We start from the raw sequence: 144,179 nt of genomic DNA, 5'->3' as shown, positions 1-144,179 counted from the left end.
ACTTGCCACACTTTATTTTTTTGTTCTGCCCAATAATGAAGCAGATGAAGCAGAACTAAATATTTTTCTAGAACTCCCTTGCTTTTTCCATGATCCATCAAACACTGACAGTTTGTCTTGAGTTCCTTTGCCTCTTATAAACCCAGCTTGTTTTGGTAATTCTCAGTTCATATATTGCTGAAGCCAAGCTTGTAGAATCTTAAGTATAACCTTGTTGGCATGTAAAATGATTGCAGTTGTTTGTAATTTGAACATTCTTTGGCATTGTCCTTTAGGATTGGATCATGAACTGATCTTTTCCAAAGCAGGGGCCACTGTAGAGTTTTTCAAATTTGCTGGCATATTGATCACAGTATTTTAAAACACCATGTGTCACCTCCCTTAGCTATATTGTAAGCAATGCTTCCTAAGACTCACTTGGCTTCATTATCTAGTAAGTCTGGCTCTGGATCAGTAACCACAACATCATGGTTATTGGTAATATTAAGATCTCTCTCATACAGTTCTGTATATTCTTGCTATCTCTTCTTTTTCTCTTAAGTACTCACCAGTTTTTGTCTTTCATGATGTTCATTTTGATTAACTGTTCCCTTAATAACTATAATTTTTTTGAAGAGATTTCATGATTTCCCCCTTTTTTGATTTTCTTCTATTTCTTTGCATTGCTCATTTAAGCCCTTCTGATCTCTCCTTGCTATTCTCTGGAATTCTGTATTCACTTGGGTATGTGTTTTCTGTTTCTCTTTTCCCTTTCTCATTCTCTTTCCTTCTTTCCTTATTTGTAAAAGCTCATCAGATAGCTATTTGCATTCTTGCTCTTCTTTTTCTTTGATGCCCCCTGTACAATACTGTGAATCTCTGTTCATAGTTCTGCAGGCAATTTATCTGCTAAATCTATTTTCTTAAATCTATTCATAATTTCTATTTCATATTCATAATGAATATTATTTAGGACATATTTCTACAGTTTGATTGTTTCCCCTACTTTCTTCAATTTAACTCTGAATTTTTCAATAAAGAGCTCGTGATCTGAGCCACAGTTAACTCTAGGTCTCTGTATTAATTCCTTATATAAAACAGACAGTGTTTGTGTGTATCAGAGGGGCAAAGGAAGAGTGATACCTAGAAAAACTTCCTAAAATTAATCTTTCTTTGTATAATCTATTCCTTAGCCATGCCAACTCGATCTGCTTTGTACTCCTTTACTTTTATCTGTTTCTTTTCTAGATCACTTATATCTAGTATTTTTTATTCTAGGCTATAAATGTTCAGTTTCTTAAGTGACAAGTATCTCCTTGCTTGTGTGCTCTCAGGAGTGGGAAATAAGAACTTGAGAAGGACCCTTCCCTTTCTACAAAAATAATTTGGGGCTGGCCTCAATTACAAAGTTTTTACAATTCTAAGCTGCCTGAAAAATGACTTGGGACGTGTACTGAGTACTTGTCAAAGCCTGGGGAATAGCTTCTCATTATACCAATGTATACTACCTCCTCCTGACATGACCTGAAGACCATGCCCAAAATTCCTTGATAAAAAATGCTGATTGAATCCTTTCCTTGACCTCTCTTAGCCTCAATTTGGAGGTGTCAGTCCCAGCTGCAGTGAGAGGAGGTAAATGGGATCCACTGGTCTCAGAGGTGGGTGTCACTGTCCAAGTGTGAAAATATCATTTCTAGCTCCAGTGTGAGGCTGGGTAGATTCTCTTGTTTGTTTCCCTTGTTGCTCTACCATCCCCCTCCACTTTCCATACTGGTCTTTCCTTAAAACAAACAAAGAACAAGAGATATTACTTTTAGGCCATGAATTATGAATAGAAAGTGAGTCTCAAACAGAAAAGGTTCTGTATGGTCTCTGAAATATATGTATTGTGTACATATAGTGTGATCCTGAGCAAATCACTTAATCTCTCAGTGCTCTAGGCAAGTCTCTAAAATTATAAATTTCAGAAAAAGTACTAAACTAGAAAAGGAGTTCCATCATCCAGTTCTAAATCTATAATCCTATGAATTCATGATCCTTTGACACAGGACACAGTGGTAGGGGTAGACAGATTCCTTTCTGCAATGTGACATCTAGAATTGGCAAAAGCAAGACTAATATGGCAAAAGCAGACTCCGGTACAAACAAAACTAAGTCACAAGGGGATATGGGGCATGAAGTATAGAGGGTTTAAGTTATTATTTAAGTTATAAATAAAAGCATTCAAAGAAGAAAGCTAGCAAGTCTGAAATGGATATTTTGAGCTACTTCTCAGAAATGTTTTATACTTTTTATTGGAAAGTTGGTTCCCTCCCTTTTACTGGGAGGGAGATATGTGTGAGTTACTACTGTAAATGATACCAAAGATGCCTTAGAGCAGGTTTACTTATTTTATTTTGGGGCATAAATCTCCTTGGCACTCTGGGGAAACCTACATATAAGTTCTCAGAATGTTTAAAAATGCATAAAACAAAACACATAGGAACACATAAAAGAATCTATTATATTGACATAATTTCATACATACTTGTATGTATATTTATGGTGTCCCAAAGGTTCTTAGTGCAGTTTAAAACTTTAGTAGCTTACAGCTACCACGTGTGTTTATATAGGTATATGCACATTATATTACACATATGTAATGTAAAGTAAAAAAGACTAGATTAAGAACTCTTGTGTTAGAAGATAAATCTTTCCCTGTGTACTGGTACCTTGCAATGATCACTCTCTCCTTCATAGGGTGTTTGTGAGAGTTTGTAAACTCGAGTATGATATAAATTGAACAATTAACAATAATAATTCACTTACATGAAGCACTTTAAGTTGTACGATGTACTTTCCTCACAACAACTCTGGAAAGTACATGTTATGAATGTAATTTTCCTCATTTTAAAGATGAGGAAAGTGAGTCTCTGAGAAACTATGAGGTTTCCTCATTAGCTAGTCTCAAGTGGGATTCTGGTTTCAACTCCAGTATTCGGTCTACAATGCCATGTTTCTTTTGTCCCTGTCACCATTATCGTCATCATCTGATATTTTCCCATGACTGCTCTCCAGATTTACTCCTCAGAGAACTAGACAGAGAAATATTCCCATGTAATCCTTACATCTCAGGAATTCCTTGCTTGCCCTAGTCCAAGAACTCTAGTCTGTAACTTTGAAGAATGAAATTTAAAGTGTAATTTACAATTGCTCTTATCCACTTTGTTGGCTAGGATTTCATACAAAGCTGTCTTAAGTTGGTGCTTTCATGAAAAAAATAAACAAAAAAAGGGATAGATACTGATTGTACTCTCACTTGTTTCTGTTGCTTTGCATGTGCTAATTAGCAACTTTTGTGCTCCACCCATTTTTGCAGAAGACAATACAATTTTGTAAACCAAAAAAGTAAGGTGGTTTCTGTTTTAAGCTGCAGAAGACAATACAATTTTACAAACCAAAAAAGTCAAGTTGTTTCTATTTTAAGCTGCCTTTTACATACTTTACAAAATAGCTTTCATTGAATTGCATGCTACCAAATGAGTGCATTTTATAAGAGAATTCACCCCAAAGTTATCTAGCTATATGAATTAACATACTTGAAATTAGTTTTAGTTGACCTTTGCTTAAAAATTAAAGATAATTACATATCAGGCAAAAGTATATTGGGAGTATTGGAAATGCCAGATGGAAAAAATTTGTCATTCAAACTGTTTTTGAAGCCATAGTTCTGGATTTAAGTATTGTCTTTGACACATTCTGGCTGTGTGGCTTTGGCAAAACACTTAACCTTTCTGTGTACTATCAAACTATACTACACCAGCGTTGTCAAACTCAAATAGAAACTGTTCTCAGCTGGCTGTATATTGACTTAGAAAATCACAAATCAACATTATCTATGTTGTATTTTTATTTAGCTAAACATCTCCCAATTACATTTTAATCAGAGCAGTGAATTAGGGAGTTTTGACAACCACTTTTGGATATATCAGTTTGACCCTCTTCTCTGCACAATACTCTAAAAGTACAAATTTCAAAGAAGGTGCTAACCTGCAATGGTAAATTTAGTTCCTTCTGCTGGAATTTTCTATACCAATGAAATCATAAGGAATACCAATTCCATTCTGTATTATTCTATAAATGGAGAGATTATCACCATAATATAATATTTTTATAGAAATTAAATTTAGTCTGGACTTTGAGCAGAACATTGAGTTTATGCCCCATTAGAGGTCTATACTGATGTGCTGTCTTATCCTTGACTCAGTGGATTAAAAGAGGCAGTGAGGCTTTGGAGGTATCAGAATGAGTGGTATATGCAAAATTACAGAATAAAAAGAACTAAATTTTGGGGAAGTAGGTTGAATTCCTGTGAAGTGTTCTTTTTTCTGAACTCCTAATCTTGGACAGATGCTGTTGGTTTTGAATCCTGACCAGTAACTGCCTCACCCCTGGCTAAAGTTTCTTGGATATTGGGACCTCACAATCTTTGGGCAGAGACAGTCTTTGGCCTTTGGACTTGATTTCTCCACTTTCCCAGTATTGCCCCACCCTCCTCTTAGTGAGAATTATTATTCCCCTACTTGGGTTTTTTTTTTTTCCCTGATTAGTAGCATGTGCTAGTTCCTCCTTAGGTAGCACATGACTTTATCATTCCAACTCAATAGCAGAGAGCTTACAATTATGATGACAAGATAGTATGCCATACAGACATTCCCCTCAGCAAAAGTTTCTAGAGACTTAAGAGCTCTGACAGAAGTTGGCTAAGACATCTCAATAACTAGCCAGGATATAGGGAACCGCCCAAGGTAGCAAATTTGCAGAATCACAGATTTTCTTAGTTGGGAAGGACCTCAGAGACTGTTTTATCCAAACCATATCTGAAAAAGAATTCCTTTTATAGCATATCTAACAAGTGGTCATCCAACATCTGTTATAACATTGTGAGTGAGAAGGAATTTCTTAAGCTAATCCATTCAACCCTTAATAGCTCTATTTTAGCGGTTTTTAAAATGTACTAGGTCTTCAGTGGCTAGAACTCTGGAGTTGGATTCAGGAGAATTTGAAACACCTGCTAGCTGTGTGGCTCTGAGCAAGTCACCTAACTCTGTTTGCCTCAGTTTTCTCATCTGCAAAATAAGCTGAGGAAAGAGATAACAAACTACTCTAGTATCTTTGCCAAGAAAACTCTAAAGGATTCACAAAGAATCAGACATGACTGAAAGATCACAAAGGGTGGTCCTGAAACCCTTGGGAGTCTCTGATTCCTTTCAAAATTATTTTCATAGTTTAATTATTAAATTTCTAATATATTACATGTACATTTATAATATAATACAGACCAATACTTGTAATTTCCATGAACATGGTGTCTTTGATAATTTTTAAGCGTATAAGGAGATCTTGAGTCCATAAGTTTGAGAATTACTGTTCTAATTGTTGGGAAGTTTTTCCTTTCCTTCGACTGAAATCTTCTTTGCAACTGCACTTGTATCTGCCCTTTGGAACCAATCAAAATAAGTTTAATTACTTTTATACATAATAGTTCTTCAAGTACTAAAATAGTATAGCTATTATGTCTTCCTGTATCTTATCATTTCTAGGTAAATTACCATTAGTTCTATCAATTGAGATATGAATTCTATTCATTATTGATTGCACATTTCTAAATAAATAGGATGTAGTTTTTCAATGCCCATCCCAAAATATAGTTGTCAGAGTCAAATAGTGATTCTAGGCATGCACTATGATTAAACCAGATTGACTTGGGGTTACTACTGTCCTCCGTCTGGAGCTATTCCTCTTTTAAAGTACCCTTGGATATGCTCTTATTGGTTACCATATTGTCAAGCTAACTCTTTGGAGTTTCATAAACTAAAGGTAGTGGATAACACTCCTAGAATTTTTTTTTAAAGAAAACTGTCATCTAGCCAGGACTTCCCTGACCTTTATAATTCTGGAGTTGGTTTTTTAAAAAATCCAATAAAATTGGATTTTATAAAATATTGTGATTAAATTTTATCAAATTAGACCTAGTTCATTGTTCTATCATGTCAAGATCTTTTTGGATCCACACTCCAACATCCATCATGTTCTCTAAAACTCCCAGTTGTATGTCACCACAAACTTGGCAAAGGTGCCATTTATACCTTTATCCAAGTCATTGGCAAAAATGTTGGACACTACGCAGTCCCAGAGCAATCTTTCCAAGTGCATGTCAAATTATTAGTTGCCATTCTTGATCTAATCTGGCAACCCCTTCTGAATTCAATTCTGCAATCACTTATAATCCAGTGGTTGCCAATCTGTGGGCTTCCTGGATTAAGAAATGAGGGACTGAAAGTTTTGGAATGGGACTTTGAATTTGTATATGAATTCATGTTACCAAAAATTCCTCCTAAAAACTGAAAAAAAACAACAACAACAACAACAACCCACTTCACACAGGTATATTAATGTTTTTAAAATATATAGAGATATTTTGGATAACAAATGTACATTTATTGAAAATAATTACTAAATTCATAGCTTTTTGTCATTATTACTCTCTCCAGGTTCTTCTCCCAATTGGATATTCTTTCTCAATCTACACTGTTGGCTTGTCATGAACCTCCTGCCCTCTCACTTTGATTGCCGTCAGTGGTTCTCTTCTGGGCTCTCTTCTCTCTATGTACTCTTGTCTGCAAACTGGATGTTCTCGTTAGTGTAATTTTCATCTCTATTCAGAGGATTTCCAGATCTTCATTTCTCAAGGAAGCTCCACTTCAGTATTGCCAATTATCTATTGGATATTTCAGAACAGATGTCCCACCAACATCTCCAACTAACCACACTCTGAAGTTTCTTATTTTGGGGTGGAGAGAGGAGCACTGTTTGTTTTGCCTCTCAGTTTTGCAATTTCAGCATTATCCTTTGTTTTCCACTTTCCCTCACCCCACATATACAATCATTTGATTAATACTGTCATTTCTAGCTCCACTACATTTCTTTCATGCTTCCCTATCTCACTAGTCACATATCTACAAATTTAGTTCAATTCTTCATTACCTCTTGCTTGAATTATTTCTGGGGTCTCCTAATTGGTGTCCTTGGATCAGCTCTTTTCCAATCCCATTCAATTTCCACAGAACTACCCAAATGATTTTAAGTATAGATCTGACCATGTTGCTACTCTCCTCAATGTATTCTGATGGTTCCCTATTATGCCTAGGATCAAGTATAAACTCTTATAATTGGTTTGAAAAACTCTGTCATTTTGGGGCTTACAAAACATCACCCTATGTTTTAAATGTTACCATGGATTATATCATATATTTTATACAATTTGTTGTATGTTGCAATAACATTATTAATTATTATGTAAATTTGTCATGTACAATACTATATATTATGCCTTAGAATGCCTTATACTAATGTTATTATATAATTATACCATCTTGTTGTATATTTTATTATTCTATCGCATACTATTATATTACTTCATTGCATATTATATTATTTCTTATACTATGATACCACCTTATTACACATTATAAAATATTATTATATATTAGTATATATCCCTGCTACACATTACTACTTTTCTGCACTCTATGGCCTAACCAAATTTGGCTTCTGTTTTTTTTTTTTTCTTTTGGTCCCCTTTTTCCTTTTCCTATGCTTTCCCACTGACTGCCTGTCCTTCATATTTGTAATGTACATCTTCCTCATTTCTGCCTCATAAAATCCCTTACTTTTTTCAAGATTCAGCTAAAGTACTGGCTTGTACAGAAAACCCTTTCTGATTCCTCTACTGCAAGTATAGGCCTTTCCTTCTTTAATGCCTGTAACTTAATTTTATATGTATCCCATAGATATTTATAGTTGATCCCTTGGAATGTAAATTCCTTGAGAGTAGGAACAGTTGATTTCTGTCTGTATTATTGATTGCCAACATAGTGTTTGGTGGTTGTTGATTCAGAACATAGTTTTTCAATTCATATGTGATGTTGTCATGTGATGAAAGGGGACATGGAGGACTTTTGTTTTTTTGTTGTTGTTGTTTTTGTTTTTATTTGTTTTTTACATTTAAATGGTATCTACCTACTAGAAAAGGTTGGGACTCAGTGTTCTAGCTCACATTTTTTCATCTTGTCCACAAGAATAGCTTGAATGATTCTGTCAAATGCTTTGCTGAAATCTAAGTATAGCATATCTTATGTACTGGCCTATTTCCCCAATCAAAAAAAAGAAAATGGGGTCAATTGTGTGACCTATTCTTAATGAAACCAGGATGACTCTTACAGAATCTCATTTCCATTTCCAAATGTCTACCTGTAAGCTACTCTTTTAATGAGATATGGGAGGATTTTAGGAACATCCATCACCATGTAGATTTCATTCTCTTTTCCTTTAGAATTCAGCAACATTGGCATTCTGAAGCCCTATGGCACTTTACCCATTCTCCACAAACTTTTGAAGGTCAACTTGTATGTATCTTTTCCTAGGCCCTCCATGGTGAAACTACCAAATGATCTTTAATCTGGTTTCTTTGAACACCCACCCACATCCACACCCACACCAAGCCCACCCACCTTCTCCCTCCCCACAAGCATATGCTTATAATAAAATTCTTTATAGATACCCCTGATACCATTGTAGCCCTTGTGCTATCTATCTCCTTTTTTTAGAATCTTATTATGTGACAGGTTTATCTCCTTTATCAGTCTGACATGACTTTATTGATAGGAAGCAGTGTGGTATATAGTCAGGGCTGTGCTAAAACTAACTCAGGCTGGTTTGTAAGAGTCAATTATTAAATTTTCAGTCTGAGCCCTTTACACCTTGAAAACAGGCAAATACTACAAATCCACTCTTGATTTATTGTTTTGCTGAATATCTAGACTTAACAAAGTACTAGAGAAAATGTTGACAATACAAATTAAACTGAAAAGAGTGATGTGCTTAGTCAAATTCATTCTCTTCCCTTCCTCCCTCTCTCCATCCCAAAATTGTTAACTATTAAACAGTTCAGCACCATGCTTCTCAGTACAATGGAAAGTGTTCAGACCCTGGAGTCAGAGTACCTGAGTTTAAATCCCACTCTGTCATTCACTACCAATGGAACTATGGACAAGTAATTTCATATTCTTGGCTCTTGGTTTTGATATCTGCAAGATGAGGGGGTTAGGCTACAGTAATATATGATCTACTAAGGATCCTTACATATGGATTAGGGAGCCCCTTTTCTATTTGAGGTAGAAAGAAACCAGATTGTGAAAGGATTGAAAGACCAGACAAGAAGATTTTATATTTAATTTTTGAGGTAATAGGGAGTCATTGGAGTTCAAATCCAGCCTCAGACATTTATTAACTGTATGACCCTGAACAAATCACTTTACTTTATTTGCCTCAGTTTTCTCATCTGCAAAATGAGCTGGAGAAAGAATGTCAAACCTTTCTAGTATCTTTGCCAAGAAAACCCCAAATAGGATCATAAAGAAGTCACTTAACACTGTTTGCTCAGTTTCTTTCTTTCTTACTTACTTTTTTTTTTATTAAAGGTTTTTAATTTCCAAAAGATACACATGGATAATTTTTCAACATCAACCTTTGCAAAACCTTGTGTTCCAATTTTCCTCTCTCTTCCTCCCTCCCCTAAATATATTGGATTATGTTAAACATGGTAAAAACTATATATTAAATCCAATATATGCATATATATTTATATAATTATCTTGCTGCACAAGAAAAATCAAATCAAAAAGAAAAATGAGAAAGAAAACAAAAAGCAAGCAAACAATAATAAAAAGAGTGAAAATACTATATTGTGATCTTCACTCAGTTCCCACAGTCCTCTCTCTGGGTATACTTGACTCTCTTCATCACAAGATCATTGAACTGGTCTGAATCATCTCATTGTTGAAAAGTTGTTCAGTTTTTTCAACTGTAAAATGAAGTGGAGAAGGAAATAGCAAATCACCCTAGTATCTTTGCCAAGAAAACTCCAAATGGAAACACCAAGAGTCAGACATGATTGAAATGACTGAACAACAAAAGAAATTGATTGACCTGAGGAGGTGTCTTGATCATACCTGTGTTTTAGGAAGATCGTTTTGGCAATTGAGCAGAGAATAAAATGTAATAGAGAGAGACTTGGGGCAGAAAGAACAACTAGAAGATAATTATGACAATTCAGAAGAGAGGAGAGGAAGACAACAGCAAAAGGATAATTATGTGAATGGAGAGAAGAGGGTCAGTTCTGAGAGGTATTGTTAGGGAGTGGAAGAGAGAAGACTTGGCGATAGAATACAAGTGAGGCAACTGCATTCTAATTTTCTAGATTATGACTGGTTAGATGGTAGTGCCCTGGACAGTAATAGGGAAGTCTTGAAGAGGAGTGGGCTTTGTAAGAAAAATAATAAACTCATTTTGGATATAATGAATTTGAGATATCAGTTAGCATCATCCATCCACTTGAAGAAGTTATCCCATTTCTTTCTTGATCTTTTATAAGCTTTAATGTAGTTTAAAAAGCCATTTTATATATTCTTAAGTATTCATTACCAATCTCAGCTCATCCTAGGATTTAAGGTCCTTGATGTTATCTTTATAGAATGATCCCCCTCTTTTGTATTCTTATTTCATTTTGTGCCTCAGTTTCTGTTTCTTTTAAATTTTTGAATTGACAAATGAGCAGAGGTATAAGAAGCAATTTTTGTATCTTGGGTAAGTGTTGCAAAAGTTTCTTGCAAAATGGAATTTTTTAAAGATTAATTTATTTGGAGGGGGAGAGAGATGAGAGTGGGAAAGAGCTTCCCAGAATGTTTCTAGGCCAGTGGTATGAAACTCAAATAGAAAAGGGGCTCTCCTAATCCATATATAAAAATCCTGAGTAGACCATATATTGACTTAGTTTTCAAAATGCAATATTATCTATATTTTATCATATTTTATTTATTTTGCTAAATATTTTTTAATCATATTTTAATCTGGTTTGGACGAGCACTTAGTAGTGCTGTGGACTGCATAGACTAGTGCAGGCTATGTTTTTGATACCTCTGCAGAGGGTACGAGTGAAACTATACTGAAAAAAAAGCTTGAACAAGTTATATTCCATTAGTAAAGGAAGGGCCAAGAGAAAGATAGGGGAAAAGGACATGATAACTTCCTTTTTTTTTTTTTTTAAATTAATTAATTAATTTATTTTTATTTAATAGCCTTTTATTTACAGGTTATATGCATGGGTAACTTTATAGCATTAACAATTGCCAAACCTCTTGCTCCAATTTTTCACCTCTTACCCCCCCCCCTCCCCCAGATGGCAGGATGACCAGTAGATGTTAAATATATTAAAATATAAATTAGATACACAATAAGTATACATGACCAAACTGTTATTTTGCTGTACAAAAAGAATCAGACTCTGAAATATTGTACAATTAGCTTGTGAAGGAAATCAAAAATGCAGGTGGGCATAAATATAGGGATTGGGAATTCAATGTAATGGTTTTTAGTCATCTCCCAGAGTTCTTTCTCTGGGCGTAGCTGGTTCAGTTCATTACTGCTCCATTGGAAATGATTTGGTTGATCTCATTGCTGAGGATGGCCAGGTCCATCAGAACTGGTCATCATATAGTATTGTTGTTGAAGTAAATAATGATTTCCTGGTCCTGCTCATTTCACTCAGCATCAGTTCATGTAAGTCTCTCCAGGCCTTTCTGAAATCATCCTGTTGGTCATTTCTTACAGAACAATAATATTCCATAATATTCATATACCACAATTTATTCAGCCATTCTCCAACTGATGGGCATCCATTCAGTTTCCAGTTTCTAGCCACTACAAAAAGGGCTGCCACAAACATTCATGCACATACAGGTCCCTTTCCCTTCTTTATAATCTCTTTGGGATATAAGCCCAGTAGTAACACTGCTGGATCAAAGGGTATGCACAGTTTGATAACCATGATAACTTCCAATGTAAAAAAGCTTTTTTGCTAATTAAATGCTAAACTCAAGTGTTTTTCCCAGCTGAAGGAATACAATGGTATCAGTACATTTCAGAGCCCTAAAGAAAAGCCCAGGGAACCCTATCCTAGATTATTGCTCTGTTGATGACTTATCTGTATATAAATATTAGTTTCTTTATACAGCTGTCTTTTCTTCCTGATCTAATTTATTTCTCTTCCAGTCTTCAAAATTTGACTTTTTAAAAGCTTTCTATCCATTTGAGCCCCAATTCCCCTATAAAATTATAGACTGTGGCTACTGTCTATTTCTTCTCTGAAACACTGAAAGATTTCTCACCTGACTTTTTTCTCCTCTGTCACAAATTTGAAGATATGGTGATCACTTGTTCCCAAAGCTCACATCATTTCTACTTTTGTAACCATTGTCTGGAATCAGGTACAGAAACACAGTACCCCTTTCTGTATCCTTCAGCTTTTGAAGGATAAAATTTTTATTTCCTTTTTATTAAGTGTATCAAGAACCTTAAAGAATTCTATAAATGTAAATTATCAATCAGTTTGTGATTAAGACAAGTCATATATTTATATTAACTACTTTATTTTTGATAGTAAGAGATGAAGACAGTTTCTAGCAGATAATCACATAATTGAAGTTGACCATTACTATTATATCATGCTCCTGTGCCTTATTATCCCTTTTTCAAACTCCTTTTTGTCTACATATTTATAATATATTTTCACAGTGAAATATCTGTTTATCCTGACAACCCTGCTACCTTAACACCAACCTCTGACCAACTGCTACTGATGTAGCAAATCCAAGAGCATTTAGATCACTGCCCCTGCTTGCTTCCCCAGTGGAAAAATCTTCATGATGAAGGGGTCCTACCCTCCCACCACCACTAACTGCCAACCAGCTGACATCAGTGGGGCAACTGGAGCAGTAAGGGTGAGGGAGAGATAGGAAGCACCATGTACCACACAGATCCAACTACTGACACCATCTCCACCACTGTTTTCCCCCAGATCTCAGTAGAAATAGTGCAACACTTTGAGTCCCAGAAATCTTAGAATAGTAATGCCCCTCCTCCCCTTCTCCCCCAGTCCTCAGACCACCAGCGTTGCTTCTTATTCCTTCTCTAGCCATCATTCAGAGAAACATCTTTGTGGAGTTATAACCTGGCAACTGTCTTTGTCAGTGTGACATACCCTACCCCTTTAGCATTCATAACTACTGAAAAAGAAAGTTCTTGATGCAAAGTCCTTGATACTGCCAAATGGTTTTATCAATAGAAATTCCACAAAAGATGTATTACAATTTGCTTTGCCATTATACCCCAAGGGCCCCTGGGCTTTCCCACCTGATTTGTAACTGAAGTCTCTTGAATGTATTATTTCCCCTGTTTAAATGAGAACTTGAGAGCAGTGACTGCCTTGCTCTTCTGTCTCCTCAGCCCTCCATTCATTTGTTCCTCACTGTCTTGCTCTACATAATGCTTTTCTTCTTAGGTTTTTAGATTTCTGCACATGAGAACAAACTATTAATATCCAGTGCTATTGTACCAACCATTTTAAGTCCATTCTTTTCTCTCTTTTCAAATAATAATTTCCATAATTTCATTGCAAGCATGAGTACCATTCCACTAACTCTCAATAATACCCATAAGATCAAAATTTCTTGCATTAAGATTTCTAGTTCTTCCTATTAATTGCCCATGTGTTGTACATTTAATATATATTTGAAACCTTGGGTTTTTATTCTCTCTTGTGTATTGCTGACCTTTTCCTTCTGCTCTCCTTCTTCCTTTGTTGTAACTTGCTAATCTTTATGGCTTCTGGAGCTACATTCAACACAGATTCCTTCCCCAACCCTATTTCCATTTTCAGTTTAAATTCTTCTTGATCATATTCACAAGACTACAGGGAAAATATTTTTATTGGCCATCACTGGATTCACTGTATCCCTAGCCAAGAGTTCGTCATTCTATTTTAAGCTGTGGTTCAGAAATCTAAATTCTATTTGGAATGAATTAGTCTGTGTAGATGTGCTTACCAGCCTGTCCTCACTTATTTAGTTATATGTGCCTATTAAATCTAACCTTTGGTTAAGGCTGGAGTTTTGTGCTAGGGCCCTTAAAACTCATTCAGTTCAAGTTTTTTGGGGGTAGTTGCATGTTGGGGGGGAGCTGGTACAATAGAGCAGTGTGATATCTAGTTCATCCTCACAACCCAAACTCTGGACTACTTCTCACCCCAGAAAAGGATATCATTGAGCTTCCTTTTCTACTATGCTTCTAATCACTGTCTAACCCATCTTTTTTCTTAACCTCAAGTGTAAATTTCCAGATCTCTAGATGAAAATTCCAGCTTTGGTGAATTTAGGGATATCTAGATACATTCTGAACTTAGTATTGGTTCAGAAAGAGTGAATACCATTTTATCCAGGCAGTAGCTAAAATAATTGCAGAGCTCCTCTTCTTTTTTCAGAATAATGACTCAGGAGACCAAGACCCTATATGGAGAAATTCAGTGAGGACCATAGTTTAAATATAATTTTCTTCTCTCTCATCTCTTTCCTGTGATTACTAGGAATCGGCTGGCCAGTGTATCACTACCAAATAATCATTTATACTGCACTTTTAAGTTTTGCATAGGCACAGTTACCAATCAACAAAACTCTTCAAGGTGTAAGTACTTTTAATATCCCAATATTATAGATGAGAAAGATGAATCTAAGGGAGGTGAAATGATTTGTTCAAAGTTGCACAACTAGTAAATATCATGATTTTTTTGTCTAGGGTTCTATTTACAATGTCATGATGCTCTTGATACTGTCATAAGCATTTTAGCCCAGTTTTATGTTGCTTTCAGCTATTGATCCCAGTCAAATCCTGTCCCAGAGTTTAATTAAGCTCCCTATCAAATATAAGAGGTATTATGATGAATTTAAAGGCTGTTGAAGTTGAGAAGTTGCACCACATCTGCCACTTATGTGAACAACTTGGTTCTCGGAGTTTCATCTAATTCACTTTCTAGAGCCACAATTCTGTTCATTAACAATACCTTAGACACAATTACCCTTGGCTTCTAGCAGCTGTAACTGAAACAAAATAGCTGTATATGTCCTCTAGCATCTCTCTCACCCCTCTTCAGTCTCTCTCTCTCTCTGTGTCTCTCTGTCTGTCTCTGTCTGTCTGTCTGTCTCTCTTTCTTTCTCTCTGCCTGTCTCTCTCTCTTTGTCTTTCTCTCTCTGTATCTCTCTCTCTTTCTCTCTGTCTCTCTGTCTCTGTCTCTCTCTTCCTCTCTCTTTCTTGGTCTCTCTCTTGTGTCTCTCTCTTTCTCGGTCTCTCTCTCTGACTTAGTCTTGGTCTCTGTCTCTGTCTCTCCTCTCCCTCTCTGTCTCTCTCTCTTTCTCTCTGTTTCTCTCTGTTTCTCTTTATCTAAAATATATTGACCTAGGCATTCACACACCACAAGGAACAGTACTGTACTGGAGTTCCCATGGCAATCTCTATACTCTTTTAAGCTTCAAACTCCATTTTGTGTTGGTAGGCAAGAAGGGAGCAGGCCTTCAGTGAAATAATCTTTCACTGTTGTAAATGACTACAAATTAATTCCACCCTAATCATCAGAGCACCCAGATGACAGGCCCTTAGTAGATCCCAAATAATTACAATGTACCATGGCAAATCCCTGGAATATATAGCCCTTAACTTGGGATCTCACAAAGCCTGCTATAGATGGATATGCCATAGGAAATTGGAGAAGTCAAAAATAGTTGAGCTTTCACATGGTAAGAGGCAGCCAAATTAAGAGGTCATTCAGACTATGAATACCATTGATGGGATTATTATAGAAGGCAGGGATAATCTCTTAAGCATTGTTACCTTGAAAGTAAAAGGTGTTAAATAAACATTTGTGGAAGGAACAAATGATTAACCAAACTGCAAGAAAACTTTGAATCACCAACTTTCCATTTGTCTTGATTAGGCTTACTGTATTTTCTAATCAGTTCTACACTGCACACAAAGTTTAATTTACTTACTGTTTTTCCCCAGTTCCCAGGATCCTTATGAGTCTTGTCCTCCACCCTGAGCCAGAATTCTCAGACCCCCCTCCTCGATTGTAACTTCAATACTATTCCTTTCTTTTCATTTTTACGATGTTGTTTTTGTTTTGTTATCTCTTGCTCTAACAACTCTGCCTTCCTTTTTATGTATTTTAAATGCTCGCTTCCCCTCTTCTTCACAGCGTGATATCATCTGTATGTGGTGCGAGTGAACTCTGGCTCCATATTATAACTCCCTTTTCATTTTTATGTTCTCTTTCTTTCATTTCTCTTCAATTTGGCATGTGTTGTTTTACAAGAGGATCCACAGACCACACATGCAGGAAGGGACCATTATTTGGATTAATTCCTCCTGTCACTTTATTTTCCTTTTTCTCCCAACTATTAAGTATGGGCATTTTTTTTGGGAAGGATCACATTCTTATATGTATTTATATATGTGTTAATATAATATGTTTATATATGTAATTACAGCTGCCATACTTATAGTTATGTATTTACATCTATATTGTCTTTATATATTTTAGCAGCTTCTTTGACATACTCAATTTTTTCATGCCTACTAGAAAATGATTTATCTGTTAAAAGCTTTTTCTTGATGCAATACCATAATGATCCTTCAGATCCCTTTCTTGAATATGCCCTGTTATTTCCCTCAGACTCCACTAATCAGCTGTTAAGCCCCCTCTCCTGGCAGAGAGCTGTACCTTGAGTATTAGGGACCTCTTTTGTCTTGGCAGTCTTTACATCAGGCAGAATCCTGCAAAATTCTTTAAGCTAACATTTAGTAATAACAGGGAACACTAGCAACTAACATCTCCCTCATCTCCTTTAAAAATACTATTGCTAACATTTTTTTTTTTTTCTGCTTTTCTATGCTGGTAATTTAATCTTTTCCCCATTCCCTCAAAAGATCTTACTTAGAACATAGTAATGAAACCATCAGACATAGGAGTACTTTCCCTCTTTAACCATTTAATTAAACTCCTCACTTCTGGTGCTTTGATGATTGCTGTTAAATTATTGGTTTCTTCCTCCTTTGATTGATGCCTTGGTGTTACTTCACATCCTTCTCCTCTCTTGGTTCCATGAAAAAACTCTTCTATTAGTCACAGATTCTTACCTGGTACCTTCTTAATCTTCTTTCTCCTTATTCTCATGCACATTAGGGTGTTTGTAGGTAATGCTTTTATCTTTCTTTCTGTAACTGGTTTTTTAAAACTGATCCCCAGCAGGCAAGGAAAGGCACTGAAACCCAACTGTGTGAATTCTAGGAATTGTAGTCGAGGACAGACAGGATCATTTTCTCCACATTCTGGGAGATTTTTTCAGTTTTTTTCATGGACACTTATATTTGTGAAGATGCAATAAGTGCCTTCTTTTCTTTCTTTCTTTCTTTCTTTCTTTCTTTCTTTCTTTCTTTCTTTCTTTCTTTCTTTCTTTCTTTTCAGTGAAGATTAAGCAGATGACTAGCCATTAAGAGCTCCATAAAAAGCCATCTCAGCCAGCCACAGATCATGGGACAACTTTAGGCTCCACACAGGTAAACATGTGAAGTGTGTCTGTTACTAATCTTTCTCTTATAACAGCATTGGTAGAGGCAATTTCTCTCTTTGATATCTCTCCTTTGACTTCCCACTAAACTTTAAAGAATATATGTTAATGCAAAGCTTATCTGTTTTTAATTGTATATTCACTCATTTAGCTCATACTTAAAGAACAACTAGCTTATGTTTAATAAAACTACTTTCATATTTTCTTTTTGATTTTTTTGTTCTTAATTGTGAACATCTGGAGTACAAAAGATAAAGATAGTGTTTGGAACTGATATAGAGAAAACCAGCCAGACATCCAATTCTGCCTAAAATGTTAGGATTTATTTCCCAAACTCATGGATCTAAGAAAACAAGAGAGAATCTGGATGATTTTTGATTGGTAGACTTTGATAAATTTCTGAAAAAAATTTCTTTCAACTGTATTTTTTTTCTGTGCTCATAGACCAGATAGCCAGGTAGTCTGATGAGCCAGACAAGTATAGATTTGCCATTGTCTCTGTCCTTCCTCCTTTTCTTGACCCTCAGTTGTTTTCTCTTAAGCATATTCATTATACTTGTGCTTTATCCATATGTATATTATTTAAATTCATTTTTAAAGGCTTCTTATTTTTCTTCCTGTATAAAATGTTTGCTTTTTGCCTCTTTCATTTATTTAATATACATTATTTCATTTATCCTGTATTATTGCATCTTTTCCATTGGAGGTTCCTTTTACAGCTTGTCACTTATTCTCATTCTGCTTGATTTTTTCCTCTAACATTTTATCGTACTCAATTGATATAGGAAGAAACTGAGTCATGGGTAATTTTGGAATGAATGTACATTCTCTATTATTTTTCAGCTTCATGTTCCAAAGCTTGCTAGGAGGGTATAAGTGCTTACATTTATGTAGCCTTATTTAAGAAGCAGCTTCAGGGCTGATACTGAACTGTTAAGATTACCCTGATTTTTTAAAAAAATGCTACAAATCAATGCCAATTAAAATAACTCCAAATTACTTCCTATACTGATCAGACTACCAAAAATGACCCCCCCCCCCAAAAAAAATAAAAAAGAACAGGAACATGACAATTGTAGGAAGGAATATGGGAGAGCAGGCACTCATGGTGTAGCTGTGAATTAGCCCAGCTATTTGGGAAATTAATTTGGAACTTTATCCTCAAAATCACTAATCTGTATATAGCATTAATATATTTAGTATATATAATTATATATAGTATATATAGTACTATATATATATATATGGTATATATAATTATATATAGTAAGTTATCCACAGAAATAAAAGAATGAAGGGAAGATCCAATAATTATAATAATATTTGATGCAGGACTTTTTGTTGTCTTGAAGAATTGGAAGCTAAGGGAAATATCCATCAATTGGGAAAGGAATGAATCAAGTTGTGGAAAAATGTAATAGAATATTATTGCATTATAAGGAAAGATGAAAGGAATTGGTTCAGAGAAACTTCCAAAAATGTTTTTGAATTCATGCAGAGTGAGATGAGCAGAACCAGAGAATAGTTTTTAAAACTGCAACATTGTAATGAAAATCACCTTTGAAAGACTTTAGAACTCATCAGTGCAATAATCTCCCAAGCTTACAGGGGACTGAGAATGAAACAGGACCCCTACCTTCTACTGGAAAAGTGATGAGAAATACTTTTGTACATTTCTTGCAAATGAGTCTGTTTTACATAAATATGCTAAGAAGGAAGGTATTTTTTATTGTTATTAGTTAGAGAAGGAGTTAAAACTCATTGAGTCCAAATCCCTAATTATACAGATGAGGAAACTCAACTGTCAAAAGGTTAACTAACTTGCCAAAGAAAGGCAGTGTCAGAGATGGAGTAAAAAGGAGGTCCTCTGATTCCAATCCCATTCCCTATTATATTATACTGCTACCCTCTATTATCTAAGTTATTATTGAACTAATGCATCCTGTCCCTCAGTCATCTGCCAAAAAAAAAAAAAAACAAGGAAAGGAAAGAAGGAAAGAGGGAGGAGAGGAGGAAGAGAGGGAGAGAATACAAAAAAGAAACAGAAAGAGGAGAAAAAAAACAAAGAGCATCATTGAAGAATTTTTTTAAATGCACAGAGAAAAACATTCAGAGGGAAACATATAAGCATCAATGTGCTATATTTATTAAATACTTTTTCTCTAAAAAAAAAACAAGGAAAATAAGCTACATGAGTATAATATTAAAATTTATGTGACTCCATTTTGTTTAACCACCATTTTGTGAAGCTAACTTTCAGCTACTTGTAAGTCCCCTAATTTAAGTCAAGTTTTTTTTCCCCTCCCTACTGTTGCCCAATCAGAAAAGTACTCCTCTACCTTTCAACTTATTGTTTCTGATCATCCTCCATCAATAAGAAACCTGGTGTCATAATTACTTCATCCTGTTTTTTTCCTGTTTCTTTATTCCATCTGGACTGTATATTAACCAAGTTTTGAGGTTTTGGCTACTAAGAGCCTTGAACTGAGTTTGTTTTGCAATTGCCTGCAGTACTAAATAAATCATTTGTCTGCATGCTACTCTGTTTCATTATTTAAATATAATATGAGTTTTACAATTTCATATACAATTCTTTGTTTCTTGAACATGGAAATGTTTATATTGGTGTTTCCCCATTTTTTTTCAGTAAATTTTTCTATTTTTAATATACTTTGCTTTATAAATCATGTTGGGAAAGAAAAATCAGAGCAAAAGGGAAAAATCATGGGAGAGATTAAAAAAAAAAAAAACAGAAAAAAAGAAGTGAACATAGCACGTGTTGATTTACATTGAGTCTCCTTAGTTCTTTTTCTGAATGTAGATGGTATTTTCTATCCAAAGTTTATTGGGATTGCCATTGATAACTGAACCATTGAGAAAAACCAAGATGAAGCTAGATGGTGCAGTGGATAGAATATTGGCCCTGGAGTCAGGAGGACTTGAGTTCAAATTCACCTTTAGACACAACATTAATTGGCTGTGGAACCCTGGACAAGTCACTTAATTCCAATCACCTTGCCCCCCCCCCCCCAAATCTTTTGGGATTGCTTTTCATCCTCCATTCTTGAAGAGAACCAATGACATCAGGAGAGGGGTGTCTTGACTTGCAGATGGATTGGATTTAAGTGAGGCAGAATTGTACAAAGTCATCAGGATCACTCTCCTCCAGAGTTCAGTGGCAAGACAAATGTCAAGATGAGCATGTTGGAGTGGGTGACTTCAACCTTCCTAAATTAAGAACCCAGGTGAGTTCAGTCTTCCTAAATTAAGGACTTTTCCAGGTCTCATTTTGTCCAGGCAGTGCATTACAGGGTAAGGAAAGAAGAGCTGGTAATCTCCATGTCCTAGCATTGTAACTGTCTGTGAGGAAGACCACAAGAGAAGGGCTGGAAGCTGGTTGCTGGATGCCTCTTCTATCCCCAAACAACATGTGGTTAAAGTGTAAATTGTGACCAGTATATTATTCAGATATGGATTATGATGAAAGGCAGAACTGCCTTGTATATAGGAGCACTGGGATTTAAATCCTGGCCAAGTCAATGCAAGCTCTCTATGGCCTAGAGAACTCTCTACTATAAATTATGAAGCCAATAATAGAGAAGTTTCTTCCCCCTACCCTACCCTACTGCTCTTATACCTCCCCCACCCCCTGTATAATATCATAGGCAAATTTTTCATATCAGATTATGACTCATATAATATATCTGATCCATGAGCTTCAATTCTTCCACTGTTTTTATTTGAAAATTTATTTCTACCTATATATAATCCTTAGGTATTCTGAGATGGCTAAAGATCACCAGGATTTTCTTTAGTTCTCATTTAAGCTTAGAGCTGTAGACTGAAGGAATGGATAGATATTCTCTAACATTATCTGTATGAACTATCTAAATGAGAAAGTGACTGGCTGCTGCTTAGAGAAAATGGAGGATGATCTGAACATGAGCTAAGGAATTCAGAGGAAGAAGGAGTACATGGAATGAAATTTAGTGAATGCAGATAATTAAGAGAATTCAAAAGCTTTGATGCTGGAAGGGAGCTTAAGGTTCACAGATTCCAAAATCCCTCATTGTGCAAAAGTTAACCGACTTGACCAGGGTCACAGATTATATCAGAGATGAGATTTGAACTGAGGTTTTTTGACTTGAAATCCCATTCTCTTTCCACCATTGTGGTTGTTCAATTGTGTCTGTTTCTTCTTGATCCCATTTGGGGTTTCTTGGCGAAGATACAGGAGTGGTTTGTCATTTTCTTCTTCAGCTCTTTCTACAAATGAGGTATTTCAAGTAATTCAAATAAGGGACTTTCCCAGGGTCACACAGCTAGTAAGTATCTGGGGAGAATTTGAAATCACAAAAATTCTTCTTTTTTAAAAAAAAATAATAATAGCTTTTATTTTCCAAAATACAATTAAAGATGGTTTTCAACATTTACCCTTGCAAAACCTTTTGTTCTGAATTTTTCTTCCCTTCCTCTCCTCCTTCCTCCTCTGGACAGCAAGTAATCTAATATAGGTTAAATGGTGCAATTCTAAAGAAGAGTCTTCTTAACTCCAGATCTGGTACTCTGTTCATTTTGCTACCGAGCTGCCCAAAATAACATCCATTGAGAGACATACATATAACAACTCCTACTGTGAAACTATATTTTAAAATATAGCTCTTTAAGGTAATGGAATATAGTGAATTCCTTTTCCCTGGAGGTATGTGAGTAGAAGCAATTCCATAAACATTTTAGGCACTTGTTTCAGGAAAGGTACAGCTCTGGGAATAGGGAGATTAAAATGGAATGAATTTACATTCATTAGGACCACTGTCAGGAATACTATGCAGAGGATTCACTTATTGGTCAGGGAACAATTGGCTGGCTTAGATGAGCTCAAAGGTCCTTCCAGACTCAGGTATTCATTCTATGATTCTACAAACTCAGATTAGTGAGGGTAGGCAGGGACATTCAGAGATAAATTCCCTCTTGAAAAAACCTTCCAGCTTCATTTGGCTAGTGCATGAATTGCTGAGCTCTCAGCTAGAGTGATTTTGTTGATGTTATTTGTCACATGGGCATCTCAAAGCATGGAGAGCCCAGACCATGAATTCTTTGTTTTTTAATTGAGTGTCACTGACCTACAGAAAACAATAATTAAGTCTCACAAAGACTCATATACAACACCCTTTCCTCTTCCCCCCCCCCCCCCAAACAGACCCAAACTCACAATTATATTTAGCTTTGAAGTGTCAAAGGGGAAGGAAAGAAGTCCTAGGGAGAAGCTTTAAAAGGACTAATTACAATCACACAAAAAATATGATAAAGCACAAATTTAAGTAGGAAGAGGCATTAAACATAGGATAAGAATATAGAAAGTTAGCTGTTGTTGATATTTGTAAATAATAATAATGATAATAATATCTAACATTTATGTAAGTACTTTGCAAAGAGTTGGAATCTAATCCTACATTAGCTCATTTGATTCTCACAACAGCCCTGAGAGATGGGTGTTATTATTATCTTCATTTTACAAGTGAGGAAACAGTTTGGGATAAATTGACTTCCCCCAAAGCCACACAATGAATAAATGTCTGAGATGAGATTTTTAACTCAGATGTTCCTGATTCCAAATCTAGCCTTCTCACCTACTATACTACTATTTTCTTCTTTAAAAAATATATATATATATTTTTTCCCCTAATTACATGTACAAATAATTTTAAAATATATTTTTTTAAAAATTTAAGTTCCAAATTTTCTTCCTTTCTCTTTCCCCACCTCTGCCTTGTTGAGAAGCAAATATTTTTGAGTTGTCTTGAATCACTCTATTGCTGAGAATAACTAAATCACTCATAGCTAATCATCTTAGAAAATTGCTGTTATTTTGTATACAGGACATTTCACATTGTATCAGCTCATGTAAGTTTTTCTTGGACTTTCTGAAGGTGTCCTACTCATCATTTCTTATAATACAATAATATTCCAAGCCTATCATATAGAATAATTTGTTCAGCCATTCCCCAAATGACAACCATCTCTTCAATTTCCAATTCTTTGCTTCCAGAAAAGAGTTTCTATAAACATTTTTTGTGCATGCAGGTCCTTTTCCTTTCCTTTCTTTTCTTTTCAATCTCTTTTTGTTTACAGACTAGCAGTAGTATAGCCAGGTCAAAAAGTATGCATGGTTTTATAGCTCTTTGAGCATAGTTCCAAATTGCTCTATAGAATGGTTGAATCAATTTACAACTCTACCAACATGCATTACTATTTTCAAATGAACTTTTATATGTTGAATTTTAAAAAAATAATAATATAAGTTATATGTGGTTTGGGAGCACAATGGATAGAGCACTAGGCTTAGAATCAAGAAGACTCATCTTCCTGAGTTCAAATCTGGCTGTGGGATCCTGGACTTAACCTGTTTGCTGAACAAAACATCTCTGCCAAGTAAACTCCAAATGGGATTATAGAGTGGGATGTAAATGAAAAATTATTTAAAACAACAACAAAATATAGAGCTTTGGAGACTATGTTCCACTTGAATTCTAGCTGCAGTTATATCTATAGTCACAGGGATCTTAAAGCACTCAAAAATTTAGATTCTTCTATGATTCCCTATTGCTGCTAGGATAAAACTCCAACTGCTCAAATTGAGCATATGTTTAATTTAAAACACTTTACAGTCTTCCTCCCCACCCCCCACTCTCTCATCAGGTAATTTATAATTCTAGCCAAATTTACCTATTCATTGTTCCAGAATTCAATTTTCCATTTCCATGCCTTTGTGCAGGTGGTCGCCCATGCCTGGAAGGCACCCCTTCACCCACCCCACCACCCACTAACTTTATTTCTTATCTTTCAAAATCACTAGGTTTCTTCAAGGTTCACTTCATGCCACTTCCTACTACAGGGGTTCTTAACTGGAAATCCATGAACCTATGGTTTTGTTTTTTTTTTTTAATTAAAACTTTTTATTTTTCAAAACATATACATGGATAATTCTTCAACATTAACTCTGCAAAACCTTGTATTCCAATTTTTCCCCCTTCCCCCCACTTCCTCTCCTAGATGGCAAGTAGTCCAATATATGTAAATATACATGGTAAATATGTGTTAAATCCAGTATATACATACATATTTATACAATTATCTTGTTGCACAAGAAAATCAAATCAAACTGGAAAAAAAATGAGAAATAAATAAAATGCAAGCAAACAACAACAAAGAGTGAAAATGTTATATGTAAACCACATTCAGTTCCCACTCTCTCTGGGTTAGATGGCTCTCTTCATAACAAGATCATTGGAACTGGTCTTGATAAGATTAGATTCAGGGAACCGAATGATGAGATTAGACTTCCTGATAGTCAGGGAGTTAAATGATGAGGTTAGTAGCAGGTTCAGGATTCAGGGAACCAAATGAAGAGGTTTGGCTCCCCTAAATCCCCTTGGGATTCGGCTCATGGGTAGGGAGTTTGGGGAACCCCCTTTCTGGCGGCACAGGGTTCCTTTATAAAGGAATTTACGAACCTGAAAAGCTAGACTGGTAAGAGAAGTTTATTATTGGCATTGGGAAGTCAGCCTTTTTTATGCACGAATAGAAAAGGCTGAATTCCTTAGTGGCAAGGTCCTGACAGGGGAGTAAAGCAGAGGAGGCGTCCAGAAGTAAAGCTTCTAGTAGAGAAATCCCAACAGAAAGATATAAAGTCTCATTAGGGAAATAGGTGAGGGAGATAAAGAGAGAGTAACACTGAAAGAGAATATTATTCCAGTGAGCAGAGATTGCTATGCCAGGAAGAAAGAGAGAGAATTTCCTTGGTATGGCATGTTAGGTCCTCTGCAAGGAGAGGATTTAAGATTGGCTCTTTGATAATAGAAGCCTTGGCTACAAGTCAAGGGCAGTTCTTTATGGGGGTTGGGTTTCAGCTTGAGGCAGAATTGAATAGAAAATCTTAGAACTGAATGAGTGTTTCTCCAATTCAATGAGGTTAGAATCTCCAACTCTGGACTCAGCTAGCCCCACCTAGATAACAAAAAGAAGCTGTTTATCTTGTTTCCCTTGGGCGGGGTGCCACAGATGCAGGGTTAAAGGAGAATCTCTCCTTCAAGGAGTTTTAGAGAGTTTCAGGATGACTTCATCAGTCTGAATCATCTCATTTTTGAAGAGAGCCATGTCTATCAGAATCTTGTTGTTGCTGTGTACAATGATCTCCTGTGTACAATGATCTCTGTTCATTTTACTTACCACCAGTTCATGCAAGTCCCTCCAGGCCTCTCTGAAATCATCCTGCTGGTCATTTTGATGCTGTGCTAGTTGATAGTGAAGAGACATGAGAATTGAGGTGGCGAATCCCCTCTGGTCAGTGCAGGTACAGGTCCAATGTGAAAGAATTCACAAACCCAAAAAGTCTGAATGGCAAGAAAAGGATTTTTATTGTTCACTAAGGAGGTTTTCTTGGCAGGCAGAATTCCTAAGGAGGAATTCAGCAAAAGTGTGTTTAACAGACTATATGGGCAAAATGTTGGCTTGGAGCTGGGAGCTGTCTGGGCTAATCAATAAAGGTCCATCAGACAGAGATCTCCGATTGAATCAAAGCCTTTTCTTAGAGTTTTGGAACCCCCTGAAGGGAATCCAGGCCACCCCCAAAAGATTCAATGGAGGTGATTTGACCAAGATCTCCAATTGAATGAAGCCACTTAACTTGGGAAGGGCTTGTCTGGAAAGGTATAGGTGGGGTGGAGCAAAGGTTACATCATTCCCAAAAAGATCTCAGTTTGCATCATTTTTCTTAGAGAACAATAATATTCCATAACATTCATATAGCATAACTTATTCAGCCATTCCCCAACTGATGGACATCTAGTTTCCAGTTCCTTGCCACTATAAAAAAGAGCTGCCATAAATATTTTTGCACATGTGGGTTCCTTTCCCTCCTTCAAGATCTTTTTGGAATATAAGCCCAGTAGAAACACTGCTGGATCAAAGGATATGCACAGTTTGATAACTCTTTGGGTATAGTCCATGAACCTGTATTTAAAAATATTTTCATGATTGCATTTCAGTAGAATTGGCTTCCTGTGTAAACCTCTTTAGTTTATTTTCAGTATTTAAAAACATTACTTTGGAAAGGGATCATAGGCATTATCAAACTGTCAAAGGAATCCAGAACACAACTAAAGTTTTGAACACTTTTGATCTACATGAAGCCTTTCCTAATTCCTATAATAGTCAATGTTCTCTCCTTCCTCAAATTGCATAGATGAACTTATTTATTTAAATGTTGTGTCTTATATAGTAGAATATAAGCTACTTGAGGGCAGAAACTGATTAAATTTTTTTTTTAAATCCCTAGTGCTTAGTAAAGAGTTTTGGGCAAGTATTAGTTAATATTTGTTCAATGGGATCCTGTTGGTACAAGATACTTTTGGTAATGTGATTAATTAACTTCCATTTTTCCAAGATGATGTTGTTTTGCATTAGCTAAAAAATTTCCAGGTGACCTTTGAGGGGTACATAATGTACTGCATAATGGTTTAGGAATACTATCAGGCTTGGTGAAAAACAAGTTGGAAGTTTCAGTGGTTGTCACCTCTCTTTTTCCTTGACCTGATTTTCATTTCACTGCAAACTTTCTCCTGCCCTCCATAATCATCAAATGGAATTGCCCAAAGCAGTTCAGACAGCACAGCCTGAGAGCTATTAGCAATATGCTACATGTAATACATGCCAAATAAAAGTGTAGCATGTTGATATCAGATGGGGATTTGATTGAATATTCTTAAGTGCCATCACCTTTATTTCATAGCTGTGATGCAAAGAGACAGATTGCTTGAAATGCAATAGGCAAACTAAGCAGAATAAAAATGATAATGACACTAGGAAATTTTTTCTAGTGAAAAATATTTTTCTTCACAAGTAGGAAATATTTCCCCTTCTATGTGAGATTCATTTTCTCATTTGAAATGAGATGGCTTCATCCATTCATAACTCGTTTTCTTTTGGTCTCTTTAGCAAATGAATTTGAATTTCTTGGTTTAATTCTTTGGGAAGGTATAGAAACAACTGAATGTATGAGAGAACTCCCATAAGTTTCTGAGCTATGTTAAATAAAAGGAATGGATTTTTCTTTTATTCAGGACAGTAGAATTCAAGTAAGATTAATAATCCTTCCTTCCTCATTCCTTCCTCCTCCTTTCCTTCCTTTCCTTCCTTCCTTCCTTCCTTCCTTCCTTCCTTCCTTCCTTCCTTCCTTCCTTCCTTCCTTCCTTCCTTCTTTCCTTCCTCCCTCCCTCCCTCCTTCCCTTCCTTTTTTTCCTCCCTCCCTTCCTCCTTTCCTTTCTTCCTTCTTTCCTCCCTCCCTCCCTTTCTCCCTCCCCCCTTCTTCCTTCCATTCTTCCTTCTTTCCTTCAATGGAAATTGGAAATATTTATGCTTTCTCCATTAACAGAATGAATTAAGAAAGGGGTGATGTAGATAGAAACAATAGATAGACTTTACCAAAGCCTAGGATTTGTAATGGTTGGCAGGCTATGACTATAGGGCTGACCCAAACCAGAGTAGAAATATGTTTCAAGGACCCAGGTAAAAGGTTCTGGGATTCCATCAAAATGAAGAACAGTTCATAGAACAACTATAATTTAACAGAGTATCAGCAGATAGTCATAGAATCAGCAGAGAACAGGATTTCAATGGAGAATCAGCAGAAATATATACCTCAGAGTACCAGAAGATGGAAAGACAGCAGAAATAATATAATCACAAATTGCCCTGGCTGTACTAATTCCTCACATGTGATCTCTCTGCCATATATGTTATGTGGCCATACATACTACTTACATATAGTTTCTCTTTTATTAGGGATATGGGGATTTGTGGAATAGTGTATGTATATATATATGCATATTTTATGTTGTTTTAAACTAGCTTTAGATCCAAATAAATGTCTTTTTTCTTTCTTTAAAAAACTTATCTTAATAGTATATTATTTTCCAGTTTCATGTATAGATGGTTTTTAACTTTCAGTTTTGTTTTTTTTCTCATTTATTTATTAATTTCAAAAAAATAATAGCTTTTTATTTTCAAAATACATGCAAACATAGTTTTCAACATTTACTCTTGCAAACCCTGGGTTCCAAATTTTTCGCCCTCCCTTACCTCCATTCCCCTCTCCTAGACAACAAGTAATCCAATATAGGTTAAACAAATGCCATTCTTCTAAATAGATTTCCACACTTCCACATAGCATACTCAAGCTGCCTCAGATCAAAAAAGGAAAAAAATGAGAAAGAAAAAAAAAGCAAGCAAACAACAAAAAAAGGTGAAAATACTGTCTTGTGATTTACATTCAGTCCCCTTAGTCCTTTCTGGATGTAAATTGCTCTTTCACAAGTTTATTGGAATTGGCCTGAATGACCTTATTATTAAAAAGAGCCAAGTCCATCCCAGTTGAGCATCACATAATCTTCTTGTTACTGTATACAATTTTCTCTTGGTTCTACTCATTTTATTTAGCATCTATTCATGCAAGTCTTTCAGGCCTTTCTGAAATCAGCCTGCTCATCATTTCTTATAGAGCTGTGATATTCCATTATGTTCATATGTCTTAACTTATTCAGTCATTCCCCAACTGATGGGCATAAACACAATTTTCAGTTTCTTGCCACTACAAAAAGGACTGCTACAAACTTTTTGCATATATGGGTCCTTTTCCCTTTTTAATGATCTTTTTGGGATACAGATCCAGTAGAGACACTGCTGGATCATAGGGCATGCACAGTTTTATAGCTTTTTGGCATAGTTCCAAATTGTTCTTCATAACGATTGAATCGGTTCACAACTTCCAACAACATATTAGTGTCCCATCAACTTTTACTTTTATAAGATTTTGAGTTCCAATTTTTTTTCTCCTTCTTTACCTTATCTCTCTCCCCTCTCCCCCCATGCTAGCAAGCAATCTAATGTAGGTTATACATGTACATTAATTTTTTTAACATATTTGCATGTGAGTCATATTGGGAAAGAAAAATCAGAACAAAAAGGAAAAATCACAAGAAATGAAAAAAAGAAAAAAGAAAAACAAGATGAAAATACTATAATTCAATCCACATTCATTCTATATAATTCTCTCTGGATGCAGATAACATTTTCCATCCGAAATTGATTAGAATTGTCTTAGATAACTAAGCTGTTGAGAACAGTTGAGTCTATCATAGTTGATCATCACACAATCTTGATGTTGTGTTGGAATCTTTACAAAGTGTTAAGACATTTCTTTACAAAGTGTTAACCCCTTGGAGTTGATTTAATCTTAGAAAGAGTTATTTTGGGCCAGAACTTGATCTAGGTACTAAGTACAATTGAAGGAAACAATGCTTGTGTTCACACCTTTAGAGAGCTCATAAGTATCTAAGAACTCAATGGAGTTCACATGTTTGGGAGATTTCAGAGAGCATCCTGGGAGATATCCCACAATCCCACTCTCAGAGAAGTAGCATAAATACAGTTCCAGTGAGCGACTCAAGGGAGATCTGGGAAACTTCGACTGGGGTTGGAGACAGAGCACTCTGGGAGATACAGAAGCCTACTGGCTTCAGTTGGAGATTTGAGAAGCCACAAGTCAGAGTTGGCTGGAGGCTGAAGAAAGCAGAGGCAGAAGCCAAGGACAAAGCTGCAAGAGCTCAAGCAGAGGGTTAGGCCTGAACTAACCGGGTTATTTTGGAAGGAGAAATAAACATTTGCATTTTTACCAGCTGGCTGCGATTTTGGAGTAATTTATTTCAACTGACACTAAGGCTCCCTCCAAGAAACCCTTCACATTTTGGCGCCCAACATGGGGCTTGAACCCTGGACCCTCAACTGATTTCAGTGGAAAAGCTCCGATCTTGGTTTCAGTAGAAAAGCCTTTAATCCTGATTTAAGTGGAAAAGCCTGTGACCCTGATCGAGTGGAAAAGTCTTCTCAACTCAGAAATCAGAGTGAGTATAACAAAGAAATTTTGTTAAAAGAATTAAAGTAGAATTTTGGCTAAAATGGGACAAATGCTAGTTAAAGACTCCATCCCCGCCTTCAACCCCTTCAACTCCACCGACGAGTGGTGCTATAGAAAGCATGCTTAAGCTGATAGAAGGACAAGGGCTACTTATAACTTGGGAACAGGTAGCTAGATTTCTGGGTACATTAAACCACATCTCCCCTTGGTTCATAGAGCAGGAGCAGATCTCTCGAGATAACTGGTCCTCAATGCCATGTTCTGGTTTTCCTCACTTCACTCAGCATCGGTTCATGTAAGAAAAAAAGCATTTATTGCTGAACAAGCTGATTTCAGAAAAGCCTAGAAAGACTACACAAATTACAATGCTATTTCGTAAAGACCACTGAAGTTGAACAGAAATTAAGTACTCCAGGAATTGAGAAGAGGAAAAAAATCACTTCCTTTCAATTGGTGATTGATAGGAACTTATTTCTGAAACATTACTAGAATGCAACAACCTCCTCATTTGTCTCCTTACCTAAAATTTTCCACTTTTTTCTATCCTACAAACTGCTCCCAAAGTGCAGATATGACCAAATCTTTAATTTCAGCGGCTTCATATTGTTTCTAGAATAAAATATACATGACTTTTAGTTTCTAGTTTCTAAATGCCTTCACAACCCATCTTTCCAGTGTCACCAGACATTTCTCTGCTTCCTGCATTATTAATCCAACTTTCCCGCTCTTTTCTTCATTTCTAATACATGGTACTTCATTTGTCATATCTTTGCTTCTGCATTGGCCATCTTCCTTTGCCTGAAATGCTCTCTTCTCATACAATATCTCTCTTGCTTGAAAACATGGATCAGATAACTTATGCCATTAAGCTTATCCTAATTCCCCTAGAATCTAGTTTCCTCCCTTCCAAACTACCTTAAATATTTAACTACTTTGTATTTATATATGATTTTGTCTTCCCCACTAGAATATTCTTGAGACAATAGAGATTCATTCTTTGTATTTGTATCCCTAACATTTAGTCCTTGGGACAAAAATGATATTTAGTAAATGCTTATATAGATTTAACTTATGAGAACTTGATCTTTCTTCTGAGTTGCTTAAAAAAAAAAAAACAAAAAAAAAAAACTTCCCTTATTCACCATTCCATATTTTAACATTATAGTCCACTAAAGGGTATATTAGTCATAGTATCTTATCAATAATAAGTCTTGGATTTATAAAAAAAAATAGGAAAAGATGAGGATGTTATTTCTCTAATGGGAAACAAATTATTTTTCATAGAAGGCTTTTAAGTGGAAAAGAGGATATTTTAATTATTTGGAACATCCATTTATCTTTGGTTTAACCCATGTGAAAATATTTTTGACACATATATAACTTAATCATCGGATTTGCATCCAAATATCTATTTTCCATTTTTCTCCCTCTCTTCCTTACATCCTCCCTTCTCAAGACAGCAAGCAATCTGATATACATTACACATATACAATCAATTTTTAAATTTCCATACAAGTCATGTTGGGACAATTATATACTGTGAAGTTTCAAATGAAGTTTTTCAACAGCAATGGTCTATTCATTTGATCAATCAGTATTTGGCTATTTGTATTTAGAAGTGATGTTTTATTATATTATTTCCTGTAGTATAAAATTCTTATTTTAAATATATATTATTTTTCTTGAATACATATGAACTTTAAGTCATCTTTGTACTTCCTATCTTCAAAATTAGTCACTATAGATCATATATAATATGTGTATATCTTCAAAATTATATTTTGTTTTTCATTGGCTAAATTTCTCTCTACTTCTATATTCTTGGATGCTATGTCTATCATTCCTTTTGTAAGAACCTCCACCATTTTAGAGAGATTTTTCCATTCGGTGTAATAAACTGTCTACTCTCTTGTTTATCTATATTCTTTATGCTTTGAGAGCTCTAATTTTTTAAAAACCTGATTTCTGTCTTAATACTTTCTTGTAATATTTTATTTCTATTTGTACCAATTCTGGTATTTCCTGCTCTTGTTCCATGATGTTTAAAAAGAAAAACAAAATTTGATCATGCAGAGAAGTCATTAGACTAAGAAACTTTGAGATTAGATTTAATTTTCACCCTCAATAAAACTGCTGGATATTTAGAACAAGGAACTTGGTATCTCCAGGTTGCAATTTCCTGTCTGAAAAAACACACACACCAAAAACACTTTATTTTTTCCCCTTGGTATATAGGGAATAGTGAAATCCTATTTCCTAAACTCTATGATGATTCTAAAGAAAATGACCCTCTAAAACGTAGTCCAGTTTATTTAAAACAACGACAACAAAACCCAACCAAACTGCATTAAATGTTACCTGACATGTTTTAATGGGATTTGCCTTGGGTCTCTATAAGTGCATCTTTGTAGATTTATCTCAGGTGAAATTTAACAAAAAGATAAGAAAATTATACAGAATCAACTTTAATCTTCTCAAGGGTAATCTGTGTGTGTGTGTGTGTGTGTGTGTGTGTGTGTGTGTGTGTGTGTAAGGGTAAAAAAAAAAAATGTCAGGACTCCTGTTCAATTGATATAGAAGATATTCTTAAAAGGAAAAAAAAAAAAAAGATCAGAGTTGTAACTGTGGGTGGGAATCTCCCAGGGTATCAAAATCTAAAAAATCTCTGTTGTGCCACAGTTCCCTTTTATTGTCCTGCCCCAGTTTCCCCAATTGTCCTGCCTCAGTTTCTCTGAACTGTTCTGTTTCAGTTCCTTTTATTGTTCTGTCTAAATCCCTCTGATTGCAACATCTCCTCCTGCTGCTCATTAGGACTGAGATAATTAAAGCTGTGGCCATTTTGGCATTCCAAAAGATAAAATTCCAGATGTCCTATCTCAGATACCTAATTGGCATTGTCTAGCTCTATCTCTTCAGACTTCCTGGATCTAGTTTTGACTATCTCCTTTACTCCCAATTTGTAAGAATTTATGGTCCTACCCCCCACCCTGTCAGAATTGGTCTGTTCCTGCTCTCAGTGCTTGGATTCCACCCCTGCCTCCACCTATCCCAGTCACGTAGAGCCACATGGGAAGCTCATATTCCCTGCTGGATGCTTTGAGACATCAGCCCTGGGGGCAACATGCCCCCAGCATAATTTCTCTCTCTCAAATAAAATATTAAAAACTCTCTAATCTCTATCTTGCTTCAGTTTCTCCAGCATTACAATTAGAGATCTTTAAAATGATCAGTTCCTTCTCCAAACATGACTTTACTAAAACCTGGAAAAATTTCTTGTAATGTTCTCTGGTTCGGTTTTTTGGGGGTCTCTGAAAGCAGCCTTCTTTTCAATTCAATAATCACCATAAGGACAACCAGGTCTTAAAAGTCCAAAAGTCTTTATTGTCTTCTTTCCTGATTCTGGGCGGCTTTCTGAAGAGCCTTTCAGTCTGTCCTTGGTCTTAATGGAGGAAGTGAAGAAGGTCAGGCCAGACACCAGGAGCCTGAAGGTGAAATGAATTCCTGTCTCCTTGGCTCTGAGAGCTTTTAGTGTGCTTGTCTTCTGTGGCTCTCAGTCCCTGCTTATATACTCCACACTGAGTATAAACCAATCATCATATCACTAGGAAACCATTATTTGTTGTAAGATTAAATCAATCATACTGAACCATGCTAAACTAGATAACCATTGTCTCATCAATTCCACTTAGTATCTTGTAAGCATCCTTGTTTCAAATTCAGAGTTCTGGCCCATAACATCTCCCACTTTCTTTTGTTTTAGAACATAAGGTGGTCACACCTCCCTGACTTCTCAAGGAGGTAAGAACCCCCAAAAGGAGGTGATCACACCTTCCCTGACTCCTCAAAAAAGTGATGAAAACACCAAAAAAGGAGGTGATCATTCCCTTCCTGATGTCTCAGGAAAGGAGATAAAAAACACCAAAGGAAACGGAATTAAATCAGATAAGCGGGTTTATGAAGGGTCTCATTGAAACAGATATACATAAATCCATCAACGTGGGAGATATTACACATAATTACATAAAGCACATAGCAATATAACACAGGCTAGTAGTAATATAACAAATAACATGAGGAATTATACATGTCCATAAATCCTAGAAATAGTCCAAAACCAATTTATTGTCCATTATTTCATGTGTATAGGGAATCCAATGATTCCAACAAGTTTTGAAATCCTGCAATTGTCTCATCTCAGAAAATCCAGTGATTCCTGAAGATTTTGAAGTCCTGTATCAGTCTTGTCATGTTTCAGAGTATCCAATGATTCCTGAAGATTTTGAAGTTCTGCAACAGTCTTATCAACAATTTTTCATCTCAGGAAATCCAATGATTCCTGAGGGTTTTGAAGTTCTGTAACAGCCATGCTCTTTCAGTGTCAGATGTTTCTTGGGTCTTCTCCTTTTGAGGTTTTTCTCTTTTTCTCTCTCCAATGGACAAGGCGAATATGGCTCATTGGCACCCACATGATTCCTTTTCCATCTGTAGGATGGAGCAAACTCTCTCCCCCAAGCAGTTAACCTATCTGGTCCCTTCTATTCAGCACATTCTAGATCTCTCCATATCACCTGGCAGATTCTCTAAAGATAGTGGAGCTGCTTGCACTGGACACTGCCCTTCTGTTAGGTTAAAAAAGCCTATATTCTCTCCAATTGTAATCCCTTTCGTCTATCTGATTGCTTCTCTGCTGATTGATCATATCAGAGTCCTGAACCTCTAAAGACTCTCTGGGTATAACCTCAGATGCCATTATGCCCCACCTGTTTTTTGTTTGAGGTTTTAGAGCTGTGTTTGCACTGAAGTTGGACAACCAAGCATTTATGGCTAATTACCAATTGGACAATACTCTTATCAGCATATGCTTGCAAAATGATCCTTCTCATTATCCTGTGCTGGTTCAATAAGTGGTGTATACAGAGAATTATAGGAGGGACTAGGGGGTGGAGTAAGACTAGCCAGGGTCACTTCTGGGTGGGAGATGATGAAGGAACGTCATGGAGATTCTGCTTCCATTCAATTCAATCCTACCTCTAAAGACCAAGAATAAAGACCAAGGACTTTGCTTATCCTGACTCTGGCTGATTCTAAGGTATCCAGGGTGCTAAAGCGGTCATCATAGAGCTGGGCCCCATCTCTCATTTCCCTGGTTCAGTCTACATTCTGAAGCCCACTGGAAGCCCTTGTTGCATTTTGGACATGGGGTTTTAGGTCTTCTCTTACCCTTCTCATTCTATCTCTATGCTTACATTGGACTTTCAGATGTCCAACTTTACCACACTGAAAGCATTGACAAGTTTCTCTAGAAACTTGCCAGGAGGGACCCCATTTTCCCATGTTCATCATAGTCTGGGTATAATAAGCATTTGTGCCCTCTATGGCATAGCATCTTAAGATCTCCTCTAAAGGAGCATCTTTTTGTAGTCCCTATATAATTCTTCTGCAAACCTCATTAACATTTTCCTTAGCCAGTTGTCTGATCATTATTCTTGTAGCTGTATTTTCTCCAATGGTTCTTGCGACAACTGTCTGCAAACATCCCACAAAATCGGCAAAGGGTTCATTGAGACCTTGCTCTATTTTTGTGAAGGCTTCACCTCCATCTTTTCCTGGGAGGGAGCCCCATGCTTTGATTGTAGTAGCAGCAATTTGCTCATATGCTACTATAGGGTAATTAATCTGTGCTAAAGTGTCTACATACTGACCTTTACCTTCTAGTTAGTCAAAGGTGATTTGTATATTAACTCCAGTTTGCCTTTTTCATTGGGCTTGTATCCTGCATAGTTCACCATATTTCAAAAGCCACAACAAGTTCTGTCCAGGTTCTGAACATGTCCTTGCTATAGATTTCCAATCACTAAGGATTAGAATTTCATAAGCCAAATTCTCTAGTAACATTTTAACATAAGATGATGTAGCTCCATAAAGATTGCAACCCTTTTTCAAATTCTTAATTTTTTCCAGATCAAAAGGAGTGTATCTTCTCCTTTGTTGACCTGAAGAATCAAGCTCTTCAATCACAGGGTATGCATTTATCAAATCAGATATATCCTGTCCTTTTGTTTGTTTTAACTAATGCCTTTTGTAATCTTGTCTGTCATAGGCCGCTTCATAGGTGGTGCTAGTTCTGTCACTCCCTCTCCCCTTCCCCCCTTTCTCCCTCCACCCATGAAGAGTTAATTGGGAGGGGTAGGTTAGGGGATGGGGAATGTCCTAATGGCTTTTGCTGTGAAGCACCACACTTCTTAATTTCATCAGAATTGTACTTCGTTCTTATCTGATTCTTCATTCTTTTCACCTAGTTTGTCTGGATCCTTCCCCTCCTGCTCTTTCTTATTTTTTCTTATTCTAATACTTATTTAATTTCCTAAAGCCAGTTGCATTAAGCTATATGTATAAAGTGTTTCTTTGGAAATTGAATCAGGTCCATTATCATTGTAGTATTCACATAGTTGCTCTCCTACTAATTTCCACTGGTCTGTATCTAATTCTTTTCCCTTTGAGAACCAAGGAGATGAGTATTTTAATAGTTCAAAGAGTTAGATCTGCATCCAAGTTACAATTAAACCTTGTTTTTTTTTTTTTAAATCAGTCTAACCAAGCTTTTGACACATTTTCTTTGAGATAGAAAAGTAAGGGTCCTTCCTAAACATCTGTCCCATTTTACTTGAAGCACTAGTTTAGCGCTTTACAAAGTTTCCTTCTTGTACTCACCCTGATTTCACAGATGTAGGTTCTTGGTCCCACATTCAGGTGCCAAAATGTAATGTTCTCTGTTTGTTTTTCTTGGGGCCTCTGGGAGCTGCCTTCATTTCAGCTCAGTAATTAATCACTACAAGGACAGCCAGATGTTAAAGTCCATATTCTTTACTATCTCTTTCTTGGGGCTGGGCATCTTTCTGGAGAACCTTTCAGTCTGGTCTTGGTCTTAGTAGGAGAAGTTCAGGAGGCCAGGCCAGCCACCAGGAAACTGACTGAAGGTGAAATGAATTTCTTTCTTCTTGCCTCTGAGAGCTTCTAGTGTGCTTGTCTTCTGTGGCTCTCAGTCCCTGCTTATATGCTTCACACTGAGTATAAACCAATCATTATATCACTAGGAAACCATTATTTGTTGTAAGATTAAATCAATCATACTGAACTTGGAGAACTATTAAGCACCATGCTAAACTAGATAGCCATTGTCTCCTCAGTTCCACTTAGTACCTTGTAAACATCCTTATTTCAAGTTCAGCATTCTGGCCCATAATAATTTCCAGCTATTCTCTGCAATTCCTACTCCCTACCCCCACCTCCATTGAATTTGCTCAGGCATGAGAATTCTTTATTATACCTTTAATATAAAGTTAAGGGGGGTGCTAGCCACTGTGCTAAGCACTTTATAAATATCCTCAGAACAAACCTACAAAATAAGTTTTGCTATATCCCCATTTTACAGCTGAAGAAACTGAGGCAAACAAGTGAATTGTCCAGAGCCACATAGCTAGTAATCCAATCCAACCCAATCAACATATGCTAAAATACTTGAAGATATTCTAGGTTCTTGCTCTAAGCACTTGCTTGCCAAAATGTTTGTTTCATGGAGAATTCACATATGACGAACACTCACAAAGTAATCAGAAAAGGTGATACAAAGACACTCTCAAGGTCTCTCTTAAGAACTTTAGCATTGATTGTATGACATAGGAGACACTGGCACAGGACTCCCCCCCCCCCCCCCCCCCCCAGCATATCTTTATCAGAGAAGGTGCACTGTTCAATGAGCAAAGCTAATGCTCAGAAGAAATGTGAGATACGCAAAAAAGATAAGGGAATTCACTCCAAATGCTCATAGGGACCATTTGTGTCCAGTCTGAGCTTGTATTGGTGTGATTGGGCCACAGCCAAAAACACTAACTTGACTCTAGCAAAATGATGTAATTTTGCTCCTCTTCCAAGAGAAGCCTAATATTATAAGATGTCCTAAAGTCAGAAGGGGAAATAATGTTTTCTTTCTACTCATGAATTTCTAACAACTCTGTTAAAATGTGTAATTATAGAAATTTTAATTTTTTTGTTTTTCTTTGGTTTAATAGCCCAATCAGATCAGAGGGAAGGTAGACTAATCTACTTTAGTAAATTGTCAGCAGCTGGAGCATCCTTAGGTAAAAAAAGGAAGATATACTTACTGGCAGCTGCTTTCCTGATGATATAACTCAGTAATAGTCTATGACAGGCTTAGATCATAGATGATAAGAGGGCTAACTTCCTTTGGGAGAGAAAATATATAAATTATTTATTAAAAAGAATTTTAAAGTGGGGTTAGGAGAAAATGAAGGCAGTCCAAATATGAGATCCCACCTAGAGATAACCTCATCTAATAAAGATTACAGTGGTTCTAGTGAAAAATAAAAATCAAGTGCAGGAGACCAATAAGAACAACAAATGGAGTTAAATGGTCACACTTGTCAATGGTTCAGAAGAAAGGACTTTGGACTACATACATATTTAAGAAGAGGAAGATGAGCAAAGTGAGAAATAAAATTAGATAAAAATAGAATGTTTTAAATAAGGGGGAAAAAACCCCTGTACATTGAATATTAAAATAAAAGACTGAATCTGACTATGCAGTTGGTTTTAAGTTAATTTTTCATGAAGTATAGCATGAAAAAAGAATGCAGGTTTATGTACTCGCATGAGACATGTATTCAGATCAAAGAACTGAATCAAAATCACTAAGATTTGTTAAACATTTTGACTCAGAGTATTTAAATGTCATTAGGTCTATGCTACTTATTTAGTGTTATACAGGAAACATGGCATGGTGAATAGCAAGCTGGTCTTGTAACTAAGAAGACCTTGGTTTAAGTTCTGCATACTTCCTATAGAGTAAGATTTTTTTGCTTTTCTTTTGCTTCTTCTAATTTGCTTTTCTCTTTTATCTCCTTAATCATATTAGCTAATGAAATAGTTATTTAATTTTTTTTTTTAAAAACTAGCTTCTTTTTTTAATTCAAAAAATTGTTTTACTTTCGGTTTTGTAAACCTCTTCTTTGATCTTAGGACTTTCTATATTTGGTGTTTAGTTGGTGTTTTTTAAATTATTGGTTTTTAATTTTTTAAATTCTCATGCTCAAATTAATTTATTCTTTTTTGACTTAAGAAATAAATATCTCTTTAAGAACTACTGTGCCTGTATCCCAAAAGTTTTGGTATATTTTTTTATCATTGTAATTTCTTCATTGAAATGACAAATTGTTTCTATTATTTATTCAATTTGATGAACATTTTCTTTTAGTTCTTAGATGCTAGGTAATTTGGTTCATATATATTATGAAGTGATATTATTTCATTGACTATAGTACTTGTAAGACCCCTGTTTCTCTTAACTATTCTATACTTATTGTTGCCATTCTTAAAATCACGATTACTAATCTTGTCTTTCTTTTTTTTTTTCCTGAGGCATTTGGAGTTAAGTGACTTGTCCAGGATCACACATCCAGGAAGTATTAAGTGTCTGAGGTCACATTTGAACTCAGATCCTCCTGACTTCAAGGCTGGTGCTCTATTTATTCACTGTGCCACCTATCTGCCCCTTAATATTGCTTTTTTGAGTAAATTTGAATCATAACTTCCACCCTATCACCTATTATGTATAGTATTTCTTTTCTCCTTCCCTTCCTTCCTTCTTTTCCTTCCTTCTCTCCCTTCCTCCCTTCTTTCTATCCCTCCTTTCCTTTCTTCCTCCCTCCCTTCCTTCCTTCCCTCCCCTGCCTCTCTCTTTCTTTCTTTTCTTTCTTCCTTTTCTTTCATTCTTCTCTCCTTTTGCCTGTTCAGATTAAGCCTGGGCTCTCCCGAGTAACTATGAATTGCACTCAAAAAGCAATTTCATATTAAAGGGTTTGACACAGTTAGTCCAATGTTCCCCACAACTAAAAGCAACTCCAGTTTCACACTACCTCTGGGGAATCTGCCTTCCATTCAGATTCGGCACCGGAACTTTTCTATGTCATTGACAAATAGTTCTCTTGAACAGAAATTTCTCCCCCTTTTGAGCCTCCCTATATACTGAGAATCAGGATAACTGAATAAAGTTGTCTGGGGTTGCATTTATTAAGACGTTTTTCATGATTTTAGGACAAACTTAGGAAAAACCTTCATGGGAAAGAACATACACACACACACACACACACACACACACACACACACTACCACTACAGACATGACATCAGTTTTACACATTTGGCTATAAGACAGCTTTTCTTGTTTCATGAACCAGACCATAAATAGAAGCATTTTCTACCTAGGAAGTTTTTTAAATGGATACAATCACAAACTCATGGTCCTGTTTTCCTATCCCCAACATCCTCTGCTCCAAAGTTCATAACATTATACCTAAAATATTGACTAATAAACAAATTTTTTCTCTTTATTTGCTTGTTTACTCAAAATTATTACTTGCTATGAATATAACACAATATAAAATATAATTTTATAGTGTGGTACTGGGGAGGGTATGATGTGAAGGGAAGATGAGAACCAAGTACTTGTTCAGTTATAACAATCTAGAAACAGAGAGATGCTGGGATATTTCCTACATACCCTCATTTATCTATTTAGAAGAAATGAAAGATCAGACAGCAAGAAGCTTAGTATTTTTTGAGAGAACATTAAGCTATTATCAGAGGAAGAGGAGAGCATGTAGGGTTAGAGAAAAGCATTAGCAATATTCTAAAATAGGAAATTTATTCCATGTTCCTAAATCTGATGGTGTTTCAATTAAGTAAACACCTGGAGGAGGTTGCTAGGTTTAGAGAGAGGGTGGGACCCCCTGAATGTGGAGTCAACTCCTGGCATTCCTAATCACCATTTGTGTGTTCTTGGGGAAGGTACATAGCACCATGGGCGGGTATTAGTTTTTCTACCTAGATTGGTACATAAGTTGTTAAGGAACTATAAATCTGTAAGATTCTCCACGAGATCAGGTTGGAAGCAAACCTCAAGAGCTAAGCAGGAACAATCTGTGACTTTAGGATCTAACCCTAGCTCATAGGTGAGTGAATGTAGCAGTCATCCTTGCAAATATGCACTTGCTTCAGGCCTTCACATCCTGACCTCACATCCTACCCGACTATTATATCTATAGGTATTCCAGGAATACCTGGATATCCAATCACTTCTATTATTCTTTATACATAGACTTATGAACTCAATTAAAAAAAAACCATAATTATAGCTTTACTTATATACTAAGAATAACTCATATTTATATAACCCTTTAAAGTACACAAAACTCTTTTTATATATTATCCTATCCGATCTCCTAACAACCCTGTGAGGTAGGTGGCAAAGAGCTTTGCATTTTATAAAATATTTTTCATAATAAATTTATGAAATAGGTAATGTCATCTTATAGATGACAAAGTAAGCTTAGGGGCTGACACCCACAGTCATATAACCATGTCATTGACAGTTAAAATTAGATGGGATAAAAGAACTATTCAATCAAAGTTCCTTAGTCAAAAAGGACCTATAATACCCGAATAGGGACCTTCCATGTAATATTCTAGCTGACCATCAGTCATCCAGCCTTCACAGTCATGGTTGATGATTTGAAAAAAATGGTGAAGAACAGTACCACCAGAGTGGATAAGAACAAATGCAGAACCAATTTTTAAAAAGGGAAAGAAGATGGATTCTTCAAGCTTTTCTTTGGTTCCTGGCAAAGTTCTGAAACGTATTATTAATGGGTTGGTTTGTAGTACATAGAAACGGGAAGTGGATATCCACAAGAATTATCAAAAATAGGCCACTTGAGACTAATCATATATTTATTTATTTGCTAAGGCAATTGAGGTTAAGTGACTTGCATAGGGTCACACAGCCAGGAAGTGTTAAGTGTTTGAGAGCTCTTAGCTCTCAAAAAGAGCTCTCTGTTTCCCTCAAAAACTACATGAAATCAAGCCTCTGAACAGAGTCTGATAGAATGAAACCATTCTCCAGTGCAAGATAGATTGAAAAAACTTCAAGAAAGATCAGTCTCACTAGGGTGAAAAAACTGTTCAGTCCAATCAGATAGACTCTGGAAAAGTCACAAGAAATCAGCAACTAAGACCCTCAGTCCTGGCTCAATAGAGAAACAGATCAGTGGAGCAACTTCCAGTCCCAACTCAGAAGGCAAATTCTGGGAAACCAGACTGTGTCCTGAAAAGAGCAGGCTAAGCCAAGTGCTCAAAATAAAGGCCCAGAGCTCTACAGGAAGCTTGAGATAGCACCTCCTATACCCCAATAGCAGAACTCAACCTTAAAAGTTTAAAAAAAAAAAAGGAAATGCCAAAAGAAAAAGAAAGAAAATGAGCAAAACAGAAACGAACCTTGACCACAGAAAGCTACTATGATGACAGGGCAAACCAAAACACAAACTCAGACAAGGACAGAATGTCCACAAAGGAAACCAAGAGTGATATGAATTGGTCTCAAGCCCAAAGAAGTTTCTTAGGAGTGCTCATAAAAGACTTTAAAAGGCAAATAAGAGAGGCAGAAGTAAAAATGAGAAAGGAAATGAGAATTATGCATGAGGGAGTCAACAATTTAGAAAAGGAAAGAAAAAAATTGTCTGGAAAACAACTCCTTGAACAGTAAAATTAACTAAATGGAAAAAAAAAAAACATACAAAAGCTAATTGAAGAAACTCACACATTAAAAACTGGAACAAGGCAAATGGAAGGTAGTAACTTTGTGAAACATGAAAGAAAATGTGAAATAAGTCATTGGAAAAACAGCTGATCTGGAAAATAGATCCAAAGAGACAATTTAAAAATTATTGGCCTACCTGAAGGCCATATCAAAAAAAAAAAAAAAAAAAAAAAAAAAAAAAAAGAGCCTGGCTTGCATTTTACAAGAGATCTTTAAGGAAAGTTGCCCCAATAGTCTAGGAACAGAATATTTTGAAAGAATCCATCAATTACCTTTGAAAAGAGATCCCATAAGGAAAATTCCAAGAAATTTAAAAAATTACAATCTCAAGGAAAAAATATTGCAAGCTGCCCAACAAAAACAATTCAAATATCAAGGAGCAACAATTGGAATTATCCAGGATCTCACAGCTTCTACAATAAAGAAACAGAGGTCCTGGAATACCACGTTCATTCATTCGAGTAGCATTTAGTAAATACCTACTATGTGCTGGGGGCTATGTTAGATACAAAAACAAAAATGAAGCCATTTCTATCCTCAGAAACAAGAGAAATGACAGTAACACAAATGATCAGCTACAACATGTAACTAAGATAAATAAAAAATAATTTTCTAATGGTATGTTTATCACATTTGTGGTGACACAAATCTGGGAATGTTAGTGAATGTGATGCATGGTTGGCTAAATCTTTTCATTTATATATTTTTAACATTTTTTTTAAAATTTGAGTTCCAAATTCTCTTCTTCCCTCCATCCCCACTCCTTGAGAAGACAAGAAATACATCAATTTAACAAGTGAAACCATGCAAAACACATTTCTATATTAGTCATGTTGTTTTTTAAAAAGCAAGAGAAATAATGTGAAAAAGTTTACTTAAATCCAAATATAGAATTTATCAGTTCTCACTCTGGAGGTGGATAGCATTTTTCATCATGGATCTTTTGGAATTGTTTTTGATCAGATATTGATCAGAATAGCTAAATTACACACAATTGATCATTACAATATTGTTCTTATGTATAGTGTTCTGGTTTTGTTTGTGTTATTTTGTCTCAGTTCATATGAATCTTCCCAGTTTTTTTCTGAAAGGATCCTGCTCGTCATTTTTTTAAATAGCACAATAGTGTTCCATCACAATTACATACCATAATTTGTTTAACCATTCCTCAATTGATGGACATTCTCTCGATTTCTAATTCTTTGTCACCAGAAAAAAAAAACCTGCTATAAATATTTAAATTTAGTAGATCCTCCCCTAACCTGCCATTTAAAAAAAAGAAATCTTTTTGGAATATGTATCTAGTCATGGTGTTGCTGGGTCAGAGTCAGCATAATTCTATTCTTCAGAATGGTTGGACCAGTTCACAACTCTACTAACAGTTCATTAGTGTAACTTATTTTTCCCACATACTCTTTCTGTTATGTTAGCCAATCTGATAGGTATGAGGTAGTACCTCAGAGGTGTTTTAATTTGTATTTCTCTAGTAAATAGTGAATTTGAGCAATTTTTTCACATAACTATTGATAGTTTGATTTTTCTCTTCTGATAACTTCCTGTTCAAATCCTTTGTCCAATTATCAATTAGAGAATGGTTCTTATTTTTATAAATTTAGCTCAATTGCTATATATTTGAGAAATGAGGCCTCTTTGCTTCCAATTTTGGTTACATTGGTTTTATTTTTACAAAATCTTTTAATTTAATGTAATTAAAAATTATCCATATTGCTTCCTTTAGTCATCTCTATCTCTTTTTTGGTAATAAATCTGCCCTCATCAATAGATCTGACAGTTACGTTTTCCCATGTTCTTCTAATTTACTTATTATAATATCCTTAATGTATAAATCATAGTCCCATTTTGAACTTATTTTGGTATATCATGTGATATATTGGTCTATGCCTAGTTTTTTTCATCTGCTTTCCAGTTTTCCCAACAGTTTTTGTCAAATAATGAGTTTTTCTCTCAATAACTTGGAATTTTGGGTTTATTAAACAATAGCTTAATATTGCCATTTACTACTATTTATTGTGAATCTAACTTATTCTACTGAAAGACCACTCTTTTTCTTAATATCAAACTGTTTTGATGATTGCCATGATTGGCTACATCTATTAAAATGATATTTCATGTATACATGAAATTGGATTGTATTGGATTTAATTTTTAACATCTTTAACATACATTGGATTACTTGCCATCTGGGGTTGGAGGTGAAGGGAAGCAGGGTGGGGGGGAATTGGGGAACACAAGATTTTGCAATGGTCAATGCTGAAAAATTATCCATGCATATGTTTTGAAAATAAAAAGCTTTAATAAAAAAAAAAAGATGATATTTGAATCATGTTTTCTATTTCAATTCAAAAAGTCATTTGCAAAATACAAGATGGTAGTGATATTGCTACAAAGTAGTTTATCTACAAATGCTCTAGGGGTTTCATGATAACAGAATTTAGAGCTGGATGGTTATCTAATCTGACCATCTCACCTATAAATGAAGAAAATGATGTCCATTATCTTACAGATAGAAACAGACTTAGAATCTACTTCTGATTTCAATTTTTTCTCTCTTATACTGTCTCCCCCATAATCTTAAAATAATAGAAATAATATTAACTAGCTTTTTTGTAGTTTATAAGATTTGTAAACTGATTTACAAATATTATTTTATTTTATCTCATAGCAACCTGGAAGATATCTTCAAAATAACCCTTATTTTTACAAGTGAGGAAACTGAGGCAGAAATTAAGTGATTTATCCTGAGGGCATATAGCTATTGTCTGAGTCAAGATTTGAAGACTGGTTTCCCTGACTCCATTGAATCACCTTGGCTACATAGCTTAATAAAAATCAATGGTGTGATATGATATCAAAAAATAAAAATAGAAAAATCTGGCACATTCTCAAGTATAATGTGCAGAACAAATAAGATGATAGTCATAGGATAGAAAACCTTAGAGTTGGAAGTGGTCATGTCATTCAGTGCCCTTATTTTAGAGATGAAGAAACTGAGACTTAAGTAAATTCTCCAATCAATCAATCAATTAATGTTAATCAGGTTGTGTAAAAGATTTGAATCCAGGCTTTTAACTCCAAATTTAGCATTCTTTCCGTTGGGCCTCCATCTTCTTGGTCTGAATATTTCTAGAGTCTTATGTCAAATTCTGAGTTCTGCATTTTAGGAGATATACTGATAAACTATAGCAGTCTTCAAGGAAGGCAGCCAACATTGGAAACCATCTCATGTAAAGCAAAAAATCGATGTTTAGGCTGGAGAAAGGAAGACTTAAGTAGAAGGATGGATGGGGAGAATAAATGGCTTGTTGGCTGGCTTCCTTAGCTCTAAGAAAGGCAATTGGAGTCAATGATCTCCAAGGTCCCTTCCAGCTCTGACTCTATGAATTCTAAAACAGCAAGGCAATTGTGTCTGTCACTAGTAAAGTATTCACAGGACCATATGCCCTTTATTGAACCAGTGAGGGACAGGTTTATCTTGGACACTGAAGCACTTTGGAGTATTGCAGTGAAATAAATGACTCCACTTGCTGGTGTTAGGGAATGGATTACATTAAATGTGTTTGCATTTCACTTTGGCACTCTAGCACAGAACACCAATAATTACAGCTTTCTTTGAGGTCTTTTAATGAATCCCATTAGGAGAACTGTTTTACTCCCTAAGGGGATTACATGAAAATATGTTTTACCTTTTTCTCTTGACTGGAGTAACTTAAAATCAGAATAATAACCTGGTCAAACCTGATATTCCTGTCAAAGGAAGGTGGATTGCTAAACTTTGCTAAGAAGAAACCTTGATCTACAATAGTGTGGTTGGATAATTTCAATATTCTTCCTAAATTACAGGTTAGATTATATTAGCCCAGAGGGTTTTAAGACATCTGTTTGGTGTCTGTGAAGCTTTCTGAACTATTTTTCTGTTATAAGGTTGGATAGGTGGGGAGGAGAGACTTCCTTACAGTATATGGAGGAGTGTGTGTGTGTGTAAGTGCCATCTGAACCCTGTCCTTCTGCAAATTATGGAACAGTGATCTTATATTATGGGAATTTTCACATACCTGTTTTAGGTCAGGGCTATGAAATGCCATAGTAAATAGAGTTCTGGGCCTGGAGTTAGGAAGGCTCATCTTCCTGAGTTCAAATAGGGCTTCAGATACTTACTAGCTGTGTGAGCCTAAGTATTTAACCCTATTTGTCTCAGTTTCCTCATCTATAAAATAAGCTGAACAAAGAAATGACAAACCACCCCAGTTTCTTTGCAAGAAAATCCCAAATGGGGTCACAAAGAGTTGGACATGACTGAAATGAAATAAACAATAAGTCAAGCCAATACATATTTATGAAGTTGCTATAAGTAGTGTAAAGTCCTCGACAGAGGGCTGAGCTTTCTGCTTCTTGTAATATGCTAGTTGTATTATTATATGTAAGATATTTAAGTCCTCAGTGCTTCTGGACAATTTTCTAAACCTCTAAATCACAATTGGTGATGGAGTTACCATACTGAAAATTTTAGCTTTGATGAAATCACATATCTGGACCTAAAAAAAAAAGTTAAAAATAAAAGAAAAACAAACAAATGCAAATGACCTAAACACTGTCCCAGATACACTAGAAGAAATTGAGACATGGAAGACATTGTCCTTGAGCTTCCCTTTTGGATGAAAAGACAAGACTTCATACCAAAAATTACTACTCAAGAACAATGCTACAATATCTAGAGGTGAATTGTTCTATGTAATAGTTCTCATATTATCTGGGCATTAGGAATTCATAAAAGGGAAATGTCAGTGCCAGCTGAGATGAGTCAGGAAAGATGAGTTGTGAAAAAAAAAAAGTAGATATTGAAATGATAGAGATCAAAAAACCCAAATATTAAAAAAAAAAAAAAACAACCCAGAAATATGGGGGGGAGCAGAATGGAGAAGAGCATGAAAGTGGGAAGAAATAAATTATGGGGTTCAGCAATGATGAGGAATGATGAGTACCATTTACTCTGTACTGGAGAAATATAGGGGAATGAAGTTTGCACTGGATGCAAAGATAGGGATGAACAGATATCTTCCTAGTGTACTGGCCAGCCAAGGACCTATCTGAGAATTAGGCATCTGGAGCTGTCCACAATATATTATTATTGTTTGTCCTTCCTTCTTGATGGAAGAGGACCACAAAATCAGGAAGGTAATGTCATGACATGCAAGTAAATGGATTTAAGTGAGGGAGGGCTATGCAAGGTCACTTGCCTCATGTTCCCCTCCAGGTCAGATATAGATCTGGACAACTGGAGATGGTGCTGGATACAATGGGGACCTTTCCCTTTTTAAACTAAAGTCTTCATCTGGTCTCAATTTGACTGACGTCCCACCCATTCAGTGATTAAGGCTAAGTAGCAATTGAGGCAAAGAATCTCCTCTTTCACCTAGTCAAAAAAAAAAAAAAAGAAAATCAATCTGAGTCAATCAGGACCTAAAACTAAAACCAAATAGGACTTGGCCTTGGACCTTGGGTCAATAAATGAGAATCAGAGTGATTTTGGTTTAAGGCTGGTCCTTAAGAAAGAAATCTAGCCAGTAAATGACAAGATAACTTGGAAGGATTCAGAAATCCAAAGGGAGAAAAAAAAAAGCTTTTAAGAGCAATTATAGACTACAAAACATTTTCCACACAAATAAAGTCAGATCTAATCAGTTGGAAAAATATCAAGTGCTCATAAGTAGGGCGAATGAATATAATAAAAATGACAATATTGTTGGGGTGTAAAAAATGAGGATTGAGAGATTCCCTAAGAGCAATGGGGTCCCCTGGCCAGTTGCAGGCTTTGTGAAAGAATTTGCAAACTCCAATGAATGAGGCCAGGTTTATGGGAAAAAAAAAAAAATTGGGTTTATTACACTAAGAAAACAACTTTCTTAGCTGACAAAATTCTATTAGGACTTTTGCAAAAATTTGGGCACACAGCATTTGATTATATTGGATTTTTGTTGCCCCAGCCAGGGAGCAATATGAGGGACTAATTTTCAATTCAATAGACAGTAGTGATTATGCCCCAGGCCAAGATCTCCAATTGAATCATAGGAGGACATTACTTATTTGGGAGTTTCTCCTACAAATAGGAAAGTGGGGCCCCTACCAAAGGCTGGGAGGAGTTTCCATTCAGGACCTTTCCAATCCTTCTCCCCAAAGATCAGGAGGACAGTTTACATCAATATTACCTAAAATAATCCAGTTAGTGCCATACTAATCAAACTTCCGAGAAATTATTTTACAGACCTAGAAAAAATGATAACAAAGTTCATCTGGAAGAACAAAAGATCAAGAATTTCAAGGGAATTAATGAAAAAAAAAAGTCAATGAAGGCTGCGCAGCTGTGCCAGACCTAAAACTATATTATAAAGTAGTGGTCATCAAAACCATTTGGTATTGGCTAAGAAATAGATCAGTTGATGAGTGGAATAATTTAGGTTCACAGAACAAAATAGTTAATAACTATAAAAATCTATTGTTTGACAAACACAAAAGACTTCAGTTTTGGGGATAAGAATTCACTATTTGACAAAAACTGCTGGGACAATTGGAAACTAGTCTGGCAGAAACTAGGCATTAACCCACACATAACCACATACCAAGATAAGGTCAAAATGGGTTCATGATCTAGACATAAAGAGTGATATTATAAGTAAATTAGAAGAACATAGGATAGTTTACTTTTCAGATCTGTGAAGAAAGGAATTTTTGTCCAAAGAATTGGAACTCATCTGCACACATATATTGTATCCAAGATCTAGTGTAACCTATTTAACATGTATAGGACTGCTTGCCATCTGGGGGAGAGGATGGAGGGAGGGAGGGGAAAAATCGGAACAGAAGTGAGTGCAAGGGATAATGTTGTAAAAAATTACCCGGGCATGGGTTCTGTCAATAAAAAGTTATTTAAAAAAAAAAAAAAAAAACAACAAAGAACTGGAACTCATAATTGAACACCAAATAGAATAATTTGAATATATTAGGTTAAAAAGATTTTGCACAAACAAAACTAATGCAGACAAGATCACAAGGGAAACAATAAATAAGGAAATCATTTTTACATTTAAGGGTTCTGATAAAGGCCTTATTTCTAAAATATATAGAGAAATGACTCAAATTTATAAGAATTCAAGCCATTATCCAATTGATAAATGGACAAAAGTATGAACAGACAATTTTCAGATGAAGAAATTGAAACCATTTCTAATCAGATGAGAAGGTGCTCTAAATCACTATTGATCAGAGAAATGCAAATTAAGACAACTGAGGTATCACTATACACCTCCCAGATTGGCTAAAATGACCGGAAAAGATAATGATGAATGTTGGAGAGGAGGTGGGAAAACTGGGACACTGATACATTGTTGGTGGTGTTGTGAACTGATTCCACAATTCTGGAGAGCAATTTGGAAATATGCCCAAAGGCCTATCAAACTGTGCATATCTTTTGATCCAGCAGTGTTTCTATTGGTCCCATATCCCAAAGAGATCTTAAAAGAAGGAAAGAGACCCACATGTGCAAAAATGTTTTTGGCAGCCCTTTTTATAGTAGCAAGAAAGTGGAAGTTGAGTGGATGCCCATCAGTTGAAGAACAGCTGAATAAGTTATGCTATATAAATGCTATGGAATATTATTGTTCTATAAGAAATGATCAGCAGGATGATTTTAGAGAGGTCTAGAGAGATTTACACAAATTGATGTTAAGTGAAGTGAGTAGAACCAGGAGATCATTGTACACGGCAACAAGACTATACTATGATTAATTCTGATGGATGTGGCCCTTTTTAGCAATGAAGTGATTCAGGCCAGTTCCAATGATGTGACAAAAGGAGCCATCTACACCCAGAGAGAGGACTGTGGGAATTGAATGTGGATCAGAACATAGCATTCTCACTCTTTTTGTTGTTGTTTGCTTGCTTTCTGTTTTCTTACTCATTTACTTTCCTTTTTGATCTGATTTTTCTTGCGCAGCAAGAGAATTGTATAAATGTTTACACCTACACAAGAGCATTTGTGTAATGGTATGATGTAGTATGTTGACAGAGAGGAAAGTAAAGGAGGGAAGGGAGGAATGGGACAGAATCTAATTTCATCAGTTTCTCACCATTAAAGAAGATTGTAATCTTTGAATTAGTAAATATCTTAAGGAGTTTGAGAGGTTAAATGATTTCTTCATAGTTACATAGGTGGCCCATTAGGGGCAGAATTTGAAGCAAGTCTTCTTGACTTTGAATGCAAAACAAGCCACTATGGCTAGAGTAGATAGGTAGGTGATATAGGCAAAGTACACTGGATTGAAAATCAGGTAGACCTGAGTTAGAATCCTGCTTCACACACTTCATTGATTTTCTCAATGGAAAGGGAGCCTCTTTTTTCCATTTACTCCTGTTTATATCCTGACTTTACTAATGATCATAGGATTATAAATTTAGAGCTGGAAAGGGCATTGAATCTAACCCCTTTATTTTTTATAGATGATAAAACTGAGACTCATCTAATCCTGGGTAAATTATTGGGTACACAGAATATAATGAACTTTTCTGACTCTGAGTTTTCTTATTTAAAAAATGAAGAGGTTAGACTCAATGGTCTTTCCTGATCTAAATCTATAATTTCATTATCATTATGAAATTGTCAGCATGTAAACATGGATCACTATGAAAAAAGGCAGCCTCCCCACCTTTCCTCCTTTCCTCAGTTAATGCAGATATTCCACTTTTCTTCTCCCACAAATGGATATTCTTAGTGTTCGATTTTAGTCAGATTTCATCTGTGAAAAATGGCTGCAAGCCAGAGAGAATGAAAGAAAGTGGCGTCATGTTTTCTCCACCCCTTTCTGCTACATACACACATCATGACTTGGCCCATGTGTGAACCTCAAGAGGAATACCCTTGAGAATGATGAACAAGTGGAAATTTCTTCCCTCGTTTTCTAAAATTAGTTAGTAGAAGTTACTTAAAAAAAACTTTACGCTTAAATAGCTGTCATCCATGGAATTGAGGATATTTTAAAATATAGTCAGCTCTTCATTATCTTCATTAACAAAGGGTATTGAGGGATCAGACATCTGTAAGAATAATGAAAAATAACAGTGAATTAAAAAATATATATTTCTCTTAGGAAAAGGAATGTTTTATACTGTGATTACTTTGGCAAATGATTTACCTTCTATGATTTTTCTCGAGGGGATAATATAAAAATTCATCTGCCTTTTTATTTTTTTAAACCTGGGATAGGGGCAGAACAGGACTGCTGAATGAAGGGAAGGAAAACATCTTTGGGTTACTTATTCACTGGATACTACCCAGTGCCACTGCAGAGCCTCAGGAGTTGACTATACCACATCAACTTATAAACAAAGGTATCTTTATTTTTCAGGGATGAGAATAATTATGGAGTTGTTAGGAAGAACAACACACAGAGGGAAGCATCTAATTAGATAGTAGATGGGAAGGTACTTTGAAACAAAAGAAGCACCTTACACATTGAACAGAGTGGCTTTGGACATCTGCCTAAGGTTATTCGACTATAGGCAGTAGAGGGAATGAGAAGCGAGCCCAACTTTTCTGTTTCCTCATTAAGTTCTCATTTTCCCACAGGTGGCACCATTTCTGGAATACAGAAGCCAAGCCCTCTAAGAATTATGAGATTTGGCTGAGTGTTGACTATCCCACTTATTAACCTCGATTTTGGTCAAGTCATTTAATTCTCTGAGCTTTAGTTCCTTCATTTTTTTAAAAGTGATAGACGAGATGATCTTTAAGTTCTTTCCAGTTCTGATATTTGATGATTCTATAATTATTTAGAGCTTAGCAGCAGCCCAGATCTTGCATATGCCTAGTGCCTGGTGGGCGAAAATGAATTAATTAGACTCTTCACACTGTTATTCATCAACCTCTCTGAAATTTAGTTGTAAAGTAAAGTTGTCAAAGAGAAGTATAAAGCACCTTTTACAGGAAAGATTCCACCTGGAAGGAGGATGCTGTGGAAACATTAAAGGCAAGTTTATGGGCCAGTATAAATCAGAAATCTGACTTGGGTAAGGAGAGATTTTGGAAAAGTTTTGCCTCAGGTACATCATTAAATGGAGGGCAGCCCCTAGAACTAGTCAGCCCAAAGGAATCTTGATTTGCTTGATTCTTGATGTGCAGCCAGAACTTAATATACTTTTATTTTAAAAATTATTTTAATAATATTTTATTTTTCCATATACATGCAAAGATAGTTTTCAACATTCACCTTAGCAAAACCTTGTGTTTCAATTTTTTTTTCCTCTCCTTCCCTCACTCCCTTCCCAAGACAGCAAGCAATCTCATATAGGTTAAATATGTACAATTGTTCTAAGCATATTTTCATATTCATCATGCGGTGCAAAAAATATATCAGCTCAAAAGACAGAAAAAAAAACAAAACAAGCAAACTACCACCACAACAATAAAGCTGAAAATACTATGCTTTAACACACATTCAATCATTAGAGTTCTCTCTCTATTGGAATTGCCTTGAATCACCTAATATTGAAAAGAGCCAAGTCCATTACAGCTGATCATCAGATAATCTTGTTATTGCTGTATACAATGTTTTTTTAATTCTGCACATTACACTTAGCATCAGTTCATGTAAGTCTTTGCAGACTTTTCTGAACTCAACCTGCTCAATTTGATGTACATTTAAAGAATTCAAGTTATTTCCCAACAAGTTGGTGTCTAGAGTTTTCAATCAAATAGTAATCTTAAAAAAGATATCCTAGACTTTTCATCAAAGACTTCTAATCTATGCTCTATCCTCAAGCACAAAAGTGCCCCTCTTTCCACTGGTGTCTTCCCAGAACTTTTATTTGAGGAAGTGTTCAAACCACTTCTCAATACATGTTTTGATTTTCTAGACTTTTGCTCTTTGCTCATAAATGGCCTCTTTCTTCTCTTCCTCCCCTTTTTAGGCACCTTTAGATATTATGTATCCTCTTTATAATGTTCTAAGCTTCTTAAGGACAGGGATTGTCTTTTTGTTTCTATTCTTATTTCCAGTGGTTTTTTTTTTTTTTTTAGCAGTCTACTGTATATAGCAAATGCTTAATAAATGATCTATCTATAATTTTATTAACTGATCTATCACTTTTTCTATTGATCTAACATTTTACCAATTTATTAATCTATAACTCCATTTATCTATAACAGTATCTATAATATAATAAATGTCTAATAAATATTTATTTCCTTTCTTCTTACCTTAGAAATACAGTATGGGTAATGATCTGAGCCTACTAAAGAAGGCCATAGTGACCCAGGATACCATGGATATTCATGATAGATCAGGAATGCTTCTCCCTACCCCCAGATATTAGGAAAGTTGAGGTTCCTCTCTGGAGAGTAGGAAAACAGCTATGACTAAGCAATCACTCTTTTGCTCTCCTGTTTGAAATGGGGTATTAGGATATAAATTTTATACTTTATATGTATATATCACACACATATATACAAACATATACATATCATGTATAGGTAATCATGTATACATACACATGTGTATATATGGTACACATGCATATGTATATACACACACACACACACACACACACAAATACATATACATATACACATATATTTGCTGTCTAGAGACATGATTCTGTTTTGGGTTCAGGATAAAACTTATTTTTCTTAGTTGCTCCTTGAAGGAAATATCCCTTCCCAAGACTGAGAAGGTAACAGCTTAATCCCAGCCAATTCAGCTCTCTTCCCAAAAAATGCTTTTTATAGAAAAGATAATCATGGAGAGCTAACAAACATTAATTAAAATAAACAGTAAAGCAGTAAAAATCTGGGGGAAGACATATGGATTAGTTTAAGTGACAGACTATACAAGAATAAAGAAGCTCTATGATTTGATGAGATGAAATTTCAAATCAAGGAGATTTGAGGAGAGAATATTCTCACCCATAAAGTCCACTCTGGGTAGTGTCTAGGGATAGTTACTGGAAATTGAGGGAAATGTTGGGATGCTGTCTCTTCTCATATATCAGCAACTCTAGGGAAGTCTCCTGTCTGTCATTCAAAAATCTGTATCCTCTTTCTTATCCTCTCTGTCTCTGTCTCCGTTTCTAGCTCTGTCTCTTTCTCCCACTCCCCTACCATTCTCTTTCTCCTCCTCCCTTTCCCTCCCCTTCTCTTCCTTCCTTTTTCCTCCCCACTCCTATCCTCTCCTCATCTGTCTTTGTTTCTCCCTCTGCTCCCTCTACCACCTCCTTCCTTTCTCTCTAATCAGGAGGCCCATCTTCCCACTTATATAAAATGCCATGAGTTTAGTTATCTCCAGTCAGGAGTCCTATTTCTGTATATGTACAAAATATCACAGGACTGTCCTTCAGGAGATTATCTAAGCCCACCCAGGCACTGCAAATTAAAGAGGGGCTTATACTTAAACTGAGGTTAGATTTAGGTAAGATTTTAGGTAAGGTAAATTACCTGAGGATAGGGAGTATCTTGTTTTTCGTTTTTGCCTCCCTTTGGTTTGACTCAAGGGCATTGCACTCAGAAAAAAAGATATGACTTTATCTTTCCCCATCTTTTCTCCCTGCCCAGATTGATTATTTTCCATTTGCCAAATTTTCAGTCATGGCAATCAACATACTGATTATCTACTGTATGCAAGACAATAACCCCTTACTTAGTGTCTTAATATTTTACAAACATGTCCATAGTGTGCAGTTAAGAAATAAACCAATGATATTACATCTGGATATAGGAACTGTTTGAATCCCAAGAGAATTCCAGGAATCACATTTGCATACTTTTTTTGGGGGGATGGGAGGTAAAGAAAGGCAGATTGTGTATCTAATTCCAAACCTCCTTGTGTTTGTTTTAACTGAAAAAAAAAAACACTTAAAAGACGTTGACTCTTCAGAACAACAAAATCACACCTGGAATGTGTCTGATATACCCCAAAGTCAAAGGAAATCTGAAGAATTTTTTGATTCTAAAGGCATTCTAAAGAAGAATCAGAGGATCTTAGAGATGAAAGCATATATAAAGGTGTCTTAATCCAACATTCCTTCCAGTGTAGGAATCCTCACTGAGGATTCCTGATACCTGTTAATTCAACCCTAGTTTGGACACATAGAGAGATAGGGAGCTCACTTTTGAAGGTATTATGTTGGCTAGAACCAATTGGTAGAAAAGAATTCTTATATTTATTCAGAATCTCCCCTTCTACTGAGAGCAACACAAAAAAAATTTGGGGGTGTGTAGATGGAGGGTTCCATATGATATCCCTTGGAAGATTTATGAAGTTGTCATAATTGCCCACAAGCCCACCTGCTCAAATGCAAGTATTTGGGACACATATTATCTACCACTTTCCTAAACAATGTCAGGAATTACAAATGAGCTACTTTGTTTGCTTTGATCTTTCTAATCTCCATTCTGTATTGCCACCAAACTACTTTTTTTTTCTCTCCCTTGTTAACCTTGAAGAAACAATGGGAAAGGGATCTTTGGTATCTCTAGTTAGCAGCTTTCCAGCCTTCTTGCTCCATGGATACTGACTGACTTCCAGTTTAAGCTGAAAACCAACGTGATTTGGTGTGATCCAAAATGGGAGGGCATCTTCCCTTTAAACCAACCATTTGGGCAAATACAGTCAAGACTTTTGCTCTAGTCCCAAGGGGCCAACCTTATAGGGATATGCAGTTGTTCATAGTTGCTTTAGGTACAATATTCTGAATATCCATTATATGTAGTACACTAGTATATGGAAGAATGTGGGAAGGTACATAAGAACAGAAATAACTAGAACTGAGGGGCATATTTCCTTTTTATGTATAATTCATTAGTTGGGCATCAGAGCATAATGGAAATTGCATTGACTTTGAGGATATGGTCCTAGATTCAAATTCTGATTTTATTTGTTTACTCTGTGATTTTGGATGAATTATTTCACTTCTCATGAACTTCAGTTGGTTCATTTGAAAAATTGGACAGTCAGAGTAGGCAATATCTAGTACTATCTAGCTCTGGGGCCTGTATAATTATAGGTGTATATCACTTTATGGGGAAATATTTTTAACAAAATATCCAAGCTTTTTTAAAAAATACACATTTTCAGGGAATACCATTCATCTTTTTAAAATGCTCAAGGTACAGCTAGGTGGTATAGTAGATAAAACACTAGTCCTGGAGTGAGGGAAAACCTGAATTCAAAACTGGCCTCAGGCACTTGCTAGTTGTGTGATTCTAGACAAGTCACTTAACTGTGGTTGGCTACAAAAAAAAAAGATTTTTTTAAAAAGGATCCTTAATTTGGAAAAGGATTAACCATATGGTTCCTTTACATCATCAAATAAGGGCATTTGAAATAGAATTCAATTTACAGAAGTAGCTCAGAATTTCAGAGTTCAGTGGGCTTATAATTTAGTCTAATCCATATCTGACAAGGAATTGTTTTTAAAAACCAACTTATTCTCATTAAGAACATATCTACTAGAAGAAAATCATATCTATCTGTGTATTAATGCCTAAGACATTTTAAAAAATTATGGAGTTTTGTGTAGATTTTTTCAGGCAAATCCTTCCATATTTAATATCTACCCAGTTGTCAGGGATAGACAAAAAAAACACCAGATTAGGCTAGTATGCTTCAGGGTAAAGAACATTATAAAAATGTATCTGAAAAATCTTTATGTGTTCACTGATATTCTTTGGAATTCTCCATAGGTATAGTAATAGGCATTTTAGGATTCAGAAACACAAACACAGTCAGATAGTGCCCCTGGCTTCAAGAAACCCTTCTCTTTCCCACCCCTTTCCAAGTCTACCCACAGGAGAAGTATTTTTTTCCCTGTGAAACTTTGCATGAATGAATGAATGAACAAAAATTATTAAACACCTACTATCTACTAAGAATTTTGTTAAATGCTGGGGAAATAACAGAAAATTTGAGACAAGTCCTGCTGTCAAAGAATTTATAATTCTTTCTGTTTCGTTTCCCCAGTAAAAGTGTAATAAATTACACTGGATTTGTCATCAAATAACCTGTGTTTGAGCTCACTTTCTTTCCTGAGAAATTTGTTTTGCATGATTATATAGATTTGTGATAGGGAATCAAAAGAAAACAAATGAATTTTAATTTTATTTTAAATTATTTATTTTAAACAGACTCTCGAGTCAATCATATACAATGGAGCTTTTTCTCTGTTGCTATTTGGAGCTATTTCTTTTGTTGTAACAAAAGCAGGGATCTTTTTGAGCTCTAACTCTAGCTTGTTTCCTATGATACTAACCAGAGAACTTAAGTCCTATGAGCCTCACTTTCTTTATCTGTAAAATGGAGATTATAATTTACAACATTGTTTATCTCCTTAAAGGGATTTCATGGGAGAGCAATAGTATAATGTCATCACAGAATTTATATAAATATGAGATATTATTGTTATTAATTTTATTAATAGTATTTTCCTTTTTCATGTACATTTAGTGGTTCATTGGTCTTGGTTATTTTCTTAGTGAATAGTATCAACTTTCAAGGTATATTGTTTTAGCCCCGTCATGGGATTTTGCTGAAGATGCTGGGGTATTAAACAATGGAGACAAATCTTAAGGCTGGAAAAGTAGAATGAGAAATGTCAAAATGTGGGCAGACTTGCCCCTCTTCTGTGATCCAAAACTGCTGTCCAGTTTTCATTAAAAAGTGACATTTATCTTCCTGTTTCAAATTTATATTGCTGTGATAAGAAAAAGGAAAATGCCACAATTTACTTCCATAAAACCATTGTAGAAAGAAGTCAGATCAATGACAATTTTTAATGAAAACTGCAATATAAATATGAAGCCTTGTTTTCAATATCCAATACCTGAATAATGATAATAAATCAGCAAGAGTATTCAAGTCAGATGGATGCCAGTTAAGCAAGGAAGCTTAATGTCAAAACACTGAAATAAAACTTTTACATTGCAATATGAATTTTCCCCTATTAATTTGTTCTCATAACTATTAAACAAAGAACAAATAGGACATCATATTGGTACTTAAATTATGTCCTGATGACACATACCTTTGTATTTTACTAGAGGATATAGGAAGAAAGTCCTTGGATAATATTAATTAATATTAGCGACTCCCTTTTTTCATCAATTTCAGACGTTCACCAACAATGCAATAGGCAGGTGGTTCAAAGCTTCTATAAACGCTCTGACCACATGGTCCTATTTTCTTTATTTTTCCTGGTGATCTGCAGTATGGGTACGATAATCATATCTTTTAAAGGACACAGAACAAAGTAGAATAAATCCAAAGATCTATACCAAAGCTGGAGGAAGAAATTATTTCATTTTCTTCTCCTTAATAATTAGTAATACAGCCAAAAAGAGGATTTTGTGGCATGGTCTATATAGTTATCCTTATCCACTATATATTCCTATATAGTTATCCTAATCCAAGATTAGGAGTAGGAGACCTGCATAAAATGTTTTGGCTCTCCCTTCATATTAGAGAAATTTAAATTATTATGTGATTAAATCATATACTGCTATATGTTTTATGCATTTCTCAGTTTTTAAACTTTTTTTGTCATGTTGTTCTTCCCATGTCTGTGGCTTCCACAAAACTTCTCCCAAAATTCCCATTTAATTTCTTATGTCAGTCTATGACATATCAAAGCCACAATGAGGGAAGTGTTATGCAGAAGAGATAGTTATAGAAAGTCAGAATTAGAATCACAAAAACATAATTTGCCTCTTGCATTGATCACATACTAATTTTGTGACTACAGGCAAATAAATTACCTTTTCCAATCCTCAAACAACTGTTTAAGCTTCTAAGACTCTGAGTTATTTATTTGTGGCATATCTCTTCAGAATTCCATATACAAATTAGAGCCCAGGTATGGATATGTGTATATATATGTATACACACACACACACACACACACATAATAATAATAACTAATGTTTGAAACTGGACATTTCAAAAAGATATGAAAGCTATCTGATAATCTGGGACATAATGAGCCCTTTATTCTGAGGATTCAGAATCACCAGAAATAAGGAAAAGGGGAGGTAACATGATGTTGAATTTGGGGTGAGAAGGACTGGTTACCTGTGTCTCCTCTAACAAGTCACTGCAAGTACATTTTAATATTAAACTTTGAAATGGTAGATTGAATAAAACAGTAGAGACAGAGGCTCTCTCATTTCTTTTTTGAAAAGATCTCACTCTTCTCTCCAATTTTTTATTGATCTGGAGGTCTTTACTAAAGTTCAGTGAATAATTTTTCCCTTAGCATGTAAGTTCCTTGAGGGCAGGAATTGTCTTTACCTCTTATTTGTATTTCCAATGCTTAGCTTAGTGCCTGACACATAATATATGCTTAATAGATGTTTATTGATTATTGCTAAATTATTATTATTATTATTATTATATTGATTGGTTGAGTCTTTTATTCCACATATACAAAAGTGTTTGTAGCAGCCCTTTTTGTAGTGGCAAAGAACTGGAAATTGAGTTGATGCCCATCAGTTGGAGAATGGATGAATAAGTTATGGTTTATGAATGTTATGGAATATAATTGCTCTATTAGAAATGATCAGCAGGATGATTTTAGAGAAGCCTGGAGAGACTTATATGAACTGATGCTAAGTGTAGTGAGTAGAACCAAGAGAACACTGTATTCACCAACAACAAGATTATGTGATGATCATCTCTGATGGACATAGTTCTTTTGAACATGAAGTGATTCAGGGCCATTCCAATGGATTTGTGATGAAGAGAGCCATCTGCATCTAGAAAGAGGACTGTGGGGACTGTGGGGACTGTGGATCACAACATAGTATTTTCACCTTTTTTGGTTGTTATTTGCTTGCTTTTTGTTTTCTTTTTCATTTTTTCTCCTTTTTGATCTGATTTTTCTTGTGCAGCATGATAATTGTATAAATATGTATAGAAGAATTCCACATGTGTAACATATATTGGGTTAATTGTTATCTAGGGGAGGGGGTGGTAGGAAAGGGAGGGATGCAAGGTTTTGCAAGGATGAATGTTGAAAATTATCTATGCATATGTTTTGAAAATTAAAAGCTTTAATAAAAAAACAAAAATTAACATACTTGCAAAATAAAAGATTTAAAATAATAAAACTCATTGCCTTAAAGATAAGAAGAAAAAAAAGAATGGAAAACTATTATTTAAAAAAAAAAATGAATGTTAGACAAGAAAAACTGCTTTTCTCCCAATTTACTATTCGATAGGTTCAAGAGATAGGAAAACTACTTGATATACTTTACAATATGTTACCATTGCTCATAGTTCTTCAATTGTTTTTATTTGTAGCTCTTAAAAACCTTATTCTGAATGGAATTAAAGAATCAACCAATCAATATAATAATAATAATTTAACAATAATCATTAAACATCTATTAAGCATGTATTATGTGTCAGGCACTAAGCTAAGCATTGGAAATACAAATAAGAGGTAAAGACAGTTCCTGCCCTCAAGGAACTTACATGCTAAGGGAAAAATTATTCACTGAGCTTTAGTAAAGACCTCCAGAACAATAAAAAATTGGAGAAAAGAGAGATCTTTTCAAAAAAGAAATGAGAGAGCCTCTGTCTCTACTGTTTTATTCAATCTACCATTTCAAAGTTCTTTGGTAGCATATTAGTCACTAAATCTATTGCCTCTTACTCCCTTGTGATGAACTTTTTTGCTACATTAAGATGATAAAGTTAGAGATGGAAGAGCTCTTTCAAATTATCTAGTTTAGACTAGATAATTAGACTAGATAGGTGCTTAGGCACCTCATTTTACAATTAACTAAACTCTACAGAGTTGTATTACTTCCTTAAGGTCACTCTGAAAAAAATTAGTTGCAAAAACTAGAACCCAAGTTTCTGGACTCTCAGCACATTACCACGATTGCTCCCACCTTGAAAATCTCTTGGCTTTCTACAATCTTCTGGATCTCTTCATTGTCCTTTAGAATTATTAGCTTTCCTCTTCCTAAAGCCTAAATCTGGTTCTAAATCTCTCTTTTTGTCAACTGAGAAAAGGCTTCTAGTAGTATACTACTGTTTGTTCTCTTGCTTTATTTAGAGTTGATCTACTCCTCCTTTGAAGGAGATCAGGAATTTGAAAAGCATGGGAGGCAGAATATCTATAGAATTCCCAAACATGTAAATCACCTTGTTTTTTTCTTTAAAAGACATTGAAATCATTCTTGAGACTTTTAACTAGTTCAGTGGACTAAAGGCTCAGGCCATTGACATTCCTTCCTGGTCTTTGAAGTACAAAAATAATCCATAACACAAGGAGCTTCCTAGTCTTCCTTAGGCTTGACCAGCAGACCACCATGGGTAACGAAGAGGTTGGGAAGATGTGTTCAATGGTATGGATGTCATATTCTTACTGAGTATTTTTTCTCTGTTCTAGAAATGATTCCCCTGTTAGGTTAAGTAAATTGCCCTTTGTTAACTGTTAACTGCTCTATAAGTTTCTCACTTTTTTGCCATCTAGAACCTGAGCTAACAGATCAGCCTGGGTCAAGCCTGCCTTATTTCAGTAGTAGAACATATCTCAAATGACAAAATCAGGGTTAAAGAAAAATCTAGTAAGATAGTTGGAACTCACATGACTCATTTATTCAATAAGCATTTATTAAGCATACATCCAAAATACAAAGACAAGAATTCTTACCCTTAAGGAGTTTATGTATTATAATGGATATAAGTGTAAAGTGTTCCCCATAGATTTTTAAAAATTAACCACCCAAATAGAGAATAGGAAAAACATGATTAGAAAGAAGTCTATGTGGAAAAAAATACTAGTGGTTTTAATTTACTATCAACTCAAAATTGGTCAATCAGCTAATATAGTAGGAGGGAAAAAATGGTTAATGATATTTGAAGCTGCAACAATAATGCTCAGAGTGATGAAAATCATAATGCCATTATTCTTTATCCATCTTAGACCACAGCTGGAGCATTATGGTCAGTTTTCTATGTGACACCTTAGAAGAAATACTACCAAATTGGAAGATGTCCAGGTGATTTGCAATCCAGATGAAAAAAGTCTTTTGAAACTATTTTATAAATATCTTCTTGATGATTATTAGTTGAAGGTTCTGTAAATGATTAATTTAGAGAAAATAATACAATGATGGGCTTTATATATTAGAAAGGCTATTTGGCAAATAAGGCTACTCTGCTTAGTTACAGAGGGAAGATCTAGGATACAGATAATAAAAAGATATATTCTCAGTTTAGACTAAAGATGTCTTCAAAGGAGTACATGGTTAGAAAAGGAGGTAGACTGGCCATGTGTTGAAGAAGAAGAATAATAGATAGCCAAGTCTTATACTGCTTTAAATGACAAAGCATTAAATCATGGTTCTCTTTTTGTGCAATCCTGAGTAGATCACTTATCCCCTATAGTCTTCAGATCCTCCTCTGTCAAATAGAGTACATACCCATCAAGTTAGACTGGTTTTTCCCTTAAAAGGTATTGAAACATTCTGTCAAATTTGATAGGCTCAAATGATAAAGGGTTCAGATTGTTAACATTATTTTCTGTGTCCAAAGCAACCATGAGGAGCTCTAGGCTATCTCTGATGGATCCAGATGGACAATTCAGATAAGCAGACCTTGCTTCACTCAGATGAACTAATTCAATGTGTCTTCAATGCCTATCCTTCTTGAATGGCTTTGCTATGGCTAAACAATTCTCTTTTTGAATGACGTTATGTGTGCTTTGTTTGGCCCAATTTCAAACATAAACTACCAGAGACTGTCTGAGTTAGGCCCATTCCAGAACAAAGAGGTTGGATTAGATGGTGTTTTCCATTAAATCTTTGGTCCTGTGACATTAGGGGAAAAAAATCACACAGAATAAGAAAGTAAGGATGAGTTGAAAGCTGCACTTGTGGGTGTGCCTACAGAGTTCTACTGAGGGATTAATATATAGGGAGGAACTGGCTGATAATGAAAATGAAGAGTTCTCTCTTGTTTGTTAGTAAATTCCCAGTCACTAATGGTGTTCAAGCAGAGGCTGAAAAGCCACTTATCACAGATATTATGGATTAATGTTTTAGTTACAAATTGGTCTAAATTATCTTAGGGAACTCTTCCTGGTCTGGAAGTTCTGTGCTTCACTACAGTCTCTTTCTTGGATATTCTATTGCATAATTTCAACCATCACCTCTCTAAGGAAAGTGAATTTTGATATAACTTTGTCAGCTGCTTAGCACCTGAGGATCTTGGACTCTGGAATAGTTAGGCAGGGGCAACAAGGATATGTTTTTCCATTTTATTTTTAATATTTATTTATTTATTTTATTTCATAGCTTTTTATTTACAACTTATATGTATGGGTAATTTTACAACATTGACAATTGCCAAACCTTTTGTTCCCAATTTTTTCCCTCCTTCCCCCCACCTCCTCCCCTAGATGGCAGGATGACGAGTAGATGTTAAATATATTAAAATATAAATTAGATACACAATAAGTATGTATGACCAAACTGTTATTTTGCTGTACAAAAAGAATCGGACTCTGAAATTTTAATATTTATTTTCTTTTTTTTTTTTTTTTTTTTTTTTTTTTATTTAATAGCCTTTTATTTACAGGATATATACATGGGTAACTTTACAGCATTAACAATTGCCAAACCTCTTGTTCCAATTTTTCACCTCTTACCTCCCCCCACCCCCTCCCCTAGATGGCAGGATGACCATTAGATGTTAAATAATATTTATTTTCAATTTCAAATTCTTTCCTCTTCACTTTCTTCCCTACCTACTGAAAAGGCAAGACATATGATATTCATTCTATGTATGAAGTCAAACAAAACATTTCCATATTTGCCATGCTTTGGGGGATAATAGGAGGAAGCAAGAAAAATGAGGTGATTTTTAAAAAGTCTGAAAATTTCAAGCTGTCCTTAGAGATCACCAATGTTAACTCTCTCTGGAAGGAGATAGCATTTTTTATTTTGAGTCCTTTGGAATTGTTGTGGTTCACTGTATTAATCAGAGTAGCTAAGTCTTTTACAGTTGATCATTGTTACAATATTGCTGTTACTATGTAAAATGTTCTCCTGGTTCTATTCACTTCATTTTGCATCAGCTCATAAATCTTCCCATCCCCTTCATCATTTTTAATAGCACAATAGTATTCCATTACAATCACAATACTACAACTTTTCCCAGCCATTTCCAAACTAATGGATATTCCTTCACTTTCCAATTCTTTGCCATCACAAAAATAGTGAGTAACAAGGTTTTTGAAGTAACTACCTAGAAAGGAGTATTTCATTCTTTGCATCTGTAGTCCCAGAGAAAGAGGCAGCATGGTATAGCAGATAAAAAGATGATGTTACAGTAAGAAATGTAGTTAGGTAATACAGTGGATAGAGTACCAAGCTTGGATTCAAGATCTGAATTTAAATATGGCCCCAGACACAAGCTGTGTGACCTTGGCAAGTCACTTAACTCTGCCTCATCTGTAAAATGACCCAAAGAAAGAAATGGCAAACTACTTCAGTCTCTTTGCTAAGAAAACCCCAAATGGGGTCACAGAGTCAGATGTGACTGATAAAACTAAGCAATAACAAAGTCAAGGAGACTTGGGTTCAATTCTGGTTCTGATGCATCTTAGCTGTGTTAGCCTAGGCAAGCATTCATTAATTTAGTGTCCTCTGTAATTTTGAAAAACTAAAATTGATGAAATGCATAGACATACATAGCTAGAGAAAGTTTCCTCTCTGGGAAGTTCTTTATGCTAATGAAGCCACAGACCAGTCCCAATCCCTTTTTATATTCTCAGAATCTAGCCTTGGGTTAAGCACACAGTAGGATCTTGATAATGGGATTGAAGCAAATGAGAAGAGGGAGTATGGAAAATGGCATGATGCCTGTGTTCTGCCAGAGGGCTGAAAACACAGATCCTTCTTCTCCTTCTACTGAGTTAAACACTGGGTACTGATTCAATCAAATTTCTGTCTCACTGGGAGGTCTTAGCTCCTGCAGATGGCTGGCTTTCAGACCTGGCTTGCAGGTTGTCTGAGCTCTTCCAGGCTCTGGGTGGTCCATATCTCCCAAATGAGTAAGAGAAGAGTTTCTAGGTGAGTCCAATGGCTTGCATCAAATAGGAGCAGCTTCCCAATCTTGAAAATTCCCTGTTCTATGGCAATAGGCAATACAATTTCAACCATCTTGGCTTCCTAGTTTAACTTGGGAACAAGTTGTACCTTTCCAATGATTTCCTTCTAATTTACTCTACACCCTGGCTTCTTAAACTGTGATTCACAACCCCATGTGGGGTCTTGTGAGTGTTGGGGGTCATGGAATGATTTATTATCAGTAAAAGTTTGATTTGTATACCTATTTCATTTACATACAAACACACAGATGCCTATATATACCAGAGACATAAAAATTTCTCTAGTAAAAAGGGATGACAAGTGGAAAAAGTTTAAGAAGTCTTGCTATACATTATTGTCAGATGAATCTTATTATATGATCATATATTTAAAACTAGAGGAACTTTAGTAGTCTTCAATCCAATCAGTTTATTTTATAAATAAGGAAACCGAAATTGAATGAGGTTAATGGACTCATCCAGGACTACAAAGATAGTAAGTATCCAGGCAAAATTTGTACTTGAGTCTTCCTGGCTCCAAATCTATTGCTTTATCTACTGAACCACCCAGATGTTTTTCCTTTTTATCAAGTCATTTTCCTATTTCAAAAATTTCCTAGACTTGCCATTGCTTCTCAAATAAAGTCTAAACAAATTATATCAGCATGTGAAGCTCTTATGCGATTTAGTGCCAGGCCACCTTTCTAGTCTTATCTCCTATTTATTATTTCCCATTATTCCATTCAAATTGGCTTATTTGTCATTCCCAGGTGTACCTAGTGCTTCACTGATTCTTTGATATTTCTTGAATTGGGAATGTCCTTCCCCTCAATTCTGCCCTTTTAGTTTTTATCTATCCTTTAAAGCCCAGCTAAAATGCAAACCTTGCCTGAAAAGTTCCTTCATCTCAACCAGAAATAACTTCCACTGCCTCTAAAAGATTAGAGAACTTTATTTGTATATTTTTTACTGCAGTGATATACTTTTATTGACCCCCTTTTTTGATAATTACAAAAAATCAGTGAGGTAAGTGTTTTTTTTTTGTTTTTTGTTTTTTTTTTACAGATGAAGAAACTAAGGCAGAGAGAGTTTAGATGATTTGCACCCAGAAAGATAGTAAAAGTCAGTGGCAGAATTTGAACTCGGATCTTTCCAACTTCTTGTCCAGTGATCTACCTATTATGACCCCCAGTTGCCATTTAGTAAAATTATAATGGCTAACATTTATATAGTGCCTGCTATGTGCCAGGTACTGTGTTAAGCACTTTACTATTAATTATATCTTTTACCCTGAAAACAACCCTGACAGTTAGGTGCTATTATTATCTCCATTTTACAGATGAGGAAACTAAGTTAAATTGGCTTTAAGGTACTTGCTCAGATTCACACAACTGGGAATTGTCTGAAGCTGAATTTGAACTCAGGTCTTTTTGATTCCTCATCAAGGACTCTGCTCACTGTGACTCTTAGCTATCATATCAAATAATAGTCATAATAGTTAACATTTATATTGTACCTACTATGTGCCAGATACTATGTTAAGTGCTTTATAATTAGCTTGTTTGAGTCTCACAACAACCCTACAAGGTAGATGCTGTTATTATCCCCATTTTAAAGATGAGAAAACTGAGGCAATCTAGATTTAAGTTATTTGCTTAGAGTCACACAAGCAGGATTTGTCCAAATCTGGATTTTTCCCTCAGGTCTTCCTGACTCCTCACACAGTGTCCTATCCACTATACCACCAAATTGCCATTTTTAATGCACTTTGTATTATACTTATTTGTCTCCATCTTCTCTTCTAGAGTATAAGCTCCTTGGGGACAGGATCTGTGTCTTTCTCATTTTTTTCTTTTCTCCATAATGCCTAACACAGTGCTTTGTGCTTAGTGGGTACTTAATAAGTTTGTGTTACTGATCTCAATGAATTAAAGGAGAAAAAGGGAGAAGAGGTGAATGGTGAAAATGAAGGCCCTGCGCTAGAACCATAAGAGCCAAAAAAGGTTCCAGTTGAATCCTTAAAATAGGCCCTGAGCTTCCAGTCCAAGATAGAGACTGTGCTTGGAAGAGTTAGAGGAGGTAGATTTGGGAGAGAGTTGGAGAGACTAACTGTCTCTCCACTAACTACCACCAAAGGAGGTGGGAAAGAAAAAGCTCCACTAGGGATGTCTGGAAGCAGCCAACTTAAAATTCAATTTGCTAGAGTTTTCATTTTTCTTTCTTGCCTTATTGTCCCTTCCCTGTGCTCAATCTCCATTATAACCCACCCTTTTAGGTTTAGGGTGAGATTATGCTCCAATGTGAACTCTGCAGGAGAACTTTTTCAGCATTTGGTTTGATATCATGTTCAATCAACAGGGCAAGCTTTGAATATATCCACATCTCAAATTTCCTTAGATGACAAACCTGTGAAGTAGGGATAGTTTCTACTTACAGATGGGTCACATTCCAAAAGTCTGTTTACAAGTTGATTGCTTGGTGCTGCAATTCATTTACTGTAGAGGCAGAATTACAAATGGTAGTGAGGTTCTCTTGGGTCAGTCCATAAAATCCCGCTTTTCCTCATAACTGAATGGAGAGTACCTATTGTTTTATGTAAGCAATGCTACGGTCTAAATAGGCTTATTGTGGGCCAGTTTAGAAATAGTCACCACAAAGAAGCATTCACCTAACCTGGGAAGCTTCAGTTACTGCCCCATAGCCTTTAGGATACAATATACACTCCTCTGCCTAAGACTGAAAATCCTCCACAATCTAGCTGCAACCTATCTTGCCAGGCTGATTTCATACTCTCACTCACCTCTCTATATTGCAGCCAAATCGCCCTTCTAGCTATTAGTCCTCCACAAGATTCCATTTTTCTATCCCATGCCTTTGCAAAGACTTTTAGTCAGGTCGACAGGTGGACAATAATCATTTAAGTTTTCACTATTTACCAATCTTTGAGCTAACTTTTGGTGGCAGGATGACAAAAATAGTCCCTTCCCCCAAGGAGCTCACATTTTAATGGGAGATAGACCATGTAAATAATTAGGCATCTATAATGTTTGTATGAATGCATGTATGTAGTATGTGTTTCCATATGCATACATATTTATATGTAGCAAAAATACTTCACATATAAATATGTGTATATATCTAGTTATTTATATATTTAGATATCTAGATATAACTAGATATATATTTATCATATATTCAAACATTTCTATGCATATAAATGGAAATATATATATAAATATATTTATACCTAGTTATTTACATTGTACATCTCTCTAGAGATATAGGTATAATATATACATATATATACAACATGTACACATAATATATATGTAGTTATTTATAGTATAGCTCCTTGGATTTTCAGTATACACACACACACACACACACACACACACACATATTTCTATATTTAGATATATCTAGATATATAGGTAAAACTAGGCATGTATATGTATATATACATCATACACACACACACACATATATATATAGTTATTTCCTGGTATTTCTTTCTCTATATATAGTATAGCTAGAGATATATAAATATATATATATATATATATATATATATATGCCTACTTGTTTACATAATGGATCTCTAATTAAAATTTGAGCTTCTTGAGGGCAGAAAGTGTATTTATATCTATCCATCTATCATTTCTCTCCTCTCTTCATCTATCTTTATATACATCTCTATCTATGTTCCAATTGCTACCTAGCCTTAATGACTGAATTGGGATGTTACCTCAAACTAAGACCTGTTGAAGACTTTAGTTTAAAAAGGTCAAGGTCTTCCATTTCATCCAGAGCCATCTCCAGTAGTCTTGTTCTATATCTTGCCACTGGACCCAGATGGTTCTGGAAGGGAAAGTAAGGCAGGTGACTTTGCACAGCCCTTCCTCACTTAAATTCAATTCACTTGCATGTCATGGCACCACCTCCCTGATGTCATGATCCTCTTCAAGAACATAGGACAAGCAACAATGAATTAAATGAAAGCTAATCTCAGAGGGGAAGGCACTAACATCTGTGGGAATGGGAAAATTGTTTTGTGGAAGATAGAACTTGATTTCAGTCTTTAAATGAAAAGAAACTAAGAGACAGAGATAAGGAGAGAAATTAAGGTTTGGATAGGGCAGCAAATGCAAAGGATCAGAGGCACAAGTTTGGGTGATAGAATTTCAGGGACAACAAAGAAGTTTGTGAATTTGGATCCCAAAGTGTGTGGAAGGGAGTACAGAATAAGGAAATTGGAAAGGTAGGAAGGTGTCAAGTTGCAAAGAGATTTGAATATCCAACAGGACCTTATATAGGTCCTAGAAGCAAAAGAGAGCTATTAGAGTTTATTGAATGAGGCAAGAGGTCACATAGTCTAGCCAGTACTTTATATAGGGCAGCTTTTGGGAAGGGAAATTGAATGGGGAAGAGACTTGATAGGCAGTCCAATTAGAAGGCTATTACAATGATCCAATCAAGAGGTAATGAGATAGTGAATTGTAATGATGACCTCATAAGTAGAAAAAAAAGAAACCAATATCAGAGATATTGTGAAGGTAGAAATGATTAGATTTGATTTCAGACTGGCAATGGAAGGTGAGGAGAAGAAAATGAAATATCTATCATCTATCCACACATAGATATTTATCTCATCTATCTATCCATCCATCCATTTATCTATCTATCTCTGTGAGTATGAGATGCCTAAGACACATCTTGACTGAAATATCCAAAAGGTAATTTGTGATCAGGATTGTAACTCAGGACAGAGATGGGGGGCTGGATAAAATGGATCTGGGAATCATTCAAATCATGCCCCATTATTGGGTGTTCTCCAAGGTTCTGACCTGGAATATCTCTTTATCCTCTATACTCTTTCCCACTGGACTTTTTTTAGCTCCTATAAATTTAGTTATCGGCCTGAAGAGAAATGAAGGCATACCTTGACCATATGCAGTTGATATAGAGTATCTCAAAATTCTTAGTGCAGTGTTAGGTAATTGGAGCTTAAAACCATAGTAAGATTTTTTTGGAACACCCTGTATTTTCCTTTTGACTGTTAAAAAAAAATTAGATCTGTGATTTCATTTGTCAGGTACTTCCTTAACCAGTGTAGACTGGGACTCTTCCTGCAAAAAACAGTCTTAGAAAATAGAAGAAATTGATTTACTCAGGATCACAAAACCAATATTGTCAGGAATAGGACCAGCTCTCTAGCCACTATACCACAGTGCCTCTTATATGAAATTAACAGGTAGTTTCATCATTAATTCCTTCTCTTGACTTTTGAGAGATTTACAGTCAAATAAGTCACTTCCTCTCTTATGTTATATAATCAAAGGAGCCAAAAGAGAGAAACTGAAACATTTCTAGTTTTATGGTGTATACTCTGGGAAAATTCCACTTTTATTTTTATTTTTTGCTAAGTAATAAAATATATCAATGTACCTACAGCTGCACTGATTATGAAAAAAAGCTAAAGGAATTGAGTCTCTGGCATAATGATTTAGACATAACTTAATCAATAAGAAAACAAAACAAATCTCTTAGAAGCAAATTCAATGTGAATCAACTTTACAAGACAAACTTCCTTCCTTTCCTCCTCCCTTCAAAAAAAAAAAAAAAAAGCTCAAAACCATTTGAGACTGTATTAGGAAAAGCAGAGTGTCTAAGATTGGTAGGTTTTTTGTTGTCACTCATCCATGGCATTCTCTCATTTGCCTAAGCTGTCCTTTCATTCCTGGAATTCAAGTATATCTTTCAAAATCTTTATTCTTCAAACACCATCTCCCATGGTGACTTTCCTAATTACCTCATCTGCTAAAGTGCCTCCATTGGTTAGTCATTCAATAAACACCAAGTGACAAGCATGTACCTAGTGTTGGGTATACAAAGAAATGTAAAAGACAGTTCCTACTCTCAAGAAGCTTATCGGTGGGGGTAACAATGTGCAAGAAACTGTGTAGACAAGCTATATGTTGGATAAATTAGAAACAGAAGGAAGGCATTAGAATTAAGAGGGATTAGGAAAGACTTCTTTCAGAAGATGGGACTTTAGCTGAGACTTGAAGGAAACCTTGAAAGCCAGGAAGTGGACATGAGGAGGGGATAATATTCCATTTTGGGGGACTAGCCAGGAAAAATATCTGGATTTGGAAGATGGAGTGAGTTGTTTGAGGAACAGCAAGGAGGTAGTGACATTGGATTATATATTTATTTTGTAAAAACTTACTTTGTACATTCTCACTTATGTATACATTATCTTTTCCAGTAAAACTTAAGCTCCTTGAGGGCAAAGATGATTGGATTTTGGTCTGTTTTTCCAGGGCCTATCCCCAATATAGTAGGTGCTTAGTAAATGTTCAATGACTTATTGATTAATGGATAATGAGGCAATAATCCTGCTTGACCCATCTGAAGTATTGTTGTTACTTCAGAACAACACATTTATGAGATGAGGAACATGTAGAAGAAAATAATTTGGTTGGGAAGGCTCCCAAGGTTTGAGAGCAAGATGACACCGTGAGTATATTGCTGGACCTGGAATCAGGAAGACCCAAGTTCAAATGTAGTCCAAAAACCACTTATTAATTATGTAAATTTGGACAAGTCATTTAATTTCTGCCTCAGTTTCCTCATCTATAAAATGGAGGTAATAATCACATCTATGTCCCAGCGCTGTTGTGAAAATCAAATTAAAGCACTTAAAATAGTACTTGGCTTGTAATGGATACTTAATATAAATATTTCCTTCCCAGATGGATCTGTTGAAGGAAATGGAGATGTTTAGAAAAATCTCAGGGGGAATATCATAACTGTTGTTTGTAAGGATAGTTCAAAAGTATGTGCATTGTTCTACATTCACTGTCCTCTGACTCTTCACAAAAGGTTAAGAGGTCCACTTTTATATCTCTTCTTTGGATCTAGATTTAGTCAATAGTATGGATTTAGTCAGTTTTGTTTTGTTTTGTTTTGACTTTTCCTGTTCTTATCATTTATTTTGTTTTAGTTATTTTATAGTTTTCCTAGTTCTGACAACTTCCCTTAGTATCAATTCATTTCTATGATACTGTACTCATCATTTCTTATACTGACTAAATTATTTTTAAGCAACATTTTGTGGAAATTAAATGCAACCATTTTTCCTCTCCCTGGCTGATTGGTATGAATAAACACAACCTTTATCCACCACCAACATGTTTTTACATAGAAATGAAAAACTCAGGCCTTCCAAATCTCTATTCAGTCCAATGCCAAACATCTGAATTTTTTTTTTTTCTAAATGATAACACATAATTGGTTGAGAGCATGTCGATACAACATATGGATTATTAGATTTTTCACTTTGCATCCAGGTGTTTTAGATCATGGAGATTTAACCCAAAGGGAAGTAAGTGAAGCAAGGTAGTTGGGTTATACACCTGTTTCTTCTTGCCACATTTGCATGTATGGAAAATAACACTATTTGTAATTTCATTTGTCTTCAAATATCTCCATGTATAATAGGTACAACCCTATGTACTAAGTGCAATAAAATTTGAATTACATTCCCTTGTTAGAAATAAAATGCTACATATTACTGTAGGAATGGTTTAATGTTCAATCGATAAAATTCAAATGATTTTATTCTAACATGAATTTTTAGACAATTGAAGTCACACTTTGGTCTCTAAAGCTGAGTCTGGGACTTTAAAACAAAAAGATAAAACAAATTTAGGAGGAATGACCTTTTTCCCATCAGACTTATTACCCTCAGCACTGAATGAGTATTGGCATTAGACTTAAAGGGCATAACACAGACAGAATATTAGTATTCAGTAAACAAACATGATTGCAGACACCAATGTTAAAAGTCTGTAGTACAAGGATGCTCAGCTTCCCTTAAAATGTGCCAGCTGCTGCATTAATGGATGAGAATCTGAGATAATACCAAGGAATCAAAATGCTGTTCAGTTAGATTAGCTTTAATGGATAACATCTTCAAACCATGTTTAAATTGCTAATACCAGCAAATTTCTGAAGGAAGAAAGGACATAAAACTAATATTATCATAAATAGAAACATTATTATTTTAGTTTCTTTTGGCAAAGACCTTCCCACAAATAAATTGACAGCAAGACAGAGAGAGAAGAAAGATATAGTAATGGGCCTTGTCTCTTGTATTTTTATTTTCATGATAATTAAATACACATGAAACATAGAAAGTTGACTATCAGCTGCAAAACTTTGGTATTCTCTCTATAAAGGGAAAAAACTAAAGCCAAACAAGTCTCCAAGTCTCTCTCTCTCTCTCTCTCTCTCTCTCTCTCTCTCTCTCTCTCTGTGTGTGTGTGTGTGTGTGTGTGTATGTCTCTCTCTTTGTCTCTGTCTCTCTCTGTCTCTCTCTCTCTGTCTCTCTCTCTCTCTCTCTGTGTCTCTCTCTCTGTGTGTCTCTCTCTGTCACTCTGTCTCTCTCTCTGTCTCTGTCTCTCTGTCTCTCTCTCTCTCTGTCTCTCTTTCTCTTTCATACAGATATGTAGCATTGCATTGGAAGGAGACAGAAGGGACCAAGATAAAGAAATAGACCTATAAATAGAGATAGAGATCTATAGATAATAACAGATTTATAGTTATAAATATTGATTGATATACCTTGATATACCTATCTCTATAGATCTCTCTCTCTCGATGTATCATCTGTACCTCTATTTCTAGATCTTGATCCCTTCTGCGTCCTTCCAATGTAATACAATGTGATGCAACCTAGTCCAGTCCAAACCAATCCAAAAAGCATTTATTCAGCACTTACTGTATATAAGGTATTGCCAGACACTAAGGATGCAAAACCAAAATAAAAATAGCCCTTGCAATTAAGGAATTCTATTGGGATCATTATTCTTTTATACTCTTAGATACTCTTCTTTCCAAAAAAGTACTTTACAGTTTTTATTTACTCTTCTTGTTATAATGATGCTTATTTTCCAGATGAGGCAGTTGTTACACAAAAGGGTCAAATATTTGACCCAAGGTAATAAAAAAAGCTTTGGGGCTTAGAACTAAAATTTAGGAAGAGTGGTGCCATCATCTGTAAAACAACTAATTGAAGATTGCTACTCAAATGATATTAAAAAATGAGATTAGATCTATAATTAAAATTTAAATTTCCCTGCTTAATTCATGAGCCTTTCTTCTTTTTTTCTTTTCATTATTTTTATTAAAGCTTTTTATTTTTCAAAACATATGCGTGGACAATTCTTCAACATTAGCCCTTGCAAAACCTTGTGTTCCAATTTCCCCCCCTTCCTCCATCTCCTCCCCTAGATGGCAAGTAGTCCAATATATATTAAACATGGTAGAAATATGTTAAATCCAATATATGCATACATATTTATATAATTATTTTGCCTCACAAGAAAAACCAAATCAAACCAGTAAAAAGAGAGAGAGAGAGAGAGAAAGAGAGAGAGAGAGAGAGAGAGAGAGAGAGAGAGTAAAATGCAAGCAAACAACAACAAAAAGAGTGAGAATGCTATGTTGTGAACCACACTCAGTTCCTACAGTCCTCTCTCTGGGTGTAGATGGCTTTCTTCATCACTGAACAATTGGAACTGGTTTAAATCATCTCAATGTTGAAGACAGCCACATCCATCAGAATTGATTATCACATAATCTTGCTTTTGCTGTGTATAATGATCTCCTGCTTCTGCTCATTTCATTCAGCATCAGTTCATATAGGTCTCTCCAGGTCTCTCTGAAATCATCCTGCTGATTGTTTCTTACAGAACAATAATATTCTATAACATTCATATACTATAACAGTGTATTCAGCCATTCCCCAGCTGATGGACATCCACTCAGTTTCCACTTCCTTACTGCTACAAAAGGGGCTGCCACAAACATTTTTGCACATGTGAGTCCCTTTCTTGCCTTTAAGATCATTCATGAACCTTTCTAACTGAATAATAGAGCTTACTTTAAATGCCAAATAGATTATAATAAGTTTTGGTTACTATTGAGTCAGGGCTTATAAGTGCTGAAGATTCAGAGGTGGAATGATTCCATGGCCCTTTGTGCTACAATGTACCTCCTTTCTTTTGTTTTCCTTCATGTGTTCTTCTAAATCTGTAGTTCATAATTTTCTCCCAGCTTTTTCCCTTTTTACTGTTTAATGGAATCAATTGTTTTCCCTCATTCTTCTACATTATTAAAAGATGAACCTTTTTTGAAAACACAGTATTGACCATTTTATTGCTTTTGGTCAAACTACATTTGACTTGGCCAAATCATTATTCATTTGTGCTAAGTGTGATAACCCTTGGAATTAAAGTGATTCATTTTGTAGAGAACATATAAAGACTTCAAATGATCTCCCCAAAGGTAAAAATTCATTTAAATTAATAACAAAAAGAACAAAACCCCCCAAAATATAATCTCTGGGATTTTCCAATGCGAAATCACTTTAAATAATTTTCTTCTGTTGAAAATTGTATTCTTATGTTGACTAAGATATTACTATCTCTTGGAGGTGTGTCATACTTTGTATGAGGAATAGAAAAACATTTGGGGAAGATATTGATCTGAAGATTGAAAAGATAATTATGATTTTAAATAATTTTTATTAAAATAGAGGAAACAGAGAAATTTGTACACAACTCGGATTGTAGCATTACTTAATATTTTTTCAGCTTAAACAATGAAATTTGTATGAAAGATTTAATTGGTATTCTATGTCAAGTCATTCTAAAGCAACAGGCCTGCAGTATTCTATAGGATTTCTTTGCTATTTAGTTGGGTTCAAATTTCAGTTTTATTAAATAAAGGTAAGTAGAAATGGCAAGAATAGTATGTGTATAAGAAAGATAGTTAGAGATTAATGACCAATGAAAGATATCTAAGGAAAGGATGGAATGAATGTGACTAGATTGACAGAACCCCAGGTAAGTTATTGTCATTTCTTCTTGTTCTTCTCCTTCTCTTCTTATTTTTCCTTCCTTCCTTCCTTCCTTCCTTCCTTCCTTCCTTCCTTCCTTCCTTCCTTCCTTCCTTCCTCTTTCTTCTTTCCTTCCTTCTTCTTCTTCTTCTTCTTCTTCTTCTTCTTCTTCTTCTTCTTCTTCTTCTTCTTCTTCTTCTTCTTCTTCTTCTTCTTCTTCTTCTTCTTCTTCTTCTTCTTCTTCTTCTTCTTCTTCTTTTTCTTCTTCTTCTTCTTCTTCTTCTTCTTCTTCTTCTTCTTCTTCTTCTTCTTCTTCTTCTTCTTCTTCTTCTTCTTCTTCTTCTTCTTCTTCTTCTTCTTCTTCTTCTTCTTCTTCTTCTTCTTCTTCTTCTTCTTCTTCTTCTTCTTCTTCTTCTTCTTCTTCTTCTTCTTCTTCTTCTTCTTATATTAGCTTCCATGGAGAATGGACTCCATTGTTTCAACATAATGTGAAATAAAGCACAATCAAAAGAAGTCAGGATTCCTCCAGGATATGGGAGCTCAGAAAGAATTTTGATGGAGATAGATCCACAAATCCATATAAGTCTAAACAATAAGTTGGCACTGTTCTTGTAGAGAAAGACAGAGTGAAAGGATAGAAGGAGAAAGAGAATCTCTGGAAATCATAGAAACATGCATTTATCACCCTGGAAGAATATGCACACACACAAAAATCCCACTAGGAAGAATTTTTTTTTCCTGTGTACCCCTTAAATGCCATCTGTTGGTTAATTTATTGCTCATTTTAAAGAGTTTATAACTTTTTAAAGCAGATCGTATTTGAGCTGTATTTGAACTATATATGACATAACATATACATTATATTTCCATTTTACAGATGAAGCAACTGAGGGAGGTTAAGTGACTGCCTAGGATGACATAATTACTAAATGTCTAAGAATAGATGTGAACTTGGGTCTTTCTGACTCTAGGTTCAGTCCATGATCCCCACTGCACCACCTTGTATAGCCATCATCATCATCATCATCACTATCACCATCACCATCACCATCACATCATCATTATCATCATCATCATTACTTTAACAATTAGATGATTTGACTCCAAACAAACAGCTGGTTCCAAAATGACAGTTCCAAAATCTATTACCATTATTAGTTGATCAATAAACATTTATTACTTATTCTGTACCAGGCATTGTGCCAGATTCTGGGGATGGTAATATAAAATATAAAAAATATAGTTCTTTCCAGTTATAAATCTATGATCCTGAGAAAGAAAGGAAAGAGGGAGGGAGGAAGGCAAGAGGAAAGAAGGAAGGAAGGAAGGAAGGAAGGAAGGAAGGAAGGAAGGAAGGAAGGAAGGAAGGAAGGAAGGAAGGAAGGAAGGAAGAAAGAAGGAAGGAAAGAAAAAACATTTAGTATGTGCAACCTATATGTCAGGCACTCTACAAATATCTCATTTGATCATCATAACAACCAAGTAGGGAGGCACTATTATTTCCCTTGTTTTACTCTTGAGAAAATTTAGACATCTACGGGTTAATTGGTTTTTCCAGGGTCCCATGGCTAGAAAATCCCTGAGGTAATATTTCAACTCAGATCTTCCTGTGCTATCCACTATGCTACTTAACTGTTTCTTAGCTACCTCCAAGTCCTCAAAGATCCCTCCAATCTGTAAATTTATAATTCTCTGACAGTTTCTAACCTTTATAATATAGTAGAAGAGTATGGCCTCTACACAAATAACTATAATACACAAAAGCACATAATAAGTGTATCTAAGAAGCAGAAAGAGCAAGATTATTTCTTCCTAGGGAAATCAGTGCCACTTTATGGATAGTATTTGTTTAGTCCTGAAGAATGGGATAGTATTTCAAAAAGCTGAGTTGGAGGAAAAGCATTCCAGGTATAAGAAATGTTTTGAGATATCATGAAATGTGTACATACAAAGGCAAGTAGTCAGTTTTATTGAAATGTGGCATTCATCTGGGACAAGAGTAATATATGAGACCAAGATATAGGCTGGTGCTATAACATGGAGAGTTTTTTGAATATGTCAGATTAAGAATTTTGGATTTAGAAGATAGGATTTTTATCTTAACAAAGATTAATCTGGCAGGATTGGGTAGGACATTGGGTTAGAGAGGAAAAGGAATATATAAGGTACAACTTGGGGGGGCAGGTTAAAAGGTTATATAATAATACAAGCAAAGGATATTGAGAACCTGTACTTAGGAAAAGAGAAAGAAGACACGAAGGAAGAATCAACAGAATTTAACAAATTGGTTGCGAAAAGTGAGAGAGGAAAAAGAGGAAGATTATTCCAAGCCATGTCTTGTCAGTGATTCCATAGCTGTTTTGTTCCTCAATCTAATATCATGCTATTTTGAATTTCTAGATCAATTTCTATATCATTTCCCATTTTAAATTTAATCTGTATGTCACTCTAAATATGGAAAATGAGTGGTACCTTATTGTCATTAGTCACAACTTCCTTAGATAAGGCGAAAAACCCAGTAATCTTTGCCCAAAAGAGTTGTTTTGACCTCAGCCTTTAATAAAACTCTCTCTTAATTGGACAATTGTTTCTGAGAGTATTGTGAGAAACCTTTGTTGCTGAAATTGGAAAATGAACAAATCTCATCAAAGTGAATGAAAAAGTCTTTTAAAATATATCTTCTCCATTATTCTACTAAGTTATAACTATTGACAACTACTTTGTTGACATCAGCAATAATGGTAAATCACTCAATGTCTCTCTTGGATCTCTTGGAATTAAACTGGCCATTTTGATAAAATTGATTGGTCATAGCAATCTACCAAAGAGGCATCAATTCTATCAAAATTAGCTAATCTAATATCTAGATAGGTGGCTTGAAGGAAATGAGCTGACAATTCAGTTCTATCAAAACAAGTTTAAAGTAAGTATATGTGCAAATATTTTAGCAAAGAAAGACTAGCTTATATAGGCTAAATCCCATTAGGATGAATTGCAAGGGATTATCTAAATTTTTTCCTAAAACAATTCTTTTGGTTAATACCTCTTAAAATAAGGGTCTACAGCTGAGGCTAGGAGATTATCTGCTTATGAAGATTTTTTTTTTTCTGTAAGTGATGTAAAGAAATGTGCCTTATTGTTATGACTAGAAAGCTGCCAAAGGCAATGAGCAAACTTCATCATTCCAGAATTTCTAGTTATTTCTTGAGACTTCTCAAAGCTTTACAACAATTTATAAGACTGGATACCAATAATTGTAATTTCCATTTATGTATTTATTTTAAAGTTTGCAAAATGTAAGAGTATGTTGAATTATTTGAGCTTCATCCCAATCCTGTGATAGAAGCATCAGAATAAATGTAAAGAGCAATTGTTTCTGTTTTATCCAGAAACTCCCAGATTGGACTTTTTTTTTTTTTTTTAAACTAAGTAAAAGAGGCCATTCTTTGCTTTAATTCTTAGCCTTAATCACAGAATGATCGTTGCCTCAGTCTAACTGATACCTATTAACCATCGTTGCTTAAAAAGACCAAAATCTCCCACTGCAATTAGGGCCATCTTGCTGTGGTCCCAGAAAGTTCTGAAGGAGGAAGGGAGACTGATGACTTTGCACAGTCCCCCCTTATTGAAATCCAACTCACTTACATGCCATGGTCTCATCTCTGTGATGTCAGGGTCCCCTTCAAGAAGAAAGGATAATAATATCCCTCATCCCCTCTCATCCTAATCCCATTTTGCTGATAAGTAAACTGAGGCTCAGTTTTGTTCATAGTCACACAAGCAGTAATAGTACAGATAGAAATTGAATCCAGATATTCCTCATTCTAGTTCTATTGTTCTATCCCCTTTTGCTTACTCTAACTCCTTACAAGGACCAGAATAATTTTAAGCTCATTTCTTTCGAGTGGACGTTTCCTATACCTAGGAAGTGAGAAAAAGGCAAAAGGAATTTGTTATCGTTAAAACAGATGGAATAAGGGCTGAATGAGGGATGGAGGAAAATTGCGGTTATCAGAATTCTCTGTCCCACCTAGGTGGAGGCAGAGTTGAAAATGTATTAACTAGCCCCAAGGTATGCAGATCTGGAGGTTGCACTTGTAGCAGCAAAATTTGTACAAAGTAATCTGGGTGTGGGCAGCAACTACAAAAAGCGGGACTGAGATTCAAGGGATGCCAAAGCCCAAAGGCAAAGTGCCTTAAAGAAGTGGGGGGGAAAGTTGTCAATGGTACCCTCAGGAGAAAAGAACACTGGCAAAGAATAGAACTTCAGAAAATGACAGCTGCAGAGGTAAATATAGTATCAGAAGCAGAGTGACTTGGAGTATACCAGGTCCTGGAAGGCAGGGTAAAAACAAAAGCAGCTGTAAAGTAACTGCTTGCTAGGAGGTGGAGTAGTGAAAGCTCAGACTAGAGTAATTATCTTCATTGTGATGTAGATAGCACTGAATGTTTCTTCACCTTAGCTGGGGGTCATTTTTTCCCCTTCCTTATTGGAGCCTAAATTCATTAGGGGATTATCCTTTTGTATATGAGAATTGAAAATAATCTGTTGGCATACAATTTCCTTTTGAATAGTATTTGGCTATTTTTTTTAATGAAATACTTTGATTTTTGATTTGTAGCTCCTGCCTGGTTAGTTGATAAAATACGCATTGTATGGGGACTGAAGTTATAATTCAATTCTTACAATTTTCCCCACATTCACTCTGAATCTAAGTAATGAATAAATTCAGTTGAATAGAGATCCCAGTTATGATGGCATTTTTGTAATGACATTTGACATAGGATTTCCTTTAAAGTAATCTGTGTGTCTGTCTCTGTTTTTTCTCTTTTGCCCTGAGGCTGTCATAAGATTTAAAAAATAATAGAACAATCATTCAGATGATGGTTTTAACTATATTGTCTATGGAATTTTTGACTATGGAAATTATCATTAAAACAAATTAGTCTTGCCTCACATCAAATTGTTTTCAGAGTTAATGGGTATTCTCTAATTGACATAAATACAAATTAGAAGAAACGCTGGTGTGTGTTGAATTAACACACACATACACATTTTTATATAAATATAAACTATATATGTATACATATGCATTGTATATACATGCTCTATATATACACTTATATTACACATATACATATGTATATATATATATATATATATATATATATATGATAAAGTTATTTTTATATGGCTTACTTTTAATAATTATGTTGTAATGCCGAAGAAACTGAGCAAGAGAGAAATCAGAGACCAATTCAATAATTTATTAAATGGAGAGAAATACTGGGACCAATGGATCCATGTTGATCCCAGGGCTAGAAGAGACTATCATCTCAAAGAGTCTAGCCCCAAGTATCAGGGCAGCAAGCTTTTTATGGAATAACAAGAACATTACTGATATTCTAATGACATCTGAAATGGATAAACCTTTATCTTGTCAAACATTAAGGAATGTCTATAAAACCTTTATCTCAAACATTAAGAGGGGACGGTCATAACCTAAGGCAGAATTTCGAAATAGGACAATTGGAGGAACTGGTCACCCCATTAAAAGAGAACTTTGGCATAACAATATCAGCCTTTACAAATTCAAATAAGGACTATTCTCTTCTAAGTATTTTCCTGGAGAATATGTTTTTTTATTCTGTTGTTGCCACTGTGGCTCAAGTCATTATGACATTTTTTCTCATGGAATTATTGGCGTGGTCCATGGCATGTTTCTTGAAATTTTCTCAACTATAGCAAATTGTTATTCTTTAATGGTGAGTTTGGTTTACTGAAACTGGCAAGCACCATTTGAAGCCAAGTCATTCAGTTTCCTATAAAAATGACAGTAATGGTGGTAGCAGTTGTGAGGATGATCATGTTCTATGTTTTATAAACTGGTTTTGAAGGTAATACCAAAGGAAGAGTTCACAAACTATTTTTTTTCTGAAGCAATTGGGGTTAAGTGACTTGCCCAGGGTTACACAGTTAGGAATCCGTGTCTGAGGTGACATTTGAATTCAGATCTTCCTGACTTTAGGGCTGGTGCTCTATCCACTGCTCCACCTAGCTGCCCCTTCACAAACTATTTTCTAGAAATAAAAACTACATGTTGGTTGTTGTTTAGTTGTGTCTGAGTCTTTATGAAACTGTGTGGCTCAGAATGATGAATGATCACCATTTAATAAAAAGCTGGAGAGATTTCTAGGAGCAAAGCAAAAGTTTATTACGCGTTCTTGCAAGAAGTGGGTGTCTCTCCAGTCAAACATGCATTTGAAAGGAGGATGTGTCTTGGGGACGGGTTTTCCACTTTAAATAGTTCCTAACACAAATACCCCTCCCACCACTGACCATCATCCTCATTGGCTGAGGGTCTCACATTCTAAACGTGGGAACTACCCAAGAAATTGAACTTTGGCCAGTAAGTACATAGTTGCCCATATTTGATCAAAGTAGGGAGAAAATGATGTCATGGGAGGAGAGCAGGAAGGGGACTTAGGTATGCCCTTGAGCCAATGCTCAAGGACCTTCAGGCCTACTCCAACTCTGAAGTACATGAAACCTTACTCGATTTTCACAACTGTCTTGAGAGATCTCACTCCATCTCATTCAACCCTTTTTGGGGTTTCTTGGCAAAGATACTAGAGGCGTTTGCTTTTTCCTTTCTTTGTTCATTTATAGATGAGGAAACTGAGGCAAACAGGATTAAGTGACTTGCCCAGGGTAACACAGTAAGTGTCTGAGGCTAAATTTGAACTCGGGAAGATGAGTCTTCCTGATTCCAAACCCAGCACTTTATGAAGTACAACACCTACCTGCCCCTAAGAAATGACAATATGAATAATCATAGCTTTCCAATGTGAAGACTTTGAAAGACCACATTTACTTGAATATATAATTCCAGTTCTCTTTTTAAATCTATCCCATTTTAAAATCGTCCCCCCCATTTTAATAATTTAAGGAAGCCTGGTTTCATCTCATTGAGTGATCCTACCCATATTGTTGATACATGCTATTATGCCGCTTTATCTTGGTTGATGTTTTTCATGAGTTACTGAAGTTTAAAAAAATTGTCTTGCTGATGAACTGGTTTTAGGTGGCAGATGTATAGACCATCACTAAGTTGGGATTGTTCTTTAAGCCTTCCTATCAATATTGGCTCTCATTCAAGCAGTGGATGAAGCAGTGGGCTTGGAGTCAGGAAGATCTCTGTTTAAATTTTGGCAAGATACTTACCCTCTATCAGCCTCAGTTTCCCCATCTGTAAAATGAAAGGTTTGAATTCAATAGTCTCTAATGCCTCTTCTGATTCAAAAATCTATGATCCTTAATGGCAGAATTTTCATTCCACCTAAATAGGCTTTAATAAACCAAAATTATCCCCAGACTGTGAAAAAGAATCAAAATCGGAATTTAGTGGTGTTCAACAATACTTCATATAAGGAAGGTAGTGAACATATTTTCAGTAAATATTTCAGTGAACAGATTTATATTTACATCTTTTTCTTTTTTTCAAGGAACCAGTATAGTAAATACTGAATTCAATTCAATTTTTCCTGCTTGCAAATAAATACAGAGTCTGAAAAATCTTACTAAATTTTTCAGGGTAGGGACAGGGTTCACAATAGCCAATATTGTCAAGCCATTTGTCAATATTTATTTCAGGAAAGAAATTGAAAAACAAGGGAAAAAATCAATTTGCAGATGGAGATATTAATAATAACTATTGGAAATTAAAAACTCCCTATGGAAAGGGACTGTATTTTGGTATTGAGCCTGGGATTAAAATATTATACAAGTTTTATAAGTTCATGTGGATTCTAATCATATAGACATGATATATAATAGATAGATATAATCTGAATTCTAGCACACTACTGTAGAGAGGAGAGCTGAGAGCCATGAACACACTATTAGTATATTTGTTTGCGGGAAAGAGAGAAAGGTAGATTCTAGGAGCAACATAAGACTGTTTGCTCTTACTTCCAAGAATGGCATTGAACTAGAATTAAATCTACATACTTCCCTCAAATATCTCTGTTCTAGGGCTATGAGTCTGAGTTCATAAGAAAAGCTGCTTCTTTGGTCGTTCATAAAGGGAAGTAGTAGCCTCTAGCTTACATTCACCAGCTTAGTATCTTCCAACCATACACTAGTTACACAAAAGGCTATTATAAATGGTGAATATTATTATCTAAATACAAAAGTAAACAGAAATCAGAGCAGTTACACAGGATAGAATATACCAGAAAATGCACAAAATTAATGAGTTCATCATCTGGGAATGAGATAATATCTCAGCTCAAACAAGGGGGGAGACCCAATCTCATCTTAAAAGGTCCATTCTATTAGTCTTTAGCAAGTTGAAAATTAAGGCCACATTGGAAAAATTTTCTTTCTCTATATTGTCTGCTGTTTCTCTCTTGAGAAGTCATATCTAAAGTTCTTTGAAACCACATATGTCTCTTCCCTAAGAAGCTCTGGCCCTAATTCAGTCCCTTATTCAGCCATGCAACATTCTCTTCAACCATCAAGAGTGTTGTCTAACTCCATACATGGCATGCAGCATAGTTCAACCCTTCATTTACCTTTCTTGGATGGGAACTGGGTCAATATTCATTTATTGATTGTGTCTTCATAAGCCAGTTTCTGCAACAATACTAGATGAAGTGGTAAACGTGGGTTTTATGTGTCATGCTTTTTCCTAGAATTAAAAGTCCTTCATTAATCAGCACACAGAATTATCATTCAACCAGTAAAAATGGCAGTGAGTACTTTCTAGGACCTGATAAAACTAATTGCCAGTTATAAGAAACAGATGTTTCTAAGTTTCCTTTTTCCAAGGAACATAGTAGGCAGAAAATTAATTAATTGGACAGAAGTAAGACTTTAATAATTGTTTCATATGTATCTCTAGGGCTAATAATACCTGGTACTTACATAGGATTTTCAGATTTATATACATGGAGAACATGGATTTAGAAGGATCCTCAAAGCCAGGTAACTTAGTTTCTGCTTTCTTTTACAGTTAAGAAAACTGTCCCTTCCCACAAGTTGAGCTTCCCTGGCTACTTACTCTCTACTGAGAAATGATTTTCCTTTCAAACTCTGCCTGCTCCATTTTAAAGAAAAGATTAGTTAGTTACTCCCAAAGATCCCATCATTTCCCCTTCACTAATCATTTTACAGCTAAGGATAGATGGTATATTTTTCAATTTACAAATGATAAAAAAAAATCAAAAGAGCTGAATTAACACAAATGAGTTAGTATTTTAAAATGTCAACAGTCTAGAATGCGGCGCTGAATCCAATTAAATGAATTTTAATAAGAATAAATGTAAAGTCTTATGTTTGGGTTGAAAAAATCAGTTTCATAAAGATAAGGTGTAAAGCACATGGCTAGACAATAGTTTGATTAAAAAAAGACTTGGATGTTTTAGGAGATTGGAACTTAAAAGTGTGGTATGATTTGTTTTTAAGTTAATGGGAATTTAGGCTGTATTAAGAGAAATACTCAATGTTAAGGAGGTTAGAGTTTTGCAATATCATAGTTGGAATATTGGGTTTACTTTGAGGAGCCCTATTTTAGGAAGAACATTATTGATAAGATGGACATTGTTTAGTATAGGAGAACAACTGTGATAATAAGGGGCCTTGAGATCATGTCATATGGGGATTAGTTGAAGAAAATGGTCTGAAGACAAAGATTTAGAGAGGACATGATAACTATCTTCAAGTATTTGATGAATTGTCATATGGAAGAGTGTCTAGGCCTGTCCCAAGAGAGAAGAGCTGAGAGCAATAAATAGCAATTGCGAAAACACAAAGTTAATTTTGATGTAGGGGAAAACATGACAATTCAAGATATAGAAAAGTAGGACAGACTACTTCAAGAGGTAGTGAGTTCTCCCTCCCTGGAAGTTTTTAAAAAAGGCCATGGGACGACCTATCAGGTGTGTTTTAGCCGACACCTTTCTTTAGGTATGGACTGGATTGAGCTATGGAGATAAGTTGAATGCTATTAGACTAAAATGCTATATAAATGCTGGGTATTCACAACTCCATCCAATCTCTGTGTCAACTTTGTGATCTGTGTGAGGAACAGTGCATTCAATTTGAAACTGAGAATCAATCAGGAAGACAGGAAAAGGGAGCTCTAGGAGTATGAAAGCAGCAGCTGCAGCTGAAGGAACTAATAAGGAATGGGAGAAAGAGACAGAAAGTGAGAGCGAAAGAGATAAATAGAAAGAGGCAAAGACAGACAGAAGAAGCAGATAGAGAGATAGAGATAGAGACAGACACTGAGATAAAGAAATAGAGAGACAAAGAGACATAGCTGCTCTGTGGAGAGCAGAGAATTCTTAAATGGGCCTCTGTATCTAGCCTGGGCAGCATGAACTGATCTTTTCAATTTGAGTCCCAGGATCGACCATGTAGTATCTGAGGGACAGAGGAAAGATCTTTCTACACTATTACAGAAAGACCTTTTTGTCCCTGCCCCACCACCCCACTGTACATTCAAAGAAGCCAAATTGCCACTTCTATTCCCAAGGACAGGGAGAAGTCACCTTGGGGGTAGGAGAGGGGAAAAGGGGCTCATTCAAAAAGTCAGTTGGTTTATGGTTTATGGTAGTAGGAAGACACTGCTGCTACCAATACTCCTAATATGACCACTGAGTTCCTATAGCCTGAGTACATAGAATCTGGAAGGCATAGGGACAGCTCATTCTACTGCTTTTGCAGAAATAGTTGCTCTTGTAGGAAGAAACAAAGGAAATCCAAGCACCATTTTTTTTTTTGTGCTAAAATAGTGCATCTGTTGGGATCTGCTGTTCTTTCATGCTCATTTTATATGGGCTTTTATATCTGCAGAGAAATCCACTCTGGAATAGATATCACACTGAATTTGATTAATTTGTCTCTCAGCCCCTTCTCTAATATTTCCTTGTACTGTGGTACTTTACATGGTCTACATTCCACACCATTCTTCACACAATCTTAAGGTGGTCTTTCTCACCTCTGTGCATTTGCTCAGATTGGGTGGCCATTGCAATCACCACTATTTGAAATGTGACCATTTGGGAGGCAGTTAGACGGCACAGTGGATTAAGCACCAACCCTGAAGTCAAGAGGACCTGAGTTCAAATCTGATCTCAGATCCTGAGCAAGTCACTTAACCCCAATTGCTTCAGCAAAAAACCAAAAACAAAAAGAAATGTGATCATTTGAAATGCCATAAAGTCTTCCTGATTAGCCCATTTGGTAGAGATCTCTCCTTGCTCTGAAATTTCATTATGAATTTTGATTTTACTTCTGTTGTGGATTTATATTTTATTTGGTATTATATTTAATTACATATGATTATTATATTTATTTATGTGCATACCTTATATTGTCAATGAGATTAGATGTTCAATCCAATCGATAGGGATTTCCATAAAATAATAATTGAAATTTATAGTAGCCCTATCTTTTAGGTCCTGTCTAAAGAATCTTGCCCACAATTTGGAGAAGTCAGGGATTTTCCTTTGGTAGAAAGCTTTTTCCCAGGATTTCCCAAGATTCAGTGGCCCTTGGATTTAATCTGGGTAGAGTACCCAGAGTGAGAAACAATAAACCAGTGCAAACAAACATATATGAAAGATGAGGCCAGCACAACTAACTACAGGAAATTGATGCTAGAATATAGTCATGGTGAGCCACAAGAAGTGGAGAAAACATAAGCAGCTCTCTGTCACTGTGTCTCTGCAATTGTTTATCTCTGTATCTTTGTCTCAGCCTCTTTTTGTGTCTAACTTTGACTGTCCCCCTCTCTCAGAGTACGTCTCGCTTAGTTTTTCTTTAACTCTATCTCTTTGTTATCTCTCTCTCTCTCTCAAAATTCTGATGAACAGCTTTAAGCCAGGTGAAATCCACACTGTTTATTAAGCATGGGCTAGGATGAGATAGGAGACTCTTTCTCCTTCCCTTCCTCTCCATTGAAAAAACAAATATCCCTTTGCATTTCTCACTTTAATTTCCTTTTCCTCTTTCCACCACAATCCCCAGACTATATGAAAAGGAAATACACAGTTCAGTGAGTTTTGAGGCAGAATTCCAAATTGCTTTCCAATTATTATTATATTCCAATATCTATATATAATATTGAGTTATAATGAATAATGTGTATAACCTCCTGAAGCCTTTAACAATGGCCATTTTCCTTTTTTTTTTGGTCATCTTTGCCAATCTGATGTACATGAGACAGAACCTCAGAATTGTATTAGTTGCATTTCTCTTATTAGAGTTATAGAGCATTTTGCAAATGTCTGTTGAGAGCTTTTTACTGTTGAGAAATGCATATTTAAATATTTTTACATTTCATCTCTTGGGAAATGGATTGTGTTCTTACATATTTAAATCGATTCTTTATATTTCTTAGATATCAAAGAGAAAAGTGCTACAAACATTTTTCCTCATTCGCTATTTAACCTCTAATTCTCATTGCAGTAATTTTGTCTTTGGAAAACTTTTCCAATTTTTTATAATTATAATCCGTTTACTTTATCTCCTAAGACCATCTCTATTCTTTATTTGCTCAAGAATTTTTTCACTAATGCAAATAAAGTTAATAAAATTTCTATAACTTTTGACCAGAGATTCCACTGGTAGGCATATATTCCATGAAAAAGAATAAAATATTCATAGTAGCACTTTTTAAGATAGCAAAGGACTGGAAACCAAGTAGATGCTCATAGATTAGAGAATGGCAAAAGAAATGGTATATGAATTTAATGGAATACCATTGAGCCATAAGAAATTACAAAAATCATATAGAAAAACATGAGAAGACCTTCATGGTTTGATACAAAGAGAAGTAATCAGAAGCAAGAAAACTATATATACAACAATAACTCCAACAAAGTAAAAGGAAGGAATAGCAACCACAAAATAATTGAAAATGAATGTTGCAAAACTTCAAAGAATAACTATATGACCCCAAAGAAAAGATAAGGAGAAGACAAATCTCCCCATCCTTTGAGGAAGTAAGAGTTCTATGGATGTAGAATATTACATTTTCAGATTTTCAGATTGCTTTTTCAATATATTGACTAGTTGTGCTAATCTTTTCTGCCTCTTTTTTCTTAATTTTTTTTTGTTGTTGTTGTTATGTACAGTGGCTCACTGGAAGGAGAAGGATAAAGGTTACAGAGAGAAATTTAGATTATGTTACAAATCAACAATTTTTTTTAAAAAAAGAACTCTTCTATTTATAGTTGTGTGACATCTTTCCTTCTCTAATTTATGATATAATTTTTTCTATATAGATCATGTTTTGATTTGAAGCTTCTTGTTTTCCAGCCCATTTTAAAAGTTCATGATTCATAAGGAAGAGAATGATATGCATATTCAGCACATTCCTTAATCTTTAAGAGAGCAGATTTCAAAAAAATTGAAGATGAGGGAGTGGGGTTCAAAGGAAGGATAAGAATGTTCCTTAGAAAGGATAGGAATAGGTAGAAAAAAGAGAGTTATTCTCAGTTCCACTCGCTACTCTCCAGATTTTTCTACTTTCATCCTAGCTGCCTTTTCAACCTGGATGTGCTTTTGTCTCTGTTTCTTAGGTAATTCCTGATTGGAGACTCCATTTGAAGAAATGGAGCCATGAGTCATTTTTGATTTTTTAGGCTTTTCTACCTTGCCTCTGGCAGGTACTTTCTCTCCCTTTCCCTCCCTCTACTTTTCAGTTCCCTTTTAGATGGAAGGAAACATTAAGAGAGTACCTGAATGTCCATCTTGAGTTGAAATAACTTGCCCTGAGCCAAAACCTACCAGAATGCTAGAGGAACTTATGGATACAATTTACTGAGCCATTATTGTAAAACTATGCAAAATAAGTGAACAGGAGCAGATGGAAAATCACAAAGAATGGAGGAGTTGTTGCAGAACTGAAAATAGGCAAATATACTTATGTTCTAAATGGAGAAGATGGATTCTTCCAACTAGGCTGGTGTTTGACTTTGGTTATTTGTAAAATTCAAGTATTTAAAGGACAATTCAAGAGCATTTAGAAAGGAAAAGTGCCCATTGCAAGTTAGCAGGGCTTCAATGAGAACAAGTCTTGAAAAGACTATTTTTCTTTCTTCCTTTTTTTTTTTTTTTTTTTTTTTTTACAGAGTGACATTAGTAGATAAGGGGGATTCCATAAACAAAGTAATCTGGATTTCAACAATGCATATGGTAATATTTCTGTCTATCTTTGTGATTAAGATAAAGAGATGTTCAATAAAAATATAGGTAGGTAAGTCAGAATTGATTGAGTGGAACCAATACATATTGATTACTATCCTAATATGAGCTCAGAGATAAGTTCAGAATAGAATACTCCATATCTTTCTGTTATCCTACTTTGCTCAATATTTTTATTAATGACTTGGTTAAAGACATTAGTGGTATGTTTATTCAGTTTGCTGAGGAAATGAATTTGGGAATAATAGCTAAGAAGTGATTTGAGAGAATTTGGACTCTCAATAAAATGTCAATAAAATGAAATTTAATAATATTATTTCTTAAACAAATTTATGGTGACAAATCCTTCAAATCCTTTACTTGGGCTGAAAAATAAATGGCAGAAGTATAGGATAGGGAGATGGGACAAGAAGACAGTTCATACATAAAAAACAAAGCAAAACCCTAGGATTTGGGGGAACTTCAATTCAATATTGTGATGTGTCTACCAAAACTAATTGTGATCTTAGATTCTATGAAAAGAAATATAGATTTCAGGATGAATAAGAGGGAATAGTTTCATTGTATTGCACTCAATTTTGGGGGAAACCTTCTAAGAAAGGCACTGGCAAACTGAAATATATCCAGGGAAAGGCAACCATAACACTGAGGGACCAGAAAATACACCATATGGATTTTCTTTGAAATTGTTGGAGAATTTAGACTGGAGGGGAAGAAAAAGATGTAGAAATGTGATTACTATGTTTAAATAATTGAAGAGCTATAATTAGGGAGAGGGATTTGTAGGACAAACTTTGGGAAAACTTTTGGACTTACTAGGAGGTAGTTTTGTTTTTCCTGAAAGATAACAAGATGGTGGATTGGGGAGAGATTCCTTAATAAAAAGAATTGTATTTGAATGGAATGGATTGCCCAGGGAGATAGGGAAGTTTCCTATCACTGAAAGTTCTCTGGTAAATTCTGGCTTTTTTAGATAGGATCCCTGTTTTGGTTGGGAATTACTCAAATCTATATGATCTCTGAGATACATCCCATCTTGTTTTCATTTATGAGGGTGGTTAAGACATTCAATTGAATTAACTGAGGGAAGTTGTAGAAACTCCTGCTCTGGTAGTCTTTAAACTAGGGTAAAATTTCATCTTTCTTGGATGAAATTCATAATTCTATATAGTACAATATTCCAACTATGATATTGCAGAACTCTAACCTCTTTAATGCTGAATATGGTATTTCTCTTAATACAGCCTAAATTCTCATTAACTTTTAAAAAAAACCCAGAAAGAATAATAAAAAATAATTATAAATAATCAAGCTTGGCTTGGCCTTAGAAAAGAATTAAGACAATGTATCTCCTTCTCTTAATTGAAGAAATGGAGGATTGTGGGTATAGAATATTATATATGCAGTTTATGTCTTTTTTGGTTTTGCTGAACTGTTATTTTTCCCTGTTTTTTTTTTTTTCCCCCAGCCTATTTTGCAAAGGAAGATTTACTGGGTAGAGAATGGGAGCAATATATTTAGAAATAAATAGGGACAAGGACTAGACACATGATTTCCCTGGCACAGGGAATTCTAGGAAGAGGAAACTCCTTTTATCAGCATAGGTCAATATCTTCTCTGCAACATCTAGAAATTATAGAAAGTTGTCTAGAACATAGAAAGGGTATACCTTGTTCAGAATCACAAAGCTCATAGTATTGAAGGCAGATTATTAACCTAGGTCTTCTTAGTTGCAAATCCAACTTTTCATCCACTACACCATGCTTTTCCTCTTAAATCAATTGAAAATAAAAAACTAAATGTCATCAATTTTAAAAGTAGGGGGGAAAATGAATATTGAACTATATTTCTGTATTTTTGTGGTGGTTCACTTTTAAGACTGTGAAGGGAAGAAGTGGGCCAGCATTAAAATATCGAGTACCTGTTCTGCTAATTAGAGAGTAGATGCATTTTGGAAAGCTTATCGGCCAACAATCCCTGCCAGAATCGAGAATATTCCCTGGATCATTTTGAAGATTTTATGAAATTCTTTTGTGAAATGCTTTATAGAATATATGATTTGCTGTTCATTTTGGAAGGATATTTTGTGTTCCGAACCATTTCATTTTTCAGCTTTCAAGGAACCTTCTATAGCTTTTAGCTGTGTCCCATGCCATGCTAGGTAAAGATAAGCTGTAAGCATTTAGAAAGTTTATTTTTACATGTACAGTTGCCAAGTAGTCAGTCATATATTGTTTAAGGAGTTTTCTAGTCTTTTAAGAAAAATCCAATTCAATACATTTACTTAATGTCTACTGGGTATAAGGCAGTATGCTAGATGCTGAGGATATAGAGTAAAAAACAAGCAGACCCATTACTTTGGGAGTTTACATTTTGAAGAAAAAGGTAGAGAAATAATAATGGTGATATTACAATGTATCTTCTATGTATAGTGGAAAGAGTATTGGATTTATAGTCAGGGGATGTGAGTTTAAATCCCAGTTCTAAGTAATCTTGACTTTCCATCTCTGTGTCACTTATCTCATTTCTAAAATGAGGAGTTTGTACTAGACCAGAGCTTCTTAAACATTTTCCATTTGTGACCCCTTTTCACCTGAAAAAATTTTATGCAACCCTGGGTATATAGGTATATAAAGCAGGTATATAAATCAAACATTTACTGATAATCATAATCTTGCAACTCCCACATTCAGTTATGTGACCCTAATTGAGGTTGCAACCTATAGTTTAAGAGCTTTGCTCTACAACTCCAGTTTCTTCCAGTTCTAAAACTCTAATCCTATATTTAAAGGAATGGGAAGGAAATAAGCATTTATACAGCATCTACTATGTACCAGGTACAATACTCAGTGCTTTACAAATATCCTATCATTTGATCCTCCCAACAACTCTGGGAGGTAGATGCTGTTATTATGCCTATTTTATAGTTGGGAAAACTGAAGTAAACAAAGGTTAAATGGCTTGCCCAGCATCACGGCTAATAAGTATCTGAGGCTGGATTTGAACTAATTTTGAGATCTTCCTAACTCTACATAGTCACTGCATCAAACAGACAGAAATATATAAAGTTATTTTAAGAGAGAGCAAGCAATAATAGTCAAAAACCTAAAGAAAGGTCTCATGTAGGAAGAGTGGCCCAAGGGAATTGAAGAGGAGTTATTCACTTACAGCTAATTATTTTCTTCTAGATTTTCACTGGTTTGTCTTCATCTTTTTTTTTTTTTTTTTTTTTTTGCAAATGAGATCAATGAATGGAAGTACTCCAGAGATGCTCTTAAAACAGAACCTCTTTGTGATTTCCTATAGATAAAATTCACACTTATCTTAATATATTTTAATACTTCATAATTGTCAAATGCCTTACAGGTGTACTATAACATGTATTGATTCTGCTGCTGTTTCTTAAGAGTATTATTAGCTATTGCTATTCACAGCTCTTTTCTTTAATCAGTTTGTTTAAGCTTTTCATGATAGCATAATAGAAGGAGCACCAGATATGGATTCTAGAAGGATGAGTATTTTTTATCTCACAGGACAATTGTGAAGGAAAAAAAAACCCAACAAACCTGCTTTGTAAACCTAAAAGTTCTGTGGAGATGTAAGATATTATTATTTCTTGTATTTCTCCAAACCAAATCTTCATTCCCATTATGTAATCCACTAAAAAAAGAAGAAATCTCTGGTTTGTTTGCTAAAGTTTTATCATGTACCTTAATGGAAAGAAAGAGATAGACATATAGAGACAGAAAGAGACATAGAAAGAGACAGAAAGATAGAGATTTTTTTTCTGTAGTTTAGCTAAAAAAAAAAAGGAAGCTGTGGTTTATTTGTTAAAGCCCTGTCATGTACCTTAATGGAAAGAGAGAGAGAGACAGATTCAGAGAGATAGAGACAAAGATATAGCAAAAGAGAGACAAAGTGTAAGAGAGTAGGAGGGAGGGAGAGAGAGACAGAATTTATTATATGCTATTTACTATATGCTAATACATATTTATATATATATATAAAATATACATATATATGTATATAAAATATACATATATATATATATATATATATATATATATATAAAATATACATATGTGTACACACACACACACACACTTTTAAGAACCAGGGATTGTCTGCAAAGTCACTTAATGATAACTAAATAACAAGATTACCAGATGTCCTATTTAGTAATAAGGAAGGGAATCCTTGATTTTTGACTTTCTATATATTTTGACAAGTCACCCATATACTTCACTGATTCATTTTGTCTTTCTCTCCTCTTCCCAGTCTTTCTCTCCCTTTCCTTCCTTCTCTTAATTTTTTTTCCTTTCTGCGTTCTTTTTTCCTACTTTCCTACTTCAAGTCAACAAGCATTTATTAAGCACCTACTATGTACCAGTCACTCCATTCTACACTGGTGACACAAAGAAAGGCAAAAACAGTCCCTGGTCTCAAGTAGGTCATATCTAAGAGATGAAACAATCTTAGAGGGAAAGCACTAGTATTAAGAGGGATTCAGATTTTTTTTTTTTTTTCAGAAACTGATACTTGAAAGAAACCAGGGAAACTAGGAAGTGAAGAAGAGTGAGCAAAATTCAGGTACAGGGGAACAGGACAGTCTGTTAAAAGGTACAGAAAAGAAGGCTGGAGTATCTTACAGCAGCAGTGTGGAAGGCTTCTGGACTTCTCATCCCCAGGTCACCAGGGAAGACTCAGAAAGTCAGTGGAGATGGTCTGTGGCAATGAGGTGAGAGTCTAGTGTGCAATCCCAACACAGCCCAGGTCAGCAGAGCCCTAGCCCAGGCCAGCACACTAGATTTTACAGCTACTAGGGATACACCTAACAGCTCCAGGACAGAAAAAAGTGCTTGGGGTCAGATTCCTAAAAAGATCTCTGAAAACAGCTGCACAAAACCCCTGAAGCTTGGGATAATGCACCTCTGCGTAGAAACAGAACCCAATTTTAACAAAGAGTTAAAAGCTGAGTAATAAGCTAGGAAAATGAGCAGAAAACAAAAAAAAAAGTTTCTGACCATTGAAAGTTATGGTGACAAGGAAGATCAAAACACACACTTAGAAGATAACAAAGTCAAAACTCTTATATCCAAAGCCTCCAAGTAAAATAAGAATTGCATTTAGGTCAAGGAAAAGCTCAAAAGGGACTTTGAAAATCGAGTAATAAAGATAGAAGAAAAATTAGGTAAATTTGCACCTGAGAGAGGTGCAAAAAGAAATACAAAAAGGCAATGAGGAAAAGAATTCCTTAAAAAGCAAAATCAGCCAGTTGGGAAAAAAGGTACAAAAGGTCACTGAGGAAAATAATTCCTTAAAAAATAGAATTGAGCAAATGGAAGCTAATGACTTTATTAGAAATCAAGATAAAATAAAGCAAATATCCCCTCCACCCCGCCCCCCCTCCCAAAAAAAAAAGAAAAAATAGAAAAATGTGTGAAATATCTCTTTGGAAAAACAATTGATCTGGAAAATAGATCCAAGAGAGATAATTTTAAAATTATTGGTCTACCTGAAAGTCATGATCAAAAAAAGGGCCTGGACATTATCTTTCAAGAAATTATCAAGGAAACGGTCCTGATATTCTAGAACCAGAGGATAAAATAGAAATGGAAAGAATCCCCTGATCATCTCCTGGAAGAGATCCCCAAATGAAAACTCCCAGGAATATTATAGCCAAATTGTAGAACTCCCACATCAAGGAGAGAATATTGCAAGCATCCAAAAAGAAATGATTCAAGTATAGTGGAGCCATAGTCAGGATAACACAAAATTTAGCAGTTTCTACAGTAAGGGTCAAAGGGTGGAATATGATATTATGGAGAGTAATAGAGCTAGGATTGCAACCAAAAAATCACCTACTCAGCAAAACTGACTATAATCTCTCAGAGGAAAAGATGGTCATTCAATGAAACAGATGATTTTCAAGCATTTGTGATGAAAAGACCATAGCTGAATGGAAAATTTGATTTTCAAATACAGGACTCTGAAGAAGCATAAGGATGTAATCAAGAAAGAGATTTCATAAGGGTTTTAATAAGTTTATCTGTTTACATTCCTATATGGGAGGATGATACTTGTAACTCATTAGAAAGTTCTCATTATTATGACAGTTAGAAGGAGTATATATATAGACAGAGGGCATAGTGTGAATTGAATATAAAGGGATAATATCTTTTTTTTTAAATGATGAAATTAAGGTATGAGAGAGGAATGTACTGGGAGAAAGGGAAAGGGAGAAGTGGAATGGTGCAAATTATTTGCCACAAAAACAGAGGCAAGAAAAAAGTTTTGCAATGGAGGGGAAGAAGGGAAGGAGAGGGTGAGTGAGTGAACCTCATTATCATCAGAATCGGCTCAAATAGGAAATAACATACATACTCAATATGTATTTATGTACTTTCTTACCCTATAGGAAAATAAGAGAGGAATGGAATATGGGAACGGGGAGAGGGTGATAAAAGAGAGGACAAAATAGGGGAGAGAGTGATCAGCAGCAAAACATTTTTGAGGAGGTATCGGATGAAAGTAGAGAGAGAATAAATGGGGGAAAATACAATTAACAATAGTAATTGTAAAAAAAAAATTGAAGCAAGTTTTTCTGATAAGGTCTCATTTCTAAAACAGAGGGAACTGAGTCAAATTTATAAAAAAAACTGATAAATGATCAAAAGATATGATCTGCCTCAAAAGGCTGTAAAATCACACATATCTTTTGATCTAATAACACCACTACTAGGCATGAATACCAAAAGAGATTAGGAAAAACAAAACAAAAAAAGGGAAATGATCTCTATGTATAAATAAATATATATATATATATATACATATATACATATATATATATATATATATATATATATAAAATAGCTCTCTTCTCAGGACAAAACAATTGGAAATTGAGGGTGCCTATCAATTGGGGAATGGCTCAATAAATTTTTTGTAATGGGATATTGTTATTGATTATTATTGTTTTCTGGGAATTGATGAGCAGGAGTCTCTCAGTAAAACAAAACAAAACAAAACCTGTAAAGTTCTTCATGAACAAAGTGAAATATATAGTATACAAAATTAATAGCAATGTTCTGGGATGACCAGTTGTAAATGATTTTGCTATTTTCAGTAGTATAATCATCCACAACTACTCTATGAAGGACTTACGATGAAAAATTCTATCCATATACAGAGAAGGAACTGATTGTATTTGAATTCAGACTGAAATATTTTCTCTCTCTCTTTTTAATTTAATTTTTTCTTGAGGGCTTTTAATTTTCATTAGGGTAGGAGGTCTATGTTTTCTTTCACAACTTGACTTTTATAGAAATGTTTTGCATTATATCACATGTGTTTTATTAATTGTAGGTAGGGATAAGGAAGAAAACCTAGATCTCAAAAAAATCTTTAAAAAACGTAAAAAAAAATTGTTTTGAATGTAACTGGGATAAAAAAACTAAATAAATAAATAAATAGGAAAAAATAAATGAGGGGGAAAAAGAATTGGATAGAAAAAGAAAAGTTAGGAAGTAGGGAGGATTGAAGGTAAAGATGATGAATTTACTTTTATCTTGCTCAGCAAAAGCAATATTTGTTTACTACATTGCACCTTTAAATAGTCTTGTTTTCCTATTTTGCAGGAAAACTTCACCCTCTGCCTCTCTTAGGTGGTTTTTGGCCACATCTCTCAGGCATTAGCCATCATTTCTGAAAATTCTCAAAATTTGGTGTTGAAAATTCAGATTGATTTCACTTTCTCATTGGACTGCGGTTATAAAGTTCCTTTTGGACTGACTAGGAAGGACAGGAGGATATGCCATAGTGGGGGTGGCCATGAAGTCCAACCTTTATGACCAAATGCAGAGGGCTTAGTCAATGTGAATCCAGTTGGATTTCAGAATATAGACCCATGTTCTTTAACCAGTTTCAATGGACTAGTTACAGTAAAGGGGAGTCTTTTTAAGTTAGCTTTGGGACCAGAACTGAAATTCACAAAAGCAAAGATAATAACTGCCATTGAGCTTACATCCTAAGGTGGATGGAGGGGAGAGGAAACTATATAGAAAAATGCGCTGACTAGGAAGGGAAACTGGTCTAAGAGTACTGAGTGGAAATACAAGAAAATCTCAGAATAATGGTAAAGTTTACTTGATCATGGGTCATCAGAAAGGAGGAAGCTGGAAAGGATGTCTGTCAGTCACTTGTTGAGGTGATTGTGAGAAAGTAGTGGAAGGAAAGGATATTTTACCTCAGAGGCATTATCTCATTTAAATCTTACAATCTTTCTATGAAGAATGTACTACATGCATTATTGTTTGCAGATGAAGAAAGTAAGCTTGAGGTGATGTGTTCTGGCTGTGGACATAGAAAGTGTTAGAGGTGAGATCTTAATCTCAGTCTCCCTGTCTCTGTACTCTACCTCATTGCCTCCTAAAGACAGTTTAGAAAAGAATTCTAAATATTAAGTTAATGAAGTGAGTATCCATAAAACTGCAAAAAAAAAAAAAAAAGCTGCCAACCTTTAAAATAACATACATGAGACAGACATTCAATTAATAAACATTTATTAAACAACCTACTATAGGTTGGGCACTCTGCAAAGAATGGAAGTAGAGTGTCAATAGAAATTTTTTAAAAATCTCTCTCTACTCTCAAGGAACTGAATGGAGATGTACTTTAAGGAATTTGTCTTTATTCTAGATCTGAGAACCAGCAGCCTCTCCAATATTTGGAATTCTAGGATAGTCACATCCAGAATTATTATTTATGCTTGGAGCATGCTTTTAATTAATGGTTTTTGTTACAGGATCTTAATGACTTTTTTGTTGAATCATTTCTCATCTCCAGGATTCTAGCTAAAGCCAGAATTTGGGAAAGTCATGACAGTTTCTCAGCCTTTTTCAGAATTCCCATGGAATTTCAAGTCCTTCTTAAATAGGTTCATTTCTTTTCTGGCATTTCATTTTTATCCAGAAATGCCTGTCAAATCCTATCTTCTTCTTTTTGCTTCTTTTGGCACAGTAAACTCATTTCAGCTGGGTGTCTGACTTTTCTCTGCCCATTTTGTTTTTCCAAAAGTTTAAATGGATGATATGAACTTTGGTTTCTCTCTTAGTTTTGAAGACCCTGCTTTTCTCTTTTATCATGAGAAATTTAAAGAGCCTTTGTGAAATAATAATAAGAATAACAAAATTCAGAGTACTTGCAAAACTCTGTACAGATATCTCATTTCATCTTCATATAGGAGGTAGGTATCATTATTATTATCCTCATTTTTACAGATGAGGAAACTGAGGCAAACTGGGACTAAGTGACTTGCCCAGGGTCTCATAACTACTAAGAATCTAAAGCCAGATTGGTACTCAGGTCTGCCTAAAACTGGATCCAATGCTCTCTCTAAGCTGTTCTCATGACACTCAAAAACAAACCTAATTTATTTGACATTCCTGCCTAGTTGGGGAGGTATCTGAGAGTCCAATTAGACCAATTTCATTTTACAGAAGGAGAAACCGAGTCCTGGAGATACATTTGGGTCAATTGATTTGGCCAATGTAATGAGTGACAATTTGAATCCAGCTCTTTCCCTTGTTAGCAGGTTACTTCTCATATCACACAGGTGTGTTTGCTTCCAAACAATAAACCCTTTACAAATAATCTGGGTTTGTGCTCAGGTTTCTTGAGAAGGGCCTAAAGCTGCTATCCTGAGTTTTGCTGCCCCTGGGATCCAGGATTGCAGCAGACAATGACGCCCAAAGGGTAGGGTGGCAGTTACACTTTCCAGCTGGCCTTTGAGCCAGCAGTCAAGGTTGCAAACAGATGGTAACTGAAGATTTGAAGCAAATATTTTCATTTTATAAACAGCAGACATGACCCTGATCTGTGGCTCTTATAGCAGTAGATCACGTTACAGTTTTAGAAACTAGATCCCGGGGACAGACAGTGCTGGACTCTGCAGGCGGGCAGGAATTCAGAGCATCATGGAGGTGGTTGGTGTCCAAGGCAGGAGGTTTGTACTGGGACCCTGAACACATATGTGTACTATAGGGGAGGGAAGGAGGGAGAGAGGGGTGGGTGGGGAAGGTTTGAAAGAGGGAAGCATTGATCTCAGGGGCCTGGCCCCTACCTTTGGCCACGGCAGAGCACTAAGAGTGATAGAAACCAAATGTTGGAAAGGAAATGCTTCCATTGGGAGGAGGTTAAGTCATAAGAAATCCTACTTGTTCTGGGTCTTAGATGCCCATAAAATATAAAGGCTAGGGGTCAAGTGAGAAGAGGATAAGAAGAGGATTTTGAATCACTCCTGGATTGTTGGAAAAGATCAAGCAATTAATCTATAAACATTTATTAAGCACCTACTGTGTGCCAGGCATTCTTGCTAGGCATGAGCAGTAACTTTATTTCTTTTAACTAATGAAGTTAATTTAATTCTCGGTTTTATTATCTGAAAAGTGGAGGATAGTATTATCTACTTCAGGCAGCTAGATGGAACAGTGGATAAAGTGTAGGGCCTGGAATCAGGAACACCTGAATTCAAGATGCTCTGGATTAAAATTCCTGCCTCTGACACTTACTAGCTGTAAGACCCCAGGCAAGTCGCTTAACTCTAATTCTCAGCTGTCTAGTCTGTGAAATAGGTATAGTAATACTGTGAGATTCCAAGGGAAATTTTTTTTTTTTTAGAAGCTTCTAACATTATGTGTGGGGACACTAGGTCAGGTGTTTTATTTGTTTGCTTTGTTTTTTGCTTTTTTTCCCCCCATTTAAAATGAGGAGGAAGGAAGTTTTTCAGATTTGAAACTAGATCAGGTAAATAAGATTGAAATCCTTTGTGACTCCATTTAAAGTCACTTTTTGTCAGGGGTTGATAGAGATTTTTGATCACCAAGTCACTAGACTGAATTTGGAAAGTGCTTTGGGAATCTTTAAGGAATATTCAAAGGTCAATTATTGTTTTTCTTTTTTGTTTTTTTGGCTCTATTTTTCATGATTCATTTCCTGATTGATATCACCCCTCCCCTCCCTTCCCTTTCCAGCTTATACCAAGAATTAGATTCTATGACATATATATAAAACACACCTGTGGACCCAGTGATAAGAAAGATGCCTCTGAAGATTACAAAGGATGTAAAGGCTTGAAGGAAAATGCTCTGACGTTCCAGGAATTTGGGGGCTTTTTAGAAGTGTAAGTGATTTTCATAGGAGCTTTCCCACACCCAGTTCCAGTTTTTGCATTCCATGACTGCTCAAGGTTTCCCTTGGCCCTCTTTATCCGGAATAGAACTTGTTCTGAAAGCTACATAAAGCCGACTGTGGTATTTCCCATCACAAGAGTTTGGCTTGCAGTAGGATTTACATTCTTTAAATTGCCCCACATGGCTGTGGGTAAAAGATAAATAAATAAAAGCACATTTCATATACCTAACTTTTGCAGGGATCTTATCATCACTTTTCTTTCCTTACTTGACTCGTATACATATTCTCTCTGGGTTCTTCTTGTGACTCTCCAAACTTCACTAACATGTCTTAAGCTAGAATATCCTGCCACCCTTGTAGTCCCTTTCTCTCATTGGTGGTTTCCCCCTAAAACTTATTTTGAGGACGGATTTAGACCAGCCATTCTTCTTTCCTCTCCTGGCAATGCTTTTGATTCTTTAGACCTAACCATCTGCCAATCTCCACTCCCCTGACACATGTTATTTACAGTTTTTTAAATCCATTTTAAAATTCCAGTATGTATGGAATCTTTGAATCTGTGTTTTACTTGTTTGGGATCCAGTAGTAGAATCACTGGGTCAAAGGGTATGTACAGTTAAAACATTTAATTAATATCAAATTGACAACCAGAATGGTTGGAATACTTTACAAATTCACAAAGCTACGAAGTATATCATTGTGCCTATTGTCTTCTCACAGAAGCCCCATCAACTATTTTCATCTTTTGTCATCTTGGCAAAGTGAAATTTCAAGGATGTTTGAATTTATATTTTTCTTAATACTAGTGATTTGGAGCATATTTTCACGTCATCTTTTACAATTCACAACTCTGTTTTTGAAACTATTTGTTCCCCAAACAGGACCTCCTGATTGGCAAAAATGACAAAAGATGGAAATAATCAATTTTACAGAACCTATGGGAAGACAGGCACATTAATGCAGTATTGGTAGAATTATGAATTGGTCCAACCATTTTGGAAACAATTTTGAATTTTAACTTCAAAAAATCACTAAAATGTCTGTATCCTTTGATCCAGAGGTCCCTCTGCTAGGCAAATACCTCAGGGACATTAAAAGTAGAAACAAAAGGCCCAGATATTCCATCATTTTCATAATAGTACTCTGTGATTGTGAAAAATGAATGGCTAAACCAATTCTGATAAATGAAAGCAATGGAATGTTACTATTCTCTTAAGAAATATGAAGAATTAACACAAGCATGGTAATCATATGAGATTGTCGTGAACTGAGGTAAACTGAATCAGAATATAACCTACCTAAGATTACAACAATATAAAAGGACAAATAAGGCAGCAATAATAACAACAATAAAACCCTAAATGTTAAATAGTTATCATGACTAAACTGTGACTCTGAGAAAAGATCAGAATCTATGGGTGTGGAATATTGCCCTTAATAAAATACATAACTGATAGTTGCCTAGTAGGTTTTACCAAACAGCCATTCTTTTTTTTTTTTTTTTTTTCACTCTTCAAGATTTGACTATAAAAGAGAAGGGAAAGAGATCTAGTCAGCAAAAATAGTGATCTAAATTGTACTGGTTGTGCTCCCTTCAATATCCATCAGTTTGTATAAATCTTCCATAACTCTTGTACACAATTCGTCTCTGAATCTATCACATCATTCATTTCCTGTGACAAAAAAATTCATTACAAACTATAATTTATTCAATCATTCCCTCACTTGATGGGTGTTCACTTTGATTCTTGATCAGTTCAGAAGATATCAGATTAGGCCTGTATGGCTATAATTGTTGATTGTTATTAGTCCTTCATTCTTAAAAAAGAGGGCTGTGTAAAGTCACCAGCCTTACCTTCCCCTTCAGAATCATCTGGGTTCAGTGGCAAGATATAGATTAGAATGACTGGAGATGACCCTGGATGCAGTGGAAGACCTTGAATTTTTTTAAACTAAACTTTAACTAAATTTAAAGTTTTAAATTAACAGGTCACATTTTGACTGAGGTAACATTGGATCAGTGATTAAGTATAGGTAAGAAATGGGGCAAAGAATAGCCTCTTTTACGTACTTAAATATATGCATAAGTATGTGTGTATGTAAGTATATGTATATGTATGTGTGTATATGTATATGTGTGTGTATATGTATATACACACATACATATACACATTTATATGTATGTGTGTAGGTATATTAAAAAAAATCTGGATGGGGAAGATCCTTATGGTTTTTATACAAAACAGAAACAATTGCTATTTACATTCACTTTGAGCCAATCAGGACCCAAACAATGACCAAGTGAGACTTGATTTGGGACCTATTGTTGGTCAATTAATGAGATTTCAAAGTGTTTTGAAGGGAGAATATTATAAAAGAAGTGTGGAAAGACATGTGGAATGCTAGATTGGGAAAAATTTTGAACATGAACAAAATAGTATTTTAGGAATAATAATTTGATAGCTTTGTGAGTGTTTATTGCTTTCTCTATAGTGTTTGAATGTAGATTACAGAGGGTAGAGATTAGAAACTGGAAGACCAATTAAGAGACTAATGTAATAGTTCAAGCAAGAAATAGGGGTATAAATTAGTGACCATTTGAATGTCAAGAAGGGGGAAAATGCAAGAGATGCTGAGAAGGTGGAATCAATTGAACCCTCTCTGCTGCCAGGCAATCCTACTGTATTTCCTTTATCAACTCACTCTCCCACTCTCCACAGTGGTTCTTCCAAATCTTTTTATCTTTCCTCAAACTTCCCATGGTTTCCTCTTCTCCCATCCTCTCAGCTCATAATTTTGCCTTATATATTACAAAAATAAAAAAGGCATTTTTTCCACAAAATCTCTTTTCTCCTCTTTCTCATCTCAAATCTTTCATATGCTTTCTGCCACTATCTCCTTTTTTACCTCTGTCACATAGAATGAGGTAGCCTTGCTCTTTTTTTCAGTCCAATTCCTCTACCTGCTTCAATGATCTTATCCCATACCATCTTCTCCAACAGGATGCCCCTTTGGTCATTTCTACCCCATCACTTATTTTCACTCTCCCTGTCTTTCCTTTTGCCTACAAATATGTCTGTCTTCTCCTTATTTGATCCTTCAATAGTTGATTGAACTATTGGTATAAATCTTTTCTGCCCTTCACTGCTAAACTTGAAAAACCATCTACAATAAATGCCTTCACTTTCTTTCCTCTTATTCTTTTTAACCTTTTACTATCCAGTTTCTGACCTTATCATTCCACCAAAACTACTTTCTTCAAAGTTACCAATGATATCTTAGTTGCCATACCAATAATTCTCTCAATTTTAAGTCTCCTTGCCATCTCTGAAGCCTTTGATTCTATTGATCACCCTCTTTTCTTTCTAGGTTTTTGGGACCTCATGACCACTTGGTTCTTTTTCTACCAATGTGACCACTTCTGTCATTTTCTTTTGCTGGATCCACATCCTTATCATGCCCTCTAACTGTAAGTAGCCTACAGGGTTCTGTCCTGGGTCTTCTCTTCTCCCTCTCTACTATTTCACTTGGTGATCTCATCAGCTCCCATGGATTTAATTACCACTTCTATGTTAACAGTTCTCAAATCTATTTGTCCTGTATTAACCTCTCAGCTGACTTCCAGTCTCTCATCTGCAAATTCCTTTCAGACAACTCAAACCCAGGAAACATTTTAATCTCAACAAGTCCAAAACAATACTCATCACACTCCCCCCAAATCCTCTCCTCCCTCTGACATCTTTCTTATTACTGTCAAAGAACATCCTTCCAGTCCTTTAGGCTTGTAACTTAGGTATCATCCTTTACTCCTTGCTATGCCTCATACCCCTTCCCCCATATCCAACCCATTACCAATGCTTGTCAGTTTTCCCTTCATAATATCTTTTGCATATGTCCTCTTCTCTCCTCTGACATTGTCCCTACTCTATTGCAGGCCTATCACTTCACACCTGGACTATTGTGACAGCCAATCTATCTCCATTCCATCCTCTATTCAACCACTGAAGTATTTTTCCTAAAGTGTAAGTTCAACTACATTACTTTGGTACTCAGTGGTTCCCCGTCATCTCCAGGATCAAATACAAAATCTTCTGTTGGAATTTAAAGCCTTTTGTAACTTATTTCCACCCTAAGCTTTCTTTTTGTCTTATACCTTTTTCTCTACCACATTCTCTTTGATCCATGACATTGACTTCTTTGCTGTTCCATGAAAAAAAGACATCTTGGCTCTGGTCATTTTCTCTGGCTATCCTGCATATTTGTAATGCTCTCCTTCCTCACCTCCAGCTATTTTAAGTCCTAACTATAATCTCATTTTTGCAGTAAGCCTTTCCCAGCTCCTCTGTATTCTAGTGTCTTCCCTATCAATTGTTTTCTAGTTAGCCTATGTACAGTTTGTACTATTTACTTGTTGTCTACCTTAATTGGATTGTGAGTTCCTTGAAGGCAGGGGCTGTCTCTTTGTATCACAAGCACTTAGCTCAATGTCTGCCCACAGTAGATTCCTAATAAATCTTTATTGATTGATTGAAAGATTGTAAGCTTCTTGAGGGCAGCACCTGTGTCCTATTTGTCTTTGCTTTGCATAATGAGCACATTCTAAATGTATTGAAGGTTTTCCTTTTAATCTTTGTAAATCTTCTGAATCTATGAGAATGACTTTGTCACAGTGGAATAAAGAACACCTAGAATAATATCACTGTGTCTTAGAGCCAAGTCTATTGTATGACTTCATTCTTTTTTTAAATATATAATAGCTTTTTTATTTTCAAAACATTTGCATGCATAATTTTCAACAATCACCCTTGCTAAACCTTGTGTTACACAATTTCTCCCCTCTATTTCCCCCACTTCTCCCCTAGACAGCAAGTAATCCAATATGTTAAACTTGCACAATTCTTCTATACATAGTTCCATATTTATCATACTGCACAAAATCAGATCAAAAAGGAAAAAAAAATGAGAAAGAAAACAAAAAGCAAGCTAACCACAACAACAAAAGGTTAAGATACTATGTTATGATCCACATTCAATTCCCACAGTTCGCTCTCTGGATGAACATGGCTTTCTCTATCACAAGTCTATTGAAATTGGCCTGAATCACCTCATTATTGAGAAGAGCCACATCCATCATGGGTTGATCATCACATAATCTTGTTGGTGCTATGTACAATGTTCTCTTGGTTGTACTCATTTCACTTAATATCAGTTCATGAATTTCCATTAGAGTATGGATTACATAGAGAGAAGATAAAAACACAAAAACAAAAAAATAAAGAGAGGACAAAACAAAAAACTCACCAAAGACAAACCTAGATATAAGGACAGGGTATGAAGAAAATATAAATAGAAAATCAACTCTGAATATGGACAGTCTGTTGTCATGGATCCTTCATTCTCAAAGAGAACCAATGAATCACTGGGTGATTTCTTGACTTTTTACTGAACTGAATTTGAGGCAGAGTTGAACAAAGTCCACAGTCTCACTCCCTATTCCTTAGTTACTGAATTCCACTGACAGGACAAAAGTTAAGAAAGTTTGGTATGATGTTGGGATGACTTTGGCATTTTTAATGTCTGACCAAGCTCTAAACATCCCATAGCTTCTGCTTTAACTGCCTTCATGACTGTAGGAACAAACTGTTCTCATTTACTCATTCCTCTGGGGAAACTCTTCACATGTTTGCAGTTGATATACTCTTGACTCTCCAACAGGTTTGAGATATGATATTTACTCTCAACCTGGTTTAGCCCATCTGCTGAGATGGTGTGTGATTGCTACTGGCAGCTGGCATTTTAAGGAAAAAAAATGATGACGCTCTGACTGAGAATATAACCTCTCCTGGATGGTAAAAGTATTGATTCCTGACCACCAGGGAAGAAAATACACAGAACTTTTTATTGGAACTGTTTTGTGTTAACTTCTAGGTAGAAAAAATGATATTGTTTCCAATCTATCATACATTGTATGTGTTACACATCAAGGTATTGTTTTTAACTTGGAAGAAGGAAATAGATGGATGGTATTACAGGAAATACTGCAGTTGAAATTCTTTCAAGATGGACTTTTGATTACTTTATAGAGAGATTTATGATCCATTTATGATCCATTTTGCTGAATCATAGAATTTCATAGTTGGAAGTCTCTGGCCTCAGTCCAGGTCTTCTCCACCCATTTTTGACCATAGGAGAGAGTTTTGCAAACTTCAGGGAATCTGGAAGATTTTGAAGCCTTCTATCTTTTCTCATCATCCTCTTAATATTATGCCTCACCATTCCACTCTATCCCTTCCTGATTGACTTAGAGTGAATGTAAATATCAATTGTTTGTGTTTTGGCTAGAAACCTTGAGGGTCTCCCCTTTTCAGACTGATTTTTTTTTTTGTTTTCGTTACATAAGAGATCATTCTCTGCCTTATTTCTTACCTAGACTTAATCACCAATTGGGCATTGCCAAAATCAAACTGAGACTTGTTAAAGACTTTAGCTTAAAAAGACCAGGGCCTCCCACTGCATCCAGGGCCATCTCCAGTCATCTTGATCCATATCTGGCCACTGGACCCAGATGGCTGTGAAGGGGAAAGTGAGACAGGTGATCTTGCACAGCTCTCCCTCACTTCAATCAAATTCATTTGCATGCTATGGCACCCCCTCCCCAGTGTTATGGTCCTCCTCAAGAACAAAAGACAAACTACAACTCTTCCAAAGGACAATGGTGTCTGTATCAAGAGCTGAGGACATACTGAATTTAAATTCACAGCGCTTAAAGGGAAATTCTTAAACATGCTCGTGAGTTGCAAAAAGAAAAGATTTTCAGTGACTAGGGTCTATGAGTTATTCCTTTGCCACTTGTTCCTTCTTAGCTTGAGCCTACTTTCCCCTAGACTCTCTATATGTACTTCTAGGAGAACATCACCAATTTTGAGGAAAAAAGTTTCTATCTTATCTACCTATCTATCTTACTACCTCTTTTTATAAGCTCCTTAGGGCTGGCTGATTAAAAGGATTCCAAACTGACTATCTTTGGAGGAAGCACACAGACTCAAACTGATGTCCTTAGATTATCATCCCTGACTTCTTAGGGCTACCAATAACAACACCCATGATTAGGACCCCGAGGGAAGGATGCCTCAGTACTAGACCCTTATCAAAGAGAGTTTAAAGTGGGAGAAGCATACATTATTTCACACCTGGGTCCCAATTGAAGTGTTTTTATTTCTCTGCTACTGAAAATTTTAACTTTCTTTAATACTCTCCTCAAATGTCTCTCCCCTCAAAAGACCTTTCTGGATTCCTCCTAATTATTTGAAACCTTCCCCTCTTGACATCACCTTTTATTCATAGACACATATATATCCAATAGCACATGTCTACATCTTTGTATACAGCAATTTATATTTCCACTTTGTGCTACATTCACAATGCACGCATATGCATAAGAATATACACACAGTGCATATGTGAATATGTAAATGTTTCATGTATAATCTTATGTTTATTTATTTATTTATAAACATGCAAAATCTCTCTCCCCCAGGATGAAAACTTCTTGAGGTCAGGGACTATTTCAGTTTTATATTCAAATCCCAGGAACTAGTACAGTCTCTGACTTAGAGAAAGTTTTTTTGTTACCAATAGTGTAGGTTATAATAACATTGTAATCAGTTTCACAAAATTTTTTGTTTCCATACTGCTAAAGATCTTTCCTATAGTTGTGTTTACCAATGTCAAAGTGAGCTTCAAAGTGAGTCATTACTTCATACAGTCTAAGATCTAGGCAAAATGACCTTCTTCCTAGTCCTCACCATTCCATTTCATATTTCTGTCTTTGCTTAGGATGGGTCCCATTCTTGGAATGGCCTCTCTCCTCAATTCTGTTCTGGAGCATCCCTAGCTTTAGCTTATATGTCACCTTCCTCATGAAAACGTTCCTAATTCTCCAAGTTAGTGCTTCCACAAAAAAAAAAAAAAGGAAAAAGTTACCATGTACGTAAAGACAAATGTACAGATATGAACAATTGTGTGTCTATAATGAAATATATATCTATACATGCATACAAGGCATTTGGAGTATATATAAAATATATAAACATAACTTGATTGTGTACGTAGATATATCAATATACATTTTTGTGATATGATGTGATATATAATAGCATAATATGATACAATATAATAAAACATTCTTTAGCATGACATGCATCAAAATATATTTATATTGCATTTTGTTATATTGTCTCCTTGGAGGAAATCACACTCTTTTTTCTATCTTTGTACACTCTGCCAATGTTAGTATGGTATCAGGCATGGAAATTTAATAAATGCTTATTGATCAGTTGATTGATTAGTTTATAAGAATATAAATAGGGGCATTATTGTCAATTTTCATTAAAAATTCTCATTTGCCTAAATTGATTCAAGGATCTTACACTTCAGAGGTAAAAGGGGCTTTGCATTCATCTAGTATCACTGCTCCTTCCTCCCATTTTATAGATAAGATGACAGAGATCTGGAAAAGGTAAGGACTTTCTCTTCTCTCATCCCCTATCACATGTATGTCAGAGCCAGAATAAGGAACTGGGTTTCTGATGGGGATCAGTGCTGCTTTCATCACACAATGCTGTTCTTTATCTTGTTAAGCCAAAAGAATCAGCCTTGGGCCAGAGATGTTTTACTGGTTTACTTTTTAGACTATTCACAGAATGTCATAGTGTAGTCACTTATTCCTTATTTAGAGAAATTCTTGAAAATAAACCTGATTGTATAGTGTATGAAATGCTTTCTACCCAATATTTTCAGCACTAGTAAAATGTCTCAAATCCTCATTTTCTAATTCAATCCCTGATTGCAAATCAATGACTTAGTAGTATTAAATTTCATAGATTGGAGCAAGAAACTTGTGATATAAACACTCTATTATCTAAAAATGTGCAATCTTAGAAACATACATGCATCACATATCAACTCTCAGTATAATAACAGTTCATTTGAAAACTACTCAATGGAATGGGGTTGAAAAGGTGGGACAGTTCACTTTGATGATTGGGGGACTATGATATTTGCTCCTGACATACTTGTTTAATGAACAGATTAGTAATAGTCAGAATTTATATAATGCCTTAAGGTTTGCAAAAAACTTTTCAAATATTATTTCATTTAGTTCTAACAACAACTGTGGGAGGTAAATGCTATCATTATTGTCATTTTGCAGATGATGAAATGGAGGCAGACAGAAGTTAAGTAACTTTTCCCGGAGTCACACAGCTAATTGGAGTCTGAGGCTCTGTCTTCCTATCTTCTGGCCTTAAGTTCTATCCCCTGCACCACTTAACTGCTTACATGATCCTTAAGGGACTGAATTGAACTGGCTTAATATGGGGTGTTTGTTTTTGTTGCAGGTTGCCAGCACCTATTCTAGCTTTAAATGAAATGCCAGTAGATGATAATCCTGTCTCCACATTCTGCATTTGCCAAAGAAAACTGTCTTCCTGGACGAGTAAGTGAACAGGCTTAACAGCAGCTGTGTGTGCTTGTGTTTGGGGTGGGGGTGGGGGAAATGGGGTTCAGAGTTAGCAGCTCCACACACACTTGATAAACAGCCCCAGCTCCCAGTTCTTTTGCTGTAAGGAGATGAAATGCCATCCAAAAATCATGGACCACGAGTTCCTTGGAGATGCTCTTGGAGAAGGTGGGAGGGAACTTATCCCAGTTCTGACACAGAGATACTGAATCAATGAGACTTGCTGAATAGTTGCTAGAGAGAAAGGCTTTATCAACCATAATCATTGCACCGAGGGATTCCTAATTCTGAACTGTTTGTAGATCAAGCTGAAGGGGAAGGGGAAGTTAATAAATACTAAGCTGTTTGAGTTGTCAAAAATATTAATGATCAAAGAGACAGCAAGGTCTAGTGAGCCATCACAAACTACCTTGTATTTAACCACTTAACCATTTATTTATATTTGTCATGCATACACCTGGATATGTCCTTGTTGTCACCTGTTGGAATACAAACTCTTTGCCAGTAGGGATTGTTTCTTTCATTATATTTGTCTCTCCAGTGTCTAGGATACAGTAGGTACCTATTAAATATTTGTTGATTTTTTAAATGGAATTGGAGGACATAGAGTACAAACACAAGCATAAAATGATAGATTTAGAACCAGAAGGGACAGAAGGACATACTGAGATATTTAGTAAATTGTTAAAGGTCTTACAGATAGTAAATGACAGAAGAAAGATTTGAACTACAGTATCAGACTCTAAGTCAGTGTTTTCTCCACTGCACCATGCTGCCTCCCCCTACCAGTGGTTCTCAAAGTATGGTCTAGAGAATCCTGGGGATCTCTGAAACCCTTTTAGAGGGTCTACAAATTCAAAAATAGTTTTTATTTCCAATATGGTAAATACCTATAAATATAATCCAGATAAACAAAAAATGCTTTAGAGATATCCTCAATAATTTTTAATAGGATAAAGATACTGAAAACAAAAGTTTGAGAACCACTGCCCTAGACTAACCACCCTTCCTCCTATGTATAACCAATGGACAAAAATAAATGGGAAAAAAAGAGAAAGGAATTGATTGACTTAATTACAGCTTTTGTTCTACCTTTGCGGGTATGACAATCTATTTTTCTCTATTGATCAACCTCTCTGTTGCTAGAATTCTCATAATGATTACAGTGTGCATGGAGTTCTCACTAAAACTGGAAAACGGGAAGGGAAACCACAAAGTCTCTTTTTATTAAAAACGTTCTTCAAAGAGTGTTCCAAAAAGGAAGAAGTTGGAAGGTCTCTCAAAGCCAAGTAGCTTCTCCACTACTAGAGCCCTGTGAAGTTCTGAGGCACAAAAAGGTCAAGCCATTTTAAATACAGAAGAAAGGAGTCCACAAGAGCCCCATGGAACCGTGAAGAGGTTTCTACAGCCCTAAGGGCACAGTCAATGCTAAATTATCTCTGATAACTCCTTATATGACATTTCACTCTTATTTGCTCTGTGTATAATCTTGATCTGCTAACAATGACTTGGAACTTTTCTCTAGTGAAGTGAAATAGTCTGGAGAACACCAAATCAAGAAGATCTGAACTCAAATCCAGCCTCAAATACTTACCAGCTGTGTGACTGGGCAAGTCTCAGTATGCCTCAGTTTCCTGGTATGTAAACTACATATATATATACCTACTTCTCAAGGATGTTGTGAGGATAAAATGATTTAATATTTAGAAAGTACGATGCAAACCTTAAAGTACTATATAAATGCTGCTGCTTCAGCTGTTGTATATTATCACCACTGTAATTTTGGACACTACTGTTCTGTTCTTCAGTGAGACCTCTTGAAGGTAGGGGTTATAATTTAATGATCTTTGTATCTCTACCTACTTCTGCACCTAGAACAGGGATCTACAGTTTATGCTTAGTCATTTTTGGGCATATCTGATCCATCATGACCCAGTTTGAGGTTTTCTTGGCAAAGATACTACAGTAGTTTGCTATTTCCTTTTCCAGCTCATTTTACAGATGGGAAAAAAAAAACAACCCACAAAAACCTATGGCAAATAGCATTAAGTGCCTTGCTTCAGGTCACATAGATATTAAGTGTCTGAGGTCAGATTTAAACTCAGGATGGTGCATCTTCTTGACTCTAAATTCAATACTCTATCCATTGCACCACCTAGCCAATCCCCATCTACCAAAAAATACTCCATAAATATTTGCTCAACTGAACTTGAACAGCTCTGGTCACAGATGCCAACTCAAATTTTCCCTCATAACCTTCTCAGTCTTCTTTCCATGTCACATCCAATAAATATGGACATCAATTATACATGGCTCTACCCCTCCCTCTTCTCTTTTCTCGACATATTTTTGCACTTAATTTCATTATCTCTTATTGGTTCAACTATCATCTCTGCAGATTATTCTCAGATTTATTTAGCCAGGTCTAGTCTCTCTCCTAAACTCTTTTTCCCACATTACTAGCTTTCTATTGAACATTTCAAACTGTTTACAGAATGAATTTTTGCCCAAACTCATGACTTTTTAAAACTTCCTGATTACTGTAGACTGTACCACCATTCTTCCCATCCCTTATGTTGACAACTTCCATATCAGCCTCAACATCCTCATTCAACCTACATATCAAATCAGTTGCCAAATCTTACAACTTCTTCTACAGCATTTCTCATATATCCCTTTTGTCATCTCTCATCTGGATCATGACAATAGCTTTTTACTTGAACTCTTTGTATCCAGTCTCTTCTCACACCAATCCATCTTTTCCTAAGCAGCCAAAATGATCTTTCTAAAACATCGACAAATCTGACCAGGTCATCCCCTACTCAGTCACTTCCAGGGACTCCCTATCTTCTCCAGGTTCAAGGGAATCATTTGTAGATCGGTTGGGTCTTTAAAATTCTTCACAGTTTGTTCCTTTCCTATCTTTCCAGTCATCTTACACGTCTCCCCTCCATCTATTCAGTCATCCTGATGCATTTGCTGTTCCTTGAATATTCCATCTTTCATCTTTGTGACTTTCATGATTGCCCACCATAACTGGAATATTTTTCTTCACTCTCCCTTGTTTCTTTTAAGGCTCCGCTTAAGCACTACCTACCAGAAGAGGTTTTCCTATCTTACTCTAATAGTCTTCCCTTTAAGGTTTCCATCCATCTGCTTTGTATTTTGTATATAACAATTTGTGTAAATGTTGTCTTCTCTATTAGAATGTAAGCTTCTTCATGATGAATATGGAAATATGTTTAGAAAAATTGTACATGTTTAGTCTATATTGGATTTTTTGCTGTCTTGGGGAAGGGAAAAGGAGAGGAAAGGGAGAAAAATTTGGAACATAAGGTTTAGCAAAGGTGAATGTTGAAAATGATCTTTGCATGTATTTGGAAAAACAAAATATTTTAAATTTTTAAAAAAAGAATGTAAGCTTCTTGAGGGCAGGAATAACATTTCCCCATTTTTCTTCGTTTCCTTAGCACTTAGCACAGCGCCTGGCACATGATAAAGGCTTGTTGATGAAATAATATCACTCTGTATGACTAGCCCCTTGCCTTTCTGTGATTGTGGGTATAAGAGTTTGCAATATTTTCCAGATCTTGCCATTCTCTATGGTCCCCATTTGTGCCAAAGCTACTAAAGTATTCACTTTCTCTTTTAGTTCTTAGTGCCAGGGGTCAGTGCCTTGACCCTAAGACCCAATTTCTCTTGAGATACAATAACTCACCTCTTGATTCAGATCAAGTCAATAGTTTGGACACAGAAAGGGAATGAAATATTCATTTCTTTCCTTAACATAACATGGAAAGGGTATTCAGCAGAGATACACCATTGATTTAGTGGTATGCAGCTCCTCTGCCTTCACATTTGGTGTGATGATGTTATCAGCTAATTGTATTTGGCCTGAGGAGGGCACCTCCCTGCCCATCTTCTCATTCAGTGGATTTCAACACTTTAAAAATTGAGCAGTTGTGTAAATTATTGGAGCTTTACTTCATTGAACCAAGGAAGGCTTGGAGATAATTTTCCTTTAGAGTAAAAAAGTAGCCCTGTGTATATATAAAATAGAGAATGTTCCTCCTATATCCTTAATATAGAGATAGCTAAGTGATGCAGTAGACAGAGTGCTGGCCTTGGACATTACTAGCTGTATAACTCTGGGAAAGTCACTATTCTATTTGCCTCAGTTTCCTCAACTTTAAGAGGGAGATAACAGCACCTACTTGTGAGGGTCAAACAAGATAATATTTGTAAAGCACTACACAGTCCCTGGCACATAGGTACTACATAAATACTTCTTTCCTCCCCTTTTCCTAAATTTTCCATCCTTCCACATTCCAAGATAGTTTTTTAACAATGAGAACAAAATATGGGGGCAGGGAAAAAGTTTAACTTTAGAACAAAGTCAAAAAGTCATCAAGACAACATTACTTCATCTTTTAAGAGATGTTACATTGCAAAAGAACAGCTTTTGGATTCAAAATTTACTAATCTCATAATTTAAGATCTGAACACTAGGACATGTGTCCACTCTGTTCATTAGCATCCCACTGAGAGCCCCAGCAAACAGAACATTCAATTCTAGTACAGAATGTGTCACTGATATCACTGGAGCTTTTCAAAGGGAAGCATAATTATCAGAACCAAGGAAGAAGCACTTAGATCAGAGGCATACAGTTCCGCCTGTCTGGTGTACCTATTCACAGTTCACAGAATGGAGTAGATTCAGTTTCCAAGGGCTCCTAAGCCACATGCCCCTGGCAACAGGGTTTGTAGAGAAGGACCTACCTGCTGGGCAATTAAGCAGGTGTAGCCAACGGGCATTTTGCCACAGCAGTTAACAACAGGAGTTACCAGTGAGAAAGCACAGTCAGCTCAGGGTCCTAGCTTTAGCAGGTCTAAAGAGCAGAGGGAATATTGTTGTGTCACATAGGGACTGCTCAATTTGTGTTACTTTCAGAATCTATTAACAACAAAATTCATATTGGTTTCCTCACTGGTGGAGGAGGCAAGACATCTGGCCAAGGACCTATCTGTTGGGTCCTGATTGATTTAAATTAAATGTAAATAGCAATCATTTCTGCTTTGGCCAGAAACCCTGAGGTTCTTCCCCTCCCAGATCTAATTATTTAGGATTTTTTTTTTGGACTAAGTGAAAGAGGAGATTCTTTGACTCAATTGCTACTTAGCCTTAATCACTGTACAGATATGGCCTCGGTTAAACTGAGATCTGTGGAAGACCTTAGCTTAAAAAGACCAAAGTTTCCCATTGCATCCAGGGCCATCTCCAATCATCCTGACCCATCCTGATGACTCTGGAGGGGAAAGTGAGGCAAGTGATCTTGCACAGACCTCATCATTGACTTGCATGTCATGGCACCCCCTCCCTGATGTCCTGGACCTCTTCAAGAATGAAGGACAAACAATTAGAAGCCTGGACAAAGACTTTTCCTCTCTCTAGAGTAGCAAGGAGAGGATACAACTATTTTAAGAGAAAATAAAAGAAGAAAAATTTCTGAGAAATGGAAACAAACCAGGTTAGAGAATTTTATTTTACAAAGTAACACAGGGAGAAGGACAGAAGAAGATCAATGAATTACTATAACTATATAATAACTCTGGGTGTTCTTTCCAATTGGTTTGAGGGATTTTTGTTGGTGAGATTTGGATTCTTTTCTTCTCTGCTCCTTGGGAGCTAGGTGATAGAAAGTCTTGAATCAGGAAATATGTTATTGTTCAGTTGTATCAGTTATGTGGTATTCTTTATGACCCTTTTTTGAATTTTCTTGGTAAAGATACTAGAATGGTTTGCCATTTCTTTCTCTAGGTCACCTTACAGATGAAAAAACTGAGGCAAATAGTGTTATGTGACTTGGCCAGGGTCACACAGTCATTAAATGTCTGAGGTTAGGTTTGACCTCAGGAAAATGAGTCTTCCTGACTCCAGGCCCACTGCACTACTTAGCTGCACAGAAAGTCTTGAATCAAATCTAGTTTTACATGCTTACTAGCTTTGTGAACTGCAATGTGCTTCAGTTTCCTAATGCATAAAATGGGATTGATAGTAACACCTATTAGTAGGAGGATAAAATGAAGTAATATTTGTAAATCATCTTGCAAATCTTAAAGCATTATGTAAATGCCTGCTATAATAATAATTATTATTATTAGCAAGGCTGCTAGGTGGTACAATGAATAGATCTTCCTGAATTCAAATCTGACCTCAGGTATTTACTATCTGTGTGACTATGAGCAAGTCACTTAGCCCTGTTTCCTTAGTTTTCTCATCTGTAAAATGAGCTGGAGAAGGAGATAGCAAACCACTTCAGCATCTTTGTGAAGAAAACCCCAAAAAGGATCTTGAAACATCAGAAGTGACTGAAAAAAAATCCATTTTATTACTTTTATTCCACAAGATGATGGTGAGCATCTATAATTGCTACCAGGAATGTGAAAATTCATTCTTCAAAGTGAAATAATAATTTCAACCTTATTGAGAAGTCAAAGGATATATACACCAACAAGATAGTTATGCTATCTTTTGAGGGTGCACATTTAGGGAATAATTAATAGCATTTCAAGGTCTTTCAAGCATTTGTTTTTGTCCTGGGACCATAGGAAGGCAAAAATAAATCAAGATAAATAACAAATAATAAATCCCCATTTATAGGAAATGCTTTGGTGGAGAGGGCATTTACTATCAAAACAAACTCTGATTTTGCAAGAAATATTCTGAAAATAAATTTTTTTTAAATATTCATTCCATCATAACAAAATTGTAAATAGGTTTTTCCAATTACAGACGATGAACTTCATACTGCCTTTTTTTTTGCTCAAAAATATTCTCAGATCTAAGTTACAACAGCATATTGTAGATCAATATCAAGTGTTCATAAGAAATAAATTTATTTCTAAAGTCAGAGTAGATAAAAATGAGTGAAAATTAAGGAGTTTTTAAAAATTCAAATAGGGAAAAAGTGGAACGCCTTAGGGAATTGAAAACCTATACTATGTAAATTCTAGAAGTGATGTTCAGTAATGGAACAGATGACAAAAATTATGCCAGTATCTAGAATAATTTTGTAAAGGAGATGGATATACTAAGAATAGAATTCTGGTGATGCCATTTTTGAGTTTAATGACACAAATCCAACTAATACACCAAATAAAACAAGGTAGAGCTATTTAAAAAAAATAGTGTGTGCTATAGTATTAATAAAAATGGATTCTTCCACAATATTTGAAATAGAATGAAAATTATTCTGGAAACAGCATTAATGCCATGTGATCTGGCTGTTGATCATAGTAAGGGCTATAGGAGGGAAATAGAACTGTCTAGGTATACTCTAGACAGCAAGTATCATATTCCATCATGGTGAAAGTGGCTGGAGAAAACTTTTCAAGACCTTCAGAATACATTGGAAGATTTTAGTGATATTTAGAACATAGCATAGAAAACTTGGATATCCTAATTCCTCCTTAAAAAAAAATGAACTATACACAATATATTCTGGAAACGAAAAATTTATGTCAAAAATCATTGAAAAACCTTAATCAACAAGCAAAACCCAACAGGTCAAGATAATATAAAGATCATAATAGCACAAAGAACCAAAGTATTTCAACATTGGTCAAAAACTGTGATAAAGAGGTTTTATTTAGAAGCAAAGAAATTAGAGGAGAGAAGGAACTCCTAAAGAAAAAAAGACATGAAATTTCTAGTCTCTTTATATGTTTAAAAGAAGCCTGACTCATTGGAGAATCAAGATGGATCAAATGTAAAACAGAAAGTTTGCGTGTCTTAATATAATGAATGATTTTAATCTCAGGAGATGGCTAAAAATATGGCTTCTCTGCAGAATTTGAAAGTAGCAGGTTAGAATAATTATTATCTGAGACACTTCATAGCAGTATTTGAATTGCTGGCTAAGCACTCTGCCAAATTATCCCATAGGCTAGACTTGTACCATCTTTTTAAACAGAAGATGTCACATTTATTAGCAAAAGAAAAATATTTGTAACTTTCTTTACAATATACTGTGCTAATTTACTTTATGCAAAAATCATTGTGAATCACTTAACTCCACGAATGTTTACAAGAAAATGATAAATTGGCTGAAGAGGGAAAAAAATTAAATCCCTGTGGTATTGAAAGGATGAGTGAAAAAGGCATTGCTAACTTTGTGTAAAACACTATTCTAAGGGATGGAGACATGAATAGTCTCCAGCAACATTTAGTTGAAAGTCAGGGAAACAGGCTCTGGTGGTTCTTAAGGTGTTACAACAAAGTTAATGGTCATGCGTTTTCTCTCATGTCATTTCCACTGATAAAACCATACCTTTCTCTGATGTTGAAATATCTGATGGTGTTAAGGATCTTGGTAGCAAGAAATTTGTTCTGGGTCTTTGGTAGCTGTGGCTATTGACAAGGCAAGAGCTTCAGATCCTGCAGAATCAATTATTAGGATACATTAATAATTATTTCTCTCTTGATGGTTAAATGAGGCTCTACTGGAAGCAGAATCTGTGGTCTTTGGGGTTGGGGGAAGGGGACAGGCACCATTGCTGTTCCCAGGGCTCTTGGGCTCAAGATTCTGTTCTGGCTTATTATTGACTAGCTGATTACTGAATAAGCCACCCAAGAATAACCTAGCATTATTCACCACTTTTATTGATTATTGGAAGACCTCTGATTCAGTTTCACCACCATGGTTTAATCATGTACTGCAAATATATATCCAAGTATAAAAAATACATAATAATAAATACAATAAAATATATCTAAGTATAATGAGAATGCAAGAATATATAACCTTCACCTAGGACATTATTTACTATTTAAAACATGCCATCCATAAATTAATGTCAAGAACAGTGGATATAAATTATGACATCTTCCCTTTATAATAAAGCCTATCTTCTCATACCTTCCTCCACAAGACATACTCTTCAATCCAATAACACTGACCTCCTGCCTGTTCCACAAACAAAATAGTTTATTTCTTGGCTATAGGAATTTTCTCTGATTATCCCCCATGCCTTGAACAACCTCCCCAGTTCCAAAAACTTCCCTGGATTTTTTAAAGTCTCAACTAAACCACGTATTCTACAGATAGCCTCCCCCAGTACTCTTAATCCTTTTTGTAATTCAATTGTTGTTGTCATTTCTGACTCTTTATGACCACATTTAGAGTTTTCTTAGCAAAAATACTAAAGTAACTTGCCATATCTTTCTCCAGCTCATTTGACAGATGAAGAAACTGAGACAATAGAATTAACCTTCTTGCTTAGGATCACATATCTAATAAGTATCTGAGGTTAGATTTGAACTCAGGAAGATGAATCTTCCTATCTACTGTGCCACCTAACTTCCCTAGCTCTCCTCCATCCTACTAACTTATTTGGTGTATAGATATTTTATCAACATCTATGGCCATCCTGAAAATCACATCTCTTGGAAACATTTTCAGTGAACATCAAGTTCTTCCTTGCACTCAAAACACATATACATTACTTAATGGGTACCAAGGAATGATAAAGAATTAAAACTTGAGAAGAACAAAGAATTTGTAAGTATTAGCTTTATCTTGGTCTAAATGAACTGAGAGGAAGTTAATACTTAAACACATTCTTGCATGGGCCAGCTAGGTGGTAAAGTGGATAAAGTGCCAGGCTTGGAGATTAGACCCATCTGACCTCAGACACTTACTAGCTGTGTGACACTGAGCAAATCACTTAGCTCTGTTTGCCTCAGTTTCCTCATCAGTAAAATGAACTGCAGAAGGAAATGGCAGCCATTCCAGTATCTTTGATAAGAAAACCCCAAGTGAGGTCACAAAGAGTTGGACATGATTGAAATAGTAACAAAGCAAGGCACAAGGAACATAAGTTTAAGTTAAAGCACAAGCTAAAGCATAAGGAAGAAGCAAAGGCTTTATATTTTAAGAACCTCAGTAGCATCATGATATCAAAGCTTAACAGGAAAAACAAAATTTAGAGCAAATACCTATGTAATATCATAACATAACATATGCTTTTGGTATAGGAAAATGAATGACATGTTGCAAAATATAACAAGTACTGAATTTTTAGAAAGACATGATTAGCAGAAGCCCATTAAAAATAAATTAGCAAATGAAAAAACTCTTTAATATAAACACACAGTTCAAAATATCCTTGAGGACTTAATATTAATATTATAATCAAGATCATGAGTGCCTAGACCCTATATTGATCCATAAAAAACTGAAGAAGAATATTATTAATGTGTCACTATACCAAATATTAACATTCTTTAAAGCACATTGAAATATGACAAGTTTTCAAAATGCAGAGCCCCAGTAGGAAAAATTTAAACCATGTGTAATAAGATGAGGCACGTATTATCCTATTTATTCTGTCTACTACTGGAGTTATTCTAAAAATCTTTTAGTCTACAAAAGAATTTACAAACCATACATTATTTTCAATTAAAAAACTTAATTAGTTTTCCATCTGTACAAAAGTTCTCAGAATATTAAGTATAGAAAAATAATAGTTTTTGTTGTCATTCAAACATATTCAACTCTTTGTGACCTCATTTAGAGTTTTCTTGGCAAAGATACTGGTCTGGGTTTGTCATTTATTTTTTCAGATCATTTTACAGATGAGGAATTAAAGTAAACAGGGTTAAGTGAGTTGCCCGGGGTTACATAGCTAGTGTCTTAAAGCCAGATTTGGACTCAGAAAGATGAGTCTTTTTCACACTAGGCCCCATATTCTTTCCTCTGTATCACCTACCTGTTCTCATCATCACATAATAATAGTAGGATAGTTATTTGTTTTCAGCATTTCTCTTTAAATTCCACTGAGAAAGATGAGAAAAATAATTTTTCTATGCTTATAATGATAACTGACATTTATATAACACTTTTTAATATTTTTAGAGTTTTTTGCATACATGTCAGGAGGCATTTTACAGATAATGAAACAGATTAATTGACTTGTCACACTGCTAGTTAGTGTTAGAGTGGGATACAAAGCTAGGAGGTATTGACTCCAAGATTAGCCCTCTGTCCACTCTGCCATAGCAACCAAGTAAACTGGTGATCTTAGCACAAGTAAGCAAATATAACGTCACTGATATCACAGAAGCTTGGCAGGATGTTGCTAGTGACTAAATTACAGTAATGGAAAACCTTGTTGGAAGAGATTAGATAAAGGTAATAGTGGATTTGAAATATGTAGCAACACAATGTGCAGCAGTGTGGAAATCCATGAAAATGGGGAAGAGGAGGAAGTGTAAGGTTGAAGAAATTCCATATTGAGTAAGAATCAACAGAGGGAAAAGTACTTGACTCTGGCACAGTAGGGAGAGCAATGGATTTGGAGCTGGAGGATGAGTGTTCCAAATTTATCTCTAATATTTGTCATCTGTATAATCTTTGATAGTAGGTGGGTTCAGTAGATGGAATACTTGGTCTAGAGTCAGAAGGTCTAAGTTCAAGTCTTGTCTCAGACATTCACTAACTATATGTCAGCAAGTCACTTAACCTTGTTTGCCTTAATCCACTGGAGAAGGAAATGGCAAACCACCTCATTCTCTTTACCAACAAAATACCATGGAGAGTATTATTTTGCTATGGTTCATGAGATCATAAAGAGTTGGACATGACTGAAATACTTAGCAAATCTTTAACTTCCCTGAGGTTCAATTTTTTCTACCATAAAACAAAAAGGACTAAATGGCCTCTCCTTTCCAATTTTAGTTCTATGATTTTATAATATTATAGCAAAAAATCTTAAAACTAGAACTAGCTAGAAGCATGGTGACTTCTTGATATAAATCACAGAGCTGAACTATAGACAAGATGTAATTATGATCAATCAACTAGCAAACATTTATTAAGCACCTGTTATGGCCCAGGCACTGTAGGAGCCTTCATTAATACGAAGAATGAAACAATTTCAACTTCAAGCAGTTTATATCCTATCAGGGAAATGTGTGTGTGTGTGCATATCTCTATGCAAATGTATGTATATACACATGTATATGCACATATACATATTTTTACATAAGCACATAAAGTATATATCTATATATAAACACATTTGGCTTGTCATCTGAAAACACACAGATACATACACACACATTTATGAATATATTCATACATATATATCTATCTACATTTACAGAATAAATACAAGAAAGCTAAAAATCAAAATTAATGCAAATAAATACATATCATTTGGGAGGAACAGCATTAATAGTAGGGGGAGAAATTTACTCAGGGTTTCAAGTAGAAGCCTTCACCATGTTTGAAAATAGCTATTTAAACATCTATTAGAACATCCAGAGAGATACCACTCTCTAATAACAACATCTGTTGAATTTTTGACTTCTTTTTATCAGCAATTCATTTTTCAAAAGGTAGAAGAGGAATAAAGAGGATCTGGAATTTATGACCAGATTCTGACCATGGAAAGAAAGACTTGGGCCATCTTAGAATTTGTGGTAGGAAAGAAGAAGAATTTATTGCTTACCATTTATAAGAGAATGAAGTAAAAGAATGGCAGGCTAGGGGGAGGGAATAGAATTTGGAGATCAAAATCTTTTTTTGAAAATAAAAAAATTGTTTAAACATGAATTTGGGGGAAAATAAAATATTTTTTAAAGGGTAGTAATTCCATTATTGTTCTGTAAGAAATGACCAGCAGGATGAATACAGAGAGGCTTGGAGAGACTTACATGAACTGATGCTAAGTGAAATGAGCAGGACCAGGAGATCATTATATACTTCAACAACGATACTGTATGAGGATGTATTATGATGGATGTATTATGATGGAAGTGGATTTCTTCGACAAAGAGAAGATCTAACTCGGTTCCAATTGATCAATGATGGACAGAAACAACTACACCCAAAGAAAGAACACTGGGAAATGAATGTGAACTGCTTGCATTTTGGTTTTTCTTTCCGGGTTATTTTTACCTTCTGAATCCAATCTCCCTGAGCAACAAGAGAACTGTTCGGTTCTGCACATATATACTGTATCTAGGATATACTGTAACCTATTTAACATATATAGGACTGCTTGCCATCTGGGGTGGTGGGGGGTGGGGGGTGGAGGGAGAGAGAGGAAAAATTGGAACAGAAGTGAGTGCAAGGGATAATGTTGTAAAAAATTACCCTGGTATGGGTTCTCTCAATAAAAAGTTATTTTAAAAAATGAAAATAAATAAAATGGAGTGAATAAAACTTCTGGGGATCAAATGAGATATTGATCATAAAGGAGTCTGTAAACAGCAAAAATATAGGGATTGGGAATTCTATTTAATGGTTCATAGTCATCTCCCAGAGTGCTTTCACTGAGTGTAGCTGGTTCAATTCATTATTGCTCTATTGGAACTGATTTGGTTCATCTCATTCCTGAAAATGGCCAGGTCCATCAGAATTGATTATCATATAGTATTGTTGTTGAAGTATACAATGATCTCCTGGTCCTGCTCATTTCACTCAGCATCAGTTCGTGTAAGTCTCTCCAGGCCTTTCTGAAATCATCCTATTGGTCATTTCTTAACGAACAATAATATTCCATAATATTCATATACCACAATTTATTCAGCCATTCTCCAATTGATGGGCATCCACTCAGTTTCCAGTTTCTGGCCACTACAAAGAGGGCTGCCACGAACATTCTTGCACAGAAAGGTCCCTTTCCCTTCTTTAAGATCTCCTTGGGATATAACTTTTTGAGCATAGTAAGGATCATATTTCTTATTGAGTATTCAGTTATTGGAGAATATTTAGAAAGAAGAAAGTAAATCCCTGGAATCTAAAGGCAAAGGCATCCTGCATATTCTTGAAAGAAGAGCAGGAATCATCAGAAAACTGAGTCGCATCATCAAGGACAAAAGCCTAAGGTTGTGTTTTTCACAGAGTGGGGCCAACATGAGCCTGGGAGTTCTCATGCTATAGCATGACTAATAAAGAACCTTGGGGATATTTACTATGGAGAAGAGAAGACTTAGGGGATAGACCTAGCAGCTTCTCCCCTCCCCCTCTCCTCCTTGAGGAACAAGTTTTTTTCCCCCTTTTTTATTATAGCTTTTTATATACAAAACAATGAATGGGTCATTTTTTTTAACACTGACTCTTGCAAAAACTTCTGTTTTAACTTTTCCCCTCCTTCCCTCCACCTCCTCCCTTAGATGGCGGGGACTCTTTGGGGAACAAGTTTGAAGACTTTTCATGTGGAAGGATTACACATTCTCTCTGGCCCTTTAGATTCACCAGACCACTAAGTAGAAATAGCAGAGAGAGATATTTTATTTAAATATGAGAGAAAACTTTGTAATACTTAATACAATCCAAAGTGGAATGTATTATCTTCTTAGGGAGTGAGTTCTCCATCAAAGGAGGCTGACTCTTTTGACCATTGAATGACCACTGAGTAGGTTGTTAGATAAAGGATCCTTGAGTAGGTATAGCTTGAATTAGATGGAATCCAAGGTCCCTTTTCACTGTAAAATATGGTGTCCCTTAATATTTTCAAGTTTTGATGCAGCCTTGAGAATCTCCATTCATTGGGGAATGGTTGAATAAATTATAGTCTATCAGGATAATGGAATATTATTGTTCTATAAGAATTGATGAGCAGGGTAATTTCAGAAGAGCCTGGAAAGACCTACATGAACTGATGCTGAGTCAAGTGAGCAGAACCAAGAGAACATTGTACACAATAACAACAAGATTATGTGATGCTCAATAGGGATGGACTTGACTCTTCTCAGCAATGTGCTGATTCAAGGCAATTTCAATAGACTTGGGATAGAAAATGCCAATCACATCCAGAGACAGAACTATGGAGACTGATTGTGGATCGAAGTAGTTTCACTTTTTTGTTTATTTACTTGTTATTTCTTTCTTGCGTGTGTGTTGGTTTTTTTGTTTTTGTTTTTTTTGCACAAAATGACAAATATGTTTAAAAGGATTGGACACTGGGTCTGTATCACAAGGAAATCATAAAGGAGGGAAATGGACTTACATATCAAAAATATTTGTAGCAGCTCTTTTTGTGGTAGCAAAGAATTGGAAAACGAGTAGATATCCATCAATTGGGGAATAGCTGCATAAGTTGTGGTATACGAAGGTAATGGAATATTATTGTTCTATAAAAAATGATCAAAAAGCAGATTTTACAAAAGCCTGAAAAGATTTACATGAATTGATGCTGAGTGAAACAAGTGAACCAGGAATACATTGTACACAATAATAGCAAGAATGTGCAATGATCAACTATGAAAGATTTGGTAATTCTCTATAGTTCAGTGATCCAAGGCAATCCCAATTGATTTTTGGATAGAAAATGCAATCTGCATCCTGAAAAAGAACTATGGAGATTTAATGTAAATCAATACATGCTACGTTCACTTCTTTTTCCTGTGGTTTTTTTTCTCTCTCCCATGGTTTTTCCCTTTTGTTCTGATTTTTCTCTCCCAATATGATTCATAAAGTGATGTGTGTTAAAAATAAATAAATTTTAAAAACCAAAAATAATAAATAAATAAAAGAATTGGATATATTCAATTAATGTCAGAAGAAGGTAAGATAGGAAGGGGAGAAAAATTTAGAACACAAAGTTTTACAAAAATGAATGTTGAAAATTATTTTTACATGTATTTGGAAAAATGAAATGTATTAGAAAAAATAAATAAATAGGAGAATATCTATCCATTTTTTCATTCACATTTGGAATGACCCCCATTAAAGTATCAATATTTTGTAGGAAAGATTGACTCTGATACTGATACCTGACACCCAGGAACTGGAATTCTGTTGTATAAAAAAAGTCTCCATGGTTGGTTGCTGGATCTTAAGTGACAGGTCAGATGAGCAACAAGGGCTTTTTCTTTTTTAACCTAAAGAGAAAGGAACAAAAAAAAGTCAACAGAAAAATCTGATAATAACAATAATTTACAACATGAAAAGAAGGCTGGGTTTAAAAATCAAAGGAGCTGAGATCAAATCCCAGCTCTCTCATTCCTTACCTGGCTGTCCTTGTTCAAGTGACTTTTTCTGGTCCACATTTTCCTAATATGTAAAATCTAAATGTTAGACTGAAGGACTTCTTAAGTCTTTTCCAGGACTAATCTTATAATCTAAATTACATTTTTTTTTTTTTTTTTGCATTTACAAAGTGGTTTCCACATAGCAATAAGCTTTAGAACTTTTAAAATACAAAAAAAGTAATTCCTAAAATTCAAACAGAGGTGAGGAATATTCAGCTTATTGACTATATAAGGCCCATAAAATCATTTGATCTGGTCCTGTCAAGGCAACCACAGACAATGATAAGCTGAAAGCTAGATACAACAATCTCCCATTGCTTGAGTTTGTAAATTGATAATTTTGTATGGCTCACAAATGATATAAATATCCAAATGGCCCTGATTTAGAGAATACGAAATTTCATATAAAAAATGAATGTTAAAGATTGTCTTAAAATGTAATTAGAAAAAATAAAATATTACTTACCAGACAACAAAAATAATAGAGGGGAAAAAATAAAATTTAGAGGACAGAGAGTAGTCCTGTGATTTCATTTTTACAGGGAAGTTCTGAATAAGGAAATGCTTATCAATGCAGGTTTCAAATTAAAGTATTAGAGCAATGGCACAGTGGATAGAGTGCCAACCTGTACTTATTTTCCTGAGTTCAAATCTAGCCTCATACATTTACTAGCTTTGTGACTCTGGAAAAGTCACTTAAACCTGTTTGCCTTAGTTTCTTCATCTGTAAGATGAACTGAAGAAGGAAATTTGCTAAGAAAATCACAAATAAAATCATGAGGACTGGGCATTACTAAAATGATGCCCCAAAGCAACAACAATTTTAGAGAGTTTCAGAGAAATATCGGAATATAAATGACTTGCCTAAGGTGACATAGCCAGTACATGTCAGAGATAAGAATTTTAATTACAGTTTCAAAGCCACTTCTCTTATCACTAGACCATAATGCCTACCTATCTTTCTAAGAACTTATGTTTGGGAAATGCTTATCTGTGTCATTAGGATTGTTTTGTTTGATTACAAATACTAAGCTTGTATCTCATAACATTGCTTTTTGTTTAAAAAAAAAAACCCAAAACACACACACACACACACACACACACACACACACACACAAAACACTAGAACCTTGCTAATGCTATTCCTGAGGTCTTTTCTACAGGTGAATATAAATTCCTTGAGATTAGGGTCTATTTCCTGTTATCTTTGAATCCCAACTACCTAGAACAGTAGCTAGCATGTAATAATTATTAGAACTGAAAAAGATTAGGGGTTGTCAGCTATATGTAAGCAAATTAATGACAGTTTTTTGCTTTGAGGATTGTGGTATAATTTTATTTTTTAACTTACTTTAATTAATTAAAATTTATATATTTAAATTAAATTTATTATTGTATGGGTTAATTATATATACAGGGTTGGAGTAGAGGTATATGTGTGAGGGGAGCTGGATATATTTGAATCAATCTCTTTAATTTAGATTATTCTGAGATAAATGTAGCTGTACTTGTTTAATTGCCCCTGTCTATTTGTCTCTTTTCTGGAGAAATTAACTAGGATTTTCATTTATTCATTTACTTGTTTATTCATAGATAGAGATGTAGTTCTGAGAGATGTGGTTCATGTGGGTGTTGTGAAATTATGATTTATTATCAGTGAATGTTTGATTTGGATACTTATTTCATACACCTATATACCCAGGATCATGTACAAATTTCTTGAGCAAAAAGGGTTACAAGTGGAAAAAAGCTTAAGAAACCTCAGTCCAGATTAAATCAGCCAGCCTGAGAAGTGCTTGTGTGATCTTTTTCTGCTCTACCCAAGGTTTTCTGTGAATGACAACAAGCATTACCTTAACTATAATAGTTGATCTCCAGTTTTCAATAGACCTTGTTCCATTTGTGTGCCATGTCAGAAATCATAAAATCAGGCAGGAGAACAGAGGTTTCTCTTCCCTCCTTGCAAATTTTTTATAAAACTTCTTGAAAAACAAAACTGGATTTCTCCAAAAGCTGAAATTAAAGAGATAAGATAGAAGATTACTTACTTGTCAGTCTGTGCCAAATTATGCATCACCAGTAGACATCCAAGTGGATTTTCTTAAATCGGCTAGAAATGTGAGAGCCTCCATCTGGAGCTTAAATAAAAAGGAAAGGAAAGAAAAGGAAAAGAACACATAGTTGAGTGGATAGCAGCAAAGAAGAGAAAACAGACACTTTATTCTCAGTCACAAGTAAAATGTGAACAGAATTGATTTTCACTTGCAGTAATCTTTGGGGAGTAACTACATAGGGCTGGAGTAGAGGTATATGTGTAGGAAGGAGGGTGGGAAAGGTTGAATATGTTTGAACCAGCCTCTTTAATTTAGATTGTTATGAGATAAATGTAGCTGCAATTGTTTAATCACCCCTACCCATCTATTTCTCTTCTAGAGAAATAAATCAATACTGCAAGCTTCAGGTTCAGTACAATAACTAGGATTTTCATTCATTCATTCATTTTTATGTATGTATAAGTAAATGTATTTATGTATAAATACAAATATGTAAATAGGTTTGTGCATAATTAAATGTTAAGTATTGCACACATATAATTTTTCATGTTTGTATTTATCCATTTATTTGTTAGTTTTTGCTGAGATTTATGAAATCACCACACACTGGACCCTTGGGTAAACCTACTTGTTGTAGGAGATGTAGAGTACGAGGTGGGAGGAGAGGGAAATGCTCACCTGGATAGGTAGCCCTGCTGGAAGAAGGAAGAAGTAGTGCCTCCTAGCTTTTTACTTGGTGTAATTATTCTTGCTAATGAGTTACTAAACTCTGATGTTACTGTTGACAGACTGCAAGTATTGGAAGCACCCGGAACAAAACCCCTACTGCCCTAATTTCAGCTCTATCCCAAATCTGTCCGATTTGCATGGCTACATTTGTCTTGAATGAAAGAGCATGGTCAAAATCTTCAGGTTGTAAATTTGTATCCAGGTCTCTGGTAATAAAATTGTTCAGTTCACTTAAAAAGTGTAACCATTTATTTAATACTGAAATCTAGATTAAAATCGACTTGAATTTGGGAGGAAGATAAATAAAGAGTTTTCTATTACAAGGTAGAATGAGAATGAATCTCTGTAGAATTTTACTATTCTAATCTATTCTGACAAGGTAGATTTTAGATTTTACCTACAAGTCATTTGTTTACATTTTGGCTACTCTCTCTAAGTTCCCCAAATTCATGTGTATTGCTGGTGTTTTTCTCCCAAACAGGAAAATGGTTCTTATCAGTGAAAGCTGTTGGAGGAAATGCCACCGAACATACAGAGCTGATGCTACACTATAAGGGAGCCCAAGTCTGACTGAATGTTTGGATCCCTAAGTAGATTATAAATGCCCAAAGTGGGTAGGAGAGGTCTGTCTTATGCTTGTTTGGTGCCTAGCACAGTGTTTTCACATTTATAATTTAACAAATTAATAAATAATAATCAAATGAAATTTTTTTGTTGTTGTTTCAAATTTTGATACTCAGGCCCTAATGCAGACTTAGTTGACTTTATAAAACAGGGAAAAACAGGATCATAAAAGCTTGAAATATGATATTGTGACAGAGCTAGCACTAAAAGGGACTTTAAAGGTCATACAATCCCATTTTCATATTTCACAGGTGAGGAGACTGAGGCTCACAGAGTTCAATTGAATTGCACAAGTTATACAGCTAGTAAATGTCAGAAACAGTATTCAAAACTTGGTCTTCTTTATTCCAAGCCCAGAAGTGTAGCCATCATGCTATGCTGACCTCTATTTCCTCATTTTTCAGAATGAGAAAAGAAAGGTAAATATATTGTCTGTTTCTACCTAGATAGTTCAGAAAAACCCATGTCTAAATCCAGACAATCTGAATTTAATTCTTGGACTCTTTCCATTGCAGCATGCTGATGCTTTTCTTAGTTAATTAAATTCAGTTCAACTCAGCTAATTTACTAAGTATATATTAGAAGCCTACTATGAACATGGTGGGACAAAAATGAGGTATAGTGGATAGAAAGCTAGCTTCAAAATCAGCATGAGTTGGACTGAATCCCACTTCTGATATGCACTGTCTCTGAGATCCTGGGAAATCATGTCAACTCTCAGGATGCTAGGCCACTTTCTAAAACTGTATGTGGCAGAGAAAATGCTAAATTGCATTTTTAAGGTGTTTACTTGCCCAGAAGTGTCCTATAACAATAAAATGACAAGATTACACATGGCTATGTAGAATCTACTGTACTAGATGCTAGAGATAAAAAGAAAAGGAATTTTTTTTAAAGATCCTGCCCTCAAGGAGCTTACATTTTATTTGGGAATATAAGGTGAACAATCTAACTTTGTATGTGAAGTAATTTGAGGGTTGGAAGAACACTAAACTAATAGAGGGATCAAGAAAAGCCTTCTGTAGGAGAGTAGCTAAGGAAGCAAAGGTTTCTAAGATGCAGAGCTGAGTAGGGAATGAATCCTCATGCTGACTTCCCTGTTGAAAATGGCTAAAAAAAAAAAAAAGGTTGGCTTATTGCCAATTTGCATTGGGCAGTGACTTCAGATTGCCACCCTCCATCAAGGGTCATTAAATCTAAATGAGAGACTAACACTCTACTGCAATGACAGTAATAAATCGGCTCTGGCATCAGCTGCCGCCACCTTTGAGAGCAATTTTCATGATTGGGCATTAACACTCACCTGCTGATTAGCAACTCTAATATCTGTCTATTGTCTGACTTGTCTGGTTTGACCATGAAGACAATCAATTCATTTTTCTTTCTTCCATATTAGCAGTCATCCACAGAGCAGAAGTTCTGCTATTAAATGACGGGTCTCAACCAGCTGTTAAGATAAAAGGGTTGAGTACAACCTTTCTAATCTATTTGATATCCACTCTTCAAATTGTGAACAATATTTTTGATCAGATTTACAACCATGGCCACATCCTTTTCCATGCCTCTTGTTCTCCATGTCTCATCTCTCTCCATTACAGTTTATCCTCCATTCAGTTCTCACAATAATCTTCCTAAAATACAGGCTCACCCCCAAGTGAACCAACTCGTTTTGTTGTTTGGTCATTTCAGTTATGTCCAACTCTGTGTGATCCATGTGGGTTTTTCTTGCCAAAGACACTGCAGTCGATTGCCATTTCCATCTCCAATTCATTTTTACAGATGAAGAATTGAGGCAAATAGGGGTAAGTGCCTTGCTGGGAATCACACTACCATAAATATCTGAGGCCAGATTTGAACTCAGGAAGTTGCTCTATCCACTATACCACCTAAAACTACCTTTCCTTACAGTCCAGTAAATTCTCTATTCAGTTTAAATAAGCCAGAAGGGAGAGAGGAACTTGATTCATGATTTAATGTACAGGGAATTTCTAGGTAAAGAAACTCCTTCTACCACCTACCTTCTCTCCAACTTAAGTTTTAGAGATCAGCTAGTTGGTTGGTTGTTGACCTTCATTGTAGAAAAGGAACAAAATGATAGATTCAAAATGGTATGGTGATGTCTTTCAATTTGTTCATAAATTGGATGTAAGTTAGCTAGAGTTGCACAAGTCCTCATCTTCACTCTCCTAAAGCCACCATTGTCCAGAGGCAGGGCAGAATCAAGAAGACTGGTGTTGACTTCAGATGCAGTGGATGACTTTGGTGTCTTTGATGTCGAACTAATCTCTAAGTCCTCCACAAAACCTGCTTCACCTGCTTTCACACTGTTGGAAAAAATAGTTTTAATCTGCCCAAGGTTCAGTGAATTGCCTAGGATGACATAGCAGATGTGTATTGGAGATAAGACCTGAATCCAGATCTTCTATATGTAAGACCATTTCTCTATCTATTATACCATTTTTTCCCCTCAAGGCAGAAAATGAACTATTTATTTTTATTAAACACATGCTAAATCTGCCCTCTTAATAGCATGAATTGTTTTCTAATTTTTTTTACAATTGAGCAATTGTAAAATGCTCAATGTCTTTGCAGTTGGACTGTAGGGACTGAACCCACCAAAGAAAATACACATTAATTTTCTTGAGAGACAAGAATTACTGCAAATAGTTTGGAATCATAATTAAGTTGAGATTTAGGGGGGAAATCTTAGTTCGAACTAAATATGTACATATCATCAACATAGTCCATTGTGGTTTGGGAGATTTTAGGAGATCATTCAATGACAAAGACAATAAAGCATTTTTTGGTGAGGGATCATAGATTTAGAGCTGGAAGAGACCTCTGAGGTCATTGAGTCAAATCCCTTCATCTTATCAAGAAGGAAAAAGGAGGCTCACATAAGTTAAATGACTTGTCCAAGATCATAAATTAGTAATAAGTGATTGAAAAGATGATTGTAGGAATGCAAATATAAGAATAGAGTTCATTTCTACCTGAAAGAATTTAATAGGGGAAATCAAACATTTCTACAAGGGAATGGTGGGCTGAGAAAGGAGTTTTGCTCTGGGAAATCATAAGGATGTGCATTGATGTTTGGGGCACCAATTGACATATTTTTCCAGAAATAATGATACTATTGATTTGATTGGTGAATCAGAACAAGGGATGGAAGGAAAGATTTAATGGAGAAGTTGACTACTGTAGCAGAGACCTGAATGTATCTGTAGACAAATGGAAAGAAGTCATACTCAATAGAGAAATTGTAGATACTTCAGAGCAAGTGGATGACCTCTGAAATGAGAATCTAAAGAGTTAGGATGAAATAGTAGATATAGCTCTTCTCTTTTGATAAGAGTAGAATGAGAAATTCATAATATTACTAAGTGATTTCTATTCAAAGCAGACATTTTCTACATCTCTGTACCTGTTCTATTTTATTAAGAGCACTGTTAAACTCATAATCAGGTTCTATTCTATTTTATTTTTATAGGAAATTTTACTTACTGAATTGTATTTTTTAAAACAAAGATAATGCAATGTTAAAAAAAAATTAGCTTCCAGAAACATAATATATAAAAACCACTAATAAATTTGATATCAAAAATTGAGGAACAAAGGAAAAGACCTGCCCCTTGACAGCTAAATGTAAATTCAATTCCTAAAACAAGTATGTGTCACCCCATGTAGATTATGTATCATATTTAGATGTGCCTAATAGGGAAGCATGAATTAGATATATCTAGAGTCTCTTGTGTCCAACCTTCTCCAACACAGACTGATTCTTTCCAAGAAGGGTACAGGAGATCAGGGCCACAAGGCTAGAGACATTGTACCATACCTAGAAATACTACACTAGACTAGACAAATCTATTATTCTCCTTCCCTTACAACCCTCTCCCCCTGTTAAATACTGTTAAGTTAGGTGAAATAAAATGTAAGTTGTAGATAGATTCCTAGTTACTATCCTTTTATGGGAAAGGCATATCCCAAGCTTTATATCCAAGTCCCACAAAATATCTGTTACACAAAGATTAAATATAACAAATAGCACATATACCCATTTATCCAAGCCAATGACAAACAGAAATCAGAGAGGTTATACAGATGAGAATATATTAAACTATATTCAGAATGAATGAGCTCTCCCCCTGGGAACAAGATGTCTCAGACCAACCAAGAGAAAGGCTTGACATTTACCTAGAAGAAAATTCCTTCAAGTTTTTAATGTGGTAATTTAAGGATAAGGATGTGATCAAGGTGCCATCTTCTCTACATGTTGGCTTGTTCCTCAGAGTCTCTCATTCTACAGACCTCTCCATGAAGAGAATATGGAATCGTGTGTCTCCTCTCCAAAAGCTGAAGTCCACAAGCTTAGCATCTCTCTTCTCCCAAGTTTTCATTAACTCTACAACTCACAGAGCCCTGAACATTGAGTAATTAGTTTCTACCGATGAGAGTCTACCGATGAGCTCCTGGTTGGGAAAGCAAGAAGTACCTGATGCGCAGTGCCTTGTGTGGTTAATATTCTAAAATTCTTCAGCTGTTGCTATCCACAACAAAATTGTATTAAGTGCTTACTCACTTAGTGGTATCCACTAAGGGTATCCACTAAGTGGATAGCAACAGCTGAAGAATAGAATACACGCTTACTCTGTGTAATATACTATATTAAACCCAGTATAACAAAACCTTCACACCATCACATTGGCAGTAGTGCTGAAAACATTTTAGTTACTTCAAGTTTTCATGTGTCCATCCTCATCCCCAAAAGTCCTATGGACCTATTAAAAGTCTAGTAGAGATTATTATGGTGGCAATTAATTGGCATAAAGTATAGAGTGTTGGTCCTGAAGTGAGGAAGATATATCTTCCTGAGTTCAAATTTAGCCTCAGACATTTACTAGCTATATGAGCCTGAGCAAGTCACTTAACTCCATTTCTTGAGTTTCCTTATCTGTAAAAAGAGCTGGAGAAAGAAATGCAAACCTCTTGAGTATCTTAGCTAAGAAAACCCCAAATAGGATCATGCAGTGTCAGATGTAACTGAAATGATTGAATAAAATTATTATGCCCTCCACCTTCATTGTACAGATGAGGAGATGAAGGCCCATAGAGATTAAATGATTTGCCCAGGATTATACATCTCATAAGTAACTGAAGAGGGATTCAAAACTAGATCTTCCTCATTTCAAATCTAGAATTCCATCCATTAATGCTGCTGCCTCTCTATAGCATGTTTAAGAGATCATGTGACTTACCTAGAGACACAATCAAATCTATGAGCATAAAATTGGAATTATGCCCAAAGGGCTATCAAACTGTATATACTCTTTGATCCAGTAGTCCCACTACTAGATAAGTTTTGGTATGTGAATATAATGGAATATTATTATTCTGTAAGAAATGATTAACACTTATTTCAGAAAAACCTGGAAATCTTACATGAACTCATGCTGAGTGAAGTGAACTGAACCAAGAGAATCTTGTTGTATATAGTACCTTTTACTTTACTTGAGTTCGTGGAGGACATTCCAGGTTTTTTTTTTTTTCTTTCTGAGAGCATTCTGCTCATAGTTTTCCATAGAACAATAATATTCCATGACAATCACATATCACAATTTATTCAACCATTCTCCAGTTAATGGACATCCCCTCAATTTCCAATTTTTGACCCTGAGAAGAGAGAGACACTATAAATATTTTTGTACATATAGGTCCTCTTCCTTTTTAAAAAAAATCTCTTTTGATATTTATGTCTAGTAGTGGTATTGTTAGGTCAAAAGATATGCATGAATTTATAGCTCTTTGGGCATAGACCATATGTTTGGATCATTTATTAAGTGGGGCATGGTTCTAATTTCTTATAAATTTGATTCAGTTTTTTCTATATTTGAGAAATATTCTCTCTGCTAGAGGATCCTTTTATTTTTTCTTGAGCCTCACTATAAAGAATAAGGGAAATATTTTTTATAGGGAAGTTGCCCTCCAGGAGACAATTCAGATCATCTCAAAATTACATAAGAAGAGTAATTAGCTTTGAGGTTCTAAATATTAAAGTGCTTTATAAGTATGAAACTATTATTATTATTATTATTACTATAATTATTATTAGTTAATATAATACAACTATATTATAGAATGCTGAAACTCAGGCTAATCTGTTTAATATGCTCAAGTCCAAGGTTTATCTTATTATATATTATACATTGATATAAAACTTTCCGGTTCACAAATCATTATATATCTTAACTCATTTGATTGTTACAACAATGTTATAAAATACATGCTGTTATTATCTCTACCTTACAGGTAAGGAGATACACTAAATGTTGGGCGGTCACACAAGCTAGTTAAAAGACTAAGGCAGGATTCAGTCTCAGTCCTTCCAGATTCCAAGGCCAACTTTCACTCATGGCACTCACTAAGATTCCCCATGAGCCTCATGCATGTAAGTAACTCCCTCAGTATTAAATAGCGGGTTTGTTGTGACACACAAGGCTTATATAATAGCTCTGGAATTGCCCCCTCTACCACTTTTATAAACAGTCTTGCCAATTCTGTAGATAAACTCAAACATATCTCCTAGGCTACAACAATTTCAGGTGGCCCAATGCCAACTGACCTGGGCTATGGCAAATCCCATTTCTGCTCAGGTTTTTGTATTGTGTTTGAACTCCAGAACCTGAGAACCTATCAGCATTTAGAGAACAAAGAATTTTCCTATGTTGTTTTCATTTCTGTCTTTTTAACTACTTAGTTTAAGACTTGATAGAATAAAACAATGACAGGAGCTTTAGAAAAATAATCAGTTCAATGACCAAAAATAGAAGAAAATCAGTCCCCAAAGCATTGGCTGTTGAAAATGTTTCTGTCTAGATATATGTGTATGTGTATGTGTGCACATGTATGCAAAAATACAATATTTTGTTAACTGCTACTTTCTAGTTCTGACAACTGCAAACCAAAAACTCAAGTTTATTTCTTGGTCCTGCATTTTTCATGCAAATGGAGTATTTGGAATGATGGAATGTTTGGAATGAGTTAAGAAAGAACTATTTTCTGCACTCCTCTCTTGTCCCATTTTAATTGATTCGATCCTGAGTATATGAGGGGGAATTGGAGTAACCTTGAAATAATCAAACATAGGTATTCTTGGTTGTTCTTAATTTAGAAGAAAGAGAGTCAATCCATGATGATCCTTAAGATGGGCCTGGTTCAGTTCCTGAAATAAGATGTAGAAAGCATTACCTAACACAAGGGTTCTTAATGATTTTATCACCTTTATGATAACTGCAATTTTTAAAGTTATATCTATATGTGTGTATGTATACATATATAAACATACTTATACACATAGATATGTGTGTGTGTATACACACAAAATGATATATAAAGGAATCAACATAAGTTTGTGAGATGGCTCACCAGGTAATATATGAACCTGAAGTGGAGATCATTTCATATAACATGTATATGAACAAATTCCTTACTGCAATCCTACTCTGTCGTCTTTGAGTAGCATGAGGATAGCCCTGGAATATTTTATTTATTTATTCTTTCTAATTAATAGCATTGTATTTTTAATTATATATAAAGATAGTTTTTAACATTCATTTTTATAAGATTTTGAGCTCAGAAATTTTTTCCTTCCCTCTCTTTTTCCAAGACAGCAAGCAATCATATATTATACATGTACAATCACATTAAGCATATTTACATATTAGTCATGCTATGAAAGAAGATTCAGATCAAAAGGGAAAAATCATGAGAAAGAAAAGCAACAACAAAATGAAAATAGCGTGCTTCTCTCTGCATTCCGACTCCATAGTTCTTTCTCTAGATGTGGATAGCATTTTCCATCATAAGTCTTTTGGAATTGTTGTGGATCATTGAATTGTTGAGAAGAGCTAAGTCTATGATAGTTGATCATTGTACAAATTTTTATAACTGTGTGCAGTATTCTCCTGGTTCTACTCACTTCACTGAGCATCAGTTCATTGAAATCTTTTCAGGTTTCACACACACACACACACACACACACACACACACACAGACACCCCTCTCACCACTGCAGAGAGCCAATATTTACCAGAAAAATCCTGTACTTAACCATGATTGTTGAGAGCAGTCAGAAAAAATGAAAATGGAAATTCTTTCTCTTACTTCCTACATGAATTTCTATAACTTTTAAAATGTGGTTAAAATATCCAATAGATATAAAGGGGAAAAGAGTTTAAGAAGAAGGAAGAAGAGGAGGAGGAGAAAGAAAGAAAAAAAGAGAAAGAAAGAGAGGGAGGAAAAGAAGGAAGAAGGGAAGAAAGAAAGAAAAGAAGGAAGAAAAATGAAAGAAAGAGATGTAGATAAAATAACCTAAGAGATAAGATGGTTTGGCAGTAAAGGCCCAGAGACTTAAAAGTAACTTCCTTCAATTTTTCATGAAATATAGATAACAATAAGTTTTTTTATTTATACGTTATTTTAAAACACAGTGTAGCAAGATTTTGGATAAGGACTGGTAGTTTTCTTGGCTTCTCTGCAATTATTATTTGTTTTACCTTGGGGATCTCAGAGATTAAATATCCTGCCTTAGCCAGGATGAGTCAGAAACAGTATTTGAACCCCGGTTTCCCCAGCTCTAACACCAATTCTCCAACTGCTATGCCACATTGCTTCTATTATTCTGGGACAGTACTTTTGAGAGGAGGTGGAGCATGTAAAGTGTGGAAAGGAAAAGTATTGAAATTGTGATACAATTAATAATGATTCCAAAGTCAAAAGGACAAATTTAAATCTTGTCCCCGATGCTAGCTACCTGTTTGAGTTTGAGCAAGAACCTTAGTTTCTCTGAGTCTCAATTTCCTTTTCTCTAAAAATGAGGTAGGTAGCTTGGAGAGCCAGGTCTCATCCAGCTCTAGCGTGGGAGGTTGTACATTTTTTTTTTTTTTTTTTGCCACTTGCCTTATTGGATTGTTGTAAAGAGAAAATGAGACAGCATATATAAAGTATTTTAAAGCATCACATAAATGAAAACTCTTATTGTTGTCCATATTTTTAAAAAATTGAAGGCAGTAACTTTTAATGTCTTTAGGTCTTTACCACCAAATGAAATCACCTCATTTCAGAGGTATTTTACTTATACCTATTTCTTATTTTTTAAGTCTATTGTGTATTTTAACTACATTTAATTAGGAAGACTATGAAATCTAGAAATAATTTCCTCTGTGCCTTTTATTACAGTAGGCCCAACTATAATCATTCCTGGGTACTCCTGCCTTATTTATATTAACACACCAGTACAGAAAACATCTGAATGATATCGCATTTTAAGTGAAAATAGAATATATTTGGAACCAGGGAAGACTTCAAATCCCATCACTGAGATAAGTCATATTAATACAAGTCATCTAACCAACTAACTGATCTACAAGCATTTTTGAAAACACTTATTATATGCCAAGCACTTTGTTAAAGACTGGAAATATGAAGACAAAAGTTATAAAGACCCTGTCCTCAAGGAATTTATATTCTAATAGGTGTTGATTTTATTTGTCTGTTGATTTTATTCAGTAATGTCTGATTCATCATAACCACATCTTGGGGTTTTCTCAGCAAATATTGGAGCAGTTTGTCATTTCCTTTTCCAACTGATTTTACAGATAAGGAAACTGAGGCAAACAGGATTAAATGACTTGCCCAAAGTCACACAGCAAGTATGCATCTGAAGCTGGATTTGAACTCAGGAAGATGAATCATCCTGATTCCAGGTCCAACATTATCCACTATGGTTCCAGCTAGTTGCCCAGCTGCCTGGAAGACCTGAGTTCAAAAGTTTGATCAGACACTGAAGATATCAAGGATGTCCATTACATCCACAGCCATTGCCAATTATCTTGATTTTTGTCCTTCCAATGGACTTCATTGATTCTAGAAGAGAAAGTAAAGCTAATGACTATGCAACTCTACCTCACTTAAATCTAATTCATGTGCAAGTTAAAAGATCACCACTCAAACCATCTAGACTTAGGAAAGAAACCAAACAAAAGAAACAGTCTGAGAAGAATCAGGTTTGCCAATAATAATAATAAAGTTAGATATGCACACATACATTTCTATATCAAACACACATATCTTTAAGGTTTGTAAAGCACTTTTCATTTGTTATTTCATTTGTTCCTCAACAATCCTACAAAGTAGATGCTCTTATGTTCATTTTACATATTAGAAAACTGAAACACAGATTGTGACTTTCGAGTTTCTAAGGCAGGAAAAGAATTCAGGTCTTTCTTACTCCAAATCCATCCTTCTACCAACTGTGCTAATATCACAGACATTTCATGTTTCCATGCCTTCTTCATATCCCTGAATATTTTTTCTAACTTAAAATTCTACAGGCTAATGAAACAATAAAAAATAGCCACCATAATAAGATTGAGGAATACATAAATGATACAATAATTCATAGAGATGGGACCTATGATATAGAAAACTCCTTATCTTAAAGACCCCTATCACATGAAAGTACATTTCTGTAGAGGTATTAGTAAATATTTAATAAATAGCCTTCTAGACAGAGAAAATGAAAATAGGACACGAGTTTAAATTTAACTTTAACATTTAATGATTAACATTTTCTTATTTTTTTCTATTACTTTCTTAAATTTTGACAACCAACAGAACAACTCAAGCCCTCATCCACAGTGCTATTTTGTAAGGTGTAAATGCTTTCACTGAAAATTGAACAACTGGCTCTTCCAAGACCTAGTGCTGGCTCTAGCATGCCCTTGTTTCTTATAATATATAGTTTTAGAGAGTTGCCTAGAGCACTAAAAAGTTAAGTAATCTGTTTAGAGTCACACAGTCAGTGTGTGTCAAAGATCAGAATTGAAGCACAGACTTCTTGGCTTTTAGGCTAGGGATTTTTGCACATTTATTCTCTTAAAAGTACTTAAATGTTATAATATGCCATCCATTTACCAAGATTTCCTATGGGCATCATAAGTCTCTTTAGTCCATTGACATTCTTGTGGAATACTTACTATAATAAATCTCAATCTTCCTGGTAAAGAAAGAAATTTAATAGGCTTTGCCCCAAATCACCCAACAAGCTGTTGCTTCACTTGTAGCTAGTTTATCATTTGCTATCAGCCTTCTGTAAAATACTGTAAGTTTCTCTGATAAAAGTCTCATTTCGGCCTGGAGAGACTTACACGAACTGATGCTGAGTGAAATGAGCAGGGCCAGGAGATCATTATACACTTCAACAACAATACTATATGATGATCAATTCTGATGGACCTGTCCATCCTCAACACTGAGATGAACCAAATCAGTTCCAATGGAGCAGCAATGAACTGAACCAGCTACGCCCAGCGAAAGAACTCTGGGAGATGACTAAGAACCATTACATCAAATTCCCAATCCCTATATTTTTCCCTGCCTGCATTTTTGATTTCCTTCACAGGCTAACTGTACAATATTTTGGAGTCCGATTTTTTTTGTACAGCAAAATAATGGTTTGGACATGTATAGTTATTTTGTATTTAATTTATACTCTAATATATTTAACATGTATTGGTCATCCTGCCATCTAGGGGAGGGGGTGGGAGGAAGGAGGGGAAAAATTGGAACCAAAGGCTTGGCAATTGTCAATGCTGTAAAATTACCCATGCATATAACTTGTAAATAAAAAGCTATTAAAAAAAAAAAGAGTCTCATTTCCGGAGATATAAGGAATTAATTCAAAAGTATAAGAACTAGTCCTTAATTGATAAATAGTCAACAGATTGTTTCAGAGACAATCATCAAAGGAAGAAATCCAAGCTCTTATCCGTCATATGAGAAAATGTTCCAAATCACTAATAATTAGTGAAATGCAAATTAAATTACTTTATATCTATCACATTGACCAAACTGATAGAAGAAAATGACAACCATTGAAGGAGTGAGGAAGATAGAAGGGAAAGAGATGATTTTTTTAAATGAAAAAACTTACTTTAATTTAAAAAGTAATGATGATATATTATAGCCCTTTGGTAAAGTTCCAGAAATTTTAGATAAAATTCCATCAGAGAGGGCTTTTTAAAGATATTTTCCTACTTGAGGAATTCAGGCTTCTGAAAGACCTATTTCTTGTGCTACAACATTTCCCACTCCATTTACTTGCTTACATTTACCTTCTCTATCATTATTTCTCCATCAGTACAAAATTCTTGCCTGCAGTCTTGAACCTGCATATTGATGGTACACAAACTGTACTAAAATAATTAGATGGTATAGTGAATAGAGATTAAGATCCTCTATTCAAATCCTACTTTAAATACTTACTAATTCTGTAATCCTGGGTGAGTCAGATAACCACTTTCAGTTTTATTTCTCATCTATATGGGCATCTAGATAGTACAGTGCATAGAATATTAGGCCTGAAGTCAAAAAGACTCATTTTCCTTAGTTCAAATCTGTCCTCAAATGCTTATTAGTTGGATGATCCTAGGCAAGTCACTTAACTCTGCCTCAGTTCCTCATCTGTAAAATGAACTGGAGAAGAAAATGGCATCTCACACCAA

This window comes from Sarcophilus harrisii, chromosome 5, assembly GCF_902635505.1.
Source record: "Sarcophilus harrisii chromosome 5, mSarHar1.11, whole genome shotgun sequence".
In the NCBI taxonomy this organism is placed as follows: domain Eukaryota; kingdom Metazoa; phylum Chordata; class Mammalia; order Dasyuromorphia; family Dasyuridae; genus Sarcophilus; species Sarcophilus harrisii.
The sequence above is the reverse complement of the archived record's forward strand: the minus strand, read 5'-3'. Positions refer to the sequence as shown.